The sequence below is a fragment of the Vidua chalybeata genome, chromosome 2 (assembly GCF_026979565.1).
Source record: "Vidua chalybeata isolate OUT-0048 chromosome 2, bVidCha1 merged haplotype, whole genome shotgun sequence".
In the NCBI taxonomy this organism is placed as follows: domain Eukaryota; kingdom Metazoa; phylum Chordata; class Aves; order Passeriformes; family Viduidae; genus Vidua; species Vidua chalybeata.
In genome coordinates this window covers 72515519-72651011 of record NC_071531.1, presented here as the reverse complement: position 1 = coordinate 72651011, position 135493 = coordinate 72515519, and the positions used below count along the sequence as shown (strand labels likewise).

Below are 135493 nucleotides of genomic sequence, written 5' to 3'. Positions count from 1 at the left end.
GGGGATTTGGGATATTTTTCATGTTTGACAGAGAGAATTGGTGTTAGCTAAGTTTCTGCTTCCGCATTTTTGCTTTGTAAGCTTCGGGAGTTTTTTATTCCATCACATGGTGATAAGGAATAGCACATATATGTGCTGTCTTTTAGTGAAATGAGTCATTCACCCTTATCTTGCTTTAAGGCTTCTTTTTAATCAGTGTATAAAAAAAACCAGACAAACAAATCTGAAAGTTCTAGGGTATGATGGTTTCCAACAATGCAAAACAGAACCATTTGAAAGCTTGTGTTTTGAACAACAGGAGCTACGTGAAGCAATGGTATTCAAGAAGGGAAAGTTAAATGGGAATATAAGTTTAGCAAAGTCTTTTCAACCTGTATAGGTGACCCTCTACATCCTACTGTGATAATTCTTGAATTAGTATTCTTGTTAAGTATGTCAGAGGTAAAAGGTGTCATTCACTACTTCCCTGTACTTCGTGTCATTTGCAGATGTGAACATTAAACAAATGTCTCCTGATCGAGTAGGACTAAACAAGTGAAAGGTCAGAGAGATGGCAAAGGCACACAGAACACTTATTCTGTATGGATCAGACAGTATCTGCAAAAATGTACAAATACATTAGGATTTCAACTCCTTTGACTTCCAGAATGGATATGTCCTATGCTTCTGGAAATGGTTCCCTACTTGAATGATATATAAAAGTATTGTTATGACTATTAATCATGGCTATTAATATTAAAATGTATTTTATACTTTCTAGAAACCCTCTGATACTCTGAGTTCTGTGAGTCAGCTTGAAAAGATGTTTTAGAAGACCCAGAACAAGCCAGACCTTATATTCAAATTGCTTTTATTACTGTTTTTATTCCTTCCACTGTGTACTGGCTGTGTGCCTCCCACCACTAGATGTATCCCTACAACAAAACATGTATTTTGTATTACAAATGCCCTGAGCAACTTCAGCCGTGCCTGCTTTGAGCTTGGGAGGTACCCCCTGTCTTCCACTCCCCCCTATTGCTGGGAGATGAAACGAATGTCCTCCAGAGGTCCTTCCAACCTAAATAATTGCATGGTTCCCTGACCTTGTGTTTTAGATGCTGATCTGTCATCCCAGGCATTTTTTCATTATCTTTCCCTCCTGGAGTTGTTCTTGCTCGGATTACACTTTGCATACCCTGCTTGCCTTTCAGCTGCAGAGTCCTTGATCCTGTGGCTGAGTGCAGCAAAAAGCTTCACATTTTGTGTGTTGCTTTTGAAGCCTTTATTGAAAACTCGTGTGTTCTGCAGTGCTAACAGCCTCTCGGCAGAGGCCAGGCTGCCGCTGCACTGATGTTGCTGTACATCTTACTGACCAAAACCGGCTTATTGTTTCCCACATTTCCACTGTCTCTGCTCTTACACTCGGGAGAGATCTTTAGGCATGGATTGTTTTTTTTGGTTGTTTGGTTTGCACAGCACCTTGACCAGCGAGACAGCGATCAGTGAGTTCTCCCAAGCAAAATAAGAAGAAATAATGCCATATCACTGAAGAACCTGCTGTGCTGGTGATTTTGTTTGAGGTTATCTGGCAGTCTGCAAGTACTAAAGTCAAGCATAGCTGCCACTGCTTTTACCTGCTTCGGACAGAGACAGTGACAAGGCTCCCATGCTAGCTGTGAAACCTCCCTGCACTGCATACGCTGTCACTGAAGCACCGGCAGTCAGCTCTCCTCTACTTGAGCCCCTGAAATACGAAAGAACGAGGAAGAACTTTTCTCCCAAGAAAGGCAAGGGATAGTGAGAGAGAATGAAACTTTTCACCTCGAGGTGATGATAAAAGAGGTTTTCTAACACCGTGTGGGGAAAAAAAAATTAAAAAAAAATGTTAAAGGAGACGGGGGGAGGGGGAAGGGGGGCGGTGCTGAGCCGGCCGGAGGAGGCTCCGTTCCCGCCCCGCTCCCCGCCCGCCCCGCGCTCTCCGCGGCCAACAGCGGCCCCCGGCGGCGCCTCGGGCCGGACCGGCGGGACCCCCGACGGGGCTCCGGGCACACGGACCCCAGAGCCTCCGCGACGGACCGGGGCGTCCGCTCCCTCAGCACCGGCCCCCTCCGAGATGCACCGGAGCAAAGCAGCTCCTCTCAGCTTTTGGAAGAAAAGCAATTTGTAAAGAAAAAAAAATGTTAATAAAGGCAAGAAGCTGTAAAACTGGGGTAAGTAAATGCGTGAGTGCTTCTTTGCTGGGAGCAAGGGGAGAAAAGCAGTTCATTTTGATGTCACGGTAGTAACATCCCCGTAAGACGTTAAGAGCAGAAACACAAAAGCATCTGGAAGTATTTTAGCCCGTGGCACGGGTCAGGGTCTTGCTGAGGGTTTTTACCTGATCAGAACCTGGCAAACGTTGAACTCACACATTTAGGGAGCTTTTCGATAAATGAAAGCACATCCCCACAGAAGGTGTCGCAGCCCTGCGCTTTGAGTCGAGAAATGCCAGACTTACTTTTCTCCTCGTGGACTCCTTGTGCATAGGTGCCAGGGTTGTCCTTCGTTACACAATGACAGATTGTTTTCCCCTCGATGTCCCTTCTTTGTTCGCCATGTAGGAAGAACATCGGTCACAGACAGAAAAAAAAAGTGGCCTTTATTCCCCCGTTTTTTGTTTTTTTCTATGCTATATACAAATCCATCAGCTATCTACTACACACAAGTGAACTCCATTCTGCAAACAGGGCTCCTGATCTGCTTTTCTGTAGTATTTACCATCCCTAGATCCAATGGCTTCATAAATTTGAATTAATATCATTCTCAGGAGGCCCATTAGCTGATAAGGTATTATTACTATTTTATAGGCAGGAAACTCAGTAGCTAAGATGTATGTTCTGAACTACTTTGGATGCCGCTTTCTGGAGTGCTACATAGCACGTATCCATCCTGCCACTCCTGTTGATTTAAGTCACAAATACAAGACCTAAGCGATTCTGTGAATCAAACACCAAAGCCTCATGATAAGGCTTCCTTCCTCTATAAGAAGGAGCAAAGGAGTGGTGGTTTTGGGGACAATTTGGTGCATGTGTTTGTGCCCAGTATCACCTGGGGGTCCTGGGGCAAAGGCAGGAGCTGTGAAGGTGGTGGCAAGGGGTTCACAAACACTGTGTTATGAGGAGATTAATTTTTTCAAATGCTTCTATATCAGTGTGCGACATCTAGATAATGAGCAAGGGGAATTAGACATTCTCATTGATGAGCATGCATTTGATATAATTAGCATTACAAAAAACCCGATGGGACGATTTGCATAATTTCAGCGTGCTTGAGTCCCCAGTTACAGCCTATTCAGAGGCGACAGGGAGGTTAAAAAAAAAAGCGAGAGAGAGAAGTGTTGGGGAAACATGCTGCTACAGCTGAGGGACAGCAGTCCCTGCAGTACAGCTGCTGAAAGCAGCACTGTATGCCCAGGATATGGAACTGGGGGGTGGCATGGCACACATGCTATGGGAGACCTACAGCTGGGAAATGTGTGGGAGGTATTTTGCAGTAACGATGTCTCATTAGCACTTGCCAAAATTATTGGTGACAATTTCTAGGCAGGGAAAGGACCTGCACTGCCACAGGCCATCTTGTTTGGAGTCATGTTGCAAAGGGTGGCAAGACATTTGTTGTTGGCCTGGAGGTTGTCTCCTTGACCAGGTTTACACATTTGGAATGTAACCATATTTACACATCTGGAATGTAACCTGAACCACCAAGGAGCACATTTGGTGCACCAAAAAGACCTGCCTCCAGAGGAGGGAAGTGATGTGGGGAATTATTCGGGAAGAAACACAGTGACAGAAAAACATCAGTGAATCTGGTGGCTGGTTACATGAAGTTTATTACCTAGTGAAAGAGCCCTTAACTGTAATCAAGGGGAAAATGTCATCTTAGTCAGAGGTAATGTGACTGAGAAATTTAGAAAGTAAAAAGGTAAGGCAGACAAAAAGTGACATAGGCCATTGTGTCATTCTGCACTTTGTACTTTCTAATGGTGAGGGAAAGTTGTGGCAATGGGTGAGACACCGTGACTTACTGGACAAGGAAGAATTAAATACAGGAGAAGCAATAGTTAAATTCTCCAGCTACTTAATTTAGAAATGGTATTTATTGACTTTAGTTTCAGAGTAACTGCCAGTAGCAATATATCGTCAGTTTGGTAAGTGGATCATTGCCACAGGCAGGGTGACATCAATGCTTCAAAGGGAAATGGTCAGGCTCATCACTTGAACTATTTTTGAAGGTTTGGAGGGCCCTGTCATAGATAAAATTCTCTGTTTCACTTTCTTCCAACCTGACCCTGAGCTCTCTGTTCCCTCCATGCCATTTTCTGGACATGCAATCTGAAAGTACTAAGAAAAACTACTCTTGAAAAAACCTGAGGGACTCTCCACCAAAATTGTAATTCAGCTGGGAGAGCAATTTCCCAAGGACACCAAAACACGGGATGAAGCTGATTGTGGCTGCCTTTTTCATCACTTTTATTTCTGTCCTTGCGTTGACTTCTGTAGCCCTCTATAGGGGGTAGCCTTCACCAACTTAAGAAAATAAAAAATAATTTAAGAAAATAGTGTTTCCTACTGGCTTGTGTTTAGCACAGGGGTGGTATCAGTGATCCTGAAAAATAACTTCCTCAGTGCTGATGGTTTGATCTGCCTGAGCTTTGTACTGCTTTTCCTGCCTGTCAGGGTGAGCAGGGTGGTGGGTGTGGATTTTGGAGTCTGACAGACAGCTCTTCCCCATGCCAAGCTCCTGGAAGCAGCAGAGCGCTGCAGAGGGTAGTTGTCCTGCTTTATGTTTCAAATTTCCAAGGCTGCCTATGAGACATCAAGCTGCAACAAAGCCTGAAAGAAGTAGGAAAGGCTCTTAGACCTATTGGAGAAGATGCTTGTGCTCTTTACCAGAGGAGTATTTTGAGAAATCAACAGCACAGTGACCCTACCAAGAACACAGGGTCTTCATAGCACAGGCTCTGTGCTTGGATACCACGGCAAATGTCCAGAATGGCCTTTTGTCTCATCTCCTTGGACTCATGCCACAGTGATGGATGCTTTTGGAAGCTGCTGGGGCCTTGCTTGTGTCTGAACCTGCAGCCATTTGGAGCTTACAGCTTGCTGATCCTGTGTAGCTCCCGAGTGCAGTTGATACTCCTTGTCCTGCACCAAGTCTGCATCAAATCCATCTCAAGTTCCTTTCCCAGACAGACTAGGGAACTATTTCCAGGGTATAATTTTGAAGAGAAAGCTGGTCAAGGAAAGTCAGCATCTCTTTCTTATATTTTGTTGTTCCCACAGCTTCTCCAGGGGGAGAGGAGGCGGGGAAGAGGGGAGGGACAGGGAAAGGGGAAGAAAAAAGCTTGAGCATCCATAAAAGGGCTCAAATTACAAAAAGAGAAATTCCACTTGCCTGCACATGCAACTAGGGCAGGGTAAACTGGAAACTTTGTTGGTAAGATGCAATGTCCTTGTTTTGGGTATCCGGTGTAGTATATTTGGCTGTTGACTAAAGAATTGTTTTTAAAAATATGGTAACACAAGACTTGAAGAGCAACTTTAACATCTGACATTGTCCCTGTGTGCTGTTCTGGGAAGTTTCTTAATGTCATTCTTGTTTCTGCTTCATGTTGAGGTGACTGCATCTGTCAGCAAACATACCAGGTGTTGTAGAGACAGACAAACGTCTGGGAATGGCACACCTCATAGGGCTCAGTCATTCTCAGCCTGTCCCACTTCACCCTCTGTGGCTTCACAGATTTTGAAAATGATGGGTAAAGGAGAAGAATCACACAGCCTTCAACAAATTTTGGATGGACCACATCCAGATCTGGCGTCCCAGTCTCCTGCCCATCAGCTGTTCCGGTGAAACCCCCTACAACCTGGGCAGCAAGCAAGTGTGAAGGGCAGGTATGGAAACTTTAAGTGGAAGTGAGCAGAGCACATAGGAATTAGGAAAATTAGGAAAAGGTAGAAAGGGAGAGCACAGATGCTGGGAGCACCTTATCCCTTTTATATATAAAGAGCTTTCTATCAGGTCTGCTTACTCAACCCCTCCTCAAAAAAAAACCAAAAAAAACAACAAAAAAAAAAAAAAAAAAAAAAAAAACACACACACACACAAAAAAAAAAAACACACACACAAAAGCACTAGGATTTGTTAGGCACAGGCTTTAAAATAGACAGTCCTCATTCATTTGGTCCAGTCTCTGTGACATTACCAAGGAGTCTGGAAAGGGAGCAAATGAGGATATGGGGACCAGAGGGGATGCTCTTTTGCCCCTAAGATGGTCTCAGAATGTCATATATGGGCTGGTGAAGGAATCAGATCTTTTTTAGGACTAACTGATTTGTGGTTTTTCATGTGGAGAATGACAGCTCAGAAGCTGTTGTAGAATCCCCTCTGTCATACTTTTTATTATTTTTCTTTCTCTCCTTTAACATTTCAGGATAGAAGTGCTGCCAGCCCCAAGATTCCTGAATCATGACTCAACAATGAGGAGATGCAGGAACCTAAAGGTTTGCTTGTGCCCCTAGAACAAGATGGACAACAGTGCTTGTTTGGCCAGCTCTTTGCCCACCCCCCTGCCTCAAGTCTCCTTGTTCGGTTATCTGAATGCTCTTCCTGCTCTTTGGTTCCTTAATGAGTCTGGCACAGCTTGTTCTTTCCTATCTCCACATCCAGGGTTGTTATACCCCTCCTACCATGTTTAGCTCCTCTTTTTCTCCTCGTTTCTCTGGCTCCAATACTGCTGCTCTTTCCACAGCTTCCAAGACTAGCTGCTTGCTTTTTCAGATAGTCTTCCCTCTCCCTAGGCCCTGCTTCCACTACAGCAATCACTCTTGACTTTTATAATCCTATGTACTCTGATTTTCCATCTAGTCACATTATTCAGCCAGTCGAGGTTCTTTTCTGTCACTTCCATCCCTTTGTTTTCTAGTAACTTCTGTCTTTATCCTCACAACAGACTTAGTGTCATAAAGCTCCTGGCCCTCATCTATTCTCCGTGTTTCCCTTCCCCAAGGGACTTGCTGTTCTCCTTTCATTCAGCTGCTCCTCCTTCCCCCTGCCTGGCCCAGAGCAGTCATCAGCGGTTGGGTCCTTACACAAGATGGCTGGCACTCACACAACCTTATCCCACCTTTGTGAGACAGTGTTGAGAGCAGATCTTGGAAGAACTACACAGGGAAAATCACAAATGTCCCTGAAGAGCATGTGTGAAATGGATCTTTTTTTTTTTAAGGCTTATCATTGATCAAAATTTGGCATGGATTTCTATGGGGATAGTGAGTAGTGTAGCTCTGACGTAAAGACAGCTCTCCTTCATAGATTTCAGCTTCCTCCTCCAAAGCAGTTGGGCAAAAGACTGTTCTTTTTAATGTACACTTTAACACTCAAACCCAAAATGTTTTGCTCTGCCTTTTTTTATTTCTCCCTCAGTAGATTTCATGTACAGGCTGAAGCCATATTTAAAAAGAAAACAAAAATTGTAAAAAAAATCAGATGTAGGCAGACAGCCAGAATGGAAAATTTCAGCTCCAACCATAAAAATTACAAGTAACTGAATGGTTTACAGTGGGAATGCCCAGTCAGTCTAATTCCACCTCTGCTGGTAAATTTCTCCTTGCTAAAACCTGCACTTTGAACTTGCCACTCTGGGATCAATCACACTGCTGTCCCTAACAGCTTCAGAATAAGGCAGGAATACAGGACTTGCTTTGCTATAGATCAGGGCTTCTCAGAAGCTTTGTCTGAATTGTGAGGCAGATGGGGAAATGAAGCCTGATAGCTGGAAACGAATTCACACACAAAGCCTAAAATATTTCTGTGGAAAGAGAGAAGGTCAAATGCAAAAGCAAGAGCTTTTCATAACGTGCTTGGTCACTAGTGTAAATCAATCCATTTAAAAACAGTCTTGTCACACCTCCATAAACAACAGCTAATGTGGACATGTTCAAAGCCTCACCTAAGTCAGAACATTTTGAAGTGGTATAATTCAATCTGGTATATTCTTAAAGGATGAGGCACCTGTTCACTGAGTGCAATCAAACTGAGAGCCTGCAGGCTGGCATGGCTCGCTGCCCGGGACACTAATGCTGTTCCTGTGCCTGCCTGCAGCTCACAGACGCTGGGTGGCAACTCTCGCTCCTGCAGAAATATGGCTCCTGCTCCCTGGGGCAGCAGCCCGGCAGCAGCAGTCACCCTGCCTGCCTGTGAGAGGTGCAAGACGGGAAAGGCTGCACGGTACAGGACCTGACATGGTGGCTGAGGAGAACTGGAGGAGAGGAGGAAATGGCTGCTGGCAGGGCAGGCAGGCCCTGACAAGTGGGATGCTCCAGCAGGGTCTGTACACGGCCACTGCAGTCAGAACAGATCTCTTAGCTCAGCCCTCCTCCTGCAGCTGTTGTGCCATGAAAAGCTGGACTTGCCACTGCAGCAGGCACTGAGCAGGCACATCTGCTCTGTTGCCAGAGCCAAGAAAAGAGCAACATCTACTGCAGGAGGTCAGTAGTGAACAGCCAGGGGACAGGAGCACCCAAACTGTGATGGATTTCCACCAAGCAAGATAAATCCACTTATTTATCGAATTAAAAGCAAGGCTTGGAGCAGTTTAAGTTTGTCCTCTGCATTAGACATTCTTGATGTTTTACTAAACAGATGTAAAGTTGCTTTAAATACATCACAGCAAATGGTGTGGTATCCACAGCAGGACCATCCACTGCAAACTAGCAGTTTGCCAGTTTAACTATGTTAGCTCAAACTGGCACGACCTCACTTGGCCCTTCAGCTACTCTCTAAGTAAAAGAAGGAAAAAACAAGTATCTTCCCAAGGAGGCAGGCTGGAGATCAGCTTAATAGATGCCCAAATGCACAGAAACCCTAAAAAAAGTGAGTGGGAAGAATTATCAGAAGGACTCAGGGCTTCCATTCTCCAAGTCCAGAGCTCCCTCTCTGAGACAATGGAGTGCTGCGTGTGTTTGCTCGCTTGTTTCTCACAGATGCCAGAGGATCATCTGCAAACAAAACGTATGACAGGCAGAATAAAATAGGCAGCAATTTGCAGACTCCATCCTCGACCGCCTCATGCTCCCCTGCAGACGCTTTCTCTGTAAAACAGATCTGCCACAGGGGGACTCCCTGTAAAACACAGAGTTTGCAAAGGGGGCTCCTGCATTTGCTGCCGGAAAGCCAACAGACAAAAGGACCACACCTCACCAGTACTGCCGGTGCCGGTGGCCACCGCTGGGGCCGCCAGTGGGCACGCAGCCACTGGCGTGCTCCTGGCAGACCCCTTCTCTGGTTTCACCGGGTTGAGGCCCGATGGAGCACCTTCCCCACTAGAACCAGCAGCAGCCGTGGGTTTCTCACAGGAAAAAGAGTATGCTTCCCGCCTTTCCCTGCAGCAGCATCCGAACTTGCTGCTGCTGCTGCTCTAAGACCTCATTCCTTTGAATGTTCTGCCAGGATCTGACTGAAGGGATGCAGGCATCTTTACTGCATCCCATCCAACAAGGCAACACCTCACTCTCTTGTCACCGTGCATTACTACTTCCCAGCCCACCTTTTAATCCACCAAGTCTATAATTTTGTAGCTTCCGTTCAGAGTACAGGGAATTACAGTTTTTTGGTTCTTTTCTACGTATCAGCCTTTTACATGTCATTATTTCAGCTTCTGGGGCTTAACACTTCCTTTTCTTCTCTTAGATATCAGGACACATGTGCTGGCTTTAACAAGAAGTAAACGTTGCAAGTGCTGAGCTGTACTTTTAATGGCAGGTAGTGAAATAACCCAGGAGAACAACAGAGCAGCTCAGAAACACTCCCTGCAGCCCATAAATCCAGTTGGGGCACAAAAGCACGCATGGGGCTGAAAGCAAAACCCAAAGACAGTGGTAAAAACTGCCTTCGGAAGTAAAACAAATACACTCAATATGAGCGGATGGCAAGATGTGGAGTTATCTTCCATACCAGACGCGTGATAATGCGGATGTGAGTGGATAGCGAGCCGACCCCAATGTGGCACACCGTGGCTGCAGGCAAGGAGCAGGAGGCCTTTCTAACAGCAGCACAGCACCTGGCAAACTAGGTCAGGGCTCAGTGGTCACAAAGGCCATGCCAGCGCGGCTCCGGGCCTCCGGGCAGCAGGGGCTCCGTCCGAACCAGACACGCACCCGCCGTGTCATGGGCGCCATGGCACAGCACGGCACTTGCTCCAGCTTTGTGCTTTTCTGCTGACTCAATGGTGGCCGGGCCAGCAGGCAGTGCCTGGGCAGGGGGTGGACACCGAGGACTGAGTGGGGAAGGCACCACGGCGAGGGGCCCAGCATGGGCTGGGGACACCCAGGACAAGGCTCTGGGAAGGTGCGTGGCCAAGGCAGCGGCAGCAGCTGGGCTGCCAGGTGAGGGGGAAGCCAAAGAGGAGCACAGCGGCGAGGCTGGGGCGAGGCAGCGCGGTGGCGGCAGCGGGGGCAGACAGGAGAGGGGAGGTGCAGGGGTGCGGGGGGCCGGGCCGGGCCGGGCCGAGCGGGGCAGGCGAGGTCTGGCCCACGGGGTCAGGCCTCAGCCGCGGCTTTGCGGGATGGCAAGCGGCGAGTATTATGGGATGGCGAGCCCTTCTGCGGGAGGGGGAAGGGCGAGCCGCGACTATTATGGGATGGCGAGGCCTCCCGCGACCGGAGGGGGGCAGGTGGGTGGCAGGGCATATTATGGGATGGCGGGCGCTCGTGCCGCCGGGGGGAGTATTATGGGATGAGGAGGATGCCCCACAAGGAGCGGGGGGGGGGGGGGGAAGCGGGCGGCTATTATGGGATGGCAGGGCCCGCCGCAGCCGGCGTGGGGCGAGAGTATTATGGGATGGCACCATTCCCAGCGCGGTGTGACCGGGCCACTATTATGGGATGGCTCTACCTTACAGCGGGGCTGCCTCCCTGGGAAGTATTATGGGATGCAGCAGGAAGGAGGGGGGGGGTGCTGCGGGATGCCGGGGGGAGGCTGCAGCCCCAGCCAGGCTTCCTGGCGGTGCCCGCCGGGACCTCCCCGCGGTGCCCCCGTCCGGCCCCGGCCCCCCCTGCCCTCCTCAGTCGGGACCAATAAAGCCGGCAGGGTATTATGGGATGGCGCGGGGGTGGGGTGGGGGGGTGGTTGCCATGGTGTGTTTCCCGTGGGTGGCTATTATGGGATGGAGTCGCCTTTGTGAACTATTATGGGATGCGGGGTGGGGCCGCGCGGGCCCCGCCGCCCCCCGGGGCAGCGCGGCGGGAGGATGGGAACGCGGGGATGCGCCGGGCACGGGGCACAAGCCGGGGCGGGCTCGTGGCTGCCAACTGCACGTGGGCTCCGTAGGAACCCTCGGCCGGGTCCCCAGCATGGCGAGGCTGCGGGCTCCTGCTTGCCCTCGCAAGCAAATTCTGACCCCAACGTAGTTGAGGGAGGGAAAAAACCCTCAGCCGTTCAAACTGGGGTTGTGGAGCATCTCAGCGTCTCTTTTGTACATTAGTCCCAAGCGTATCGTTTTTAGGAAGAAAAAACTTGCCGTCTAAGTCCAAGTGTCACAAAGCTCTGACTTCGAAGCTCAAGAAATGTGCACAGGGATGGCACAAAGCAAGACGTGTCCCTGCACGGTCCATCCCAGACTACATGTGATCCTTGCTTTCTGCACCGGGGGCACAGCCCCAGAGTACCTGGTCTGGTTCTTGCCCAGATGAGAGAAAACCTCCTCCAGACGTGTGTGCCTGTGGCATCTCTGCAAACCCCTGCCCGGTTTGGAGCCCATGGTGACTTAGTAAGTATCACCATCGAGATTTGACTCCCCCCCTCTCCAGCCAACCCGAGTCCATCAGCTCTGCTCAGCAGCAGTGGTGTTCTCACCCAGCCAAATGGGGAATGCAACCTCCAGGCTAATTAGCAGTGTTCCCTGGAGCACAGTTGTTGCTGGGTGCAGGGCTGGAAACACCTCTCCCAGATCCAGCTGGAGGTAGGAGATGAAGGAGAGTTCTGTCCCAGCCTGTTTTTTCAGTATTTCTGCTAAATGAGCTCAAGAGATGTGTGTCGGTGTTAGTGATTTTTGCCAGCATGCACCAGCTTTGATACAGGAGGCAAAAATAGGTATGGGAGAACTGCAGTCCAGGCAGCTCAAACCAGTGGGTTGTTGTTGCAGCCCCTTTGAGACCACTGGCTCCTTCCCTAGCTGGATCCAACTATTTGTTTCATGAAGAGAGGAGGGGATCAGGGCATCTCTAAGGCACTTTAGGGAAATGAGAACTTAAAAATGATAACTAATAAACATTCTTAACTTTCGTGTGTTGCTTGCAGCTTTTGTTATTCATTATATACATAATTCTATGTTAAAAGACTGGTGTCAAAGTCAAATTTTTATAATTGCAAAATAGCATTTGTTTTTTACGCCTTACTAAGTGCCTCCATCTTCAGAAAAAAAAAAGTGAAAATAAACATGGAAAATTCGAATCTGACTATCTGATGTCTGGCAAAGTTCTGAGTAACTGAAAACAGACTTGTGATGGAAAATATCGAGTAACCTTAGCTATAGGTGTCAGTACCAAGTATGTGATGTTTTTTAAAGCAAACAAACCAGCGAAGCACACAGAGATAGAGATCAGCCGTTCTGATTTCCAGGGGGCTGAGCAACCCCCAATCTTCTCTGTCTCTCCCCTGCCTCAGTTCTGTGCAGCCAGCACTGCCTGCTACACCGTGCACATCTGGCTGACACGGTGCGGCACGGCCACGCTGCTCTCCCTGCCCCCTCCTTCTCCTGGCAAAACAGGAGACGAGGCTCATGACGAGTGCTGAGCGAAGTCTGAAATGCTCTTCCCCTAACGGGAAGTAGATGCAGAGTCACGCTGGCGTATGGGCAGCCCTCACCTAGGTGTCTGTTAGAGAGAGACTTGATCCTCCATTGACAGTAGGATGTTCTCAGAAAAGGAGCACATGTTCTTGACCTTATTCTGGTTGTACACTCCAAAATCCTCTTTGTGCAAGTCTCTGTCTGCCTCTTGTTCCAATGACATTTGTCTGCTGCAGGAGCAGCTCCTTGGACATGACAGGAAGGGCTGTCTTTTCTCCACAAGATGAAGAGACTTTCCTGTGTCATTTTCCGCCAAAGATACTTCCATTGGGCTAAACAAGTAAGCTCATGCTTTTCTTTGAAAAAGACCTCACTCAAACTAAATAAAGGAAAAAAAAATAGAAGGGAGGTGCATGATGAAGAAAACAACAATGAAAATTGGTCATTTAGATTTCCTTAGCTTGCCATGGAGACTTTGTAGAAAAGCTGGGAGTGGAGAAGTGTATCCTAGGCAGAGGAAAAAGCTTTTGTAGTGTTGGGGGAGACTTGCAGAATCCAGAACAGTTAGTTTGGCTAGTGCTGGGGATACAGCATTCTCACAAGATAGTTTAAAATGGGGGCAGGGGGACTTGGGTTTTGAAGAGACACAGATTCTGGGACAATAATCAGATATTGAGTGAAAGTTTGAACCATTTTCTTGCTAATTCCAAGGTAAAAATTACCTATCTCAGAGTTTGATACCCCCTCTCCGCTCAAAAAAATGATCTAGGGCAAAATTCTCTGCTTTACCAAAGAAAAAATAAAGGTCAAGACTTCTCAGAAATCCTGGGATCTTCAGGGAGGGCTCCTTCGCAGAAGTGGTAAGAAAACCTTAGTTCAGTCATGGCAAGCCTCAGTATGATCTGGAGAGCTTACAGGGCTGCTGAATGGCAAACACGAGAAGTCCATCCACATTAGATACAAACAGTCAAAACTAGGTTAAAGGAAGAGGTGAAATGTAGCTGCAGCCTTTGCAGAACAGCATCACATTCACAGGTACATCGGGGGCTGCCAGTTTTACACAGATACTGAAAGATATTTTTCATGTTACTGGTTGTATGTAACTAGACAGAACAGATATTACAGACTGGCCGGAGCAACCCTCAGTCCAAGAAACAGCAAAAATGAGGAGAACAGAAGTATGGCTGTGTCCCAGCACACAAATGAAGCAATACAGTGGCAGCATTGCAGTGCCCAGCGTCTAAACCCATCAGCCCCTCTGAATTGTTACGGAATGCAAGAGGAGCTGACAAAAAATAGCCTGAAAGACCATAAACTGATCTTTCAGATCACATTGTCTGCAGCGCCAGCATGTCAAGCTTGTAGTCTGTTATCTGTGTCCCACATACGAACCGTCCATGCTAGGCTGGAGAGTATCCCCTCTTTCCAAAATGCTCTGGAGTTCCTTCCTCCCTCGCGTCCCACACTGGGCAGCACTGAAACACACAGGACTGAGTTTTCCAGCCTACAACCCTGAGTTCCAGGGTGAAACAATGTCAAAAGCCTTGTTCTTCTTGTTACCTTGTTTAAATATGTTTAAAAGTGAACATAAATTAAAAGTGAAAGTGAGAAAGGGCTGTGGGCCTGATAAAAGCCTGGACGGGGCAGCTGCCCACAAGGTGGAAGAAGATGGGGCAGGACTCTTCTGGGTCTTGCGCAGGGACCTGAACCCTGACTAACTTAGATGATGCACAAAATGACAGAAATTATTTAGAGGTCACCCCAGCTTGTTGCTGTGGGAGTACAGAGTCCACTTCACCCAGTTGTTCTTGGAATCAGAGCTGGGCAGGGGTGTGTGGAAGGTCCTCTGGCCAGTTTGTGTTTCCCAACATGGGCGCAGCACCAAAGCAAGATGTTGCAGGCGTTTTCCCCATGGGAAATATGCTGTGGGGTTGTTCAGGGTGTTGACACCCATCAGCACAGGTAGGGAAGATTGAATTACACAGATCTTGCTGTAATTGTTTCCAAGCCAAGTGCTATAAACTCAAAAGATTCAATTAAACTGGGTAATTGAACCACAGTAAGGTATGGCAATTCCAAGTTTAAAGCAGCCAAATAACTGGAAATCTATCTCATGGAAATCTATCCTTTCCTCATCAAAGGAAAATATTTAGAAATATATATTCTTTAAAATCCATTTAATTTACTTGGCCCTCACAAACAGTAGAAACATCATAATCATAATCATGTATATCCCATATGGAGTTTTGTTTTGAAGGAAAATTAAGATTTCTGCTAAGAAACTTCAAGTTAGAAAAGAAAAAAGGAGTTGGAGCTGAGGTGGGGACCTTGGGCACATTCAGGATAAAAATGTGTTCATTTGTCATGCAGAGAAATATTTCAGGGAGGTGGTGGCTCATTGGGAATGGGCCTTCGGAGGCACTGGGGCACACATTGCCTAACCAGTAGCAAGCAGCCTTCTTCAGACCATAACCGTGCTGGCAGGAGCGTTGGGAATCACCTGTAGAGAGAGCCCCAGCACCTAACTCCCTTTGCAGGATCTTCATCTGCATCACACCTCTCCCCTTGTGGCCAAGCCAATGGGGAAAGAGGCAAATGTGGATGCTGGGCTGCTCAGCTCAGGAATTTGGTGTGGCTGTCTGCCTGGCTCCTGTTAAGAGAGGATTGCAGCTGTCAGCACACACAAGAGGGAATGAGAAGTCCCTGCAGAGGTCCATGAGAGTTTGGTGGTGGTGTCATCCACCACGTTTCTGTAGCCCTGGATGGTCTGCTTGATCCATGTGAAGGATGGATAGCATCTGTGGAAGACCAGTGTGCTCTTTCCTACCACTTTTCCTCCTTGAAGGTGAGATAAATGGGGCAAAGGTATGTACAGGGACAGTACAAGGGTGCATGCTGCTGATGGCTGGAGAGGTAGGTGGGATTTTTGTATGTGCAGGAACATGGATTACACAACAGCCTGTTGGGATGTGTTGGTCTAGTCTTTGCTGGCAAGGCGGGAACAGGGGCACGGGAGGCGCAACTCGTGCTGTGGAGTGGCAGCACGCGTATCGTGCATTGTGGAACTCTGCGGGAGCACGCAGCGGAGACGGGCACATGGATACACGGATGTGGTGGTGGAGCCTGGTGGTATCTCAGCAGAGCTGCCCGTGCGAGGTGGTGGTCAGAGCCTACATGCACAGGTAAGGGAGAGCTTGCCAATAGCCAGAGCCACTTCGGCACACGGCCGAGGTGATGGGAAGGCGTTATGGAACACCTGCGTGCCCACTGTGTGCACGGATGTATTTTCAGTGAGCTTTAGCAGACAAAGCCCGGCTTGTGTTACAGGATCTGTAAGCGACTTGTTGCAGTCTGTAAACAGCCAATCCTCCACTTGTGTTGCGGCGTGTTTCACTGTGGTGGGACGAAACGTGCACGTGCACCACCAGGCTTGGGACAGCGGAGGCAACGAGCGCAGTTGTTGACACCCACACATTTACTGGGAGAGACGGACAGGACTGCACCTCTTTGTTGAGATTAATAGTGTTATGAAAATGCTCAACAGAGGATAAGGCGGCATTATGGGATGTGATTTTGTTTAATGGGAAATTAATGATACAGTTGCATGTGCGTAATTGGAGCGTACTTATACCGAGGGACCGTTCCTGTCTGTGTAAATCGATGAGTTTCCTGGTGGAGGCTGCAGCAGGGAGCAGGGTGCTGGGTGACGGGAGGAATGGAGCACATGGGCACACCGTGTATCACAGAATCAGTTAGGTTGGAAAAGACCTCTGAGATCATCAAGTCCAACCTTTGACCACCATGGTGCTAAGTGCCACATCCAGCCTTTCCTTAAACAGCTCTGGGGATGGTGACTCCACCATTTCCCTGGCAGTGCATTCCAATGCCTGATCACCCTTTCCATGAAGAAATTCCTCCTGATGCCCAACCTAAGCCTCCCCTGGCACTGCTTGAGCCTACGTGCTCTCCTCCTGTCTCTCGTTGCCTGGGAGAATGCGTATCTCTGGGGTAGGTAGTTCTGCAGGTACCAGCAGCCGGGAAGCCTCGAGGTGCAGGGCAGGCACCAAAGTCACTGCGGGCTCCCGGCACACAGGCTGGCGGTGGCAGTGACCGCGCCGGGCGTGGAGAGCCTTGGAGGGGTCCTGCGGCCCCGCGGGCGGAGCGTGCGGGATGGGCACGGCAGGACGGGGCAGGGAAGCGAGCGGGGCGCTCAGCCCCGAGGTCGGGGGCGGTCGGCAGCGGGAGGGCGGTGCCCGGAGCCTGTGCCCGGGGCCGGTGCCAGCGCGTAGGAGGGCGGGAGGTGCGCGGAGGCCGCGCGGTGCCAGGGGTCGGCCCCGTGCCCCGTGCCGGAGCGGCGGCTGGGCCGGTGCGGGCCCCGCGCCCCGGGCAGGGCGGGCGGGGGGGCGGCGGCGGAGCCCCGCGGGTGCGGGTGCGGGGCGGGCGGCCGCGAGTATTATGGGATGCCGGGCTGGACGGTGGCTCCCGGCGACTATTATGGGATGCCTGCCTGGGCGCGAGGCGGGGGGGGGGGGAGGTGTGACTATTATGGGATGTGCGCGCTCGGGGTGTGACTATTATGGGATGTTCGGGGGGGTCCTCACAGTGCGCCCTCCCCCCCCCCACCGCGCTCTCCCCGCGGGAGGGGGACGTGCCTATTATGGGATGGCAGCCCCGGGAGGCGCCCTGCCCCGGCGCGCGGGGTCCCGCGCGGGGCGGGGGGGCAGTATTATGGGATGTTTCTCGGTGGGGGTCACTATTATGGGATGCCGGAGGGAAGGGGTGCGAGCGTGGGGGAGTATTATGGGATGTTTCTCGGGGTGAAGGTGCGGGCGAGGGGGGGGACAGTATTATGGGATGTTACCGGCGGGAGGGGTGGTTATTATTATGGGATGCCGGGCCGGGCAGTGAGTGGGAAGTTCTGAGGGGAGGGTGAGTATTATGGGATGTCGGGGGGGGGGGGGAAGGGGGTGTGTGTTTGCCGGGGAGACGGGGGCGGGGTCTGTTGCCAGGGTCCTGGTGCTTATTATGGGATGTAGGCGGGAGAGGGCGGGGCCTAGCCGGGTTTTTTTCCCCTTTAAGAGGCGGTGCCGCGGCCGGAGCCATTTTCCCTTCAGCGGCGGCAGCGGCGAGAGAGGAGCTGGGGTCCGGAGCCGGGTGAGGAGCCGGGAGGGAACGAGGGCGGGCAAGGCCATCTGCCGCCTCCTGGGGCGTCCGGGCCAGCATACCCGTCTCGCCGCCGGACGCCCCGTCGGCTCCGGCCGCAGCTCCTCCGGGGACGCGCCGTCCCCCTGCCCGGGCGGACGCAGGACGGGTCCGGCCCCTCCTCCCCCGCCCCGCAACCGGTTCGCCGGTGCCCGCAGCCCAGGCCTGCGCCGGCCCCCGGAGAACGGCGGCCCCTCGCCGCACGCCCGCCGGACTTCCCCGGCCCCGCCCCGCGCCCCCGCCCGGGAGACGGTGCCCCCCGCCCCCGCCCTGCGCCGCGCAGCCCCGCTCCGGGCGGGGGCGGCGGAGCGGGGCCGCCGAGCCCGCCCGGCCTTTTGTGTGCGGCCGGGCAGGGGCTGGGCCAGCGCTGCAGTGCCAGCTCGGGGCGGGTTGGGACTGCTGGCCAGGGCACCGCGCTGACAGCCGCCTCGCTGGCCCCGGGGCTCCTTTGGAAGCCCGGCTGCCTTGCTTGTCCCTCTGCCTTCTCCTGGCCCAAGGCAGAAATAACCGAGGGCACCTGGCTGCAGAGGACGAGAGAGTTTTCCTTTAGGACAGCTAATTTGGCTTCCTCGCTAGCGATGAGTTGCTGACTCCGTTTAATATCTAGTGTCTCCAAAGCCTGCTTTATCACAACTCTAAACTGATACTTGCTGCCAGTGGTTCTATTAGGTTCCAAAGCCAGTAAAGTTGCTGTCTAAGCTTTCTCACTTATCCTCTTAGTAGCACTATTGCTTGGGAGAACGGAGTTCAGGTTTGCTGTAACTTTCTCTTTTTCTTTTCAATGAAGTACTGACCAGACTGGCCAGAAGACGACAGAAAACCTGTGTAAGCCCAGGCCTCCCCCAGTGTGGAGGACATGGCTTCGGGCATTGGATCTCCATCACCATGCTCAGGGGGCAGTGATGATGATGAGATGGAGATCCTGTTGAACAACACTATCCCCCAGCATCCAGGTATGGGGGGCCTGCAGGGCATGCATGTGGGGTGGGGATAATGTTGGTCTCAAGCGGAATATGTGAAATGCGTGATGTGTTGGGGAATGTAATTTTTTTTTTTTTTTTTCTGCAAGCCACACGTATGTTTTTGATATCCGAGTCCCAGGGCTGCTTTGAAGTGAGAGGCTCGAGGCTTTGTGTCAGGTGGAGCTGACTTTGTTCCAAGCCATTACAGGTTGTCAGAGCCTGTGCTTGGAGGAGGTGGAGGCAGAGCGTCCAGTTCTGACCGGGGTACCAAAATGCTTGCGAGTTTCAGTTTTCATGAATGGGGAGGGGGAAGAGGAGAACCTGCCTGTGAAAGGGCAGGTTGCCTGGCTTGCTTTCATCTGGGAACTAAGACCAGCTGACGTCCAGAGAAAACTGCCCTGGGCTGTTGCGTGACCCACTTTCCTTCATCACCACACCCAATTATTGAGGATTCTTACTCCGTGCTGTTTGCTCACCTTTGCTTTTTTTTAGTCCTTGTATCTTGCTTTTTTCCCTTGTATTTGCATCCTCATCATCAACATGAGGCTTGAGTTAGAGCCCTGGGATTTCTTCGGGTTTGTGGCTTTTTCTTGTTGCTGCTGCTGTTGATGACCTGCTCAGTGGACATGCATCTGAATTCTTCGCTTCCTTGTGAAAAAGGAGTGATGTATATAGTCAGTTGTAGGACAAGTGTGGGATTTCCTACTAACTCATGCTGAAGTGTTGTGTCATATATGAGAAACATAACTGGAGGAGGGAAGATGGTGTTGTGGGAGTTTTGGATTTTTTGTTAGTTTGGCATTTTTTTCTTAAGCCTTGTCTCTGGAGTTTTCTGGCACCTCTTGAGATCTTGGGCAGTATGGGATTATCAATAATGAAAATCCATTTGCAAAAAACTGGTAAAATCACTGCAAAATTGAGAGGTTGAGGTGATACCTTGGAAGGGGTGGGTCATTAGAGGCTCTAAATCAGAACTTGGGGGAGAAGATGCATGATCCTTGAAGGACCTGGTGTTGCAGTACTATGGGAGCAGAGACATCCATTGATTGGGAATATGGCAGGGGCCAGGCATGGGACTTCAGGTTCTGAGACTTCTTATCTGTGCTGTTTCAACCCCGGCTGCAGTAGCTCCTCTGACCTGTAGCTTCCTCCATCCTGCCCAGCTCGGGTGGTCAGGAGGCCATTTTCCCTTGGAGGGAGAAGGAGTGACTCTGGCTGTGTGCAGTGGGCGGGGCGGCAGGGGAGGGCGGGTGGCCGCGCTGCTCCTGCAGCCTGCCACAAAGAGAAGGAACGGCTGTCTGGCTGCCTCTGCCCCCTCGGGCCAAGGGCAGCCAGGAACGGGGGCACACAGATGGAAGTGTGCATTGGTGCTGGGGAACTGGCATGTATTCTGGCCAGGCAGTCAGCTTGCTAGCTGCTGGGGCTGGGGGAAGGTTCTGTCTAATCTGGATCAGAATAGAGTTGCTGAGTAACAACTTTCCTATGGAGGAGGAAAAGTAGTGGCTTACTGGCCTGTATTTTGCATGCAGCTGTAGGATGTTCTGTACTGCTGAAGTGGTTAGATTTTTTTTTTTTTTTCCTGGAGGTCCGTGGACTGAAACAGTATCCTACTCAGGTTCTCAAATGCATTCACTGTTTTGCCCCTTTTAAATGTGGCCATCTGTTTTATGCTCTTTCCTCTTCCTGTTGAGTTACGAAAAACTTCTCGTCCCCAAGTTCTGAGTGCAATTCTGCTTGGAGAAGCAAGATTGTGGAAATAGGTGGTGGAGGGAACAACCATGTTGGTGGTACCTTAAGATACAATTTTTGTGTATCTGTTGGTAACAGTAAGAGTTGTAAGCACCTAGCAAGAAGACAAGTTGGTCTCTGTGAAGGGGGGCTATACTGTACTGTGTAGAAAGGCGTTGAATAAGACATGTCACCCCTTCACATCCAGAACCTGAAGAAGAGCCAGAAGAAGAGCTTCTATCAGAGGCTGACACTCCCAAAATCAAGAAGAAGAAGAAGCCCAAGAAACTGAAGGAACCCAAAGTGCCCAAGCTCAGCAAGCGTCAGAAGAAGGAGGTAAGAAAAAGGATGCCTAAGGTGACAGTCTAAAATATGGATATATAGGGTGAGGGTGCTTACTGTTGTTGTTGGCTGATAGCAGCAATCTTTTGAATGAATCCTGTAGAGCTTGGGGAGAGAACACAAAACTGTTTATCCAGGGTATTTTCTCATGCCTGATCTCTCCCTCCCTCTCCAGCTGGGGGACAGCTCTGGTGAGGGGAATGAGTTTGTGGAGGAAGAAGAAGAGGTTCTGCGCTCTGACAGTGAGGGCAGTGATTATACCCCTGGGAAGAAGAAAAAGAAGAAATTAGGACCCAAGAAGGAAAAGAAAAACAAAGCCAAGCGCAAGGAGGAGGAGGAAGAGGAGGAAGAAGATGATGACTCAAAGGTAAGAAGCCGCCCTGCTAACTGCTTGCTTCTCATTCCCATGTTGTCTCTGATTTGGGGGATCATTGTGCTCTCCCTTAGTGATTGCACTGGGAGTTGGGACTGTGTAGTCTCTTCTTCCACTAGACTCTTGACTTCACCTTTTTCCCACCTTGCATTCTTCCTTCTCTACTTCTTTAAGCACACAGGGAATTACTTTTTTCATTTCCACTGATCTGCTATTGCAGCTGTGTCCTATGGTAGTGATAAGTGGATGTGGGGGAACAAAATTCCCTGGGTCATCTGTGGAATGTGGAAGATGTGTGTGTGTAAGCTCTGCTCAGAGTTGCCATGATTCTCTTTTCATAGGAGCCAAAGTCATCTGCTCAGCTCCTGGAAGATTGGGGCATGGAGGATATTGATCACATCTTCACAGAGGAGGATTACCGCACGCTCACCAACTACAAAGCTTTCAGCCAGTTTGTCAGGTGAGCTGCAAGCCTACACTCAAAATTACTTGGGAACAAAAAAAGAGATGGGGCAAAAACTAGATTCCTTGATTTTGGAACCTAAAGCACACTAGTAGCAGTACCTAGAGTGAAAACTGAAGCAACAGTAAAATAATTGTTCGCTAGCTTTTTTGCTTTCAGTCATCAAGATGATGCAAGTTCTCCCAGTCCCCTTTCTTCCCTACTATGCTAAATTCCATTTATTTTTTCCAAGCCTCCAAACATTTCCATATTTCACATAGTAAAGGATGAGAGTGGAGAGATTCATTGCCTGTTGAGATCAGAGATTAGAAAGGAATGTAGCTTGAGATAAAGGTGCTGATGAGGGTGGTGGTGGGGAGGAATAATCTGGATTTCAGGGTAGTTCAGTAACCTTTCCTTCATTACTTAACTGTACACAGGCCACTTATCGCAGCCAAGAACCCTAAAATAGCAGTGTCGAAGATGATGATGGTACTGGGAGCCAAATGGAGGGAGTTTAGCACAAACAACCCCTTCAAGGGAAGTTCAGGTGCATCTGTGGCAGCTGCTGCAGCTGCAGCTGTTGCAGTAGTTGAGAGTATGGTGACAAACGTGGATGCTGTCCTGCCGCAGCCCCCTGTAGACGTGCCACTCAGGAAAGCCAAGACAAAGGAGGGCAAAGGTGAGATGAAGAGTCTGGCAGGAGGATAAGACATGAGTGATGTCAAGGCCATAGCCCTTCTGACTCTGCCTCCTGTGTTCCCAGGACCCAATGCTCGGAGAAAGCCAAAGGCCAGTCCTCGTATTCCTGATATCAAGAAACCTAAAACAAAGAAGGTGGCACCACTGAAAATCAAACTGGGAGGATTTGGTTCCAAGCGTAAAAGATCATCAGTAAGTGATGCTCCTTTCTTGACCTTGTGAGGAGGGAGGTCATGATGTGATAGTAATCCAGGGGATGTGTCTGATTGCTTGCCCCTCAGCATGTGTGTCTGAGTAACAAAGCTTTTCTCTTACCTACCTCAGAGTGAAGATGATGATCTGGATGTGGAGTCAGACTTTGATGATGCAAGCATCAACAGCTACTCTGTTTCAGATGGATCTACAAGCCGTAGTAGCCGTAGTCGCAAAAAACTCAAAGCTGGGAAGAAGAAAAAGAAAGGTAAGGATACTTGCCAACAGTTGGAGACAAGCACAGCTAAATGTGTAGGAAGATTAGAGAGATGTCTGTGTGGAGTTTTGATGTTTAACAGTGTACTTGAGGTAGACTTGATCGTGAAGAACCTGATATTATTTTGAATAAGGAAAAGGTTTTCAGAAGTTCTGTCAGGAGTTCTTTTTTAGGGAAACAGGTGCAGTGCTGGATTTTCCTGGCCTTAAGTGTACCTTCTGTTTCATGGGTGGAAGGGGGCACAAAGGCACTTGTTTTGCTTCTGTTTCCAGGTCTTTCTTCTTGCCCTATTCACTTACATGGAATAAGAGTTTTGTATTCTGGATCTCTAGATGGCTATGTAGGCTTCCGGGAGAATACCCTCCCTGGCTGTAGGAAGCCTGTACCTGTGGCTTGTACTGTGGTAACTCCTCATCACCCTCTGCAGGTGAGGAGGACTCCACAGTGGCTGTGGATGGTTATGAGACTGATCACCAGGACTACTGTGAGGTGTGCCAGCAGGGAGGAGAAATTATATTGTGTGATACCTGCCCTCGTGCCTACCACATGGTTTGCCTGGACCCAGACATGGAGAAAGCTCCAGAGGGCAAATGGAGCTGCCCACACTGTGTGAGTATTGGAGTCCTCAAATGGTGCAAGAGATCATGTCTGAGGGGGATGTCAAGTGACTTGGGGTTGTTTCTGTGGTAATGAAATAATCACTTTGTTTTTCTGATTTCCCTCTCCCATAGGAAAAAGAAGGCATTCAGTGGGAAGCAAAGGAGGATAACTCGGAAGGTGAGGAAATCCTGGAGGATGTAGTGGGGGATGCTGAGGAAGAGGATGACCACCATATGGAGTTCTGTAGAGTCTGCAAGGATGGAGGAGAGCTGCTGTGCTGTGATGCCTGTCCTTCATCCTATCACATCCACTGTCTGAATCCCCCACTGCCTGAGATTCCCAATGGAGAATGGCTGTGTCCTCGCTGCACTGTGAGTTTCTGCTAGTACCATTCTCCTATTGCTACAAGAGGTGATTGATCTAATCCCTTTGGATCTTCATATTTCCATGGAAATACACGATCCTTTGAAGACTGTCTCCTCATACACTTTTGTCATAAAGCTTAAAGGCCTGACTTTTTGTAGCAGTATTGTGCCTTGATTGCTTTCTCCAGACATTGGGAAGAACCAGGCTGTAGCCTTTGGTTCTCATGAGATTTGTGCAGGGTAGTTGGGCAGTTTTTAGTCCAGCATGTCAGGGGTCACTTGTTTGGGCTCCCTTATGTGTGTAGAAGCGGGAGAACAAGTGCAAGTAAATTCAGTGCTTCAAGTAATTTAAACTGATGCTGAGACAACTGAGTGCTGGTTTTGCACTCTTGTAAGCTTTGTAATGGTAAGACCTTTCTTAGTAGATGGTTAGGAGAAATACCACACTTTTCCAGAAAGTTATTGAAATAGGTAGTATAAATGGTGTTAATTGCTTTCATAAAGTGATGAGCAAAAAAAAGCTGCTTATGTTGGGCCCTTAGTTCTACAGCAAAATATTTTTTGCTCAGACTTTCAATGAAGTTGTAGTTGGGGAGACTACTGGGCTTGTCAAGCCTAGCAAATTCTATCTGTGTAGTGAAACTGTAAAACCGACTGTTTCTGCTCCTCAGTGCTTCCATATTAGAGTGCATACATTGTGATGCATCAAGCTCTCTTTAACTTCCCAGTGCCCAGCTTTGAAAGGAAAGGTGCAGAAGATCTTGATCTGGAAGTGGGGTCAGCCCCCAGTTGGCCCTGCACCACCACGTCCACCTGATGCAGACCCTAATGCTCCACCACCAAAACCTCTGGAGGGTCGGCCTGAAAGGCAGTTCTTTGTCAAATGGCAGGGCATGTCCTACTGGCACTGCTCTTGGGTGTCGGAGTTGCAGGTGAGTGGAGGAGCCTAAATATGGCATAAGGGTGGACAGTTGAGGCTAAAACATCTACTGACTGCTTGTGTCCTGACTGCAGCTGGAGTTGCACTGCCAGGTCATGTTTCGTAACTACCAACGCAAAAATGATATGGATGAGCCACCATCGGGAGACTTTGGAGGGGAAGAAGAGAAAAGCCGAAAGAGAAAAAACAAGGACCCCAAATACGCTGAGATGGAAGAGCGTTTTTATCGATACGGGATCAAGCCAGAGTGGATGATGATCCACAGGATCCTTAATCATAGGTAGGGGGTGTAACAAAGAGGATTTTCAACAAAGACCTTAAGCAGGACTAAGGGAGAAGGGGATGAGCTAAACTGCAGTATGACTGGGAGAAACAGTGGGAGTTCTTTGTTGGTATGACAGACATTGTTGTTCTGCTTCTGCTCGTTCACCAAGAGTTCTTCCCTTCCATTTGAATGGACTGGGGGAATACTGACATCTCACTGTGCTTGAGACTTACTGGTTTCTTCTGCAGTGTGGATAAGAAGGGGAATGTCCACTATTTGATTAAATGGAGAGACCTACCCTATGACCAGGCATCCTGGGAAAGTGAAGATGTGGATATTCAAGATTATGATCTCTACAAGCAAGCCTACTGGAATCACAGGTAGGAGAAGTATCTAGGGATTGTTTACCTTTCCCTTCCCTCAAGAGAAAGTACTTCAGTATATCACGCTCTAGCACTGGCTGGATTAATAGATGGAAATGGGCAAGAAGCATTTTATTGTTGCTGACTCCTTATGCCTTTGGGCAGGGACCTTGTGCCTCTCTACCAGTGCAGGAAGGTTCCAGCCCTGTTTGCTTGAGCCTATTTGAGTTGGGTGATTGCCCTCCTATTCTCTACAATAATTTTCTCTGGATCTGTTAATAAAAAGCCATTAAACTTACGTGTACTTGGGACTGTGTCTGCATAGGGAGCTGATGCGAGGTGAAGAGGGCAGGCCTGGTAAGAAGTTAAAGAAAGTGAAGATGCGGAAACTGGAGAGACCCCCTGAGACTCCCACAGTAGATGTGAGTTACTGTTTCTTGTTTTGGAGCCATCTGATAGAGCTGCTTATTTTGGGGTGCCTGCAGGTAAATAGGAAACCAAAGAGTGAACACATATGGTTGGAGCTCCCTCATAGCCGAAAGAATAAATGGCATTAGAGAGCCTTCAGACAAAGGTCCACTGTGTCCATTGGGTCAGACTCCCTAGCTCTTGGTGAAAGGGTTTTACAAACAAAAATGGCTTCTTGTTGGTTGCCTTTGGCCATTTGGAAACTGGGTTAGATCCTAGTCTGGTTGTCTTCTCTGAAGCCTCATTTGTACTAGTGAATATAAGGGTGGCTAAGAAAGGACTCTTGTTATCTAAATGAGTGAAAGGATTCCAGCTCTTCCTTCTTTCCATTATAGCCGACAGTGAAATATGACCGGCAACCGGAGTACCTCGACGTAACAGGGGGGACCTTGCATCCCTACCAACTGGAAGGACTGAATTGGCTGCGCTTCTCTTGGGCCCAGGGCACAGATACAATCTTGGCTGATGAAATGGGTCTAGGAAAGACTGTGCAGACAGCAGTGTTCCTGTATTCCTTATACAAAGAGGTGAGAGATGGGAGGTCACTGCCCAGGGAGATTCTGCCTGTATTAGTGATTGCAGTCATCTAATGCTCTTACTGCCTCTATTGGTAGGGCCACTCAAAGGGTCCCTTCTTGGTGAGTGCACCACTGTCTACAATCATCAACTGGGAACGAGAATTTGAGATGTGGGCCCCAGATATGTATGTAGTGACCTACGTCGGGGACAAAGACAGCCGGGCCATCATCCGTGAGAATGAGTTCACTTTTGAGGATAATGCCATACGTGGAGGCAAAAAGGCATCCAGAATGAAGGTACAGAACTCTGCTTTAACACAGCCTAAATTGAGATGCATTTGACTGACTTTCAGCAGCTGAGGTTCAGATACTCTGCTATGCCTGAAAACTGATTATGCTTGTCGTTTCCAAGGGGAAATAACTGCAAATTGATGACAAGTGGATGTTCAGACTCTTGCTATAGACAGGAGTGTTTAAACACTCCTGCTAGTCTGAACTGATTTAGTACTGGAGAAAGATAGTCGACTAAGGTAATACTGACCTTAGGCAAGTCCCTCTGTCTTCCCTACTTAACCTGTGAAGTTGTGCATCTTTTCTACAGATCTAAGTTGATGTCAGAATTGCTGCTGTGTATAAAAGACAAGTATACAAAAAAGTATGAACCTTTTCATCCTGAAGAATTGGCTGACAGGCCGTACCGAGACATGTGAGGAATTGCATTTTGTGCCCAGACAGGAAGGAAGACTCTGACCTAGGTGGCTACTTTTTGTAGAACTGAAGTCTTCCTAGTAAAACCAAGATGGAAGCTAAAGCATTTTCAGTGGCAGAGGCAGATAGACTCATTTCCTTCATTTGAAATGGAACAGCCTTAAGTACTAATAGTAATTTAAAATTCCATGGTAAACTATATATCTTTTGAAGTCTTAGCTTTCTGATGAGCCACTCTTCTCCAAATCTCAAAATCTCAATTCTCTAACATGCCTCTACTCACTACTTACTTGTTAAACATCTTTGTTAGGGTATTTGGTATCTGTTAAAAAATAGCAGGTACTGAGGGGGTTGAGGAGACTTACATGTGTTGAGAGCAATAAGGAATTTAAAGGCTGAAATTACTTGGGCAGCATTTTGAGACTTGTGACAGGAGACTGCAGGTATGAAAGTTTTTAATGTGGTGTTGACCGTGGCTCATCAGGATAACTTTATGGAGGAACACTACATCCTCTATCCCATTACATGTTCATCCTTTTCCTTTGCAGAAGGAGGCTGCTGTCAAGTTCCATGTGCTTCTCACCTCCTATGAATTGATCACAATTGATATGGCCATACTAGGCTCTATTGACTGGGCCTGTCTCATTGTGGATGAAGCTCACAGACTGAAGAACAACCAGTCTAAGGTACAGAGAAGCATAGGTGGTTCATGGGCAATGGCATATGTTGCAGAGGAGAGAGACAGCTCTTAGTCATTTGTTCAGTAGTAAATTTGATGTGTTATTAAAAAGAAAAATCAACAGCCTGCATTTGGAGATCAGTCATCATTGGCAACATCTTTACTTATACAGATCACTGGTTAAAACAGCTTGCTTTCCAGGTGAATGGGCAATTGGTCTAGACTGAAAAACAGAAAAACCTGGATGTGGTTGTTGCTCTCAAATACAAAGTGATTTCTCTGAAAGCAGATCACATACCTGTGCCACCTCTATTCTGTAAAGATTTACCATGCTGAGCATAAAACATGCTCCATGAGCAAAATTACCCTGCTTCCAGACTAGGCTTGTTCTCTGCGTTCATCTGGCTTTGTCGCAGAACTAATTAGGTGTTACAGAAACTGAAGGTAGGCAGAGGTGTTCAAAAATGCCTAGGTAGGTACTGAAAGCCATATCACTGCTTTAATATGAGGCTGCACCTTAACTAAGCTTGTTTGAATCGAGTAGACTTGACTGTACTTTCTTAATCCAGCCCCTCCCTAGGCCTTGTGCCTTAATTCTGGTGTTGATTTGTCAGTCTTCAGCTGGATTCTAGTGCTTAGTATGCTAAAAACAATTATTATTGGAAAGCTGGTTTTAGAGGTTCTTGGAGACTGTAAGACAAAAATGCTGTTTGATTTCTTTTTTTGTTGGTTTTGTTTAAATAGCTTTAGTGTTTTGGATCTTGGCATGAGGTGTCTTCCTGAGACATCACAGCTGTGCATGCAGTTCAGTTTCTAGATCTTATTTTATTGTAGGCACTAAGACTGAATGCCATTCTATGCTTAGCATTGAAACCATTGGAAGTAGGAATGAATGCTTACTATTAATATTCATTAATTGAAAGAGGATGTAAAGGCTCAAGGTTACACTATGACACTATGTAGAACCATTAAATCCTTTTCTACAGCACTTTCCTGTCCTATAAGAACAGCTTACAGGTGTTTGGCTGCAAGATAGATAGGTCAGATGCTTCTTGACAAATTTGGGTCATCTCCTAAAGTTTTGCAGATATAATTAGTAACTTCCACATTTGATTCCAAAATAAAAATATTTAAACTATAACTACATAGGATAAATCCCTGTGGAGGCCACTAGAAGTACTCTTCTGGTGCAATAACCAAAATATAAGTGGTTGGTTTTTATTTGCCATCTAGTACAGTTGCTTTCATTAAGTTTGACCGTGTATCATGCTAAGTGTAAGATAAGCAAAGAAATGGCCAATCTCAAAAATAAATTACTGCTTTACCATCAATTTGTGCAGGTGAACATGGTATACTTGTGCTTTTCAGTGCAGTACTTTAACTGCTCACTACATCTGTCTGGAATTACTTCATTTTTGTGAAAACCAGTGCAAATTATCTTCAAGACACATTGGCAAACCCTTAGCTCTTTTTCTCCTCTGCTTGTTCAGAGCTCTGGAACACTGCCAGGAGTGATATGAATAGGAAGAGTGACTTAGTTATTTCTAGAATTCTCAAGGCAGAGTAGTTGTAGGAATGTGGAACACTAATTTAGCTAGAAAAAATACATAGTACAGCAGTCTAGAAATGATTTGTGGTCTGAAAGAGATTGTAACTTGTGTAACTTGTAAGAGCAAAGGAAACCTACTAGCACCTGATGGCTCAGAGGATTTGGTGCAGTCATAGTTTAGCTATGCAGAACAATGATCCAAATAAGATCACTCTAGTAACCCTGACTGGAATGTGAACTACTTGGAACTCTTGTCCAAACAGCTGATGTGATCTAAATTGAACTCTAGATTGGTGTCAACTTTCTAGATTTTTTTTTTTGTAAGCCTATGACTTAATAAGTCTTTGATGTATTTGTGTGTGTGTTTTAGTTTATTTTCCCACTTTCTTCCCTGCTCTCTCCTTTCCAGTTCTTCCGTGTGCTGAATGGTTACTCGCTCCAGCACAAGCTGCTGCTTACGGGAACTCCCCTGCAGAACAACCTGGAAGAACTGTTCCACCTGCTGAACTTCCTGACGCCCGAGAGATTCCAGTATGTCTTGCAGTGCAAGTCAGCCTTGCCTGTCTTGTCACTCCTTTCCCCTCACTTGCTCTTTTGCTTTTTCCCTTGTGCTGTTTGCTGAGTGTCTGTTTCCCTGCAGTAACTTGGAGGGCTTCCTAGAAGAGTTTGCAGATATTGCCAAGGAAGATCAGATCAAGAAGCTGCATGACATGCTGGGCCCACACATGCTGAGGCGTCTCAAGGCTGATGTTTTCAAGAATATGCCATCTAAGACTGAACTCATTGTCAGAGTGGAGCTGAGTCCCATGCAGAAGTGAGTGTGGGGATGAAGAGAGCGTGCCTGCTGTTGAGCTACTGTTTCTCTGCTCTGCAGTTCCAAAGAGGATGCTGAACAGCCTTATCCTTACTCTGCAGGGTTTTCTGCACAGTGGGCTGCCACTAGAGCAGAGGAAGGACTAATCCTGTGCTCTGGTGTTAGGGATAAAGAGGTAGTGAGTGCCACTGGTAGTAATGCCAGAGGCTGTGCAGAGTTTAGCAAGAGAAGAGTAGGTTAGTCATTCTCATGACAACTGCCTGAATTGTTTTATTTTCTTTTTTGTTTTCAGGAAATATTATAAATACATTTTGACAAGAAACTTTGAGGCACTGAATGCACGGGGTGGTGGTAACCAAGTCTCATTGCTCAATGTTGTGATGGATCTGAAGAAGTGCTGTAACCACCCCTACCTCTTTCCTGTGGCTGCTATGGTATGTCCAGTCACTTACCCTGTATAAGCAAATTCCCTGCTGGCTGTTGTCAGGAAGCCAGTTAGCTCCCTAGGTGAAGCATGGAGGGGTTCCCATTTCTCTCCTTTTGCTTCTGTGTGGTTTTTTTCATTCTGTCTTTATTTAGACCCAACATGCTGGAAGGCCATTTATTTTCCAGCACATTTATATGATAACTAGGAGATACCTTTTGACTCATGTGAGGTGGTGAAGACTGTGAGAATAGGGGCTAAGTAAGAAAAGAGGAGGGTATGTAGGAGTCAAATTGCAAGAGAACAGGCACAGGGTAGCACTGATGTTTCATACAGGCAGTGCTATACCTTGCAGTTGTGCCAAGCTAAGTGACCAGGTGTGAACCAGCATCAGCTGGGGACTAAGACCAAGTTAGATCCCTTCAAGCTGCTTTTGTCCCTTGCCCTCTATTCCCTCTTTCTCTTTCTTTTTAGGAAGCTCCAAAAATGCCAAATGGCATGTATGATGGTAGTGCACTTATTCGAGCTTCTGGAAAGCTGTTGCTGCTCCAGAAGATGTTAAAGAACCTGAAGGAAGGAGGTCACAGAGTGCTCATATTCTCTCAGGTATATGGAGAAAAACCCTTAGGCCTGGAATACTTTTTCTGAGAAAGAAGTCTGTTGATCTGGTATCCACATGTCTCTCACTCCTCTGTGGTGGTGTTTTTCTTATATGCAGATGACTAAAATGTTGGACCTTCTAGAAGATTTTTTGGAACATGAAGGATACAAATATGAGCGGATTGATGGAGGAATCACAGGGAACATGCGTCAGGAGGCTATTGATCGCTTCAATGGTATATAGTCACCTACTTTTTCTGTAAAATGAAAGCTTGCCTTGTTATGTGCTTAATACTCATGGGATTGTTGTGCCCCAAGTCTTCTATTGCTTTCCTGGAATCTTAAATTGGTAGCAATTCCCTGCCACTTGATGTGGGTCAATTACAAATCCTTCTTTGAGTACTGCACACTCTTGATTATTTTTGTACTCTTTTTTTTTTTTTTTTTTTTTTATTCTAAGCTCCTGGAGCTCAGCAGTTCTGCTTTCTGCTTTCAACTCGAGCTGGGGGTCTTGGTATTAACTTGGCCACAGCAGATACTGTGATTATCTATGATTCAGACTGGAACCCCCACAATGATATCCAGGTGAGTCTGAATGAGATCACTCATTAAGGAGTAATCCTGAGGAAGAGGAGTCATTAAATCATCAGAAAGAGCAATTTCCCCTCTAGAAATACACAAAATTAGAGAGAGCAGTGAGGATGGCGTAGATGAGAAGTGAAATAGTGGAGGAATCTTCCAGGGTATAGCCTTCACTAATGCTAAGAGCGAATATGAAGGCAGGTGGGAGGCTTGTGGAGGTAGGTGGGGTATATCAGACTACTGCTTATGCAGCTCTAAATTGTTCTGAGCACATCTCTTTTCTAGGCCTTCAGCCGTGCACACAGAATTGGACAGAACAAGAAAGTGATGATATACCGCTTTGTGACAAGGGCCTCAGTGGAGGAGCGTATCACTCAGGTGGCCAAGAAGAAGATGATGCTAACTCATCTGGTAGTGAGACCAGGGTTGGGCTCCAAGACAGGCTCCATGTCCAAACAGGAGCTTGATGACATTCTCAAATTTGGCACTGAAGAGCTCTTCAAGGATGAGGCTACTGAGGGGGGTGAGTGCCTGGGAGTAGAACTGAAGGGGGTGGGGAGAACTGGCTCCTTATTTAGTGAGAGACTGTAGACACAGTGCTGATTATGCAAAGAGGGTCTAGGGTGGCATTCCCTTTCCTAGTCTATTGAGATGATACAGCAACGGTGCCTGTACTCTTCCTTCAGGGGATAACAAAGAAGGTGAGGACAGTAGTGTCATCCACTATGATGACAAAGCAATTGAGCGTCTGTTGGATCGGAACCAGGATGAAACAGAAGATACAGAACTTCAGGGCATGAATGAGTATCTCAGCTCCTTCAAGGTGGCCCAGTATGTGGTTCGTGAGGAGGAGATGGGGGTGAGTATGAGGTGGATGTCAGCTAATACATTCTCCTGAGTGATGGAGGATCAATTAAGTTAATTGAGCTCTGTAGCTTTTAAGGCCAAGTAGGCAGGCATATATCTGCTATGACAGGCTGGGACTTGGAGCATAGGGCCCTAAGTGTGTTACCTCTCTGGCAGGAGGAAGAGGAGGTTGAACGGGAAATTATTAAGCAAGAGGAGTCAGTGGATCCTGATTATTGGGAGAAACTGCTCCGTCACCATTATGAGCAACAACAGGAGGATCTGGCCAGGAATCTGGGCAAGGGCAAACGTATACGCAAGCAAGTTAACTACAACGATGGCTCGCAGGAGGATAGAGGTACAAATCCACAGGACTCTGAGGGAAAAACGGGTGTAAGTATATGTTGCTGGGAAGTAACGGAGTAGCGTCTCAGGCTCACGTGCTGTTTTTCTTTCAGACTGGCAGGATGACCAGTCAGATAATCAGTCAGACTATTCAGTTGCTTCTGAAGAAGGAGACGAGGACTTTGATGAGAGGTCTGAAGGTAAGTTCTACTGGAGCCAGAGTTCCTGGGTTGCTTTGAGTGTGGAAACAGTTGGGACTTGATTTGGGCAATTTATATGTTTTGTTGGTGCTCTCCTGCTGGGGCAGTATTCACACAGCAATATGCTGTGCATCGTCTTTTTACTTAGCTGCATTTCTCTCTTCAGCAGCTCGTCGGCCTAGCCGCAAGGGCCTGAGAAACGATAAGGATAAGCCTCTGCCTCCCTTACTGGCCCGTGTGGGAGGGAACATCGAGGTAAGTTGTACCAGGGAAGGCATTTGCATCCCAGCTGCTCCTGTATTCCTCTTGCCATATCCATCTGTCTGCTCCTTCATTCTAGGTGTTGGGTTTCAATGCTCGCCAGCGGAAAGCCTTCCTCAATGCTATCATGCGCTATGGAATGCCACCTCAAGATGCCTTCACCACTCAGTGGCTTGTTCGGGACCTCCGTGGCAAGTCAGAGAAAGAGTTCAAGTGAGTTTGCAGTAGGCAGGCATGGAAGACTGACAGCAACTAGATCTGTCAGGGAAGAATGAGAATTGGCCCTTTTCTTGGAAACTACATTTCCTTAACGTATTGGTTGATTCTTTGTGGGAAAATGAAGTATAAGCTGGGGTTGTTGCTGACTCTCTTACTTGGATCTGACTCTTCAGTCACCAAAAGTAAATGGTTTTATAGGAGTAGCATGGCTCTACAAGCATGTAATGAATATTCTCCCAGAGTCTTTCTTGAGTTTATGATTGTTTCTGGCTCAAGACTTTTGAGTTAGCTGTGTGTCCTCTATGTACGTAGTGATTCTGTTAGGAAATTCTCCCTTAAAGGAGCCTGGAGCCCCAGAGCTTCTTGCTATGAGTTAAGAGTCTTGGGGTAATTTCCCTTATGTGCTAGAAGGGGTCTGACAATGCATGTCTCCAGGTAATCCAATTTATGGGTGAATCGCTTGTCTCTCAATTGCTGCAGGGCCTATGTCTCGCTGTTCATGCGCCATTTATGTGAACCTGGAGCTGATGGTGCAGAGACCTTTGCAGATGGGGTCCCACGGGAAGGTCTTTCTCGACAGCATGTCCTTACTCGCATTGGGGTCATGTCACTTATACGCAAAAAGGTGGGTGCCTAGCTGAGCAATGTGGCCTTTGCTGGCCATACATACAGCTGTAGTCACTGGGGTCTTGAGTTGGAGAGTTACCTCTTCTTTCACATCTACTATTTTGTGTTCTCAGTGGTCTGCCTCTACAGGTGTAAGGATGAGTTTTGTATGACTCCTCCAGTGATACATCTTTCTCTCCCTCTTGTGCAGGTGCAGGAATTTGAGCATGTGAATGGCCGCTGGAGTATGCCAGAACTGGCAGAGATAGAGGAGAACAAGAAACTTTCACAGCCCAGCTCACCCTCTCCCAAAACTCCAACTCCTTCGACACCAGGGGATACGCAGCCAAATACACCAGCCCCTGTTCCTCCACCTGGTGAGGGCTCCCCTCTTGTACAGCCCTGCGTCCTGACCTTAGCCTGGCTGTTCCCCTCACCGGAACTGTGGTGGTGGGGTCTGGCAGTGGACGCAGATCAACTTACTCTCATGTTAGGAGGGCTGCCAAAGACATGTGCAAGCCCTTAAAGGCAAGAGAGGACACTGGCTTTCCTGGGATTAACTGATATCAGTGAGAAGCCCAGCATTTGTAGTGGGTAGGAAAAGGGAGGTTCATGTTAGTTCCATTTTGATGAGCCTGATCTCTGGGAGCAAAGAAGTGGTCTTGGTAACGGGGAAGACCTTACTGATTTGCTTCTCTCTTGTCTGCTGTGCTGCTCTGGCATGGGGAATACACAGAAGATGGAGTAAAAGTAGAAGAAGGAGCAAGTACTAAGGAGCAAGGAGAGCCTTCTGAACCAGAGAAGGAGCTCAGTGCCTCTGCTACTGAAACAGAGGCCCCTATGGAGGTGAGTTTTGGCTTTTTTGCCTTGTAATTTCTCTTGCGAATTTCTCTACTTCTGCCCCCCGCTTCATTTCAGCTGAGGCAGAGATGAGTTTTTAGAGTGATACTCGAAGATAATTCTCTGGTCCTCAGAATTGGCCTCACAGTTTTGTGTGTCTTTGCTTTTCAAACGACTTTGACTGTGTTCTGTTGTCATGTACTGCTATACTTTGTGTTTCACTGCTCGCTGTCCTCAGCAGTGTGCTCAGCCTGTGGAGACACCCCCCCAGGAAGCAAAATCCCCAGTGAACTCCACTGAAGCAGATGAAAAAAAAGTAGAGGAAATGGAAGTGAAGGAAAGACCAGATGAACCAATGGAAGTAGAAAGCAAAGGTACAAAGCATGTGATCGTAAAGAGGCTTAAATGTAGAAAATCAGTGGGAAGTTACAGAATAGTATTGGGTTTCACTGGTCGAAGAACAAAACTGTGGACTTGCTATGTTCCTGTACATCTCATGTTCCCCTTCTTTCCTGCAGCTGATGTGGAGAAAGTGGAAGACAGAGCAGCTACTGAAAATCCCCCTGACCCTCCTATAATCACTCTGGATGAGAAAGGTGTGGCATGATGACTCCCTTCTCTTCCTTAACCCTTCTTCTGCAAGAATTCATTGTGGTTCCAACTTGTTGGCATTATCTACCATGTTTGTTTTAATAATTTCCTGTGTGTACAGATGAGAAAAAGGATGATGATAAGAGAGATGTGGTGATGCTGCAGAATGGAGAGATGCTGAAAGAGTCAGTAGATGAAAGGCACAAGAAGGCAGTAAAGCAGCGCTTCATGTTCAACATAGCAGATGGTGGTTTCACTGGTATGTAATCTTTATCTTCTTGGACTTGTTTATAAGCTCCTGCTTATGTCTGTGAAGTAACTTCCAATTGTTCTGGTGTCTCTCGCCTTTGCAGAACTACACTCCCTCTGGCAGAATGAAGAGCGGGCTGCCACTGTCACCAAGAAGACCTATGAGATCTGGCATCGGCGTCATGACTACTGGCTCCTAGCTGGGATTATCAAGTATCCTTGCCATGACAGACACATTCTCCCACCTTGCACATAATTTATCACAGTGAAAGTGACCATTCTGGATTTGACTGGCATAGGTTAAGTGAGAGAATGCTTTATCTTCACAAGACTGAAAGTGATGGTGGGAGGGGGAGCTTCCTGCATCATAGTTAAGACTTAGCAGTACATAGTTCTCATTCCCCTTCCTTGGCTCCTGTTTGTCCCCTCTCTGTACCCCCTTTCCCCACTCCCTGTTGAGAACAGTACTGCCTGGGCTGTGTATTCCCTTGTTTTCACTGCGTTTGTTTGCCTGAGCTCATCCCATCTCAGTCATGGCTATGCCCGTTGGCAGGATATTCAGAATGATCCACGTTACGCCATCCTCAATGAACCCTTCAAGGGTGAGATGAACAGGGGTAATTTCCTGGAAATAAAGAATAAGTTTTTGGCAAGGAGATTTAAGGTAAGGATTTCGCTTTAGTGTGATAACTGCCTGGATCTCTTAAGAACAGGTTCTTGCAATTCTGAGTTTTCACCAAGAAAGTGAAAGATGTATGCAATGCCTTTTGTTTTAGGGGTAATAAAAAAAGCAATATATCTCAGGATCATGCAGTTGCTCCATGATAGGAGCTCCCTTTTTTCTGGAAATGGTATTGGGGAGCTTGGTTCAGTGGTCTCTATCCAGATGGTTATTGAACAACTGGTAAGCAAGAGGCTTAAGGGTCAAGCGGTTGTTTTCATCACAGCTTCTGCTTGGTCTGCTGCAACCCACTCCATGTGCCTGAACAGAACTGTGGTTGCTGAAAGGGCTGCCTTCAGTCTCTACTTCATCCTCTTTAGGAGTGAACATAGCTTAGTTGTGGGAGTGATTTACAATCAAGTAAAAGCCACGTAGGTCTCAGTGTTGGGGCAAAACATTGATTGACTGTAGACTGAATGGTGAGTTCTCCACTGACAGGATTCAAGCTGATTTCTCCAAATGCTTACAAGATTTTAGACTCTTTCTATAAATAGGATGGAATACTTTTCCCTTGGGTTCAAAGAGTAATCACTGTCCCATTTGCCTCAAAAAGAATGTGTAAAACGAATTGGAGGAGGAATGAAAATACTAGAGGAGTTGTAGTCTGTTAAACCAAATGTACCCTGTTTTTTTTGTGTATCTGACTTTGCTTCATGAAGCCCTTATTGTTTCTGGCTAATCAGTAAAACCGGCTGGTGAAAGGAGATTCAGCTACACAATCTCGCCTTATGAGATGGTGGGGAATTGCATCAGGAGAGACTAGGGGTACAGACAAGGCTCCCTCTCAGTTAGCTGCTGAAAGACTCATTCCTGCCCACCTTGCAGCTCCTGGAACAAGCGCTGGTGATCGAAGAACAGTTGCGACGAGCTGCCTATCTGAACATGTCCGAAGACCCATCTCACCCATCCATGGCTCTGAACACACGTTTTGCAGAGGTGGAATGCCTGGCTGAGAGCCACCAGCACCTGTCCAAGGAATCAATGGCTGGGAATAAACCAGCCAATGCTGTGCTGCACAAAGGTAATGCGGTGTGTTAAACAGGGGCAGCATAGGTGTTGAGCAGCGCTGTCCCCTCTGGGGTGTCCCTTTCCCGTCCGAACAGATGTCCCTTTCTCTTGTAGTTCTGAAGCAGCTGGAGGAGCTTTTGAGTGACATGAAGGCAGATGTGACTCGTCTGCCCGCCACAATTGCCCGCATCCCACCTGTGGCAGTGCGCCTTCAGATGTCTGAGCGCAACATCCTCAGCCGCCTGGCCAACCGCAGCAGCGAGCCCCCGCCGCCGCCCCCTCCCCAACAAGTACGTACCCGCTCTGGTCAGTAAGGGACTTTGGGGGGAGGGGCCTCTGTGGGCCCGGCTGGGCTCTGGTGACCAGCCCCTGAGTCTCAGGTCCTCCTCTCTCACCCTACAGGTGGCCCAGCAGCAGTGAGTTCCTGGCCCAGTGCTGTTGACCTCTCGGCTAAGCTGAAGTGACTCCCCTAGCCCACCCTTCACACTCTACCCCTCTGCCTGACATTCCTGACTGGGTGCTGTTTCCCTCCATGGAAGCTGCTGCTCAGGTCTCTGGAAGGAGAAGAAACTCCTTCCTCTGCAGCCAGCCCGTTGGAGCAAGGAGTGTGTTTAGGAGAGAGGGGGATGGATGGATGATGGACTCTGTATATAGTGACTGGAGGCCCCAGCGCCATGTCTGTTACATGGAGAACCTGGCTGCATTGCTCATTGCCTCCGCCTGGAATTCCAGTTTCGTTCTTAATTTTATTTTGAGTTTGTTTACTGAGACAAGTGTGCAGGCAAGACCAAGCAAAAGCCAGGACAGAGACAAAGCTACCTCCATCGAAATCCTTTTTAATACAAAAACTGACCGGACTTGTCAATTAATAAGCAGCTTGAAGACAAAAGCAAACAATGAAAAAACAACAAAAAACAGAGCAAAACATTGATAAAACTGAAAAATAAAGTTTCCTTGTATTTTATTTTGTTGTCTCTAGTATCATGAGTGCACTACCATCATACATGCCATTTGGCATTTTTGGAGCTTCCTAAAAAGAAAGAGGGAATAGGGGGCAAGGGACAAAAGCAGCTTGAAGGGATCTAACTTGGTCTTAGTCCCCATCTGATGCTGGATCACACCTAGTCACTCAGCATTGAAAGAAGAGGTAGTCATGTCTTTATGCTGTATTAGAGAAGGTTTTGGGGCATCCTGGACTTCTGAGCAGAGCAGTAGATGCCCCTACCGTGGCACTGTTTAAGGCCAGGCTCCGTAAGGCATTGAGGAACCTGGTCTCAGGCGTGGTGTCCCTGCCCCTGGCATGGGTCTTGGGCTCGATCTTTAAACCTCTGCGCCCCTACCTTAACAGTGTGATTCTGTAACTCCTTTCCCCACGCCTTTCTCTGCTGCCTGCCTCGGGCTGTTTACCCCCTGCCCCGGCTGCAGGACCGCGCTCCCTCGCTGCCGGGGCCGGCAGGGCCGCTCCCGGTGCCGCCGTTCCCGCGGCCCCACGCGTCCCGGGGGCGGGCGGTCCGCGCCGTTGACGTTGCCGGCAGGGCCAATCAGCGATCGCGATGGGGGTCACTGGCCAATGGGCGGCGCGGGGGCGGGCCCGCGGCGGGCGCGTGCGCCGGGGCGGCGGGGAGCGCGGCACGTGTGGCGGCGGCGCGCGGGGGTCCCGCGGCGCGGCCATGGGGCGGAAGCTCGACCCCACCAGGAAGGAGAAGCGCGGCCCCGGGCGCAAGGCCCGCAAGCAGCGCGGGGCCGAGGTGGAGCTGGCCCGCTTCCTGCCGCCAGGTAAGTGCGGCCTGGACCGGCCCGCGGCCGCCCCGGGGCGCCTGCGGCCGTCTGACCGCCGCGTGTCTTCCCGCAGAGCCGGAGAGCGGCAGGAAGAAGCTCTCCAGTCACGGCAGAAAGAGGTGAGGGGGGCGGTTCGGCGGGCCGGGCCGTACGGGCCGGACCGGGGCTCATCGCCGCTTCCCCTCCCGATGCAGGGCTGCGAAGAGGCGGCTGGGAGCGGGCAGCGGCCCGGCGGGGAGGAGGCCCCTCGGAGGAGGCGGAGGAGGAGGAGAGCGGGAGCCGACGGGTGAGTGGAGCGGGTCCGAACCGGACTGACGGGCCGGCGGTCCTCAGTCCTGCTTCCCACCGGGCGCTGCCGCCACCGTTTTCAAGGCAAGGGACACGTGGAATTTCATTATTTTAAATCACAGAATCCTAGAGTTTCCTGAGTTGGAAGGGACCCACAAGGATAATTGAGTCAGCTCCTGGCCCTGCACAGGACCACCCCAAGAGCCACACCACGTTCCTCAAAGTGTTGTCCAAACACTTCTTGATCTCAGACGGGCTTGGTGCTGCGATCACTTCCTTGGGAACTTGTTGTAGTGCCCTCTGGGTGAAGAATCTTTTTGTGATATCCAACTTAAATCTCCCCTGACACAACTTTGATTGCCGTACCCTCAAGTCCTGTCATGGGTCACCACAAGGATCAGTGCCTGCCCCTCCACTTCCCTTCATGAGAAAGTTGCAGACTGCAATGAGGTTTCTCCTCAGTCTCCTCCAGGCTAAACAGACCAAATGACCTCAGCTGCTCCTCAAACAGCTTCACCTCCAGACCCTTCATCATCTTGGCCTTCTTTTGGGCTCTCTGTAATAGAAAATAACAATGAGTTCTATCTGATTTCTGGTGGCTGCCATGCCAGGAGGCAGTGTTGTCTGAAGAACTAGTCAAAGGTCTCTCTTCTGCACGTTAAATTCATTTTTTACTTATTCTCCATTTACAGCAAGGTTGTTGCAGGCTGCTTTTATAGCTGAGGTTTTAAGTCTTTGTGTTACATCTTGTGTAGCTGAGGAAACTTCTAAAGCAGAAAGAAGGAAGGCTAGACAAGGATTTGGGACAGAAGGTACCATAATATGTCAGAGCAAATACCATAAGAGTTTTGTGGCAGTGTTTTAATTTGGTAATTCTAGTTAGATCTCCTGAAAGGTCCACTGGGGGAGAGGTGAGAATATGCCCAGTACTTTAGGAGATGCAGAGAGCAAGCAGTCCCTCCCTCTGGACAGGCAGCTCAGGACTTGGACTAAGGCCTTTTTGTGTAACAACTGAAAAAGCAGAGCAGCTGATTTTGGAAATAATGCCTAACTTTTGACTGCTTCTTCTGCCTCTAGCTGAAGAGCAGCTGTCCCCACAGAAGGAGAAACGTGCTGTAAAGGCAGCAGGACAAACTGCCCGTGGCCGTTCTGGCTTCAGTGATGGCAATTCCAAGTGGCTGGCTCCAGCCAAAGCCAAGAAAACCCAACCTAAAGGAAATCACGTGGAATTATCCAGCGATGGTGAGGTGGAAGAGGGCAGCTGGGAGATGGAGGAGGAGGAGGATGGGAGCAGCGAGGAGATGGTGGATGATTACGGTGCCTCATCATCAGAGGAAGAAGAGGTAGGAACTTCTTGCCCTTAATTACACAAGGAATACTTGGTGTTGTTGGCTGAAAGGGACCCCTCAGGCCTGGGGGGGAAGGATGGCTTTAGTGGCAGTGGGTGGTGAGGTGGTGGAGAACTTTCCCCTTCTTTCCTTCACAAGAATGATTTCAAATTTAGCAGCCGATTCCAGCATAACATTCAGTGCTTTTGTTTGTTGTCCCTTTTAAACAGAGCAAGTAAATTTCACAGATGGTGGGAAGGGGACGACTGTGGATGGTTTTTGATTAGTCTTTTTGTCTCTACTTAGCTGCTGCCTATTGAAAAAGCTGCCCTGAAGCAGAAGCCTGACAGGTGAGTGTGTAGAGCCTTTCCTGGATAGATGAGGAGCCTGTGTTGTTATTCTTCTGTCTTTTGTGCCATCTGAGAAATGGTAGTTGAGAAGCAGCTGTGTGATCCTGTTCTTTGTCCTTAGGGAAGGCCTCAGTGAAGATGACAGCGAGGAGGAAGAGGAAGCAGAGGAGGCAAGCAAGCAGAAAATGGGACAGAAAGAAGAGGGGCCTGATCTGCAGCTCAACTTGGATATAGATGAACAATTTAAACTGCCAACTAGCGAAGAGATTGAGAAGGAGGATATCCTTTTTATCTGTGACATCCATAAGCCATGTGTATGATGCAGCACGGGGCCTGGATACAACCAAAGAGCTTCCCTTGGACTTTTATCATGCATATTGCTTAGCAAAAGTGTCTCTGCATGACATGGTATTTTTAGCTGAGCTGTCCTAATAGATAGTGTATAATGCTGTGCTTCTGTATAGCACAGTTAGGAAATCTGTGACGCCCTGTATGGGGCTTGGAACCTGCCCTAATTTCCTTTCTAGTCCTAAATACATATGGATGACTTATTATGTGGTTTGTTCCTCTCTACCCTGATTTTCCTGGTGGGTGTTTGTGTAACCCATTCCCAGAGTTGCTGATGAATTCAGCAATTCTGGCATCCAAAGTGCTTGCTGCTGGACTTTGGTGATTTTAATTTCCTGCCTCCCTTCTTACTCTCCTCTATACCGCTTGGTTGCCCTTGGGGAATTTCTGGTCTCTTTTTTTTCTGCAGGTAATGCTTTCAGTATTAAAACACTACATTTGTTGGGGTTTTTTTTTCTGTTTTGCTCTGTTTATCTAATTCTTTTAAACACCCTCTAGTTCTGCCTTGTGAACTTTTTTGTCCAGTTTCATCCTTTGAATCCTGCATCTGCTGAGCTCTGATGGAAGCAGTATTCCAGCAGAGCCTTTCTGGCGCAGGCACTGTTGTGGCGCACGTGTCCAGCACGGCTGATTGTACTTCTAAAGATCCCCTGTGCGAGTTCCTTGGCTATTGGTGATTCCTTGACGGTGTTCCCACCTGCTGAGCCACCTGACCTGCACGTCATTCACCAGCGTATCCAGGGCAACATGGAGGTGCTGCAGGACTTTGGGGTGAAGCGGGAGGAGGGGCGTTCCCGGCAGGAATACCTCGCGCTGCTGCGCCGGGACATGGCTGCCTACTACTCCTACAGCGACTTCCTGCTCACCAAGCTCATGGACATCTTCCCGCTCCCTGAGGTGGGATCCTGCCCTGCCCATGGCTGTGCTGACCAATGGGGGTTTGGCTGCCTCCCTGAGAATTCATTTCTACCTCTGTTCTCTGCCCCTTCTTCCATACAGCTGATAAACTTCCTGGAGGCTAACGAGGTTCCGCGCCCTGTCACCATTCGCACCAACACACTGAAGACGCGTCGGCGGGACCTGGCACAGGTGAGCAGGAGCCAGTGGCTGTGTCCTGAGCTGCCTGTACCCCAGAGCAGCGTCTCAGTCCCTTCTCCTTGCCTTGCAGGCTCTCATCAACCGTGGCGTGAATCTTGACCCCTTGGGGAAGTGGTCGAAAACGGGACTTGTTATTTATGACTCCACTGTGCCCATTGGTGAGATCACCTTTACCGTACAGGGCTGAGCTCACCCGCTCCTGCTTCCCTTTCTTTCATGTGTCATCTTCTGTTCTGCCTTCCCTGCCCAGGTGCCACCCCAGAGTATCTGGCTGGACACTACATGCTGCAAGGAGCCTCCAGCCTTCTCCCTGTCATGGCGCTGGCTCCACAGGAGAATGAGCGCATCCTGGATATGTGCTGTGCCCCAGGAGGCAAGACCAGCTACATAGGTACCACCCTGGAGCCTTGGGAGGGCTGCTCTGTCAAGTGAGGCATTTCCATTGGTCCACACAGAAAGGGGGAATAGAGGGGGACTGAACTCGAGGAAAGGAGGGGGTGGCTGTCACTGGAGACAAAGGCACGTGAGGTTTTCAGTCCCTTGCTGGTGTGTTTTGCCCTCTGGCAGCTCAGCTTATGAAGAACACAGGGATGATCCTGGCTAATGACAGCAGTGCTGAGAGGCTACGTAGCGTGGTAGGGAATTTGCACCGCCTGGGAGTCACCAATGCTGTTGTGAGTAACTGCGATGGACGCCAGTTCCCCAAGGTACGTTCCTGTTTGCAGTGCTAACCCAGAGCTGCTGTGCTGTCCCTTTAGTGAAGTCGCGCTCACCAGAGTCACCTGTCACAGGAGGATGAGCAGAGCTGCTGGGGAGTGTGTTTGTTATTTGATACAGAGGCAGGAAGGCGGACAGGGAGGAGGGAGAAGGAGTGTTTCCTGCCTTCCCAGTCTTCCGGTTTCCCTTCTAGTCTTGGCCTTGTTTTGAGTCCCCACCTGTGAGTGTAATTCCAAATCTACATCTGCCTGTAGGTTCTTGGAGGATTCGACCGTGTCTTGCTTGATGCTCCTTGTAGTGGAACAGGTGTCATTTCCAAGGATCCTGCTGTCAAAACCAACAAGGTGGGTGGCAAGTGCAGACTCAAGTATGAGTCATGAGAGGAAAGCCTTTGGGGGCAGCTTTGTTCTTAAGAGATACCTACAATACATTTTTCCTTTTCTTTCTTATTCTGTGTGTTGTACCAGGGCTAGTTTTTTGAGACTACTTCTGCAGAAGATTTCAGACTCTTGTACATTATATGTGCTTTGCTTTCCTGTCATTCTCTCATCCACAGCAGAGGCCTGGGGTGCTTCCCTGTGCCTGTGGCATCCTAACCTTTCTTTCTCCCTCAGGATGAGAAGGATATTCAGCGTTGTGCCCACCTGCAGAAGGAGCTAATTCTTAGCGCCATAGATTCAGTCAATGCTGCCTCAGAGACAGGGGGCTACATTGTCTACTGCACTTGCTCCATCATGGTAGGTGCCTTCTACCACGATCTGCTGTGGTCACCTCCTCCTCCTCAGGAGATGGTGGGTTTTGGATCCTAATGCTTAGCCTCTGGCAGGTGGAGGAGAATGAGTGTGTTGTGGATTATGCCCTGAAGAAACGCAATGTCCGTTTGGTGGCCACAGGCCTGGACTTTGGCAAGGAAGGCTTCACCAGGTGCGTGCCGGGTCACAAGCTGCACGTGTGACTGCTCCTCGGTGGCCAGGTTTGAGCAGAGGCGTTCTATCACTCCTCACCCCACTGCCTCCTACAGGTTCAAGGACCGTCGCTTCCACCCGTCCCTCAAGTCTACGCGGCGTTTCTACCCCCACACGCACAATATGGATGGGTTCTTCATCGCCAAGTTCAAGAAGTTCTCCAATGCCATCCCTCAGGCACAGAAAGGTAACGTAGTGCTGGAGCTCAGCTGATCTGGCTGGGCCTGCCCTCGCAGGCTGCTTCCCTGCAGAAGGCTCTTCTCACAGCACCTTTCTCTCCTTTCAGATGAAGAGCCTGCTGTGGAGGCGGCAGCTCCGTCCGCTGTCCCTGATCCCATCATCTCGGAGCCTCCGCCAAAAAAGAAGAAACTTGAGGAATCAAAAGCTGACAAAGAGCAGAAATTGCCCCAACCTGCTTTGAAGAAGAAACGTTCATTGCAAGCACAGAGGAGACCCTTGAAGGCTGTCCGGCCTTTTCTCAAAATGATGCGGCCTAAAGTGCCTACTAGGAAGAAGCAGCATAGAGTGAAAGCAAATGGACAGTGAGAGGAACTGCTTTTCCACGTGTTGGTCCCTTCCTTGGAGAACAAAGGCTGCTGCAGCTCTGTGTGTACCCCCACTTTGCTGCTCTGTGCAGATCATCTCTGCAGCTCTGAGCACCTGGGACAATGATAGCCCCCTTTGCTCCTTTCCCTTTGCATCAATGACTGATGCACTGATCCATTAAAAGTTTTATACTCTTGCTCAAGTCTTGTTCTTTTTCCTTAGAACACAAAATACAGAATTCTGCTGTGTCCCCTTATTCCTTTGCAGCAGAAACCCCTCTTACTCCCAGGTAATGCTCTGGCATTTCTGGTGTCTGTCCTTATTCCCTATAACGGGGATGTTTGTGAACAAGCAGTGGGAGCTGAAATCCTTGCTGCCTGCATGAAGGCTGTATTGTGTGGAGCTGTCAGCTGACTGCTTTGTCTGGCCAAGGCTCTAGCCCAGAGGTTCCCTAGTTCCCCGTTGTCACTTAGTTCACTCTTGTGACTGTCCCCATTTCACCATTTTTCTAGTCTTTAGCAGTGTCTCAGTATTTGGCCTCCCAGACTTGAGCAGGAATTTGCTTTTGGTTTGTGGAGCTGTGCAGTGAAGTTCTTTTTGCCTTTATGTTCACCCAGATGCAGCTGCTTCTCCTTAAGACACAGTGAGCAGTGGTCTGGGCTGTTTCTATTTAAATGTCCTGGTCTGCTACATGTGAGGCTGCAGCTTTCCACTCTATCGATGTCACCAGGCACAGAGTGATCAGCAGAAACTGAAGGAACCTGCTGTGATGGGTGCCCAGGTAAACACAAAACAGCACTTAAAAAACATGAGCAACAAAAAAGGCCTAATCCTGTTATTGCTCCCTGGCCCATCAAACCTGGGCTATGCTGGTGGATTGTCTGCCCACACTTTGGTGGGTCACTGGCAGCTGGTCCTCCGGCTTGTGATCTGTCTGCTGCCTGGTTCTCAGGCCCCCTTTCCTGCTTGCAGGCTAGCCCAGCTTGCAGTTAGCCACACCAACCAGCAGCATGCATGCCTGCAGGGAAAACAGCTGGGATTAGCTTAGTGCCAGGCCAGGACAGATGGTGGTAACTGGGAGCAGGGCTCAGCCACACCGACCAGCAGCCAATCTCCATCTGATTGGCTCCTACTTATTCCTCTCTCCATTTCCCATGCTCAATTCTCCTTGATTTAGCTTGATGCCTCCCTTTCTCCTCCTTCGATCCTTCCCCTCAACATCCCATAGTAAATTTTGCTCCCATAATCTTCCTTGAAACATTGCACGATAAACTTTACACACTCCTGCAGTTTCCCTCAAACATCCCATCACAGATCTGCTCTTTCCCACGAAGCCCATGATAATGCTGCTTTTTTATCTGTTGTGAAGTTTCTGGCTGAAGCCCTTCAAGGTTGCACTTGAGTGATTCCTGTAATGGTTCAGTCTCTCAGTGTCTCAGGAGTCCTACTCTTTGTTACAGACCTTGTTATCTTCTGCTTTTTAGGGCTTATCTATCTGTGTTTTATTTACTATAATCCTGTTTGGAGTGGAGGGGGGAACTGACTTTATCATTTTGTGTTGAATAACCACTAAACAAATATCCTCATAGCTGAAAATTAACTTTTTCCCCATGCTTCCCCATGTGAATTAGGTCAGGGAGGAGCCTCCGAATGCAACTGTCTCACTTTGGGCTTGTGTCTGGATTGTTGGATACAGAGGACCCAAGGGATGATTTTCAGCATCTTTCAGAATAATTAAATAAATGCTAGGTGCAATAGCACTCAAGGGAAGGAATTACTGCTTCAATACTGCATTTCTAGTATCCCCCATCTGCATAAAGACTGTAAAACTGGGAAATGTTCAGAAAGGACAAACGCACCCTAAGTTTTGGTGAGAAAAGCAGCAAGAGCCTCTTTAAGCCTGGGCCTGTCTTTTTGGAGCCTGTCCTTTCGGGAGCGATGCTGATCTGTCCTGTGTTGTTGCTGCTGCCTGCTGAGGCAACCATGTGAGTGTGCAGCCTCAGTTTGAGAACCAGTTTATCTTGATAACCCCATCAGCAGGGATAGAGTTTTCCTGGCTGGGATCCCAAGGTAACAGTCTGGCTTCCAGCAATGTCCAAATTATGTTGGAATTTCAGCCCTGAAATGCAGGAATAGCCACTGCTTTAACTGTGTCAAGAAAACTTCTCTCTTGCTGAGCATTGTTCCAATCACTTGGCATGCCTGCAAACCTTTTGTTATAGCTGGGAAGAGATGGAATAAATTTTCATCTCTCTTTGGTGGTTTGATCTCTTGTTCTTGATTTCAGCTGTTGCAGTTATCACTGCTCAGAGAGATAATGAGTGTGACACATAATGAGTGTGACATTGAAATGCCACCATTGAGCTTCAGAGGCAGTACTGGGGATGCAGCAGCTGGGGACAAAGCTTGGTGGTTTCCTCTGCATTCTGGTACAAGGCTGTGGTCATATTAGGCTTGTGCTTGCAGCTGCCTCCTTACTCTGGGAATCTTTTGTTACCTGAAAGCTGAGATTTCTGGAGAATGTGACTGCTGGATCATCTTTCAGTACCTTCCTTTAATGTGTTTTAATATCTGAAAGCTGCTGATAACGAGGCTTGCGAGAGCTGAGACAGAGCAAAGCAAGAACGGAGGCAGAGCAAGGATTGAAAGCAGATCTGAGGGGTAAAAATGCTGTCACAGATGAAAAGCTTGTTGAGAGAAGTCGTGATATCTGTTCCACTGTGCTGCGTGCAGTCCTTCTCCCCAAACTGGGAGTCTGTTGGAGAAGCCTTATCAGGGCACAATGAAGACAGCCAGCTGGCAGCTCCTGCCTTGCAGGCTCCAGCAGCTCCCCTCTGCACGCCAGGAGGGAGAGGCAGGCCCTGCACTGCTGCACCCTTGGGGTGGTGCAGGAAGGAAAATGAAGACTTCTGGGGACAAGAGTGTGTAATGGAAAGAGAAGAGACTCCAGTAGCAACGGGGGTCAGTCACTGACTCCAGTGATGTCATGTGCTGTAATGTCTGCTCCGGGCCAGGCGTGCTGCCTCTGGCTGCATTGCCTCGTGTCTGGCTGTGTCCTGAGGAAGGGGCTGAAATCCTGCACTGCACATTTCAGGGACTTGGGTATGAAATCTGGATCTTTGTGCACACACTGCATTGCACATAACACCCAGAGATACAGACACTTTTGTAGGAGCTGAATCCACAAATGGCCAAAGTCCTATCAGTGGGTCTTGCTCCCCCAGGCTGTCCATCCCTGCTAGGGAGGATGTGGAGTTCCTGAGGACGATGTCTGCAAGTCCCACCTGCCTGATGGAGTCAGGGGGAAATTGCTGAGAAGGTAAAGTCAGTTGGGTCCTGGGCTCTAGTACTGCCTAGAACTGCCTTCTCATGAAGACCTGGCTCCAAAACTCCCCCCCCCCCACCCCGAAGTGATGTTTGTGTATTTTTAGAAGAAAATCCATTCCCTCCTTTGCTGTTAGACAGGAACATTTCTATGTGTTAAGTTTGGCCATCACCCACCTGCTGCTGGCAATTGCTCCTCTCCACCAATTTCTCCACATTTGCACCCAAATCCAGGCAGCTGACTGGCCTGATGACTTTGCTAGGCCCAAAAGTTGTGTGTGCATTGCAACACCTCCCTCTGGTTGTGGGTAGAAGCAATTTTATGGGTCAATTTTAGTGAAGAATCTTGGAAGTTGGAAGACTTGAGAGTTTACACAGAAATACTTCAGCAGTGTTGTGCAAGGGAGAAGGTACCATTGAGGTACTCAGAGGGAAAAGGGAGCAGGGAGATGGGGTACAGACACACCAGGCAGACCTATGCCTTACAAAAAGAGCCTCTGTGAAAGCTGTGGAGCTGATTTGGGACAGGTTTCACCTATGAAGTACCTTTGCAAGGAGAATGTGTTAGCTACCAAGAGCTTCTGAGATCTGGGAGACGAGGAGAATCTCAGCCCGGTAATGGATGTTACAGCTGGGCAAATTCAAAGGAGACAGGTGATTTTAATAGAAGGTGGCCACCTGGGGAACCTACCTTGATTTGCCCATGGAGGATAGTGGTAGAGACTTAATCTCTTTTACTGTGCTGTCAGCAATTAGAGACAGAGTCCCACACGAGTACCTGATCTGAACTACAGGAATTTGCACTGTCTGGTTTTGCACAGGGTAGAAAATGCAGTGCTTCTTTCTTGGCCTTAAAATCTGTGGAAGATAAATACCACCATGTTTGCAAGTAAGTGTCTTTTTTCACACTGGCTACAGGAATGATTTTAAGAGCTTTAATGAGCAGCTCTGCATGTCAGCAGCTGCAGCACAGCAGTGCTACTGTTGACCCTGAGCTGATAAACTGGAAGCAGGAGCAGTGGGAGGGTCTGGAGAAGTGCCAGGTGAACCAAGAGAGGAAGATGAAGAGAAGGAGCTGTTGTGCTGCAGTGAGATTGAGGCCCGGAGGAGAAGTGCTGTGGTCCCCTGGGTAGCAGGATTGTCTCTAGTTCCTGGGCTTCTGCAGGAATAAGTAGAACAAGTTGGCCCTTTGCCCCACTGTGCATCAGTAGGAATACTTTACCCCAGCAAGTATCCTAAGCAAGGGAAATTAAAGAAAAAAAGGAGGGTCCACACTGCCTCCTGTCCAGGAGGCAGCAGGAGTGTTGGTGGGAAGAGGTGCCAGAGGTCTGTAGCCCAGTTCCTGCTGTAAGCAGGGCTGTCCTGGCACTAGGTCACATCACTGGATTTGCACAGCTGAGCCCCAAGAACCACCACAGACAGAGATCCCACCACCTGCTCCAGTGCTGTGCTGGCCTGCTGGTAAAAAAAAGCTTTTCCTGATGGATGGCAATGCCTTCCTCCACTGGCATTTCATTAATCAGCTCCACTGGCTGGGTTTCCCCAGCCGGACAGGAGCAGGCCAAGCAGAGCTTGAGAAAGCACTTGCTGCACACTTTGTGGCATTGCTCTTGCCTGTGCTCCTCACTGGCTACATGCAGCAGCAGATGCCCCCGCTCTGACCTTGCTCGCCCAGGTGCAAGGGTGTAGAGGGGTGAAACAGGAGTGTGTGAGGGGGAAGGATGCTGGCAGAAAGCACGGGCTGCCAGGGACGCAGGCAGGCTGGCAGCGTGGGGGGCGGGTGACAGGACGTGGCAGAAGGAAGGAGGGAGTCAGCGGTGGCTGAAGGTCACATGCTGGGAGGTTTCAGAGCTGGAACTGTCACTGCTGCTTCGAAACAGGCTTCTTGACTGGGATCCCTCTTGTCCATCTGTCCTTCTCTTTTCCCTGGGTGTTTATTTGGTAGCATTGCTGCCTGGCACGTTGATCCCTACCAGCTGCAGTTGCAGCACTGGCTTTTGGAGCATGGAGATCTCTTCTGCATGTGCATGAGGAAAGCCTTCCTGCTCTCCTCTCCCTGGACAAAAGCACTGCTTGCCACTGCTCAGCCTCCCTAGTCAGAGGCAGAGTAAAGGAACATCTGCCTGAGAAGAGGAGAAGCATTAAAAAGGAGGTGACAGAGAGGAAAGCTCACTTCTTCCCCAACCTAAGCCCATCTCGGAGGGACTGAAATCCAGTTGAGTTCCAGTGGACATGGGTGTGCCAGGGAGGATGCAGATGGTTACTGGTGGGAGAGGAAGTATTATAAATGCTGTGGGGAGCCTTGAGTCATGGGCAGGACAGGGGAGATAGGCAGGCCACAGGATATAACTGATGCTGGACACAGCAAGGCAGGAGAGGGAAACAAATTTGATTTGGACTGCTCCCAGGTCAGGATGGCAGAAGAATAATGGAGGGATGGAGGAGACCTGTAGCCTTGGAGGAGAAGCAGCAGGGAACATGCAATAGGCAGACTCAGTCAAGACTCACAAAGCTGGCCATCCTCAGTGGAGCCAGGAAGTGTGGATTGAGCCATGCATTGGATCCCAAGGGAAGGGCTGTAGCACACTGCCCCACTGGAGCATGCCCAGCTCCTTCCACAGAGCTCAGTGTAGTGTGGTGCTGGGCATCTCTTTGAATTCCAGCCCACTGCTCGCTCACCCCTTGCTGGTGGCTCATCTGAGACATCAGAAGCCACTTTGCGCAAGTGCCACACTCGGCTCAGCTCCTCAAGTCCTGGGGGAACGGGCCAGGAGCACAGACAGCAAGGGACCACAGGCGTCCACATCCATAAAATATTTATGTAGTGATCGATTTGTGCGCGGTCTCCTCCCACCGGATAATGGGGTGAAGGGTGACGCCAGCGCTTTCTGCAAAATTCACCTGGGGTCGGGGGTAAGAGGGAATGACCTAAAGTAGGCTGAAATAAGGGACATGAAACAAGACCCGAGGCTGCTTTGTGAACAAGGAAGGAGGAAGCCAGTTGCAAGCCAAGCATGATATCTGAGAGGCTGCCTGCACACAGCCTCCTCCTCTGCCCGCTGGCTCGCCATTGTCCAGCGGCAGCTCCCCGTAGGCGGGCTGCTGGCACAGCAGGGGCAGGGCTGTCTTGGGGGGCTCGAGAGATGATAACGAGAGGGTTTGGGGTGCAGAGGAGAAGTTATGCCCTCTTTAAGGGGGGTAGCTCTGGGAAAGCACTAAATTCTATGCCAAAAAAAGGAATAAAATATTAAAAAGGAGGCAGAAGCACACTGTGTTGCGGCTGGGCTAGTTACGGAAATCAGAAACAGGCGGGGCTTCAGCTAGCGGTGCCGGAGAGGGACTTCCCTCCCGGGGAATCCTGCTGGACCGGGCCGCGTCCCTTCGCCCCGGGGCGCCCCGAAACCCTCCGGGGAGACCGAGCCGCCCCTCGGCGCGGGGAGAGTCGGGGGCCGGCAGAGAAAAGGGAGGTTCTGCCGTGCTCCCTCTTCTGCTCGCTCCGCCCGGGGCCGGCGGCGGGGAGCGGGCGGGAGCGGGGGCGGCTCTCGGCGCCCGCCGCCGCATCCCCGCCGCAGCGGAAGCCGCGCCCCCGCCGCCGGGGCCGGCCGGGCGCATCCCCCCGCCCGGCGCTCCCCGCCCCGTCCCGCCGCCGCCATGAACCCGCTCTTCGGCCCCAACCTCTTCCTCCTGCCGCAGGAGCAGCAGGGGCTGGCGGGCCCCGAGCTGCCGCCGCCGCCCGCCGCCGAGCCCCTGGCCGGGGAGCCGCCCGCCGGCCCCTTCCCCGCGCCGCCCGCCGCCATGGCCCTCCGCAACGACCTGGGCTCCAACATCAGCGTCCTCAAGACGCTGAACCTGCGGTTCCGCTGCTTCCTGGCCAAGGTCCACGAGCTCGAGCGGCGCAACCGGCAGCTGGAGAAGCAGCTGCAGCAGGCGCTGGAGGAGGGGGCGGGCGGCCGCGGCCGCGGACCCCCGCGCCGGGACCAGGCGGTGCAGACCGGCTTCGTGGGTCCCATCCGCACCCTGGGGCTCGGGCTGGGGCCGGGGCTGGGGCTGGGCTCGGCCCGGGCGCTGGGGTCCCCCGGCTCCCGCCCCGGTGGTCCCGGCCAGCCCTCCGCCTTCTCCGCCGGCTCCCGCTTCATGCCCGGCACCATCTGGTCCTTCTCGCAAGCCCGGCGGCTCGGCCCGGGGCCCGAGACCACCCTGGTGCAGGGACCGGGCGTCTCCTGGGTCCACCCCGACGGGGTGGGTGTGCAGATCGACACCATCACCCCCGAGATCCGAGCCCTCTACAACGTGCTGGCCAAGGTGAAGAGGGAGCGCGACGAGTACAAGCGTAGGTGAGAAGGGGCGGCGGGAGCGAGGGGCACCAGCGGCATTCCCCGGGGGACCGAAACTATCGCCTGCAGGGCTCTGTCCGGTGGGCGATGGGAGGGGGAAGCAGGGAGGGAAGGCGACAGTCCTGGCCAGACTTCTCGGGAACACAGGCAGCGTGAGGAAAAATGTGGACTCCTGAAAGCATTTGTTTGTGCCTGGTTCTCCTCCCTTGCCGCCTGGTGTGCGAACCCTCCCGGGATGTTCGTTGAGCCTTTTTCCATCTTACCAATCTGGCATGAGGAACTAGAAATGCTTTTCCAGGCAGGGAAGGAATAACTCCAGGAGCTGTGTTTTAAAACCAAGGGGATCTGGAAATGCTCAGTAGGAAATGCTGAAAGTAGGTGAGGAAGGTGGACATGCAGCAGTGAGCGGGTTTGGATAGGAGAAGGCTGCTGGGAGAGAAAGAGTTCTCTGGATGTGTCAGAAGGTGTTGAGAAGCCCCTCAGCAGGGTGGCTGGCCTCTCCTAGGCCCTTTTCCTCGCCAGTGCTCTCCAGCTGGCCCCTCAGCAGCAGAGAGCTGAGGCAGGACGCCCCACTCCTCGGGGGCTTTCCTCCCGACCCAAAATAGCTGTGGCTTGGCATGTGCCTTGGAGAAGGGTGAAGCAGAATGCAAAGCTAATCTCTTGGCCGGTTCTTCTTTCCAGTGCAGGGTGGCCGCCGCTCTCACCTCTTGCCAGCGGTGCTTTTGTGTCAGGCCAGTTTCCGAGGCTGCCCCGGGATCCACACGTAGGATGAGATCAGGCTGGGCTGGCGTCGCGGGGCCAGAGCTTGGGGCCGGGCGAGAGCGTCACTGGCGACTGACACCCACCCGAGCGAGTGCTTTGGGGTTTTTTCAGAAGTCCCGTTATGACTTCACCTCTTGTCACTGCAGGCAAAAGGTCTGGTACAACTGCTTTGGATGCAGTTAGATAGTTTGTGATTCCACACCCAATTCCCCACGGGGGCTGTGCCACCCACCGGTTCTGCACGGCCACAGGCTCCAGTGCCAAGATCGAGGCTGGGGTCCAAGATGACACCTTATGCTTTTGGCTTTTTAAGGCTTAGGCTGAGCAAATTTGCCTGCCAGATGCTCTGGAGGCACTGAGCAAGGCAGATGGAAAGTTAGAGTTGGCATCTCTTCTTTCCCACCAACTGCTGCATGTACCTAAGGCCTTTTATTATTAAGCCAGTGGTCAGGCTCCTTCTCTAGAGGGGAGCAGCACTCCTTGCACTGCATTTTCACATCCAAAAGTGGGAAGTTGGATCCAGTTTTTTGGCCAGAAAAGCTTGAGCCTCAAAGTGGGTCAGCCAAAGAGGACCAAGTTGGGTTTGTTGGTGCTGCTGAAACTTTGGGACAATGGAGAGCTTTTCAGGGTTGTCCTGCTCTGGCAAGTGAGCTTCAGGGAAGGCTGCAGAGGCGTTGACAGAGGGACTGCTGAGGGTGAGATGGTGGGGCACCACAAGCTGCTATGAGCCAACGTTATTGGTGGGGATCTATTTTTGGAGTGTGTTACCAGGAGCTGGGGGAAAGCAGACCCCACCCCCAGACCCTATCCAGCACTGGGAACTTTCTGACGGGTACAGCCAGGTCCCAAACAGGGGAATGGGACAGAAGGATTCAATTTCCACACTCTTTTCCATGCTGGGGGCTGACACCAACATCCCTTGGGAGCTGAGAGTTCCCTGCCACGGTGGGCTGTGATCTGCCATGGGGACAAGTGCAGCTGGTGTCATGCCTTTGCCACCTGCCTGGAGACAGATGTAAGAGGCCATATTAACACAGGACTTCCCAGTTCTCTTACCCATGGCTTGGGTGCTGGAGCTTGTGCTTTTATCAGGACAGCGTTGCTGCTGTGCGCCCCACAGCACTTGGAGCAGTGCAGCAGGAACTTCTCTCTGGATACACAGGGCCTGAAATTCAAGCCAGGGATCCAGGAAGGCTCTGGGGGCTGTAGGGAAGGATGAGAATAATTGCAGCAGCAGGAGAGCGCTTAAAAGGAGAGCTCACAGGAGCTGCGCTTGGGAGGAGCAGACTGAGATTAGGTGGCCTGGATAGGGGCAAAGGGTGCCTGTGAATATCACACAGACCTGCTAAATGCTAGGGATCTAGGAGTCTCATCAGGTTTGTGCTGTCTGCTACACCTAGTACTTGTATTCACAAGTAGTTCTTATCCTGGATGTTGCCAGGACACACTGGAGATGTGGAGTGAGTAGTGCTACAACACAGTGTGTTAGAGTCACAGAATGGTTTGGGTTGGAGAAGACCTTTAGGGGTTATGCAATCCTGTCTCCCTGCTGTGAGGCTTCACTAGGTCAGGTTGCTCAAAGTGCTGACCTTGAACATTTCCAGTGATAGGCCATCCACAACTTCTCTGGGCAACCTGCTCCAGTGTCTCACCACCATCATAAAAAATTGTTCCTTATGTCTAATCTAAACCTGCCTTCTTTCAGTTTAAAACCTTCACCTCTTATCACTGCAGGCAAAAGGTCTGGTACAAAGTCTCTCCATCATTCTTGTAAGTCCTCTTGTTTATTAAAATGCTTCAAGAAGTCTTTTGTTGTTGTAATTGCCTTCTGAGGAGCTGTGCCAAGCTGCAGGGCCATCCCCACTGAGGTGAGCTCCAGCATAGTTCAGATGTGGCAAGAGGGGGCATAAGTGGAGCCTCAGGCCCCCGAGCAGCCCCAAGCCCCAGTGTGCACTGACCCTACAGGATGGGGTAAGTGCCTGTTGCAGTGAGCAGGATTTTTAAAGATGGGGAAATTGTTGATTTTTCTAAGTGAACTTGTTGAAGGGACACACCTGGCAGGGACAGCACTGCACCTTTCCACATCCCTGGCTTTGGGACAGCTGTCCCCTAGCTGGCAAGGAGATGGTCAGGTCTGCGTGCAGCCAGGACCCTCCTGCCCTCGCTGTCTGCCTTTGGGCAGATTGTTGCTTTGCAGCAGTGCAGGAAGGACCTCCCCTCTCCCCCTGATGCACCACTGGCCCTGGGGTTGTGTGGGGCAGCCTTGCTTCCAGCTGGCAGCGACCTGGCGGCGGGCGCAGTGCTGCAGGCAGGTTATTATTAGGAGTGGTGCATTGCAGGAAGGAGCAGGGGAGAAGGAGCCAGGCAGGAGATGAGGGAGAGAGGTTTCTAATGGATGGGTGCATGGATTTGTCCCTGGTGGGGTGAATCGCTCTTTTCTCCTGCCTTTTAAGCCGGTGTGTATGTGACCTGCTCTCGTCTTCCACAGCATTGGTGTGAAATTAACTCTTAGCAGGATTTGCAGCTATGTTTTATGCCCCCAGTGAGTCTGGGCTATATAGAGACCCAGAGGGAGGCGGGGACCAAAAAAGAGGCAGTGCCACACCAAGAAAGATGCTGAAATTTTTTTATTATGGTGGAAGGCGTTTTTGTCCCTGGGGAGGGAGGCTTTGTTTGAGCAGTTCCCATATAAGGGCAATTCTACCTTTTAACTTTCTCCTTTCTTTTCCCTTCATCTCTCTTTCCCCAAAGGGATGGGAACACTCTTTGATTCCCCTTCTGAAGCTGTGGTATGGGTCCAACACCAACACGAGGAGTGCACACTTTTGTCCTTGTTTGAGTAAGGAGCAGCATTGCTAGCTTTAAGAGCTTAGAAATTCACAAGCCAGGGCTCTCCCACGTCGTCAGATTGTCCAGATACCCCTAGATAACAAATGTGAGGGCTTTTCATATGCTTTCTGGCCTCCTAGACCTTAGGATTTATTGTTCAAACTTGGTGTGGGTAAGTGAGAGGAGAGATTTTTCACATCCTTGTGCAGAGTCGCAGTGTCTGTGTTGGTGCTTGCAGGCATTAAATAGAAACCAGACCTCACAGAACCAGGAAGAGCCCAGCTCTGGTTGCTATCCCAGAGTGATCTCGCTTTCTCAGAAAAATCTGGCTCTCCCAAAAGAGCCAGGAGCTGGGTAAGAATGCAGCAGCCTTGCCCCATGCTGTACCGCAGCACATGCCAACCCCCTTGCTCTATGGGATCGTCATTTAGCCAAGAGCTGTAGGACTTGATGGCCTCCCAACAGACCGTGGGCTGGGCCAACACTGCAGCGAGACCCAAGAGGTTGATCTCATGCAGTGAAATATAATAATTGCTAGGGGAGGTGTCTTTGCACAGCAAGGCTGGGTGCCTTGCAGCTCTTCTTTTTGCAAAGCTGCAGAGCCCAATACCCACCGGACAGCCTGCATAAAGTGGCACAATCCATCCTGCTTCCTTGTGGGATGACACAGTGTTCTTTAATCCAAGCTGTTACAGAGCAGTAGAGCCAAGGGGTCTTGTGCCCCTGCCCAGGCAGCGAGGCCTGGCCCAGGGCAGCCCTCTGCACTGGGACAGGCAGAAGAGCAGCCCTTCATGCACATCGTGGTCACTCACACCGTGAGGTGGTTTGGTGTCAAGATCAGGGTTTGTGCTCTGGACAGCCTGAACTGCAACGCCGCAGACACACAAACGTGGTCACAAAAATTATGCAGATGGGGGTAACTCTGCAATACATCTGCACACCTGTTGTTGAGGGTTGGAGCTGCTGTGACCCAGGGCTGTGGGGCTCATCTGGGGCAGATGGAGAGGCCGGTGGGCTGGGACAGGCCGTGGGCCAGCCCCGCTGCGGCAGGGCGTGCGGCCAGGCTGCCGCGCAGAGCCTGCGGTCGGTGTCCCCAGCTCCCCCCATCGCAGGGCGGACGGCTGTGGTGGGGCAGCGTTTGTGGCCAGGGGGGCAGATGGGCTTGGCAGCTGCCATCCCTGAAAACAAGAGGCCATGCATTCCTGGGCACGTTCTCCTTCCTGCCCCAGTGCTGTCATCCCCCCCTTCTCGGATAGCTTTGGGGTGAGCAGCTGCCGCTCCGTCCTCTCCCTTTGGCAGCCAGCGAGGCGAGGCCGATGGGATCTGACCAGCGTTTGTCTCCCTAGATGGGAAGAGGAGTACACGGTGCGTGTCCAGCTTCAGGACCGGGTGACTGAGCTGCAGGAGGTGAGCCTTGCTGTTCCCCCTTTTCTACACCCCAGCTGCCCCACACTGGTGCTGATTTGCGCATCTCTCTCCCTGGCGCAGGAAGCCCAGGAGGCCGAAGCTTGCCAGGAGGAGCTGGCCATGAAGGTGGAGCAGCTCAAGGCAGAGCTTGTTGTCTTCAAGGGACTGATGAGCAATGTGAGTCTCTAATCCCTCTCCAACCCCACAGCAGTGTCCTACCCACGTGGCATGCCTGTGTAGAAAAGGAGTTCCTTGGTGGGGCCCATCCAGCAACTGGGAGGGTTGGTCTGGGGCGCAGTGAGCAAAGCAGGGATGTGGGAGCGGTCCTGCATGAGGAGGAACGTGGGGGCATCAAATGCCATCTGTCTTGTGTAACATTCCTCCTCTGTTCCCTTCCTGTGGTGCCGTGGGTTCAGAACATCACAGAGCTGGACACCAAGATCCAGGAGAAGGCCATGAAGGTGGACATGGACATCTGCCGTCGCATCGACATCACTGCCAAGCTGTGTGATGTGGCACAGCAGCGGAACTGCGAGGACATGATCAAGATGTTTCAGGTGAGAAGCACCTGCTGCTGCTCCAGACTCAGCCACCAGCTCTGGGGAGGAGAGATCCCAAAGGAGGTAGAAGAGACAACACCAGCCCCCTGCCAGGGGAGACGCTTGGTCACCCTTGCCCTTGCTCCTTGCTTTCTGTCTTTCTTGGGAGGACCAGGCAAAAGGGCACAGAGTGGAGGTAGAAAGCTTCAGATGTTGCTTTGGACATCAAGAGTCCCCTCAACCTCTTGCTTACCTGTTGTGTTGGGCCTGGGGACCCCACAGTGCTAGGGGAGCAGCTGCAGGAGGGAGACAAGTTGCTTGAGTGTCTGTCTCTAACTCCATCTCTCTCCTTTCCCTTCCCCTCTCCGTCATCTTCTCTCTGTCTCTCTTCTCTGTCTCTGTCTCTTTTCTCTTTCTGGATGTTGCTGCCTTTCTGTCTCGCTCTTTGTCCCTACAGAAGCAACTGGTTAGTTCCATTCAGTTGAGAAATTTTAAAAATTTTAAACTTTCTTTAAAAAAGGTCGGCCTATAAATATTGACATATTTCACCTTTTTCAGACTGTCTCTTTTTTCCTGTTTCTGTCACTGTGTTTCCCTGTCTCTGGACTGGGGTGGTGGGTGATTTGAGTTTTTCTACAGTAAAACCACATTGTTTTTTTTCTCATCAAATTCATAGATTCCATCTTTAGTTGCTTAGTTTTAATTTTAGAAAATGCTAAAACCATGTTTTATCCATTGCATCCATCTTTAACCTGATCATAATGAGCCCATCTCTCTCTCTCTCTCTCTCTCTCTCTTCTTCCTTCCTTTCTTTCTGTCTTTCTCTCTCTCCCTGCCTTTCTGTCCCTCCACCATTCCTTTCCCCTCCATCTCCTCTCAACTACCTGCTCCTGACCTCGGACCCGGCCTCGTTTCTGTAGTCTCTGCACTTGTCTCCCGTTAAGGTCCCAGCCTCAGTGGGGCGGAAGCGGGAGCGCAAGCAGGTCAGCGACGAGGACACCTCGCTGTCAGAGAGCGATGCCTCCCGGAAACCTGATGAGGAGGAGGAGGACGAGACCACGGCCATGAGTATCAATGAGGAAATGCAGAGGATGCTAAACCAGCTGTGAGTGCGGCTGCTGTACACCTCTGCCCATGGTGTCGAGCCAGGCTCCAGCACCAGACTCCCTGCTGGTCCTGGGATGGGGAGGGCGAGGGTGGTCTGTGGCTTCCCTTCCCAGGTGAGGGTGAGATGAGAGATGCTGCTGTGGAGAATGGTCACCCTGTGCTCTGTGGCACAGTGGGAATGACCCCATGGGTGACCTGAGCCCACCTGTGCTGAGAGTGGGAGCTGGTCCAGCTCCCCTCCTCTTGCCCTCCTTCCTGTCTTTTGGGAACCGCACCTGGATTTGCTGGGGCTCCTGACCATAAAGCCAGCCCCTTCCCCATCAGCTGTTGGGTTTGGGCACACCTGAGTTCACCCTAACCAGGCTCCCAAGAGCTGCAGCCCTGCCCGTGAGTGGGTGCAAGGCTTTGGCACCGACACAGCCCCCTTCCTGCTGTGCTCTCCTGCTGGGTGCTGACGTGCTGTTTCCTTGTGCCCAGGAGGGAATATGACTTTGAGGATGACTGTGACAGCCTCACGTGGGAGGAGACAGAAGAAACGCTGCTCCTCTGGGAGGACTTCTCCGGATATGCCATTGCAGCCGCAGAGGTGCAAGGGGAGGTAACGGTGGTGTCAGGGCCCTGAGGTCTTGTTGGGTTGGGACGCTCGATCCTGCCTGAGCCTGGGAAGATGCTGTCTCAAAGACCAGATTTCAGCCCCTTTCCCTTTGCAGGCTGGTACAAGATGCTTTCCTGCCTTTTCTGCATGAATACATTACAGCATCCCTGTCGAAGTCTCCTTTTTAGAGACAGGCCAGGGACCTGTAGCCTGAGGGGCGTGCTGAGGGCAGGGTGCACACAAGTGGGGAGAGCCACAGCCCATCCAGAACAGAACACTTCCTCTGGCTGGACTGGTTTCTGGTGATCCTTGCTCATGTTCTCCAGCCCACCTACCCACTGTGCAGCAAAACTGCCTGAAGGGGGACCTTGTTTTCTGGCCAAAGCCCTTGTCATTCCAAATCTTTGGCTCTTGGCAGTCCCCTGGGGATGTGTCATGCTCAGGAATGGTCTATGCTCTCCAAATCTTCAGTGCAATGCTGAACTTGTTCAGGCTGATGTGGTCACTGCCCAGTGTGGCGAGTCCTGAGTCTCTCAAGTCCATGTTGACAGGACTGACTCCTGTCTTATTTGTACTACACTGTATATATTTCTTCCCCTTTTCCCAGTGCTGCCAGTTCTTTCTCTGATTTGTATCTCTCTTGCCTTTGGTTCCTCATGTTGAACACTTCCCTGCCTCTAAACCTGCTGTCTGCTCTCCTCAACAGCAGGATGACAGCCTGGAGAAGGTGATCAAGGACACAGAGTCGCTGTTCAAGAGCCGTGAGAAGGAGTACCAGGAAACCATCGACCAAATAGAGGTGGGAGAAGGAAGAAATGGGGGAGCCATGGCACAGAAGGGTCTGATATGGGGGAGTGAGTCCCTGGGGGAGGGAGACACAATGCTGGAGCAGTCACTGGTAATGGGGGTGACAGCCCTTGGTCTGGCCATGCCCACTGCCCTGCACCACATGCCCTGGGATCATCTTTGCACTGTTTCCCTTGAGCAGCTGGAACTGGCTACAGCCAAAAATGACATGAACCGGCACCTCCACGAGTACATGGAAATGTGCAGCATGAAGCGGGGTTTGGATGTGCAGATGGAGACTTGCCGGCGGCTCATCACCCAGTCTGGAGACAGGTGAGCTTCAGCAGGATAGCCAGGACACCCATGTCCTGGGTCTGAAGCCAGGGTGGTGGTGAGAGGGAGCTGAAGGACATGGTAGAACTCCTGCCCTGCCCTCATATGGAGGGAGGCCAGTACCCAGAGGCTGTTGAACTCCTGGCTGGCCTCCACACAGGTAATGGTGCTGCCTCTGCAGAAGGTCAATTTTGACCTTTTTGACACACAGGAGTCACTTTTGACACATGAAGGCAGAGCTCCTCCTCCGAGAGAGAGGAGCTGCCATTGTGCAGGGACATCGTGTAAGTTCCCAAAGGCCTTTGGAGCCAGAGTGGCTCCAGACTGGGGACCTCTGTGGTGACTTCCACAGACCCCTAGCCTTACATACCTTGTCAAGGTTCTGCTCTGGCCAGGCCCCTCCAGCATCTCCCCCAGCTCTGCTGCATGCTCTGGAATGGAATGGTATCCTCTGGAACACCCCCCAGCACCCAGGGATTCCTGCAGACACACACATGCCCAAAGGGGCACTTCAGCTTCTCTCCTTCTTGCTCTGGTGACCCCTGCCCACACCAAACTGGGTCCTTTCCCTCCCCCTGGGTGATGCTATGACTGCTGTCCTTTACTGTTCTCTGCAGAAAGTCTCCTGCCTTCACCCCAACCTCCAACAGCGAGTCAGCCCCGAATGAGGAGAGCGAGGAATCTGACCGTGATCCCCCCAGCGATGCTTCCATCAGATAATGAGGGGAGGCCCGGCTCCCTCGGACCCCCTTCCTGGCACGGGGTTGCCTGAGTCACACCTGGGAGAGACTGTCAGGGACGTGGAACTGCTGGTAAACGTCTGTCGCCCAGGCTCACTCCCGTTTTGGGGTGCTTGGCAGATCCCACACACCCCTTCACCGGATACCTTGCAAATGGGAATAGCTAGATAGACCTGAGGGCCCTTGCCCGGGCTGCTCTGCCTTCAGCCCCTTCTCTATTCCCTTTCCCTGCTTTGGTTAAACCGTGGTTTGGGCAGGGAGGCTCCAAACCTGCCATGGTGGCGTTCTGCAGGACCTGTTCCCAGGCGCCCCCAGACCCACCTCCTCTGGCCTCTGTCCTGGTACACTTGACCTGCCCCTGCCCTCCCTGCGCTACAGAGCCGAACGAGAGCCGTACCTCCCTGCAAACTGGACCTGACACTGGTGCCAACTGGACCGAGCCCGGGGCTCTCCCTGTCCTCGCTGCTGGCCGGGCACCTGACTGGTCCCCACGCCGTGCCGGGCATCCCGAGCCCTCCCACGCCTTCTCCAGGGCGGGGGCTGAGTCCCGCTCACTGTGCACTTTGCTTTGCCGCCCGTCGGCGATGCGCTCACGTCTGTGTTACGGGGGCGAGGTCATTAAATGGGACAATTTCCTTTTCTACAGCTTCGCTGGGTGTGGGCTCTCCCTGTGCTGCCGCGGGTGACGCGTGGCTTGAGGCAGGGCTGTCATCCATCAGACCCCAAGCCCACATCAGTGGGTCTTCCCCATGGGAGTCCCATCCCTTGGGCGTGCCAGGTGGGACTGGCAGATGGGACAGTGGTGAGATCCCTGTGCTTAGAGCCACTGGCTCTCAACAGGCATTGGTGCTGCATGGGCTGCCTTGTTTTTAACCTGGAGCATCATCAATGCAGAGGCTGAAGGATTGAAAATGGAACTGATCCTGGCTTGTGAACCTCTTCCTGTTTCCTGGCCTCTTCTGCCACAGCAGGGCATCCCAGAGCACCTTCCTGCCTGCCCTCAGTCCCATATCCCACCTCAGTGTAACTGCAGTGGGGGATCCCCTGTCCCACCATCTCCTGTGGCATTTTCCTGGCTGGCTGCAGCACCTGCTCCTCTGGTGATGGCGATGGGAGGCTGGGGCCTGGCAGGGTGTCAGGAGGGAGTGAGCAGCCTCCAGAGAGGCAGTGTGATCACTGAGAAGTGGACACAGGCTGCACAGCCAAGGCAGGTGAAGCTCCGGAGAAAAAATGCTTCCCACTAAAGGTACTGAAGGGAAGAGAAAGTACATGGCAGTAGAGTTTTTGGATCATCGCTAAGATTAGGTATGGAAGATAAAATGGGGGCTAAGGGATGCACAAGAGTAGATGTGTAGATGTGGCCTGGGTGGCTGATGCTGCTGGGTGCTTGAGGTGGGAGCGCTGTGGCATCCATGCACTGCACCACAGTGTCCGTATTTGGGCAGGGTGAGGTGCTCTGCCCGTGCCTGCACAATGTGTTAAGGCATGTATTGGCATTTCAGCAGGGACTGAGCTGGTTAGAGCAGGCAGGGAGGTGAGTCCCTGCAAACGGCAGAAGAATTGAGCAGGAAACAGGAAATCAGGGCGCAGGTGGAGCACTGCTGGTGCTGGGGAATGGCAGTTCCTCAGCCTGTGGTCTGCTGCAGCTCCTGACTGCCGTCTTCACTTCTTGCAGGAAGTTGGGAAAGTGTTTCATGGGAGCAGCAGGGTGCTGGGAAGCAGCGGAAGCCCTGGCTGCCTGTGGGTGTGTGGGTAGATGGGAGGTGCGTGCCCCAGTGCCTGCCATGGCCCTCACCTCTGTGCCACCTTGTTCAACTGTTTCCATTTCTTTCCCTCTTCCCTCTTTATTTTTCTACCTAAAAGAGCTAAAGCCAGAGGAAATATTTTACTATTTCAGTTTTCTACTTTCAAGTGATGATGTCTCACACACACAGTAGATTAGGAGTCACTTCCTATTCTGTCTGGAGCCTCTTTAGTTTCATGCAAATCCCCTTTCCTGTAGGCATCTTTGCACTGTTTTCCATCCTTTCTCTCCTGTGGAGAGTTCTGTGAGTGGCTGACAACTTCTGCCTTCCCCCGTGCATAATCCAGACATGCATACCTTTGCCTTGGTACTGCTTAAGGAACGCACAAGACTGCAGAGTACGCACCCTGAGAGATTTCAGGAATGAAGCACAGAAGGACTGACATCTCTGCCTTGAGCAGTCATTGCCCAGAGGAGCAGCAGGTGCTAGACACCCGTGTCCCAGGACACGTGGTGACCCTGGTCCCACACTGCCTGCCCATTTGCAGTGAAACTGAAAATCTCTGCCACCCATGTGTGCAAGATGCTGTTCCATGGTGAATTGTATCACCAGCGAGAGGCTCTATTCCCCCACCAGTCTGACAGCCTCCAAGATCTCTCCGGCAGGATATGGGGCATGGATCCTTTGCTTCAGCAATTCCTCAGTGTGGGAAGTGCAGCCCAAGGCCCCTGGTGTTAGCTGGGCCACCTACCTGTCCAGCAGTGGTGACTCCACATCTTTGATGCTGAAATGAGATATGGTCTCTCCATCTCTTGAGTTCTTCTCTGTGGACTCCTTTTCATTATTTGGGGAGTGTGGAACCTGCTTTTCTCCACCATGCACCCTGCTGGGAACTGTGATGTCTAGGAACTACGCAGTGCTGTGTTGCTTCTTGAGTCCCTAATGTCACCTCTTTTCCAGGACACCTCTTGGCAGTGCCTGCTCAGGAAGCAATATCAAGTCCTGTCTAGCTCAGTGTTGGTGCATTAATGTGAATGTTTTATGCCCAAGAACAGTCTGAGCACAGACTGAATGGGGTTCCATGGCAGGATGCATCTGGGCAGTCCCTCTGCCAGCATTCAGCTCAGGACTGTGGCTGCCGAGTGCTGACCTCTTCAACATTTGTCCAAGACCATCCTTTTAGGATCATATCTCTGGACTTGCAAGAAGGTATTCCCACTGAATATTTAGGCAGACTGGTTCATCAGCTTCTTACCTCTCAGGAAAGTTGGAAAGAAGATTCTCCCTTGGGCAGGGAGAATTGGGTTAGAGATCACCTAGGGAAATGGGATATCCACAAATCCATGGCCCTTGTAGGGAAGCATCCACAATGCTGAGGAGCTGGTGAACACCATAGTGGTCATCTTTGAAAGGTCTGACATCAGAAGAGGGGCCTGAGGCCTGGAAGAAAGCAAATGTCACCCCATTCTTCAAAGAGGCCAAGAAGGAGGACCCAGGAAACCAGTCAGCCAGTCAGCCTCACCTCAATGCCAGCAAGGTGATGGAGCACCTCATTCTGGAGGTTATCTCTAAGCCTGTGGAAGAAGGTGAGCAGGAGACTTGGCTTGAATTCACTAAAGGCAAATTATGCTTGACCAACATGATTGCCTTCTACCATGAGACAACTACCTGGATGAGGATGGATGAGGGCAGAGCAGGGGATATTGTCTGCCTCGACTTCAGCAAGACTTTCAGTACTGTCTCTCACAAGATCCTCGTAGACAAACTTAGGAAGTGTGGACTGGATGAGTGGACAGTAAGGTGGATTGAGAACTGGCTGAACAGCTGATTCCAGAGGGTCATAATCAGTGGCACAGGATCTAGCTGAAGGCCTGTTACATGTGGTGTCCCACAGGGTTCAGTACCACGCCCATCCTTGTTTAACTTACTCATCAATGACTTGAATGAAGGGTAGACGCTGTCTCACCCTGTTCATTGATGACACCAAGCCGGGAGGAGTGGCCAATACCCCAGAGTGTTGTGCAGCCCTTCAGAGGGACAGGTTGGAGGGATGCGCAGAGAGGAACCTTCTGAAATTCAGCAAAGGCAAATGCAGAGCCCTACACGTGTGGAAAAATAACCCATGTCCCAGCACAGGCTGGGGGCTAACCTGCTGGGAAGCAGCTCTTCAGAGAAGGACCTGGGGATGTGAGCAAGAAGCTTTCCATGAGCCAGCAGTGTGTCTTGGGGGCAAAGAAGCCAGTGGTGTCCTGGGATGCATTAGGAAGAGCATTGCCAGCAGGACGAGGGAGGTGAGACTCCACTCAGCCGTGGTGAGGCAAATCTGCAGTGCTGTGTCCAGTTCTGGGCTCCTCCATCCACAAGAGACGTGGATCTCCTGGAGCAGGTCTAACAAAGGGCAATGAAGATCATTAGGTGAGGAGGTGCCTCATGAGGAAAGGCTGAGGGAGCTGGGCCTGTTTAGCCTTGATAAGAGATGTCTGAGAGGGGACCTCATCAATGTCTATAAGTATCTGCATGCTGGATGTCAGAGGAAGGAGCCAGGTGGTGGTGCCAAGAAGACATGAGACAACCGGCAGAAACTGGAACACAGGAGGTTCTGCCTGAACAAAGGAAGAACTTCTTTACTGTGCACGTGTCTGAGCACTGGAGCAGATTACCCAGAGGGGTTGTGGAGTGTCCCTCACTGCAGATACTCCAGAACCGTCTAGAGGCAATCCTGTCCCATATGGTCTGTGATGACCCTGCTTGAGGAGAGGGGTTGAGACCAGATTAGTCTAGTGGTGTAGTCCCTTCCAACCCTACCCATTCTGGGATTTGGACCAGGCCCACTGAACTGCTTGATGAATACTAGCAGATGTTCCCACAGAGAGGGTGGGGAGCATCACTTTCCTTGCACCTGACCACATGATGGGTGGGATGGTGCTTTACTTGCTTCAGAGGATTCAGGAAACCTAACCACTAAGTAGCCTACATCTTTTTCCTTGTGTTAAGTGAACCTGCACCCTCCCTTCACTCATTCCTGGATCCCATCTCTTTTAGATTGTATCACTGGAAGAGTCTGACTTGTCTGTCGAGTCAGTCAAGGTCCTGTATTTTCCACCCAGCACTCTTCTGCTGGAGGCGCTTTGTCACTCATCCCGCATGACTTGCGGTGGTGTGAGTTAGCTTTCCCCATATCAGGATTCCTTGGATGGACCTAAATGCAATGCTGACAGCCTTCACCAGAACACCTTTGGATTCCAGCTAACCTGTGTTATTATTTTATTTATCATGTTTCTTAGTCAAGAGTTAAGAGAGGACAAAGCTGCATAGAAAGTCGTTCTTGTTTCTCCGTTTGATCTGGAAGCTTGACTTTCCCAACCCTTTTACCTTTGGCCATACTCTTTATATGTTTATTGTTGCTATGTCTCAGGTACCTGTGACATAGGGTGCCCCAGACCTCAGAGGTGATGACCAAGTAGGTCAAGTACTCTGGCTGCAGGGAAGAAACCTCCTTTCAAGAGGAGAAGTTGGAATTAATGCAGAACGGTGGAGGTACTGTCTCATTGGAAATGCATGTGGATGATGCATGGGACAGGCTCCTGAAAACATCTGGCAAGCCACTGCACATGGTGATTAATGCTAGGAGTGATGGTAAAGCCATCATGATCAAGCTGGACAAATGTCACAACATGATGGAAAGAGGCAGCATTTCCAGCTTTGAGAGCAGACTGCACCTGGGCTAAGTGCAAGAAGAAATAGAAATCATCAGGGTAGGAAGAAATGTAGTTAACTGATATTTTTAAGGGTCACAGCCATATGGTACAACTGCTAGATCAGTCTAACCTGTTGGATAAAGGAATAGGCAAGAGCCATTGTGAATTTGCTTTACAAGTGATGTTAAAAGTCATATTCACTCTAGAACTGATAGCCAAACGTGCTCTGACGCACAATTTCATCAAGGCATTCAAGGGTCTTCTATAAATACTCCTGAATCCCCCCAAAAAACATGTTGATTTATTTTGTAAGTACCTCCCTGCTTTGCTTGACAAGGAAAATTGTGTTGTCAGTCGGAGACTTTGGCTTGGGATACCAAAGAATATGGTGTGCCAGGGGGAGTTTCTCATCAATTTACAAGTGATGGAATGCCCAAGTAAGGCAATGATTTTAGATGTCCTTATGACAGATGAAGATTGGTTTCAGATTGATGGTTGCCTAAGGACAAGGGATCAACCTTGATCAAGAGTAATAAACTGAGACATCAGCCAGAACAAAATGCCACAGCTGAGAACTGGGTGTTGTTCTGTAACTTTCCTTAGAGTGAAATGAGTGAACTTGCAGATCATGGAAAGAGTGGTATTTTTCCAGTTTTTCAAAAGGCTGTGATTTAGTAACATAAGATAACTTTCAGTGAGTGAACTTCCTTGAGTAAGTGGCCATGTGACAAAAGTACTTGGAAATAAGAATAAATAATAGAAATAATAATAAAGCTTGACCTACATTAACAAAAAATAATCCTTGTAACAACTACAGCAACTGTGGTTAGGAGAAAAGGAATAGAGGGACAACAGAATAATTCAGCTGTCTGAAAAGAGGTCTTGAGCTGCTCATATCACCTCAGAGAAAAATAACAATACTTGAATGTTTAAGGAACTAACATGCTGTTCTAGTTATAGTTAAAGAAAAAACAATCATAACAGTAATATTTTCTTTTTATTGGCTGAAATTGGGAAAATAATCAAAGCAAGGCAAAAAAAGAGAAGTACTCACCAGATAAGTCTGCTCTGTGTATGGAAAATGCAGAATGTGCTCAGAAGGGAATGATGAAGCACTTTCCAGGCAGTTAACAATAGCTCCAGCTGAGCACTGTTGCAGTTCCAGGCATGGATGACCTGGAGCACACTCATATCTGGGTGCATGGGGTGCTGTAGGGAGGAACAAGCCCCCACACAAAACCTGAGGGTGCCTGGGGAGTTGGAGTGAGCAATGCTGAAAGTAAAGCATGGCGCTGTCGCTGCCTTCCTGCAAACGGTGTTTTGCAAAGCGCAGTAACCACGCTGAGAAAAAAGCACTGGCTGCTGAAATCCATGGTTTGCCGAGGTCAGTTTTTAAAAGCATCAGGGAAAACATTTAAAGAAAAGCCTGGGTGGATGGGCAAGCAAATTACGTCAGTGCTTAGTCTGACAGGGCATGGACAAAAGCCAATGAGAAACCAGTGGTGGGGGGAGGAGGCAAGAAATCATGAAGGAATGGAAAAAATCTGCAGTTTAAGTAATATTTATAGAAGGACAGGGAATTGACAGACAAAACTGGTACCATTTTTGATACGTAGAAATTATACAAACTCTCAAAAGGGCTAAATATCTCGGCCAAAAGTGCCAAGAGGCATTACAGAATATTTCTGAATAGGGTGAAAAGAGAGGTTCTGTTGCCAGACATATATAGCCATGCATAGATACATCCAAGAGCAATAAATAGTGACTGACCTTGTCTGGGAGAACAGCAGGGTTGGAAAGACCTAGGGAGCAGGGCTCATGTGCAAGTTGTCAGCCAGACACTGAAGATGTCTTTAAACATCTTTCATCCACATGTGACATTGGTGTCCTTTGTTCTGCTTTGCATCAGAAATTGGAATAGATGGATCAAAGACTCCTAACCATGATTCCAGACTGAAAAGAAAATGTTTTGAAAGTGAAAAGTTTAGTTACTTTGCTCCTAAAAAGAAAGACAAGTGAGCATTTTTGCACAGTGCCTGAAGTCACTTCATGATGTTGGTCTAGATGGCAGTTTAATCAGGCTGCTAAAGGCATACGAGGATTCTGAGGAGATTGGGGAGCTGGAGGCCATGTGAGATTTGGTACTTGGTATCCAGCACCTAAACCAGTATCCAACTTGGCAACTAAAAAATGGAGATTGCAGGAATTACAAACCACCTTTTTTATTTTCCCCTTCTGTCACAGGACTCGGACCAAGGTCAACAGAAGTTGCTCACTTGTTTGTTGGAGGTTTGGGCAATGTCAAAAGAGGGCTTTGGGGCCTGCATGTTGTATTTCTCATTTAGCAACCTTGAATTTCATCCAGCATTTTAATAACCCAATCAGTTGGTCACAAGATCCTTCTTCACCTTTCCACAGGCTCATTCAGGGCCGAATGTTTTGGGTCATTTTGCATAACCAACAACACCTTGGCACCCCATGCTCCATTTTTTTCTGAAAGTGTTTATTGGTGAGGCAGATGGCCTCAGATGCTGGCCACTCACATGCCTCAGCTGCAACCAGTCTTGCTGCAAGTTTTCAACCTGGAGAGAGTGGTCTTCCCTCTCCTCAGGCAGTTCTGTGAAATATTTTGCCAGCCTGTTTTTCCAAAATTCCACTGCTTTTCATCATGGGGGGGTTGAGGTGAGTGGTGAATTACTTGCAGCACAGTTACCTACCTGTTCATCCATTTCATGCTGGAGACCACCTGAATCTCCCATGGGGTTTTGCTGCCCTTCAAGTCACAGACATGTTCTCAAGTCCTGATGCTTCAGTTTTCAGTGGTGCCTTCATCTCATTGCTCCTGAGTAATATCTCCTGTCTGGCAACACCTCAAAGCTCCTCTGACGGCAAAACATCAAGTTTACTTTTCATTCATGGACTTAAGCTTCCCTAATCACTCCCACGCCATCTTACGGCTTTTTGGCAGCTTTCTTATCTCCAAGATGCATTTGAAAGAGGTTTTCAGCCTTCCTTTTCTATTTGTCACATAATCTCCTTTTTTTTTTTTTTTCCCTTTACCTTACTAATGCTCATTTACTAGTATTTATGGGGTTTTCTTTTGTTTTCATTCGACTACAGCTTCTGCTTTTTGACAGCTGCCTTTTCAAATCTTACACTGTGAAGTAGAACCCAGCACTGCTGTTCCTTCTAGGGAACACTTAATTAACTTCCTCAAGAAGATGATATTTCTGTAGTAAGGTAATATACGGAGGTAAGTCAGCTGTCCTAGAATAAGAGATTACATTCAGCTCAGAAGAGTAAGTAACAAATTACTTGTTTTTGCAGCATGTACACATTGTGATTGCCCAAAGGTAGGCAGCTTGGTTTTGATGAAATGTGAGCACTGCTGGAGCCTGCAGGGGTATTTGCATACCCTAAGTAATGAACCTGCATTTTTTGTGAATGGCATCAGTTATGAAGGAGGTTGAAACACCATCCTTTAAGATGTTTGTCTTTTGTAACTATGTCATAAGTCTTTCAGAGACCTGTATCTCCTCTTCCTTGCCCTGGTCTTGCCAATTGCTTTGCTTAAACATTGATTTACTTCGGAAGTAGATACAGGATGTTTTAATTGTTTTTCACTGTGCTTACAAGGTTACCATTTTGTTATGTTTTGGAGTGACTTTTCAAGTGAACTTAATTATTTTCCACATCTGCTCAAGCTGGTTTTCACTACGTGGCATCTTCTTTAATGCTGAAGTTTCATGCTGACATCTCAACATGAAGGTGGTCTGAGGACCTTTCTTGGGGAAGCAATACATATGTAGTAGTCTGTGCAAATGCCAAAGAAGTATAAAATAATTGCTCTAAATGTTCAAAGTTACCGTAAAACTAAATTTTTCTGTAACACCACTGCTAATTACCCTTAGCTGTCCTAAAAAAAGGAGAATAAAACGTAGAGCTTACCACCCCTAGAAATGGTTGGCTGCCCATGAGAGAAGCTGTCTCTTGGGTCAGCCAGAGAACTTTCCCAGGTGCATCCCTCTCCTACAATGGCTCTGCACAGTGAGCCCTGGTGCCTGGCCAGCCAAGGAAGGCAGAGTCAACCCCTTAGCCAGTGTCCGTGTCTTTCTGTACCTTCCCCTTGCAAGGTGCTCACAAACCAGGATGGATTCTGGCTTGTGGCTGCTGCTTTTGGAGTTGGTTTGTCCTAGCAAAGTGTCACAATTGCTTTTCACTACCTTGTAAATGAGAGCCTCTTTATGTGTGCCTGAGCACTTGCCTTGCCTGATCAAGCATTTCTATCTGCTTTCCATAACACTGTCAACAAACCTAGAGCTCCCCTACTTGGGGGAAAACTACTCTCCAGAGACAGAAGCAGCTGCCACAACAGATCTCCCATCTTTATTTCAATACCATCCACAGTCATATATGTCAATTTTGCAAACTGATGAAAAAAAAAATTACATGGATTTTTTTAGGTCAGGGTTGCAGTTCTCAGACAGGCTGGCCACTGAGCTAGTTTCCGTCTGTCCAGAGGGGCCTTGCTATGGTGCCATCTGTAGGCACAGTGTCTGGATGCAAAATAAGGATTTAGAAGAGTTGTGCATTTTAGGGAGGTTATATTAGAGAGAGGAAACCAAGCCCTCCAGGCAGTCCAAAAGCTGCATGACTAGTTTGCCACACTCACTCTCCCTGTTTCCATACAAGACCAACCATGTTTTAAATGCTGTGATTCCTGGCTTTCCTTGCCTCAATACCATATAATTTTTCTAGGAGAGATGAGGTTGTAAACCAGTTGAAATAGTATTTGAAAACAGAGTGAACCTTTATTCGAGACATTTCTAGCAGCTGTTGGTCTGAGAGCACATACTCTTCCTCCACCCTGGGGCTGTATTACTTAAGAGCAATTTGATCTCAGGTTGGATAGGGCTGGTTCACGCTTGTTAAATAACAAGAATTCTTAGCTCTACCAATTTTTAGGTAGTCTTATCTTACTTAGGAAACATAAGGCTTTTTAGAAGCAGAAGTTGACTTGTAGAAATGTTCCAGCTTTTAACCCAGTTCAAAATATATTTTACATGGGAAAACAGGACATCCATCTTTCCCCCCCTTTAGATGTTTCAGTAGCCTCTCTGAACTTCCAGATCATCAAGCGAGGCGCTGACTGGCACACACACAATATGCAGGCAGCAGCACAGCCATTCAAAGCACCCAGGCACAGCAATCAAGGACGGGATGGGACCAACCCAAGACTCATTTGTAATCTTGACAGGTCTCCAGGCTACACAGCCCCCCTAGCAGAAACCCAGCTCCACGGGAGGGCTGCCTCCAGTGAGCTCCAGCACCGTGCAGCTCCCATTTGATGCCAGAGTTACCTAAAGCTCCAATGATGGGGCCATTTGTGGTGTAATCCAAGTATTTCTGCTGTCCCAGGGCTAACAAGCTGCTCAGAATCCCAGTTCCTATCCAGAGGCAGGTTATTCAACCTCTTCTCTTTGCAAAATAACTTTAGAGTCATTGCCCTCTAGTCCAGCAAACATTTAATTCTTACACAGCCCAAGTGCTAGAGATAAGCTGCTCTGGGAAACCATGTCCAGCATACCTTGATCCTGAGAGTTTAAATCCTCCAGCTTACGTCCTTGCAGCATCCAGATCAGGGTCTAAAGCAGTCGGGGTCCGGACAACAGCTCCAACCATGCCTGCCAGGGAGAGAACACATCAGCCCTGAGATGCTAAATTAAGCTGCTAAAAATGGAGGGCCACGTGATTTTGTGCAGTGCATTGCTTATCTGTCCTGGTGCTCACAGGTCATGGAAGGCTCCTTCACTGCCCAGCAGCATTCATGCTTCTAGAACTAATGCAGGGAGGCAGAGGGCTGACACTCACCTTGCGGAGATTTGCTGCTCAGCAGCTTAACTGCAACTGCCCCCCCCCCCCCCCCTTACGCACAGAATTAAGCCAGAATTAAGACTGGCCACCACCATACTGACGATGGCCTCCAACACGTCCCTAGGCAGCCATTTCCTCTAGGGCAAAAGCCAATTCATTTTAAAAGGTAAAAGCAAGTGAAATACCCGCCTTGTAATACCAGGGACTATCTTCCTTGTCCCCCACTGAGGCAGGGGAAGAATGAATTTGTTTCTTGTGCCCCTTGACCAAACCAAATGTATGAGTCATCTGCTCAGCACTTTTATTCTGCATGCACCCATCAGACAAGCAAATCCAGAACTAGGTGGATGGAGCCAGAGCTGCTTTCCATCCTACCACACAGGAACACAGCCCTGCACACCTCATTTTGGCTCACAGGCTGGACTCTGGACTCTCCCACGTGTAACAAGCACCTCAGCAGGCTGCACTCCCCAGCTTCTCACTGCAGCTCGCAGAGACTGTGCCCTGCAGGCACCTGCAGCTGCTCATTACATACATGGCCCCCTCCCATCTCCCCCTGACAGACAGACAAGGCTTTTCAGATGGTGATCACTTTTATTGATGTAAGGTGGTACACAAACAGATCAGTTTCTATCAGCCTCTCCACCTCCCCCAGGCTCGGGGAGAAGTTGGAGGAGTGGGGGAGACAAGGGAACAGAACTGGCCTCTCACTGCAGGATGCAGAGCTAAGCGGTGGTGAACAAGGGCAGGGGCTCCAACAAAGGAGAGTCCTGCTTCCCTAGGCAGCAGGGGGGGCTGTGTGCTCGGCTTACTCCTTGGATGCCATGTGGACCATCAAGTCCACAACACGGTTGCTGTATCCATATTCATTATCATACCTGGGGACAGAAAACAAGCACTGTCATGGCTGACTCATTTCTCACACCCCTTCTTCCATTCCTCCTGCTCCACTGCCCCATCCCACACAACTGAATTCCCATCTACCCACTGCAGGGAAGGAGGCAGCTACAGTAATTTCAGATAAGAAGCAATCTCACTCCATGGTGAGACTGGAGGTCTGTGTATCCACCTGGATCACCAGCGGTAACCAACAGGACACCGACGTCTGTAACCTGTCTGTGCCAACCCCCACATCCCCAGGGCTGCACCTACCAGGAAACCAGCTTGACAAAATGGTCGTTCAGTGCAATGCCAGCACCCGCATCAAAGGTGGAGGAATGGCTATCACCATTGAAGTCACAGGAGACAACCTGAAACACAAGAAATTGTAATGCATATGGTTGCCCACAGTCTCTACTCCAAGTGCCCAAAGAGGATTCTGGTAAAGCTGTTGACAACAGCCTTTTAGAAAAATGAGGCCAAGAGAGCAGGCATTCCTCACCTGGTCCTCTGTGTATGCCAGGATGCCCTTCAGGGGCCCATCAGCAGCAGCCTTCACTACCCTCTTGATGTCATCGTACTTTGCCTGAGGAGAAACAGATCCAAGATTATCAGATCCCAACTCACACAAAATGTCCACTGGGGACAGGGGAGGGAGGAGACACACATGGGAACACCCTAGCAGGTGCTCTTTTCACAAAGATCTCATCTTCAGGACAAGATGGATGCAGAGAGGGCAATTCCAGGTGCAATGCAGAGCTTAGAGGAAGAGGGGCACACCTGCAAGTTGTTAGGACCTCAGCCACAACACTTACTGGTTTTTCCAGACGGCAGGTCAGGTCCACAACAGAGACATTAGGGGTTGGCACACGGAAAGCCATTCCAGTAAGTTTCCTGTGAGAGACACAAGTCAGTAAGGAACAGCATCTAGCACTCCTCTGCCAGCCTAGGAATGTTCTGCCTCCTCCTGACACTTGAGAAGGGATAACACTCACCCATTGAGCTCAGGAATGACTTTTCCCACAGCTTTAGCAGCTCCAGTAGATGCTGGGATAATGTTCTGAGCAGCACCTCTGCCATCCCTCCAGAGCTTCCCAGAGGGCCCATCCACTGTCTTCTGTGTAGCTGTGATGGCATGGACAGTGGTCTGAAGAAAGAGCACAGGAATAAGAACACAGCCAATACACTCCAGAAAGATCATCCCAGCTGACACAGATACTTTCCCTCTCGCACGAGGGGATCTGTGGTAGATCAGCCTCCTCAGCACCAAGCTGCAGACCTACCATGAGACCCTCCACAATGCCAAAATTGTCATGGATGACCTTGGCCAAGGGCGCCAGGCAGTTAGTAGTGCAGGAAGCATTGCTGGGGTAGAGAGATAAAAGGCACATCAGCCAGAGGCAACACTTCCACTGAGGTGAAGTGAGACCCCTGGCAGCTGGTGAGAGCTCCAGGCCAGAAAGCATGCTCCTCTCTCCTTACCTGACAATTTTCAGGGACTTGTCATACTTCTCATGGTTGACACCCATCACGAACATGGGAGCATCAGCAGAGGGGGCAGAGATGATCACACGCTTGGCACCACCCTTCAGGTGAGCCTGGAGAGAGAGAGTTAAGAGATTACATAACTCAGGATCCTTCCAAGCTTGCTTCTTCAGATCCCTTCTCCTTCACAGCCCTATCTTGAGCAGCTCTGTACATGGTGGTGTGCCCAACAGGCAGAAAGCAGCACTATCCCTTCTCTCCTATGCCTCCGTGGCATACTCACCCCAGCCTTCTCCATGGTGGTGAAGACACCAGTAGACTCCACAACATATTCAGCACCAGCATCTGCCCACTTGATGTTGCTGGGGTCACGCCTAAGGAGGGACAAAATTTTATGAGCTGCTCCATGAGACAACTGCTTTCAATTTCCAGAGGAGCAATGGGGAAAGAGATACTCACTCCTGGAAGATGGTGATAGCATTCCCATTGATGACAAGTTTCCCATTCTCAGCCTTGACAGTGCCCCGGAAGTGGCCGTGAGTAGAGTCATATTTGAACATGTAAACCTAATAAAGAGAGGGGGAGCAGAAGGTCAGGCACCCAGGCTGCCATCATCCTCTAACACCCTGGGAAGTTACCAGAACAGATCCAGAGGAGCCCTACTCAGAAAGGCCCAGAGGGGGCACTGCAAAGCAACTCACCATGTAGTTCAGATCAATGAAGGGATCGTTGATGGCCACCACTTGGACTTTGCCAGAGAGGACGGCAGCCCGGGTGACCAGGCGGCCAATGCGGCCAAATCTGGAGAGAGAAAGACACGGGTGAGGAGGTGCAACAGAGAAGCAGCCCAGCTGGGCATGGGAGGCAGTCCTTGGCAGCCTTCCCTCGGAATCATCAGCTGCTCCCTGGCCGGTAGGGCGGGAGGGAGCCCTGCAGCTCGTCCAAAGGCAAGGCACCCCGGTTAAAGATTAAGAACGACCCCCGCCCCAGAAAGGTCAATCGCTAAATTTACTGAGAGCCCCGGGGATCCGGTTACTCCTCGGCCCGGCACGAGAAGGTCACAGCCCCGGGGCCACCATCGACACACGATCCACTGAGAGACCTTTTGGTGGGGGGCTGCAGGGATCCCCGGGAATGGGGAGGGAAACTGGGGCAGCCGAGCAACGGCAGCCCCTTCCGGAGTGAGTCACCCCGAATCCGAGGAGAAATGAGTCAGCAGCACCGCTCTCTGCCCCGGGGGGCGCCGGCGGAGCGGGACCGGCGGGATTCAACCTCTCCCTCTCCCCAATCTTCCCCCCGCGCCCTTGAGGCGACCTTGCCGCTCCCCCCAACCCCCCCCCCCCCCCCCCCCCCCCCCCCCCCCCGCAAAATCCCTGCTGGTCCCGTCGGCCCCGGCACTCACCCATTGACTCCGACTTTCACCATCTTTACCGCTTCGGGATGTTCCTGCGGGCAGAAACCACCAGTAGGGGCATGAGGGGAACCGGCAACAGCCACCCTCGGCAGTCGCGCCCTCACCCGGCGCCGTTAACGTCTCGCCTGCGCCGAGGGGCGAGCGGCCATTGGGGGGGAGGGGTGGCGGGAGGCGAGGAGAGCGAGCGGGGGCCCGCGCTCCAAGCTAGCCCCACCTCCCCGGGCGATCACTCCCCCGCCCCGGGCGATTAACCCACCTGCCCCCCCCCCCCCCCCCGCGACAACTATCCGACCCCTCCTCCTCCTTCGGCGACCATCTCCCCCTCACACCCCTATCCCTCCTCGCCTCACCGCCCCCCTTCACGCCGCCCCCGCCATTTTGCGCCGCCTTTGTGCCCGTGGGCCTCGCCGCCACGCGGCCCCGCTCCGCCCGGGGGCTGCCGCACCCCCTGCCGGTGGGTGGTGCGCTTGTGTGGGGAGAGGGCTCTCACACGCCCACACACCCGCCGCCACCGCTCTCTCCCCCCGCGCATCTCCCCCGCCCCGCCCGTTACCTGCTGCCTCCGAACCGCCCGGCGCGCAGTGAGGAGGTGGCGCAGCGCCTCTCCGCCGCCCTTTATAGCCGCGTGAGGGTAGGGCGGGGGCCCGCCCCGCCGCGACGCCGTCGAATGGCAGCGCGGGGGCCGGACCGGGCTACGTGCGCCCGTGCTGCGGGTGCGGCTGCCGAAGACCCCCCCTGTTTCCCCCGCCCCGCCGCCCCCCGTTAACAAAGGCCCCGCTCTGGGAACGGAGAGTCGGTAGCGATCACCCTCCCGTCGAGCCACCCCAAGGGGGTTGGTGGTGCTGGTGGTGAAAGATGCACCGGTCCTTGCGGGGAGGTGTCCCCGGAGCGGGGATGAACAGATGCACCCCTGCCCGAGGAGGCGGGGAGGGTGATAGCCGGTCACGGGCTGCTCCCGCCGGGCTCGCTGCTGCTCCGGAGGATGGTATGCGCTGCTTCCACCTGGTAACAAAGGGCAGGTAGCCACCCGCCCCGGCTGCAGCCTGTGCCCAATTGGATGGAGTAGTATCCAGTATCCGAAGGGACCTACAGGGAAGCCGGAGAGGGACTCTTCGTCAGCAGCTGTAACGATGGGAAAAGGAGTAATGGGTACAAATTGAAAGGGAGGAAATTTAGGATGGATATTAGGAAGAAGTTCTTCACTGTGAGGGTGATGAGGTACTGTAACGCGTTGCCCAGGGAGGCTGTAGATGGCCCAACCATGGCACTGTTCCAAGCCAGGCTGGATAAGGCCTTGAGCAACCTGCTCTAGTGGGAGGCGTCCGTGCACGTGGCACGGGGGTTGGAACTGGATAATCTTTAAGGTCCATTCCAACCCCTTAACATTCCATGATTCTATGGCTGCAAGGGTAAGGGACTGCAGGGATGCTCAGGACACCCCAAGGGAGCAGCAGATCTCCAGGCGTCCCCCCACACCCCCCGGCACGGGAGGTACTGTCTGGGAGTTCTCCCGCCTCCAAGCTGCGACCCCCCTCTGAGTGGGCTTATCCAGGCGTGCTCTGGACGGGGCCCCTGGCCGGGCGCTGCCCCAGCAGGCCACGGGCTGCAGCGTGAGCACCATGTTAATGAGGCACTGCGGCATTGCTGCCGCTGCCCGCGGGACGTGACGGCGGAAATCCTCCTCGTCTGCCGCCTCGGCCCGCCTTCCCTGCCTGCCTTCCCTGCCTGCCTGCGAGGAGGAAGCGCTCTTGGCATGGCCGCTGCCCAGTGTCCCGCCCCCCATGCTAGGCTCCCTCACCGAACCCTGCCGCCTCCATCCCCCGGCTCCGTGCGGGGCAGGTGCGGCGGGACAAATCCGCCTTAGGTACAACGCCCAGAGCACGCACAAATCCTGAATCTCCCATCCCGGAGGAAGGTGTGGGAACAGTGGGGATGCAAATCTGGACTGTCAGAGCAGGTGGGGGTGGCGTGAGCTGGAATATCCCTCTCGCTGCTCGGCTGAGCAGGGCTTTGAGGATAAGGGAGGGGGGTGGGCAGGCCGGGGGAACCACGCAGTTACTGGGGTGGGGGACAAGAGAGGGGTCATGCAGCTCAAACGTAACCCTACTCTCCTTAAACCACTGCTATTCCCGGTGCTGCTGAGGGGCTGGTGGCTAAGTTTAGACCCAGCTGAGGTTACAACCTTTTCTTAAAGGCCAGGACATGGTGATGGCTCGCGGGGCACAGCAGCAGGGCTACGAACTCGTGCCGGGTTCGGTGGTGCCCGAGCCGCAGCCCACCGAGGCAGGCTCTCGGGGGAAGCTTCCGCGCAAACAGGAGGCCCCGATGTTTTTTCTGGCGGGGGCAGAGTGCGGCCGGGGTGAGCAGCGCGGCCCTTGTGCCCGGTCGATACCTCACCCGTGTCCGCCCCCCCGGCCGCACCGCGCCGCAGCCGCGCGTGCCGCACGCCCCACGCGGAATGGCGGCGGCGCCGGCAGGGCCCGGCACGGCCCCGCGCGTGGGGCCGGGGGCGCCGGGCGGGCTCTGACACCGCCTCCCGCCCGCCCCCCGGCCGGGGGCCGCCACCGCCGAGCGCGGACGCGGTAAATTAGTACAGCTTGTTTAATGAGAGAGTCCTCAGGCACGGGGAGCAGGGAGGGGCTGCCGGCGGAGCGGGGATTCAGCGTCCGCGGGGGGCAGCTGCGGAACCGGGCAGCTCCTCCTCGTACCGCCGCGCCGCTTCCTCGCTGCCGCAGCCTCCCATTTTCGGGGCGGGAGCTTCAGGGCTTCGCGCAGCGGTGTGCCGTGCTGGTTCCCGAGCCGATGCTGGTTACCGAGCCCTGCAGGTTTCCGAGGCTGGGTGCCCTCCGGCTGCGGAGAAGCGGGCCCGGTGAGCCGCCCAGCGGTGTCCCGCCCACCTGCTCTCGCCCCTGCCGGGCCCCAGCACCACGCCGGCAGCACGGGGTGTCCCCTGTCCCGGACTTTGCCCCGGCAGCTGGCAAGTGGTGGCCCCACAGCCTGATCCGCTGCCCCATCCCCTCGCTGTCTGTGCACTCAGCTCTGCCCTGAACTTCCCTGTCCGCTCGCTCGAGCCCACATTCTTATCCCTCTCACCTCGGAGGCCCTCCAAAGCTAACACCCCAAACCACTGAAGGTCCCGATTCGGTCCAGTTTCAGCCCGAAGCAACCCCTGGGCATGGCCTTCCAGGCCCAATCTCCAGGCAGTGCCCACTTGCGAGTGGACAGGTTCTTGCGCCAGAGGGATGGACGGGCAGCTCTAGCCCCAGATGGGAGGAAGGGGAGAGTGGAAGAGAGCAGCTGAGGACCAAAGCTGGACCCCTCCTTCGTGTCCTCTTCAGTCAGTGTGGACTCGGGCTCCAGGGGCAGCAATCGTGAAAGGAGCATCTGGGATAAACGGAGGAGAGCGGGGTGATGCCTGTGCTTCTGGTGATAAGCCTTGTACCCCCTGGTACCCCACTGCCCATGCCCTCCTGAGGGCTCAGGCAGGACGTTAAAGCGATGCCTACTCACAGCACTGTGCCTGTGACATTGCATCCAGACACGGGGAAGGGCTTGACCAGCAGCTCCCACTGTCTGAAATGACTTTGTCGTCCAAAACAGCAGGCAGACAGCTGCTGTGAGCTCTGCCTGTGGGCAGATTGCCCTACTCTTGTAAAACCATACACACGTCCTGCCCTGCCCCAGATTTGGAAGGTAACTCTTCAGTCCTTGCTCCTTTTATAGATGCTGAGCATCTCTATGTGCTCAGGCTGCTGTGTACTACTTCATTTTTCCAGAAGGCTGCTGGGAAGGGTGGTCCTGACTCAAATACCTGATAAAGATGAGGGAGAGGTAGGAGCAGAGCAGGTGTGAGGAAGAGGGACTCCCTGTCTGCTGGAAATCCTCTAGGTTAGCTGTTCTGACTGTAAACCCTCAGCACTGCTGGGAGACAAGGGCCGGGGGGTGTGTTGGGTGCAGTGGAGGCATGGCATTGCTGCCCACAGAAGCAGCCTGCAGGAGCCGTTCTACATCTGTCTCTCACATGGATGCTGAGCTAAGGCTGAGGATGCCTTTGTGCAGCTCTTTGTGGTAGCAAGTTAACTGAAGCGGACACAGGCATCCTCAGCAAGGAGTGAAAGTGGTGAGTCATAGCAGGATCAGTCTTGTGATTTTAGTTCATGTCCTGACTATTTCCCCGTGACTTTCCCAGGGTATGTGAAGGCAAGGTGCTGGGGCTCAGGTTAGGGTTTGGGTAAGAGGGAGCTGGCTAGATTGGAAAGTCAAAAATATTATTGCTGTAATTGCAAAGGATAAAGATTTACTCAAGCGAAGAAGCCCTTAGTTGGCATCCTGACAGGGCTCTTGGCCTTAAAGACGATATTTAAAGGGGGTAATACTGAGCTTAGGAGCAAAACTCCTGGCTGTTAGGATGCGTCTTCCCTCTGAAATATCAGAACCAGAACCATAATGAGAGACATGACTGTAATATCTGGTGGCTGCTGACACAGAGTGGGCTTAGAAAGGACCAGGCCCTTCACTGTTAAAAGCTTTTACAGAGCACTAAAAAGCTTTTGTCTCTTTCCTGTCTTGAAATGCTCGTTCTCTTTAGGGACTGGATTATAAAGTCACCCTAGAGCTGAGGCTGATGAAGGGGAGAGTGCAACAAGAATAGACAGCAGCCTTCTTGTATTTGGAATTTGGGACCACCTCTCATTCGAGGTTCAAACACAACCTCCCTCCTCCCCTCCCCTCCTGAAATCAACCTCAGCTCTGTCCCACTCCCTCCTACCTGTAGCCTCTGTCCTGGTAAGGACACAGTCTGAACGCTGGCAGAGAGCAGAACCAAGAAGAGGAAAAATGAGCAAGGCCACGACCGAAGCCCCAGCATCTTCTTAGCCCAGGGCTGTTGGGAGGCAAGGCAGGACTTGCAGCATCCGTGTAGGATGTGGTCCCTAGCCCCTCTCTGCCTTTATAGCTTTGATTCTGGCAGGCAACTGGCCCCAGCTCCCTGCTGAACCACCCCCTGGAGCTCCTTAACCTTTCAGCCCTTTTGTCCAGGGTGATATATTTCAGGGTGAGCTCAGCAAGACCCCTTCCTCTAAAGAAAAAGGACACAAAGGTATTTACTGAGTGTCTGGGAAGACAAATGTGAGTTGAGCTGCTGCTGGCCAGGACCTGGAGGTGTCTATCAGGGTCAGGGACAGGGTGACACACTGAAACACATCCCAAAAGGAGGATATTGAAGGCTGCATTGTGTAGGAGTATTGAACATATTCCTCATAGGTAGAGTGCTGTTAATGCTATTTCTCTGATCAGTGTGAGCATGAACTGCAGCTAAATTAGAGGTAGGCACACTGCTGGCTGCACAGAATGGACACAAATTCAGGTCCGTGACAACACAGGCCTGTTTTTAATATTTCTAACTTAGTGAGACAGTTGGGCTGGGAATGAAGAGCTCCTGCTGCAGAAGGTGGATGAATTTCAGTACTATACAGAATTTGTAGCAGTTACAGGAATGTGGGTCTAGTAATATTAGCATATAATTTGCGGCTGTCTGTCCCAAGTCACCATCTGGAGGACTGGGCTGAGTTTCCAGAGGAACCGTCACAGAAAAGAGCTTGTTGAGACTCAGCTTGCACTTTGTCAAGCTCAGGCACACAATGGGAGCAGGATAGCAAGGAGCAGATTCCTACCTCCTAAATCTTCTGGCCATTAGTTCCCCCCACTTTGTTTACCTCTTCCATTTTACTGTAGTTTCTCACCAGCTGAACAAGGCAATGAGGTCACTGTTTAGAGATCAGGGTGCAGAAGACAGCCTGGGTATGAAGGCAGAAACTAATCAGCAAAGTTTGTCAGGGGAGAGGAATGGGGGGACTGTACCCCAGTACAGGATTAGCAGTGTGCTGTTAATAACACGCCGAACTTCCCTTTGTTCAGTACTGTTGCACAAAACAGTCAGGTGAGAATTCGACAGAACATGTTCTTCTGCCTGCTTTTGTTTATTTTTTTCAAAGAAAGAAGAAAATTAGAAAAAGGTCTTCTCCAGAGATAACATAAGTCACAGTTCAGATATTTGCTCTGTGTCTCTTTCCCTCCTTCCCTCCCTTTCTTTCTTCCAGGCATTTTGCACTTGCAGATGCAAGTTTGTAGGTCCATTTCTTCTCTGCCCAAGGAGATAGAAAGTTCTACAAACCTTTTGCATCCAGTCCTCGAGAAGTGAGTAGGGCCCTTCAGTCTGGAGCACTGATGCTGGAAGCAGTGCTTTGCACAGCTGTGGACATACAATTTTGTTAACTCCAGCTGATGGCTGCAACCCATGGTTGGTGCTGTGTCCAGAGCAATGTGGTGCTCTAATGATCCTGTCTGACATTTCTGTCACCCTGTCACCTGGGCAAGCACATGGAGGGGCTCCCAAGGTCCCACCAAGACATTTTGTGGGAAACAGGATTACTTTCATACCAACCTTTGAATCTACAAAGCAGAGGGGACTGCTGGGGACATGCACCCTGCATGGGCATATGGATGTGGTGCCTGGGCACAAATGGGGTACAGGATGTGTGTGCACAGCCAGCCCCTCCTTGTGCTGGATGCTGTGGCGTAAGGAGTCCTGTGGTGTGAAAGTTCCAGAGGGATGGAAAAGAAAGGAAGGACAGGAAGTCAGCACATGTTCATGCTGCATGCAAGGTGTCCCAGAGGATGCTGTTCTGTACTTCCCAGTCACATGTGGCTGTCCAGAAAAGAGCTGAGTCACTGTGCTTGAACACTCCTGCTGCCGGCAGGAGCAGCTCCGCTGGAACACGCTGGTTACATGAGTCAGAGTCACTCCTTTCCTGAGTGAAAGGTAAGTGCAAAAGCAACAATGCTTTGGTTTTGATATGAAATGTAGCAGCAGTTTGATCTGGCATCCCTTGAATGAGGTGGCCCCCATACTGCAAGAAGAATGCCAGAAATGTGTTTGCAACTGCTCCACAATTCCAGTTCACTTGCACAAAGACTGAGCCCTGCAGGGGTGGACAGGCTCTGAGAACTCAAATGGCAAGTGCTCTCTTTGGGTTCAGCAAGAGCTGGGGCTGCAAGAGGGAAGGAGCCATCACTCTCCCATATCAAACAAGAAACTTCAGAGACTGCAGAAAATTTGCATATTTTCTTGCAAGTTCTTGCAAATCCAGCAAAGCCTGGATAAAATGCAGGTGCTCAGTGACTCAGGTGCTGTGATGTTGCAGCTGCTCCATGTCCCAGATCCTTGCTGGGACTGCAGTAGAACTGAATAGTTACTCTGACATATCCTGGCAATGACTGTGAAGTGAAAAGGCTTTGGCAGGCAAGTCCTCAATTGCCCCAGTTTTCTCAGACTCAAATAGGTTATTGTCCTTTTTCCCTCTCTGATGCTAACAAGTTTCCTTTATAAAAACCCTTCCCCCTTGGGTGCTGGGGCACTGACTCTAGGGCTTGCAAGACCAGAAAAGTGGTCTGTTGCTGAATCACAACCAGCCTTCTACAGTTGCTCGTATAGGAAAGGAGCAGGACAACTGGAGACTGGGAGATCTGGGAACTGAGCGAAGTACCCTGAGGGAACACCCCTTGGCCCAAGGTGATAGAAAGGGAAGATGGTTGCTGCAGGCTCTAGAAGTGTACAATATTCACATTATTCCACTGGTACCATTTGTAGGAGTTCAGAGCAATCATGGTCAGGAGTCCCCAGAGAATGGAAACACCATTGATCTTGGCACTGAGTAATCCCACTGCCTCAGGAGCAGGGGAGTGGGATTACTCCTTTGGCAGTGATTTATGGTCATTGTGGCAGCCACCAAAATATATGTTTGTGAGGAACAGAAGAGCAGCAAGTATCTTCTTAAGGCTGTAGCCACTGTATAGCTGCCCAAACCCCTCCTGAGTTTTGCCTCATCTTTCTTCAGGACTTTCTTTGTCCATGACACAGGACAGCTAATTCTTCTGGTATCAGGAGAGGACAGTGAGGAGAAGAGGGTGCTCCACCTGAACAATGTCCAATCAGAAAGCGACCAATCAGAGCTCTCACCCACTGACTTCTCACTCCCACTTGCCCAGGCAGCACAGCGTCTGAGACTGAGCAAAGGACAGACTGCAAACCAGTGAAGGAGCCAGCATATCAGTCCAGTCACTGATTGCCAGACCCTCCTTCCAGAAGGGTGACTGTGTGGATCTCCTGAAGGAAAAAGTTCAACCACTTGTAGTAGAGAAGTATGGCCTGAAGGTGAGCCAATGCTTAAAAGTTTTATGGCCACCTCACTTCCTCTATCCACCCATTCATATCTCCCCTACTGTAGCATTAGCAACATATTATCTCACAAGATTTATTGCTTGTAAAACCTTGAGCCTGGGCAGACATCCATATATGCTGTCCTTTTTTTATTCCTGTATGTGAGTATCATACCCTGTGGGTGGTGAGGGAATCATGTATGGTGTGCATGACTCTGTGCTGTATTTACTGTCAATGCTGTAGCTGCTACCTTTGCCTCCTGGAGCCTTCACTGAATATTTTATCAGGAAGGAGGGGAGAAGGACAACATTGCTGTAGCTTTCTGATCTTTGTATTTCATGTGATTGTCCTGAGGCTACTGGCATGCTCTGGAGTTGGAGCATATCTATACTGGTATTTGGCTATTAGGATGGTGGCAAGTGGGCAGGTATTTTCACTGAATCATGGGACTCAAGTGAGGTGTTTATAAATACACCTGTTACCCCATCATTCCCCACTTTACTTGTTTCTGGAAGCATTTAACCTGATTATGTCCATTCAGGTATGCTCAGGTTAGTGCACAGCTATGCACTTCCTAATGATTGTTTTTTTTTTTTTAATAGGGATGAAAATAAGCTACAGCAGCTACTTCTGCAGCCAGAACAGAAGGGAACTGAGCAGCATGCTCTACTTGCTGGGTGAACCCAGGGTGACCACAACTGTGGAAAGGTGTTAGAGCCTCAGAGACAGAGACTACAGATCTCCGGGAACCAGTGGAGAGGAGGAGCACCCTTCCCATTCCTGCCCAGCTAGTGACTAGTTTGCTTTCTAGGCAGCTGACAAGGTAAGAGGAAATATTTCTGTAGTAAGAGCTCTGGGACAAATGCCAACCTGCCTCTAGACAGAAGGTTAAAGGTTATTTATGTGATTAACACAGAATCTAATTTAGGGTACTTCATGTTCACAGGGCAGTTTAAGGAGTGCTGGGACTGACTTGAAAACTGATGTGGCATTCATGAAAGAAAAAACCCAAGTGCTAATTTTACTTGAAACATAACTGGATTTGCAGCAAATACATTCCAGAAAGCAGTAAGACAATCAAGGGTATCAGTATACTTAGTAACTTATCAAATTAGCATTATTACAAGTTACTTCTAAAGTTTAAGTGTTGGATTGGTTTTGGTTTTTTAGCTTTTAAAATATGTATTTTTTCTATGAACTTTACCTACTGTTTATTGAAGTGCTCTAGTCTAAGTTAGCCTTTCTCACTCTTTCTCCTCACACTCCACTCCCTGAACACTTCTCTGATGAGATATGCACAAGAAAAAGATGCAGGTACCTTCACCTCAAAACCCTTGGCTTGACTTTATAGGATAAGAGCTTCAAAAAGCATGAAATATAAAAGGGCCTAAATCCAGCACCACTGCATTGGTCCTGTGATAAAATCTGAACAGTGTAGTATAAAGCACATACAAAATAAGAAAGGAATGAGCATTTTGTACTCTGTGGGTAGTTTGGCTCTTCTTAGAAAGACTTTCTTCCAAAGATTTTTGGTTTTTTTAAAAAAAATTTTAATAAGAGCAGCTTATTCTCATCTGCAAAGTCAGGGCAAAATCAGTCCAAGTGGCAACTATGTTCATCAGCACTGCCTTTCTTTGTGGAGATATAAGAAGAAAGGGTTAGGATTGCTTTAGCCTGGTGTTAACTTCCATTTTGTCCTCATTTAAAGAACTGCTGAATTGTGGGGTAGTTCAGACAAGAGAAGGTGACGGTTGCATCAAGGGAGTTTTATTTTTAGTTAAAGGCAGTGGCAGATGGTTCCTTCAGCGCAGCCGTCGGGCTGAAGATCTGGTGATGGGAGTTGTTTTGGTGGGGGTTTCTTCTTCTCTTAATTCTGCCAATAGCTCTAAAGAGAGTAAAACGTGTCAATAATGAACACTCCACTGCCTTGAGCAGAGAAATCTACAGGCAACCTCCACAGTGGTCTGAAGCCCATGACCAAAGGGACAGCCCTGTTGGGCCAGATCTGTAGTCCTTCCCCCCTTAGAGCACACGTGTGCAGTGCCTTACCATCCTCAGAGTTGTTCTCCTCGTCGCTGGAGAAGGTAATGATGGCTTTTTTGCGTGGAGGGCGCTTTTGGGCACGCTTATGATTTCGGAGGGTGCGGGGTGGGGGTGTGACAAAATCATCATCTGTGTTGGCTGGGCTTAGGGGTGGGCGGCGTGAACCTGTCAAGAAAAAGGGAAAAAAATAGAGAAAAGCAGCAAACTTCTGTCTGTAAGGGTGAGGTAAAGTCCTTAGGTGTTTCTGCTGGACTGCAGGATCAGGGGGAAGCTGGAATCTCACAAAAAGGAACGTACTTCCTGTTGGTTTCCTCTTGGCTGGTGCTGGCATTGGAGTCTGACTACCATCCTGGCGTATCTCTGTGGAATCCAGTCCTCGGTTATGGGAGGCAGACAGCTTCTGCTCCAGTTCTTCAGCTAGAGCCTGATGGAGATGTAAAACAGCAGTGGAGGGGAAAAAAAAAAAAGAGAAGGTGAGGGGAGAGAAGTATTACATTCATAGCAGAATTGCCATCAAGTTAAATAAATAAATTGATAAATTGTCAGGGGTGAGGAATAGTCTGCTTAAAATGAAAAACTGCAGGGCTTTCCAGTCACTGTATGTAAAAAGCAATTGTTTTGCTGGCCTGGACCCTTGTCCCACACCCTTACTTTAGTCTCAGGTTTGATGCCTGCTCTGCGGAATCGAGCCAGCACAGTTTGGAAACAATTGTAGACAGCTGGATCTTGGAGCTTGTCTGCAAAGCAGTCATAGTTGTCCTGCAGCTTGTGAAGGCCCCGTTCTGAGACTGGAAGCAGAGCAAGGCAGTGGGACAGATCCCGATACTGACGCTCAGTCCTGGGAAAGACAAAGATCACCATTAGCTCCTACAAAAAGGGGTGTGTGAGGATGAGCACATCTCACCCAGAACTACCAGGTGCTTCTACCCTGCAGGACATGAGATTCAGGTTGTTCTGTTACAGGTCAGTGGCAGGGTGCTGTGCCATACCACAGATAACCACCACTGTATTCCATGACACTGACTTAGTGCCTGTTGGAAAAACATGAAGGTTCCACTGCTAAAGAACACAGTCACTTGTTTGAGAAGTGTCAGAAGTTACTGGTTGACAGGAGGAAAAGACTCAGTGAGGTCAGGGCTCCTCTTGAAGGACCTTATTTCAACCACATAACAAACCCCCCCAGCTGTTCATTTTTGCATGTTTGAGATGATCTCAAGCAGAAACTGTATTTGATGTTCTCTCTCCCTCTCCGGGTTAGTTACATAAAGAAAGTCATATTTATTAAGTTATAAAGTCAACAAATAACAAATGCTGTATCAGAGAATGACTACATCCAAATTCCAGCAAAAGTTACTGGAATAAAACCAAAGGGAAATAAAAAGAAAAGCACAAACTAACATCCCTAATGTAGATCACTGTGATGGAATGGGATGGGAAAAAGCAAGGCCAAAGCCCCTATTTTTAATATACACAAAGTGAAGGCCTCAAGTCTGTCCAGCACAAGCTGTCTCAGGATGCTCTGCTCAAACCCAGACAGATGGAGAACAAAGCTGCAGCATCCAGGTGTTTCCACCTTTACAGTCTGAATGACACATGGCAAGTTGCTATGTTTAGAACTACAGAAATGCTGAGGAGGGTGACGGTGGCTGCAAATCTTTTCTGTTAAGCTCCCATTTTAGCCTGGAGTGAGAGTCTTGGTCTAGCAGTACCACTAGTGTGCACCAAGCTGATCACCTTCATGGTACAGAAATATCATGGGACAGTCTACTAAAGGTGAGACACAACTTACACACAGATGGTTATTTACAAATGTGGTGTGAAGAGCTCACCAGTGCTCCTGGGAGGCAACTTTGGAGAGAGGGACCACTCTCCACTCTTGCTCAGGAAACAAAATCCAAATATTTTGAGAAATATGCAACTCCCTGAGGCAGCTGAGCAGGTCACATGCCCAGGCAATGTGCACGAATGGCCAAGATAAGCAGACAGCTTAAATCTCAAGGGCAAAACCACAACAATGGAGAAGGAAAACCACAGGAATGGAGGGAAGTAGGGTACACCAAAGCCAGTGGAAGTTAAAATTAAGATATCTCACTGGAATGGAAGGAGATAAATTTCTATTATTATTCTTCTTGGAAGGAAACAAAAAGTGTACGCCTGGGTCAGTGAAGTTACAGCTTGGGGAGCAGAAGAAAAGCAGCAAAAAAAGCCCCAAAACCTAGAAAGCTAAATGATATCCCATATTCACAGTGTGAGTCCTGCATTCTATACTCTGTAATCAGCAATGCACAAGCAAGGTATGCATATCTTGGAGATGGAGCAGAGCAAAAGCCAAAGTGTATGGTGGCACAAGCCCTTAGGTAAAATAATAATAATAAAAAACCAGAACAGAGTCCCAGGCATAGACTTGGTACTGAGCAGCTCATGCACACAGAACAAGGACAGGCCTATATCAGCTTGATAGCTGAGATCATCCCAGACAGGACTGCTGGAAAGATCCCAACTTCTCAGCTGAACACACTAATTTCCTAGCTGAGCTTCAAGGGAATAGCCCGTGGAGAAGGATCACAAAGGTATGTAAAATCCACATGTGGGATGTCTCCTTGCTCAGCTGTAATGTAGATCTAGACTGTCACAAATTTTTTTCCTTAAAAAAGGAAGGAAGAGGGGGTAAATCACTGCATAATAAAACCAAAAACCTTAATTTATAAGTATTAATGTATTTTTAGGAGAAGGTAGTTAAAAAAAAAAGGGGGACCTAAACCAAGTTATGTTGCATTTGTCATGTGAAGAATATAATGGGAACCTTTCACAACCACCACATAAAAGCTCATTTCTTCTGAAAAATCCTGAGAAGCAGAAGCGCTTGTCGGGAAAATTAAGATTACAACCCACCTGGCAGTCCGGAATCTCTGACAAAGTTTCTCCACCAAACTCTCTGTTTGTTTGTCTTTTGTAATATATGAGAACAGATGTCTGCAAGGGGAAAAAAAGTGCAAAATATTAGAGCCCACAGAGGAATTCCCATTTCAGGTAGGAGGGGTGCTGAAAAGGCAGCAGTGCTGACTTCTTATCTGCTCCTTCCACCCAGTTTAAAGAGCATGCAGCACCTCCAGACAATCTCCTCACTTCACAAGTTGCACTGATAGAGTAGTTTGTCTGACAAGCAAACCTTGAGGGGAGCACTGTGGCATGCAGTGTTTTCCCTCCTCAAAACCATGCTTATGGCTTTTTCACTATTAATTTGCTGAAAGTGTGTTGTTGTATTTTGGATCAATGCAAAAGTAAACACTACTTTGCACTAAAATGGGAACAAAGTCTAACAGAACTTAAATGCTAACTTAATCCATTTTTCCTTAGTGTCTTAAGGAATAGAGACACCTGGACTTTAGCACAGTTAAGTGCTGGTGCATTTTGCACTATGTCCTCTTAGAAATCACTGAATAACTTCTATTTATTAAGAAGGTCCTCCTGCTCTCCCTATTTCTTGTACCAACATTTCTGTTAACTCTACCTCAGTCAGGTTGCCACTGGCCTTGATACAGTTGTTCTAAAGCACTTCCTTGTTCAGTCTTTGTTATGTCTACAACCACCACACCAAGCTGCTTTTCTAAGATACATAACAGAGACAGCATTCTCAAGAGCCCTCCCTTTGCATTTTTTTCCAGCATCAATTAATCTTTAACTACTAATTCCCTTATTTTCCTCTTTAAAGGATATGTGGTGTGTTAAGTGATGATCAGGTCTTTAAAATTAATTATCCTTAAGCTAATTTGATACCTGTCTACATTGTTAAATCAATACTGCCTCTTCTTTGCCAGACACCTCCAGTTCTCTCCATGTATGTTGCTGGAAGTCAAAAGTTCATCTTACACCTGTCTTAACCCCACCAGTCACACTTTAATGCAATTGCTACACTTATTATGCTCTATGTCTGTGGTAACACCTTCAGTTTGATATTAATTAAAAACAGTACTGAAAATTCCAAAATTATTTGGATTTTTTAAATGTGGTGCCTCTTGTCTCCCTGTGATGGTTTGCTTCACTTCAGGCATTAACTTCCACTTCTATGTGTGCTGTCAGGAACCACAAGCTGTAATTCCCAGTATTTCATATTACTCTCCTTAATTAAAGCTGAAGCAAAATATTAATCTACTTTTGCCACCATAAATTAATTTTAGTCTCAATTAAACCCTCACTAGTAGACCTTTTCTGTGTCTTGCAATTCCTACCTATCCAAAATCCCATCCCTCTTCCTCAATGCACTGGATTCTCATAGACAGAAAGACTAGTTGAAAAATCATAGGAGATTTTATTGTTCTTCTCTTCAGCAACAGCAATACTTTTGTCTAACACCCTTCCCCTCTATAATCCATAGGGATTCAAATGACTCAGAAAACCCCTCATGTGGTTAAGTTTCATAAATGAGAGGAAAATGTCTGTACTTTACCAATGAAGACATTATTAGTGCTGTCTATGAGCCACCAATAACCTCCGATTGAAATATTCCAATATCTCTATACTCCAGAGTCAGGCTTTCTTGAAAAACACTGAACCAAACAAAAAAAAAAAAAAAAAACAAACAAAAAAAAAAAAAAAAAAAAAAAAAAAACACAAAAAAAAAAAAACAAAAAAACAAAAAACAAAAAAAAAAAAACAAACCAAAAAACAAAAAACCAAACCCAAAACCCCCAAAAAAAACCCCAAAACCCTAAAAAAAAAAACCAAAACAACAAAAAAAGCCCCCACAAAACAAACCACCAGAAAGCAAACCCAGATCCAAACCTGTTACTGTAACTACAGCTTTACTAAAACTGCTTACAAAACTCCAGTAGCCACCAATTACAAAAGCAGCAGTCTTTAAAACCTGTTGTGTTTTCCTAATGTTGCATATCCATGTTCCCATATGTAAAACCAACTATTTTCCTTTTCTAGAGGGAAAGTAATTTTGAGTTAGTGGTTACTCTTTGTAGAATCTCTCCTCACCCCCAACTCTGTAGCTCTAAAATCAATTCCCCTCAGCATGACTCCATTTCCAGTACAGACTGAAAAAGTCAGACCAAAGAGAACAACTGGAAAAGCATTTTGTACATGTCAGTGTAGTTTTTCTTCCCTTGATATGACACCCCCTTTGCATAAACATAGTCCTGGCAATAAGAGATTTATTTAACCTCAGAATACCTCATAATAGTGTGGAAGGATTCCTCCTCTATGCTGCTGTTAGGATCTGAGAGATGACTGATGATGTCTGGAAGCAGGTTATAGACAGCATTACCCTGTACAGAACACAAGTTTCTACATGAGATACAGAATTATAAAGGATAATTTGAGTCAAGCCAAATAAGCTGCCCACTTAAAATTACCTCCTTTTTCTCCACCCCAAATCTACTGATTGAAAGCATCAGCTTTTTGAAATGAGCTGTACACAGCCAGCCAAACCTATCCAGGACTATTTGGCTGGGGGCAGGGGGGGGGAACCCCAGCCAACCAACAAGCTAAACACTTCACCCCAGCTCTGCTCTTTGGCAGACTTGGATGCAGTTTCTTTGCCTTCCAACCTTGCCACCACCCAACAAAAAAAGCTTCCTGTTAAAGGAAACAGTTCTTCAGTTCACAGAACTGCTTTCCATCTTCTTGCCCAAAAAGGTCCAATCCATATTCTCTTTCCCACTTCTTTTACATAGCTTTGTCATGCACGTTGCAGAGATAGGAAGTCAGTGCAGTCAGTTGGCCAGTTTTCCTTTAACAAAGCAAACCAAGACAGAAAAGCCCCAGTGTCAGTGCAGCCTCTCAGGCAGTAAATCTCAAACTCTGAAGGGCCCATGTGAGGCTGCACATGGAATGAACAGTGTACTGGGGGTAACGCTGCTCCTGTTCTTACGTGATTGGGCAGAAACTGCTACAATTTAAGTATCTCAGTGTCCCACAGCCAAGAACAACTCAGAAAGGTTTCAGAGAAACCTGAAGGTTTCAGAGTTCCCTGACCATAAGGTCAGGGAACTCTGCTGTAAGGCCTAAAGGCAAGCTACAGAAAACTGCTTCTAACCCTGTGCTGGGCATATACAAGCAAGCAAAGGGAAAAGGCAGTAGTTTGGAGCCTGCCTTCCAGTGTGAATGGATGAGGTCAAATTCAGCAACATCAAGCAAGGATGAAGCAAAACCTGTATTGCAAAATTTCTTTTAACTACCCTTATTTAGTCCACAGAGAGACAGACCAATGGCTCTACGCCATTAACACACCTTCTCCAGGGCTCATGTTATTGATCCAGCCTCCAACAGCCCTTGCCTAGTCTTGTGAAATAAAGTCCCTGAGCATCCACTTGCCTTGTTGGCCAGTTCTCCAAAGAAGTTCTGAGCCACTCCCACGATTGCCTCCTCTGGGTCTATGAGCAGAGTTGCCATTTCACTCACTTGGCCCTTCACCTTTACCATGTCTTTGAGGATGAGGTGAGTCATCACCAGCCCAGCCGTCTGTCTCACAGTCGGGCAGGGGTCCCGCAACCTGACAGGAGCAAACAGTTACTGCAGAAAGCAGCAAGGGAGTGTCTCTGAGTTACTGGTACTCATGACAGCCCAAAGCTCTGGTCTCCCCGTACCAGCATCTTCAAATTTGCCTTCTTGGGTCATTCTCACCTTCTGGAGGCCCAGTGTCACCCTTTCACAGGGTTTTCATCACATGTCCTCTCCCAACAATGAGTGTAGCGTTACCTGGCATAGAGATGTGATGTCCAAGGCTCCACCAGGTTGGGGAAGCGGATGGCTAGGTCTCCTGCGGCAATAATGAGGTTGGATCTCACATCAGGCAGGGTGGATTTCTCCATCATTGTGAAGAGCAGACGCAAGTGGGAGTCACAGAACTCAGAGCTAACAAGACAGGGTACAGGAAAGAAGGGATAGATAGTAGAATTCCATCTCTCAGAGAGCAGAGAACAAAATAGTTTAAAAAAAGCAATCTGTGAACACTGTGTTTGTTCTTTCCTTGGGAAAGGAATTGCAACATTTGCTTGTGCTTTAATACTAGGAAGGCTGGGAAAAGAACTCTGGCATGGCTCAGCAGTACCTGATCATGCAGAGTTTGCCAAGAGTGAGGGCTGCGGCAGCTGACAGCGCCGAGTCACTGTAGAGTCCAGGGTTGTTGCAGATCTTCAGCACCAGAGGAACAAAGGCAGAGAGCAGGTGCTTCCCTAGAGAGTGGGGATAAAGACAGTGAGCATGAGAGCACTGTTTGTGCATCGTGCTTTAAGAACAATTACTCCATTTATCTCAGAGCTGCTGCAAACTGCAGTAACTGGTTGACTCACTTTCACCACTGAACAACCACCTCCAGAAAGGCAGAGCCAAGAAACAGACAGCCTACATGGAAACTGACAGTGCTTGCTTCCAGAGGAAACAGCCTTCCTTCTTCAGGACCTGTTACCCACTGTACCTGCTCTTTCACACAGGCAGCCAGCCAGTATTCCTCGGTGGCAGCCACACTTACCATCGAGAAGTTCTGTCTCACAAATACTGCGGATGAGCTCGGCCTCGGTGTCATCAGCCGTGGCTCCCACGAGGCCTAGCTCCTCCTCCATAGTGGTCTCATTCCCTGTGCTCTGTGCAGAGAGGAGACTGTAAGAAAGATGTCACGCAACAATGACTTCTTTCTTCACAGGGTTCTCTCTGGCGAGGTAGATGCATGTTACCAGCTGTACAACTAAAGTGGAGAACAGACTGACACAGAGTGTAATAACCCACTTTCCCCCAAGAACTGAATGAAGCTGTGAAGGGTAGTCTGGGATTTGCCAGTCCACATACTACAGAACATCAATCACAGGATCAAATAGTTAGGTTGGATGGGACCACAATGGATCATCTGCTCCAGCAGGGTCTTCCTAGAACACATTGCACAGGATTGTGCCCAGATAGTTCTTGAGTATCTCAAATGAGGGTGACTCCACAATCTCTCTGGGCAACCTATTCTAGCTCTTGGTCACCCCCACAGTAAAGAAGTTCATCCTCATAATCAGTTGAACTTCCTGTGCATCAATTTCTGCCCACTGCCTCATGTCCTAGCACTTGGCACCACCAAGAACCGTCTGGCTCCATCCTCTTGGCACCTCCCTCTTCAAATATTTACAGACATTGATGAGATGCCCTCTCAGTCTTGAGGCTTATAAGAGGCCCAGCTCCCTCAGCCTTTCCTTCTAAGAGATACTCCAGTCCCTTAATCATCTTTATTGCCCTCCACTGGACTTGCTCCAGGAGCTCCACATCTCTCTTGTAATGAGGAGCCCAGAATGTAAAGAAAGCTTAAACTACTGACACTACTAAGACAAAACAGACCTAGGATACATCCAGCATCAGTGTGTGAGTCCTGCATAACTTAAGGGACATTCAAATACTAAAAGCAAGAAGCTCAAAGCAGCCTTTGAATTGCTGGTTCCATGAGCAAGATTATGGGAAATCTTATGGCAAATAAAAAGCAAGACAAGGGAAGAAAGGAGACATGGGCATTGCAGTGGGGACCAAATCTATATCCAACTGCTACTTTTTGAAAATCTCCTAATAATCTCCTCCTGTGTGGAAAATGGTAGTGACACTGATAAGCAGGTAGATGAGGAAATGAACTACAAAGTTCTCTGTAGACTTAGGAGTATAACCATCTAATAGAGACTAGATACCTAGATGGACACAACATTTTTCTCTATTCTTACCCAGGAAAGTCAGCCTCATTACACTCTGGAAAATATACTAAGGTAGACCTAACCAAACAGGGCATTTGTAGTATCCAAATCATGTTAGAAAGACTACTGTTAAACCTTCATCATTACTACCTAACAGAGAATAGGACTCTCAAATCTTCTGGACTGGGGTTCTAGAAAGCCTTTTTTGAGAACTCAGGGTGTTTCTTCACCACTGTGGGTGGTATTGAAGAAACAAAATGGATGTTTTTGGTATTGAAGAAACAAAACGGATGTTTCTTCACCACTACGGCATCAGTTGCAAAAGACTGCACTGGTAAAAAAAAAAATGTGATGAGTGAAAGGGGAATGTTTGCCTGAAGCAGGAGGATAAGCATGGCCACGACATCATCCTTCACTCCCTCCCCTCTGCCTCTTCAAAACTCAACACCAGTGTGGGAGTTCTAGTGAATAGGGTCATTAAAGGACCTCAGCTCTCCCTGTCAATCCTGACCAATACTTGTCTGTTTCTATTCCTGAAGCACAGATTGTCCTGTACCTCATGCAGCCTCAGGATTGAATTCTCCAGAACTTTACTGCAGCTGGGACACTAGAAGAGCTGCCCATAGGGAAAAAACCCTTGGCTCTCACCTGGGGTCTCTGCTTCTTTGTGTTGGTGTCATATTGCTTCTTGATCTTCTCCTCTTTGAGGAGGCGGCGCCTGCGTAGCTCTGCACTCACTGACACTTCCAAATATGCTACCTGCTGCAGTGCCACCTGTCCCACAAGGGCCACCAGGTGCAGCAGCAGGAATGTGGAGAGACTGCCAGCACCATCAGAGACTCTGCTTGGAGAATCCCTTGCATCTAAAGGAGAAAAATGGCCACAGTTCAGTGTTGATCTAGACCTCCTCCCTGCTAGTTAGTGCCACATCTCACCAAATAACCCATCTCCACACTCCACAAACTGCTTCACAGCACTTATGCATTCCCATGCCTACACTTCCACCAGCCCTTCAGCTCTGTTCTTCTACAGTTACTCAAGGCCACTCAAAGTGGCACTGGAAACAATAGGTACAGATTTCCTTCATCAGCTTTTTTTCTCACCAGCTTTCTGCTCATCAGCCTCCTGCAGCTTCTCCAGAGCTTGCTGACTGCACACATGCAGGATGTCAGCACAGATCTCCTCTGCCCCTTCTGCCAACTGGTAGATGAGAGTTACAGCTGCCTCCATGAAGGGGATCCAGTGACTGCTTGGCTGGGCAAAGCCTGATGAGAAGAGGGAGCAATGTACCCACACATACCAATGATAACACAGGCGGTCTCGCAGCCCAACCCCATCTCCTCCAAACCTCCTGCTGACCTGGGCTCACCTTTACTCACAGTCTCACTCAGGCAACCAAAGAGCATGTGGTTCTGTGGCAGTCGAAAAGGGGCACTCTTCTCCAGTGCTGGCTGCAGAGACAAAGGTGAGTTACTCCCATGGGAGTAGCACATGAGATCTCCCCATGCCCTTCCCAGTACTCAACCTTCCTGTGTGCACAATGTTAATCAAACCCATGCCAGGGACATCCAGTACTGCTCTGCAGCTAAACATGTAGCAGGGACACTACTGTCACTTGTGACAGCATGGTGACTACACTAGGTGGATTTAAAGCTTGGCCAAATGATGATCCCAGGCCAACCCAGACAGTTCCACCATCTCACCTTAAATCAAAATAACTTTTTTGAAATGTCAAAAGGATTCATTTAAGATCTGATATTATTTACTCACTCTCTGCAATAAATAAAGAGGGAAACCTCTGGAGCATCTTAGAGTCATTAACAACTTGCCTTGGGGTACTACAGAACCATATGGGTTTGTTTAAAAGCAAAGTATCATCAGTGGAAATAACACAGGATAGTCTGGATCCAAGACTACCTCACACTTAGGTTGTTGCATATATTCTGTATCAGTCACACCACCTTTTAGGTTGGGAATAAGATACTAGAGAACTACTAAACCAAGTATGACAATACCTGAGGTGTCCCAGCACACCTGTGTTTGCCTGATGGATATATACTTGAACAAAACAGAATTTACTTGAGGATTTACCAGCTTTCAGTAGCTTGAAACAGGAACTCCTGATTCACCACAATCCTGTCCTCTCTACTAAATTTCTGGTTGGGAGGATGGATGGGAGAAGAGCTATGGCCAGTCAGTCAGCCAAATATTTTCAGTTCAGTCCCTTTTCACATACAAGCTTAACTGCAGACTTAAGTCAGCCAAAAATTGAATTACAGCCATCTTTAGAACATTTAAGAATGTTGTAATACACATTAACTCATGAAGTTCATGCAGCAACATCTCCAGTGGAAGGGGCTGTCACAGAATGATGCTGCTCTGTAAAGAAGGACTGCTTTTGTGATAGAACTCCTGAACCAAAATGCCCCAAATGACTGAGTCAAAAAAATCTGATTTTTTTCCAAGTGTATTAAAAAAAAAAAAAAAAAGTATAAATTGTTTCCTAGGGAAAGAAGCCATCAACCATCATGTTGTTCTAAGTACAACATGTACAACATGGACAGGTTTGAAAGCCTTTCATGTTTTATATTCTGCTGTACAGCTGACAACTCCTGAATATCAATTAATAGGGAGGGCAAAAGAATCACACCACCAGAAAACATGAGTAGAGCAAAAGGCTTCATGGTTGAGAAAACACAAATCAGTTTAGAATTGGGAGTCTGAAGAAGAGAATTGAAAGGAAAACATATTTTCTTGTGCACTGAACTCTTTACTAATTGAATTCAGCCTGTTGCCTAATGAAAATTCTTTTATTACATGTTCACTGATGTGTGCTAAGCTTTCCAGACAGTGCTGCTGAATGGTCTCAACCTACTTAATTTCAAAATCTGTAAAAATGTAATTACCTCTCTCTTTTCTTCCATGCAAACAATTTCCCCCCTTTCTTTGTTTCTGGATGACCTCAAGAACAAACCCATAGACTTACCTTAGGGTTACTGGCAAGCTTGGAAATAACATTGCATACTTCTTGAGGCAGCCTGTAGTCTTCACATGCCTTCTCAGACAGCCCCATTGTCACCAAGATGTCCAGGTTGCTACCTATAATCTCTGGCTTTCCTCTGTGGAATGGAAGGGATGGGGATATCACATGAGATGCTGCTGACAGTTTACAGAAGTATGGATAACCAAGAGAAATACTCTTTGTGCCTTGTGGAAGGGAGCGGTTTGAATAAGAGGGGAAAAAAATAAAACCCATCCAAATGACTCAAGATACAGCTAGAGGAGCAACAAGCAGTATTCCACAAAAGCCAATGTAATACACTGTCCACCAGGAGATGACTTTCTCCAAAGTGATCAACAGCCTCTTTGTAAAGAAGATTCTTGACTCTTCTTTCCTATCAGAAAGGACCAAAATTTACAGGGGTAAGAAAAACAAAAATGTTGGAAAATAGGAAAGAGCAGAGGAGCTCAGGATTTGTGACCTGAGGAATATATCATTCCTTCCTCTACTGTGGGATACAAAACAAACCAAACCAACATTTATCCAAAAAAAGCCAATCCCAAATCCACATCCACCCGTTCTCCTTTCTGCCTGTGAAAGAACTTTAGGATTACCATAATGCAGGCCTGTTTCTGACTAATGAAGGACTGAAGTAAGAAGAGCAAGTAAGTTGAATGCCAAAGGATTACTGGGCTGGGAAACAGAGGAAGTGAAAACCTTTTAGTGCAGACACATTTTTTTTTTGCCCCCAGAAAGTGAAACAGATGCGTTTTTCTTCATGCTAAAGGCTCCAGACATCTCTACTCAGCAGCTTCTCACTGTTCTTATCCAAACACAGACAAAACTGCAGAGTTGTGACACTGTAAACTCTGGGAAGGGATGGGCATTAATAAAATAATCTCATCATAACCATTCAGAGGCTATGCTGGTGGGATCCAACACAACTATGTTTAGTTCCAGGCTTCATTACCCCATGATAGGGTTACTATTTTTGAAGCTAGAGCCAAAGAGTCAGCTGATGCAGCACCCACAGTTCTTCAATAAAAATCGACTCCCTGTACATCCTTCCACTCACAGGCTTCAACCTGGCCCCAGGCTCACCGTGCCATCATCCCCAGCAGCATCAAAGCAGCGCGGCGTTCGAGCGACGAGCATGGAGATTTTTCCGTGAATCGCTCCCAAAGCAGCTGGGTCACAGCAGGCTTTATTTCATCTTTCTGCACAAACTCTGAGATCTGCAAAAGGAATGCAATTTAAAAATTAGAGAGAGGCAAAGGAGAATGAACTTCAAAGTAAAGACGTAATCTGCAATGGCTACCATTTGAATAAAGCAGATACACAACCCAAAGCCAGGCAAAGCAAATACTCACTATTTCCTCTAAGCACTGTATCGTTCCCAGAGATGCATCCACCATGATGAGAGAGAGAGAGTGCACCAGGGCCTGTGCCTTGGCCCTTAGGAAGGGGAAAAATAACAAAAAAAAATTAAAAGGTAAAGAAAAAGCAACTGTCACAATTACTGCTCTATTGAAAGAGCTGAAAACATTTCTTAGATAACAGAGATGATTCACAGGATCAAGAAAACTCCCACAACAAGCTTGAGTTCTTGAAGTCACCCAAGTGCCAATGGCCATGATGTGTGATAAGTCCATTGCCTCGTGCACTGGTGCTCCTTATGATGTTTAAAGATCTAATCAGAGGCACTAAGCAGCCACTTCCCAGTTTATTCCCCACCACAAGTCAAAGTACAATTCCCTAGAAACTGAAAATCTCTCTATGAACAAATGAGGACAGAGCACAGACCGTAGAAGTGCTGTTTCCAGGCAATATTATCTGGAAGAAATAAGAAGCAGCACGTGCTCTTTATTGCCCTGATGCTACAAATGAGGGTGAGTTATGGTGCATCTCACCAGGAATCACGCTTATCTTATTGCACGAGTATCCAACAGGATTTACAAGTGGGTAAGCACTAAAAAAGGGCAAGTGCCAAAGCAGAGAGAACACACACCTCTTCTCTAGTATGGAAGAAGCAAACTTCCAAGTGGTAGCAAGCTCCCACCACCAAATCCTCAAGAAGGATAAGCAACAAAGACCCTTTAACATCCTCCCATCTAAGACATGTAGAATTTGTTAGAAAAATATTTAAGATTGGTCTGACTGAAATACAAATAGAAATACATGTGAAAGCACCCAAATAAGAACCAACCTTGTATAGTGTAAAGGACAAAGAAATGGGGAATATGTTGGGTACATCAGAAGTAGAATGCCTACACATGACCAAGGCCACAGCATGTATGACTTGTCAGCAAAAAAACCTTAAGTTTGGTAACGGAAATATAGTTTCAACTTTAGACCACACTGTTCCTCTTATTATTCCAGCAAGATGAACAACTACAGTTACAAGAAACTCAAAATGGGACAACTGACATTGGCCAACAACTTTGCCCACAGAGTGAAGTATATAAGTCTCCTGGACATGGGATGACTCCATATCAACAGGTGACTCCTAATGGGCTGAAATTCATTGTTGCCAATCAAGAACCCTGCTAGCAAGAGAAACATTCATAATTAACATTTCTTGTTCCCTATCAGATAGGGACCCTACCCAGACTATTTAGGCAATGCTTTGTATGAAAGTGACATTTATGAGAACAATAAATATTAGTGCCTGACAACAGTTTAACTTCAAGTAATTCTCAGCATCTGCTTTGCAAGGTCTCACAGAGTTTTGCTGCATGAATTTCCTACACATGAGCTCTATGACAAGCCAAGAACAGAAGCTCAGCAGGGGGTTCTGCAGGAAGACTGGGACACTCCGACAATAACTTTATGTTTCAGCTCAGCGTGAAGCATGGCAACTCTCAGTTCTCCTCCTGTCCATACCCCATTCACAATAGCAGAAAGGGGATGGGGGGAGGGAAAGGAAAAAAAAAATCTGATTAGGAAGATCCATACCTCTCTGAATCCTCGCTGGGGCTCAGATAGAGTTGTCTGTATGCATTCAGCACAGCCTCCTTAATTCCAGGCTCCTTTGACCATATGAGGGGCAGCATCCTGCGGACTCCAAGCAGTGCCTGGGGCACGCCAAACTGTGAGACTGTCACGAAGAACTCAATGGCTTCCTGTACCACTGCAGAGAGAACAGTTGTGATGGTGCAGTTCTTCCCCAGTTCCCATTAAAGAGGCCATTAAAACAAATTCATAGGAGTACTGGTCTCACAGCAAGCTTTACAAACATCTAGAGATCACTGCTACTGTCTGCAGAGGCCTTGAGTCAGAATGGGATCACTAGTACAAAGATGTAGATGTCCCAAAAAAAGAGACACAAATTAACAATATTACAGCTAAATCCAATGTGATATGGTTAGGGAAAGAGCACGGAAACTATCTTTGAGAAAAAAAAGCCCCAAAATTCTCTTCTGGGAAACAGTAACTTTGAGAAAAAAGGTCTCATAGTGACAGCAGACAGCTGAATATAAGCCCCAGTGCAATGCTATAACCAGAGGAACTAAGCTATTTGAGGTACACAATCAAACCCCAGGTGTTTAAATACCAGGTAGGGGAATTTCTTGGCCTTGAACTTCAAAGGACCTGTAAAGACTTAACCCAGGAGTTCATTTTCGTGTGTGTAAACAGCTAATGACCCCAAACTTTGCTGGGGAAGCCCACATGCTTATCTCAAGTAATATGAGCCCTCAACAGAGATGAAGCCTCAGAAGTGTTTGCATGAAGTCTGGGGCACTGCGGTGCCCACACCCATCAATACCCCAGATTTGTGCAAGTGGATGTGCTGGAGAGGATGGGAGAGGGACTTGTGCCCCTCATCCCTTGGAAATGCCAATTTCTGATAAACACTACAAAAAAGTCTAAGTGATTACAGTAGTTCTAATATGAAATATGAACAGCTGAATTAACTCAAAGGCCTTCTGATTACCACCTTTCTCTACAGCACTGAAGAGGACCAGGCCACAGAACCTGTTGATCAGGCTCATGTTTAACTAGAGAATAAAGTTTGAGGAAAGGTGAGTTAGAGGAGACCAGCTGCTTAGTTCCCCTCTTGTGGCCAACATAACAGCTGAAGCTGTGTCAGGGCACTGAACACGTAACTAAACACAGCTTCACTGGCCAGGCTTACTCTGAGAGAACCTCAGCTGAGATGATGAACATCCATCCCTCCCCACAGAAGGCAGGACAGCTTCCACATTTGGTTACCTGGTTGTTTTTTTTTTTTTTTTTTTTTTTCAGAAAGTTCAAATACATTTTATTTCATATGTTTTTAAAAACAACTTTTAAACATATTAAAAAATATTTTCTAACCTTGGTATTTAAAAAATAAATAGACATTAAATAAATAAATATTCCCCAAAAGCCTATTCAACTCCTTCATGACACTCATTTAGATGGTTCTTGCTTTTCCGATACCCTGGAAGTGTCTGTGACATCTGCTCAATGAAGAGCAGCTCCTTCAATCTTTTCTCCTTCTCCTGGAGCTCTACCACTCCAACATTTTCTCTCAAGCAAGGAAAGATCTAGAAATGCTGAATGGGGAAAAAAGGTTATTTTCACATGGTTATTTCACATACCTGAGACAGAATTTTCATACATCATCTTGCTGATCAGGTTCAGAGCTTCTGTGATTTTCACAGAGAAGTTGTAAGCATCTTGCAGGTAGTGCACCAACATCTCCTGTTTGACCAGCTCTGTTTGAGGCTGTTCTTCCTGAATAACTTCTTCAATCTTGTCACTGCTGTTGTCACGTGGAGGATCCTCACTGTTCTCACCTGGGCATGAACCTACACAGCACACTTGTTTGTGAGCAGTACTGAAGATACAAGAGAAACAGGCACAGTTCAGGGCATTTTAACCCTCCTCTCCCCATCCCACAGTGACACCTTCCAAGAGCCAGGATACAAAAATCCAAATTCTGCAATCAGACCTAGCTACAAAATCTTGGCATGCTGTGGAGCAAGTTCCAGTACTAGAGTGTGATGCTCCAGAGAACTGCCAGCATGGTAAAAGGGTATAGAAGGACATGGCCCATTTGGGGTGAACTCCATTAAAATGCTGATAAGGTTAATCTGAACTTGATAATTCCCCAAAGATAGATGAGGGACCTCAAAGGGAACCAAGAGACGGCAAACACTACTACTCCATAGCAAAGTTTGTGCAAGTGTGGAGAGTTCACAAAGTTAAGATTTTTAGACAATAGACTTCCAACAGAAATATGCTCAACGTGATTGGCTAAGCAACCTCATGCTGAAACAAACACCAAACAAAGAGTGTGAAATCTTGAAAATACACCCAGAGGCTCAGGCCCCAGATAACCAAGACTCTGCCTGAACCAGATACTTGGTCAAGGCTGCTAGGGGTAAGCATTATGTGCCACCACCTGTTCAGGAAGCAGAACTCCTGACAAATTCAGACAGGGCAGAAGGGTGTGAGCAGCAACACTGGCTTCACTCCCTTCAGATATTATGTGAGTTAAGGCACCAAAAATGCACTTCTACTGGGACCATGGAACTGTTCCAACCAAAAATTAAGATCTGTATAATCCAGCTAAAATGCCAAGGTACTTGAACAAATGATGCAGAGATGCTGCAGCTCTGGGAGCTGTCAGGTACACACAGACTGAGCCCCATAGGTCAGAAGGAGGGATAGAGCATTCCAGAGGGTTTTAGTCTGGCTCTGGCATTATCTTGGACTTGGAGAACAGACAGAGTGATATAGTTACCTGTGTAAAGTCTCTTCAGAACACCCAGGATTGTTGCCTCCTCGTTTTCCTCCCCAGGGCCAACAAAAGGTTCCTTTCCCTGGAAGCGACACAGGGCCTTCTGTGTAAGGCGGGCTGCACTCCTGGACAATGACATTGCCCAAGAGAGTATCAGCAACACATCAGAGCAGAACATAAGGGAAACCATCCAACTTTGCCCTGAACACCTGGGAAAGCAGCTCCTATCAGCATCTTGTACTGGGTGCCCACATCAATCTCTTCCTACAGAGTAATGTTACTGGAAATCACCCCGTGGGATAAACACTGTCACCGCAGAGCCTTCTTACTTGTAATTCAGCTTCTTCAACAGACCAGTGATTTGCTCCACTGTCCTCTCCGCTGTTTCTTCAACTTCCAGGACCTCCTCTTCCCCTTCCTGCAGTGGCTGAAAGAGCTGCTGTGTGGCAGCCCTAACTTCTGGCAGCATCGCTTGCCACTCTTCCTCTGGGGCGATCACTGGAGCTACTTAAAAACCAGAAGGATTGAAGAACACAGACTCAGGTGACACCTTTAATGGGAAGGAAAAACTCATCTGGAAATTAGAAACTTCCCCTACCCCCTCCCCAGTCAGGTACTGTTCCCATTGCTGATCCCACCCAGACTGCAGTGAGAACAAGACAAGACAAGAACTCTGACTAAAACAAATAAACCACTGAAGGTAGAAAAAAAGACAGATAAGAATAACATAATTTGTTTAGCCTTGGACTTTGGTGCTGCCCACAAATCAAGTTTAAATAACATCTGATCAAAATCATGACTCAAGCAGTCCTTGAGTGGTAGAAAAGAGAAACCTGGGAGGGTGTTCATAGACATTTTCAGTTCTTACCCTGAAAATAGGATATATAGCTATAAGGACTGTTGATTTAGACCTGGATATTAATATGATCCTTTTATAACACCACCATAAGGAAAACTGTTGTGAGTTTAATCCCAGTTATCTGGTCTCACCATCTCACACTGAGATCTGAGGTACGATCTGAGACAAAAGCTGTCACAACCTGGGAGCAAATTTAATATGAGGAAAAGTACATTCTGGACTGTCCTAGAAAGTGGAAAGAAGAAGAAAGGAAATTACCTGCTGTGGGTCTGCTACGATCCCTCATTTCTTTCAGTTTCTGCACTTCTTTCTTCAGTGGCCCATCCAAGTCAGTCCAGCTTAGCTAAAGATGTCAGGAAGAGAAGAAGAAATATGTAAGTTATCCTCCTTTTCCTGAAATGCCAGAATTCTCCTCTCTCTTCCACCCCCTGCTTTAGTTGTCAACCCCCATGGATAACCCTGTTTTGGGAAACTGGAAGAGTAGACTCTGGCCCCAATCCTAGAATGAGAACTGCTCTAAGTTGCTCATCTCAGGCTCAGAAACTCAGGAGAAGGTGCAGCTAAACACAAAGAGCTGCAGATCCACGAAGAATATTCTAAAAAACTAATTTTGATCCTAAGGAGAGAAACCTCACAGTGGACTCAAAACTGCTGCAGGTTTTTTACCTCAATCACATCCCTCCTGGCCTTCAGCAGGAGGGCTATGAATTTCACCAAGAGAGGGATGAGTCCAAGAACTCAAAATCTGAACCTGAGAAGACCAGAAAGCTGCCACCTGCAGAATCAAAGGCTACACCGTTCCTCCCACAAGACACAGAAATGCTACTGCCCTGGCTATAGCACACCGCAGATATTTAGCCTGCAAAGAGATATCTAACATATCCACCATATTAACTGGATTTACCTTGCTGGAGAAGGGATTATTGGACAAAAACACAGCCAGGAGCTGGATTGCATTTTTAACCACTAAGACAGATTTGTCTTTGAGCCGCCCAACAGCCAGCGACACCACAGATTGAAACTGAGTCAAAGGCAGGGCCTAGAACACAACAGAGCACAGATAAAGTTATCAAGAAGGCTCAGAGACTTGGGAAGAGTTTACTGCAGATATATTAATGTACTAAAAAGCACAGATTATAGATTTACAGAAAAGTCTAGGGCTCAAGAGACCTCTGGATATATTCTGGTCCAGCCTCCACTGAAAGCAAGGATTTAGGTTATCCAGGATCCTGCTGAGTTGAGTCTTAGTATATCTGGTAATTGTGATGTTCTCCCATACTAGTGTGTGAAAAGAGGCTGTATGCTATGCTCTTTCTTCTAGTTTGTCCTGGTAAGAATAAGCAGCATCTAATTCCACCCCACAGTTCCCCCACCCCTGGGATCTTTGGTCTCTTGGAAGAAACTGCCGACACCACAGTACACAGGGACAGCACCTTTCTCTGTTAAAACTTCAATCTGTGCAAACAAAAAGCAGAGTGGCAGAAATTCCCTCAAAACACACAAGATGGGAAGAGATGACTGAGGCAATGCCATTTGCCTAGTCAACTTGCCTTGCACTGCACGATGCGAGTGAAGAGCTGCAGCACGCGGCTGCGAACAAAGCCATGTACATCACACACGTGGGCCTGCAGCATATCCAGGAACTTGTCCCGAGTGCCACGGGCAGCTTCCTCCAGCTGGTCACCATTCAGCACCTGCACCAGCACTTCTGCCATAGCTGCCAGAATGGCATTTCGCATTGTGTAACTCTGCCAAGACAGGAGTTGTTGAACTAGGAACAGACCAAAAGACATGATTTGATATGCCCAGAGTTTGGGCCTTCCAAATCCCAGGTGCCAGCCCTAAGTGAATTTTTTTAGCATGGTTATTGAATTAGGTTTGGGTGAACATAGCTGTGCATGCAAGACAGAGTAACCTTTGCTATGAAGACAGGCTGAGAGTTGGTCTTGTTCAGCCTGCAGAAGAGAAGGCTTTGGGGAGGCACCTTCCAGTACCTAAAGGGGGCTGTGAGAGAGCTGGAGAGGGACTTTTTACCAGGACATTCAGTGACAGGGCAAGAGAGAATGGCTTCAAAGTGAAGGTAGGTTTAGATTAGATATGAGGAAGAAATTCTTTACTGACAGTGTGGTGAGACACTTGAACAGGTTGCCCAGAGAAGCTGTGGATGCCCCATCCTTAGAACTGTTCAAGGCCAGGCTGGATGGGGCTTTGAGCAACCTGGTCTAGTGGAGGGTGTCCCTAACCATGGCAGAGGTGTTAAGGTCCCTTCCAACCCAAATCCTGCTATCCAGGTAGGTTCATAGAAGCCAAGAACTGACATGAGAAACACTTACAGCAGATAAAGAGAAGGTAACACAATGACAAACTTATTAAGTGCTGAAGAACAAAGGACAACAGCAGGGACCTCAGACGAGTAGGCAGTCTCCTGTTCTCTGACAACTGATAGTCTGATAGTGACAACTAGACAGGAGATGCCATGGTTTCTGTTCCGTTTGCATCTTTTAGGTTCCCTTTGCGTCTTTTAGGTAAGGGCAGAATCTATTCCAATAGAGCAGGTTTTGGATACTTGAGCTCTGTGAAAGAGGTTCTGTTTCAGACAGAAAAATTGGATAGCAGCACCTCTACCGTTTGACTTTTCTGGACAGGTGACTTTGCAGAAACGTACCTCCCCATCCAAGTGAGGCAGGAGAACACTCATGTTGGAGAGCACCAGAGTTGGAATCTGTTCAGCCAGTTCACTTATAAAAGTAGCATAACCCTTGACTCCAGAAGCCTCACGAGCCAAATCCTGGGGACATTTCTGTCCAATTTCCCTGTGCAGAAAGATGAAACAAGGAATGGGGTGCCTCAAGTTGCTAGGGATAAAAGGACAAGCCTCCAAGTATTTCTCTCACCTTAGCAGTTCACCCACCAGGCTTTTTAGACCATACTCTTTAGCCCAGAGGCTCACGGCCTGTGCAAACACTGGGGCTACATGTTCAAAGTGCTGCAGCATCTGCGTGATCTTCAGAGTGGCACCTTTAACACATGAGAAGGAAGAAAGAGGTCAGGGAAAGTAACTGGGAATGACTTCAGGAAGAAGGCAGAATGGCAGGAACTCACTGAACATGTGGTCACAGTGAACCAGAGCTGCAGCAAGCAGATGTGTCAGAGCCTCCCGTGTGACCCGGTACCTCTGAAGGCCGATACTTGGATTCTCCAGGATACGGTAGCAGCTTCCCGTCATTAAGCTAAACCCACAGAAGACAAACTATCTCAACTCACTATCTCAACTTGCACACACATCATTCTAGCACATCACACATTTCTGTTTGAGAGATTCTCCAATGGCCTCTAAAAATTAGCAAGCATCTGAATTTTTTTGTGGCCTACATGAGGAGAGGAAGTGATTCCTATACATGCTGCTTTTGCCTTGAGCTATTTCCTCAGTTTCCCAATGATCTGCACCCCACAGAGCGCTGTAATACCATCTCATTGGTAGAGCTATCATTTAACCTTTTATCCCTCAGAACCAGTTACACATTCCACCAATACACCTGCTCCAACTCATACCTGACAAACTCTTCTTCCACTGCTAAACCACCCCAAAGCTGACGGAGATCCAGCTGCAGCAGCTGTGTAAGCAGCTGTAAAAGCGGCTCCCGCTCCTCTTCCCACAAGGATCCAGAAGTCTTGGCATGGTTCTTCCTGCTCTAGAAAGCAGATTACTTAGTGAGATACATCAGCAGCTTCACAACAGACAAAACTCTGTCACTACCCTGTTTCCTTCAAAATTTAAGTCTGTTATAGCATTAAGAGACACATAGTGAGATTTGTGAGATCACAGGGGGCTTTTTTCCCCCCCGCAAGTCTTCTCTCTTAGCTCAGGCAAGCACCAGTGTCTTGTGTGGTTTAAGGATTATACCTGCATCCACTGCCACCACAGAAAGGAAATCTTGAGAAAATACTGGCATACTAAGTTCCAGACAGAAACTGAAGAATGAAATAGGATGGCCTGGGCATCCAAGTCCCTGCTGATATTTAGAAACATGATTTCCTTTGGCTGTTTTCCATGCACAGTTTCAGAGAAGCACCAGTACTCCACATTATGCACTGCTCTTGCTGGCATCATGTTTATATAAACTCAGCTATAAATCTGACAGATACTACAGAGTTCAGCAAACTTAAAATTTTATTCTGACTTTTATCACCTTTCCCCCAGTCCCTTCACATACCTTCCTACCAGGATCTGCCTCCAAACAACTGTTCTTGCAGGTTTCCATTTCAAAGGCATCCATCAGGCCAGTCAGCAAATAGCAGTTCATCTTAAGAGCATTGAGGTGAGCAGCACGGTCTGCATGGCTCAGCCCAGAGTCACTCAAGATAGCAGGAAGATCACTGGAATGATGGGACACCACTGAGGAGAAGCAGAAAGTCATGAGCACTCCTTGCCAGGTCCCTCAGCAATCCTCTCTTTCGGAGGCTTAGAGCAGCCATCAGATTACCAAAGATGTGTGCTCACATCTCACCAGCTGTAACATGGGCTGCCCCCTGCAACCCAGACCTTGGGCATGCTGTCTTGTCCTATCTCCACAGCCCTCCATCAGCTCAGAGAAACACTCGCTCTGAGCTGATACATCGCACAGGTGTATTTTCCAGGGACCAGGGCGAGAGGATTTTCTGTCGGTCTGCCCTTACAGCGAACATGCACAACTCAGCATCGTCCACCAAGATTACAGACCGTATGACAGGAGTGGGCTGAGGGTGCAGCCCAGCTGGCCGAGTCACATTAGCCTTTATATCATCATTGAGCTGCCAACGGAAAACAACCTCTCTGTTAGTCCTGCGTCGGCCGGAAACAGCGGGTACCCACCGTGCATCATCAGCTCCAGGGCGTCCTCCTTGACAGCCGTGCCCAGGGTTCGGAAGTGGCTGCGGGACAAACACAGGGCGTAAGGGCGGCGGGCAAAGAGCACCTGGCAGAGGGGCGAGCGCCCGCCCCTCCGCCCCATCCCTGCCCCGTACTCACTGCAGCACGCTGTACACGCAGTCGAAGTGCTGCAGCACGGCCAGCGCGCCCTGCGCACGGAAAGCGGCCCGGAAAGCTGCGGCAAAACACGGAGAGAGGCGTGGGGATGGCCATGAGCCGGCGGCAGGACCGGGCCCGACCGGGAAGGGGGTGTGGGGACACCTTACCGGCGAGTGCGGGCGGCAGCTCGTGGACGGACAGCACCTCCTGCACCACGTAGCGCCCGGGGCCGCCATCCCGCAGCAGATCGGCGGGAGCGAGGGGCAGGTGGAACTCGGGGGCCGCCGCCATGGCCGCCACAGCCCCGCACGGCCCCGGGCGCTCGAAACAGCGCGCGCGAACCGCGCTCGCCCCGCCCCTTCCCGCCACGGGCCTATCAGCGCCCGGCGGCTGCGCCGCGCGCCGGCCCCTCGCCCAATCGCCGGCTCCCCTGCCCTCCCGACCGTTGGCGCAACGTCACCCGCGCGCCTCTGCGCTCCGCGGCGGAAGGGGCGGCCCGGCGGCACCGCCGCTCTTCCCGTCCCGTCCCTTCCCCGGGGCACCGGGGATCATCCCCATGGCGGCGGCGGCAACGCTGCTGCTGCAAGCGGCGGGCCGGGCCCTGCTGGGCCGTGCCGCTTCTCTGCCCTGCGCCCAGCGGGGCTTTAGCGACTGCGGCGGGGCTCGCTGGGCGCCCGCGCGGCCCGGCCTCCCCGTGCCGCTGTCCTCGCCCCTGGCGGGGCTCTCCCGGCCCATCCGCATCAAGGAGCCGCCCAAGCGCAAGCCGGTAGACCGGTGGACGAAGAAGCGGGCCTTGTTCGGGGTGTATGACAACGTGGGGATCCTGGGTAAGACACACACCCCGCCCGCACCGCCCCGGGGCAGGAGGGGAGGGAGGCTGGACTCACCTGCGGGCTGGCGCCTCTGCCGGCAGCGATAGGGCGTGGAGGATTTGGGCCGGCCGCCCTGGGAACAGCCTTCTCCAGTGCCTGGCTTCATCTGTCTCTCCTGTTTTCAGGCGGCTTCCAGATCCACCCGAAGAATCTCATCATGGGGCCCACTTGGCTGCGAGGCTGGCGGGGGAATGAGCTGCAGAGATGCATCCGCAAGAAGCAGATGGTGGGCGATCGGATGTTTGCAGAGGACTATCACAAACTCAGCAAGAGGATCCGGTACTTGTACAAGCGCTTCAATCGCACCGGAAAGCACCGCTAGGGAACAGCAGTGGCTTCAGCCTGTGGAGTGGAGTTTTGTGGCATTGCAGTCAGAATAAAGCCAGCTTCCACGCAATTGAATTCCAAGTGCTTTCTACAACCTTTGCTGCATATTTCTACCCCGCTCCCAAGGGGTAGAGCCTGCTGCTCCAGGCCTGAGCTCCTCTGTGCCCCCTCAGTCATTTCTGACGTACTTCTTGCAGGCATTTGTTCCAACCTGCATCCCTGAACTTGACCCTCTGGTCCTCTGTTTTTTTGGCCAGGCTTCTAGCATCCTTTCAGTCTCTAAGCCCCAGGTTCACACATCTAATGTGACAATTCCAGTATTCTCCAGTTCAGATTTTTCCTCATAGCCAAATTTTTCAAGGTCCTGCTCATGGCTTTCCCCCTTGCCCTCCACTCATCTGTGGTTAAGTGTGAATGATCCAAATGTTAGTTGAAATGCATCAAAACTTGTCTTAAGAATGGGATTTGTCTCATTCCACACTCATGATGACTTTAGCCCCTGCTAATAACATTTAATGACCTAATGGCCTTTTGTTTATAATTTAGGCAGGATTTGCAAAAGTAATTCAGGTAATTAAATGTTTCTAAAAATTCTTGCTTCTAGTTTTCCGTAACTGTTGCCAGTTCCTTTAGAGGAGAAGTTACGGTGAGTCACAGCTGGCATCCCTGTAGTGCAACATCACACCACTGTACACTTGGGAAAACTCCATTAGATGAGCAGGCATTTGCATACCAATTCTGCCTTAGCTGTTAATTTAGCTGCTAAGTAATTGGGGAGTTATCTTCTGACTTGATGTATCTTGCTAAAGAGCAATGCAGCTCTGTCTCCAAAAGCATTTGGTTGGAAGTGGCAGGGAATGAATGGAAAGAACTTTCTTTAGGCCTAAGCCTGAGGAAAGTGAAGGCAAACTCTGTTTAAACAGCTGAAGTCCACATTCTCAGGAGCAGGGTGACATACCTGTGGGACTTGCCAAAAGGTGCTGTGGATTGAGGAAGCTTGAACAGATCCAAGTGGAGACTGAGCAGGTATAGCAAGTCCTTGACTGAAAATATGTTGGAAACTGGAAAAGTATCAAGAGAAAGTATCTTGTACCATTTTTCATCTCTTAATCCCTAAGCACCAATCTGGCAAAAGCTCTGAGAACACTAATTCCATAAGCTCAAACTTATTTGCAGTGCTTATTGGAATGGTCCTCAGACTGCAATGCAAAGGCTGCCAGGCTACAAAAGCTTCTTCTTCAATTTGTCCCTTCCGTCTGAAAGCAGAGTGTAAAAACCTGGAGTTCTGAGGTCAGTGCTAGTCTGCTCCTATCTGCAAATCACCTGTCTCTAGTCACAACACTGCATTATTCTTTACCTTGTATCCACGATCTTCTAGTTACCATGCTGTAATCTGCAACATACCTGTCTTGTGTACCTAATAATCTGTGAGATCTGACACTAAAAACTTACGTGAATGTCCTGCATCACCTTAAGGAAGGAAAAGGTAGTGTGTGAGCCTATGCTTGTCACTCTCTACTCACCATGCAAAATTCTGTTTGAAGAGTCTTCCAGTTCCAGTACACTCCTGCCCCCGTTTTTGTCCTGAGTTGGAGAATCTCCCCTTCTGATGCAGCAGGCTTCTCCAGATATTTAGACGGAAAAACCCCATATTGCTGTTCTTAGGGCTGCTGTGGGAGCCTCATTTCTCCCAGTAGGCTGCAGAAGCTCAACTGGGACTCGTTCAGCTTCGCTTTCATGACGTGCTGTATGCTGGAAGTGGGCCAGCGACACCATCTCTTAATTGCAAGGATAGCGGCTTAACCAGAGCCAACAGACACACTGCGGAGGTGGGATTTCGGGAGCGCTCCGTAGCCCCCACCTCAGCGGCGCCAGCCGGGCTGGGCTCCAAAAGGAAAACTGAACGGGGCAGGTAACCACGATCAGGCCCTGCGTGACCTACACGGAGCGCGGCGGACGCGCTCGGGGCTCTCGGGGCCGGCGGGTCCAGCGGCAGGGCCGTGGATCGGGAGCGGGGCCGTGCGAGCTCCCGGCCCGCTGGGGCGGAGGCAGCGCCGGGCACCCCCGGGCGGGCACCGCGGGACCTCCGCAGGGGCGGGGCCTGGCCGGGGCGGGGCGCAGGGCGCTGCTCCCATTGGGCAGCCCCACGGCGGGGCGGGGCTTGTCCCGCGGCGGTCTGGGGGCGAGGCTAACATTACGGCCGTTTCCGTAGGGCGCGGGGCGCTGATTGGCTGAGGAGGAACCCAGGGGCGGTGTCGAGCAACTTTTGAGTGGCTGCTGTCTCTGTGGGCGGGGCCTCACCTCTTATAAGTGCGGGGTCCGGGGGGCGTGGGGCACTGTCGGTGCGGAGCTCCGTTCGCGGTGTCTTGCGGTTTTGCCCGGCCATGTGAGTGTTCGCCCGACCGGCCGGGAGCGAGCTGCGGTGGGCGCGGCGCGGGGGTGGTGGCAGCAGCGTGAGGGACGGGGGTCAGTGCAGAGCCCGCGTTCTGTCCGGCGGCGGTGGGGTCGGGTGGCGCATTGCAGCAGCCGCACGCAGGGCTGCCCGCACCGCCCCCGGGCGGTCCTGCTCCCCCGCTGACTGCGTGGGTGAGTGGGCCGTGCCCCAGTGGTGATGTGCAGGGCCCCAGCTGGAGCCAACCTGGCCGGCGGCCACCACTGCGCTCAGTCCGGTGGCTGCCAGGTGCCCCCACGCTGCCTCCCTGTCTCTCTTCCCCCACCTTCCTTCCCCGTCTCCTGGTCACGTCCGTGCGGCCAGGTCGCTGTCCCCCCTGGGAGGCCACAGTGCTTGGCACGACCGCACCCGCAAGCTCCTTCGACGAGGGGCCTGTTCCATTCCCGCTTGCCCCTGCTTTAGGCTCTCCCACGAGCCCGCCTGTTCCCGATCCGGCGGGATCCAGCGAGGCTGCAGGCTCCCGAGGCTGCTGCCAGCGCTGCTGCAGCCTTGGGACACTGGGGTTCGTGTGGATTTGGGGGTGTTCTCTCTCGAGCGGCTGAGTTTTCTCTTCGCTCATGTGTGTGTTCCCTTAGGTCTGAGCCAGCTCAGCAGCCTGCTCCCGGGGCTCCCGAAGGAGGGGCTCCCGAAGGCGGTGCTCCCGAAGGGGCAGCCCCCGGTGGGGGTCCTCCCGGGGCTCCCCCCAATCTGACCAGCAATCGCCGCCTGCAGCAGACGCAGGCCCAAGTGCAGGAGGTCAGTAGCTCTACCAGCCCTGATGGATGCCTGGACTCTTCTCCCACTGCTCTGCAGCAGTGATGTTCTTGTCCAGTGCCTGTCGCTGAGGGAGTGGCTCCTTTTGTCATGCCAAAGCCAGAAATTAATTAATGCTCAATACTCAAAAATAGGGTGGCAAGCCTATTAAAGAAGCTGGAGGAGACATTGCTTTTTGTTTAAAAGCCTCTTAATTCCAGATATGACTTCCAAGGACCAGGCTTGCTAGATTTTTTTTTTTTTGGTACCTCATTATCACGCATCTCTTATGGGAATAAAGCTGTACAGCATCCAGGACAGCTCTTAATCCCCGCGGGCTGCTTCAAGGGAACACTGTGTGCAGTGATGTGGGGGAATCCTTGCCTGGCTTCCCGGGATCAAAGTCGGTGGCTTGGCTGCTGACGCGCAGTAGCGCCTCTGCGCCTCACTGGGGCAGCAGCACGAAGCTCATAAGGTAATTTTGCAGCTCTCGGGGAGTGAGCGAGCGCATGACTCCTCTCATAAGGAGAGTGGCTTTGGCTTGCTGCTGGAATGGAGAGCTCTTAGAAGCAGATGAGAATGTGAGGCTGAGGACCTGATTGAAGTGTACTTGAACTGATGTTTTAACAGTGACTCTCGGATTTTTTTTTTCATTCCAAAGTAGGCAGTGACTTGAAATTACTTCTTTCTTAACCCTGATCTTCCCCTCCCCCTTGTTCATGTTTTTTGTTCGTTAGTATTACAACATCAGTTATTGGCTAAGTTTTTCCTCTTACGGTTTCAACTGTCTTTGCCAATATAACTGCTCCCTCTACTCTTCCTTCTGCAGGTGGTTGATATAATGTGTGTAAACGTTGACAAGGTGCTGCAACGAGATGAGAAGCTGTCAGAGCTGGATGACCGGGCAGATGCACTTCAGGCCGGCGCCTCAGTGTTTGAAAGTAGCGCAGCCAAACTCAAAAGGAAGTACTGGTGGAAGAACTGCAAGGTGAGTTTCTTAGTGCCATGATCTCCTTGTCAGGAGGGAACTGGGCTACTCCTCTCCTGCAGAGCTTTCAAGTATAGCTGGGGCTTACTAACAATTTCAAATGCTTAAGATTCTTTCACTATGGGAAGGTTTTGAGGCCTTGGCTGTCATGCCTTTGGGGCCTGACTTAGGTTCCCTGGCTGTCAGGAAGAATGGGAGCTTGTCAATCTGTTCTGAGTATTGCTCTTGAACAATCTTTTTCTTCAGATGATGATCATGATGGGAGTGATTGGTGCCCTTGTGGTGGTGGTGATTGCAAGTAAGTACCAAAAACCTCAGGCTCAAAGGTGAGGAAACAGCAGCTCTAGAGTACTTTAAACTTTTCCTTTTTGTTTTGAGATCTTGAGGGTCTTAGTTGCATAAGTGTCAAATCCAGGCTTTGGGAAAGGGAGGTAGAAGTGCTGGAACTCCCTCACTTAGTGTGGGAATGGTATGTTTACCTAGTAATATGAGAAATGGGGAATGCCATCATTGTAGAAATGGGAAATTCTGCCTGCCAGGTCAGATAAACCTCTAAGTATGAGAGGCGTGTACCCTGGAGTGGGTGGGTTGGCAAGTTCCTTCCCTGGTGGGTGGTTTGGAGCTCTCTGAGGGACCTTTGGTGTAACTTGCCCTTTTGTTCTTTCCTTTTTTCTATTCCTTTGTCTCCAGTCTACTTTTTTACCTAAATATAGCTCCTTCAGTCTGCACCCTCCTGTCCCCTATTACCATGCCTGTCTCTTCTTGCCTCTGAATTTTTCCTTTCCTTCCCTTTCACCTAGCTTCTTCATTGATTTCTTTATTGGTTTTAATTTATCTTCCATATAGGGCTCTGAGCCGCTTACTAAACATAGGTAGACTTTTCAATAGCTGCTGCAGCTTTAGGGAGCATCCTCTAAGTTTAGAGGAAAGGGAAGTTGAGGAAGAGTGGGTAGCTATTTGCTGCTGCTCTTCTGCAGAGAATTTTTTGTTTCTTTTTGGGTGCAAGCTTGTCAAATAGTGCCTGTGTGAACTCTAGCAAAATAAGAATGCCTTAACACAGTGCCTTTTGGGATGAAGGACTTCAGCATGTGAGAGCCTTTAGTGTTCTGCCTAAAAAGAGTGGCAGCATGACTTGAGCTTTTCATTGAGCTTCTGAAATAAAAGCTAGTTTGTGTTGGCCAGTGGCTGTGAGCCATCTAAGCTACACGTAGTGATGTAGGTTTCTCTAGCCGTGGAGAGGTGAGCACTTGAAGAAATGATTTATTCTGCCTGTCCTTATTTCCAGATGACTTGCTGCCTGCACATGGCCATTTCAGTTTTTATAAAGGAGGGCCTACATGATTACCTCAGTCAAGTGCAACAGGCTAAACACAGTTAAGTGAAAGGAGCATTGCTACTATCAAAAAGGCACTTGTGGGAGTAAAGTCTCTCTCCACAAGGGACAAATGAACAACAATTAGTCTGGTGGGGAGTGTCAAATATGCCTTTCATCTATGCACACACAAGCCAGGACCCTGTAGCTTCCTACTGTCTTGTAGCTTTCCAGAAAGAAGACTTTGGAGTAGTGGCAGGATGGGAATTGGTGTTTTGCTTTTGTGTGACTGGGTTGAATGTCAAGGAAGCTCACTGCCATAGCAAATAGAGGTGAAGGGGGCTGGAGGTATTCCAGATGAGACTGAATGAGCTGCACAGCTTTCTGATTAGATCAGATTCTGATACAGTTATCTGCTCTGTATCTGCTGCCACAAAGCCCTAACTTTCAGCAGGAGTTAGAAAACACTTGAAATGGTTAGCTGGGGATTCAAAGGGAAATGGTGCTCTGGGCAAGGATATTGCAAAGTGACATCAGATGTCCCAGTTTGGCAACTTATGCCTCTAGAGATCTTACTGATCAAACTGAATCCTCCTACTTGCTATGGTTCTCTTGAATTTAGGTCCAGGGTGGTCTCTGATGGAAGTAAACTTGTGGCTGTGGCTTTCTGTGAGTGATTCCCTTGTTCTTCTCCATCAACAGTAACAAGAGCTGTGAGTTGTTTGAATGGGTTGTCAGACATGGGTTAAATGAGCTGCCCTGTTTCTGTAGAGTCTTCTGAGAAATGTGTATCTTGTCTTTTAACTTTTTTTAACATGCTGAGCTGTGGCCTGTAATCTAGACTGGAAAGAGGGTACTTCTTTAATTTAGAAAGCTCTGCCTCTGTTCTAGAATGCTCTGGGATCTGTTTAGGCCTAAGGGGAGGCAGGTAGGACATCACTGGAGTTCCCAGATAGGAGCAAAGTACAAAAGATGGGAGGAGCAGATGCTTTTTGTACCATTGGATGTGTTGGGGAAGCCCCTTTCTGCATGCTCACTTCCATGCCCCAGCATTTTCATTTGAGTTCATCTCCCTGCAATTCCATTCCTCTCCGCCTTGGGGGAGGGCAGAGATGAAGATCTGGAGTGAAGCGGCCCTCGTCCCCTGAGCACTTCCCTAATTCCCTGTGGAACTGAGATGGGATGGACGGTCAGAAGTGCATCTACTGAAGAGGAGCCAGGGCCTGCTTGTGCCACCTACTGCTCTCATTTTAGGGGATAGGCTTTTACAAGCTTGAGGCCCCAGACCAGCAATTCTCTTGAACTCTTTTAAACAAGCCTTTGGTGCCCCATTCCTCCTGTCTCTCTGGGAGCTGAGGTCCCCCTAGGCTGTCTCTTTCATTTCTCTCTCTTAGATGTTGTATGTTGCCTCCTCCTCTGCTCCCTTTCCCCTCCTTTGTGTCTCTGTGCATGGGCAAAACAAATCACCAAGGCCCTCTTAGTAAAAGCAAGGGACTCTGCTGCCCACAGCATTGCAGCCACTCATGCACGTGTAGTTTTACTTCCTCTATAAACACAACTGTAATCTCCTCTGGCATGTTCTAGAAATCAGCTCATGTACTTTTAATGGTCTCTAAGAAACACAATTTACCACCTTACTGAGTCTGTCTGGTCTGTCAGTGAGTGGGAAGGGGTTGGGATAACAAACTGTTGGATTTTTTTTTTTTTTGGTGAATTCCGTAGCATGCACATACCTGAAGTTCTGTCCCTCAAAGCAGTGGCTGGTTTCCCGTTGTAAAATGATGGTAGTTCTAGCTGTGCTGGACTGACTCTGGTAAGTCTGTAACAAAATGTGAGAACCAGCAACTCTGGGGGAAGAGGCTGCCCAAGCAAGTCAACTTTCAGCCACCAAGTGTCCAGCCACTGTCCTGTTCAGGGGACTGCCTTCTGTGCATTAGTGTGTTTGTGGGAGCTCTGGCTCTCAGGCTGTGCTGCCTTTAGATTTCAATAACCTGAGATCCTGAAACCCAGAAAACAATTCTCCATTGGTGTTGGAATATAAGTTCAGGACACAAATGAAGACCTCTAAGAGTAGGATGCTGTTCACAACATATCTTGGAGCATGACTGGAATAAAGGTAAGTGCCCCTTTGTTTTGCTTCACTGTATATTTGAAACTCATTAAAAGGAAATGACAGAGCTTTGTCCAGTGCAGACTTCTTTTAAAATTAGGTACTTGTGCCCTTATTACTACAAAAGCTAGGTTGTAAAAAACAGTCTTCCCTGTGGCTTCTTGTTCCCTTATCATTGTCCAGTCTTAAACATCACCAAAATCACACCAGAACAGTGAACACACCAGAGCAACTCTCAATGGTGAATTTGGAGCAAGGCAGCTAGACTAATTCTTCGAAGATGGAAGCCCTTCTGGGAAAGGAGGGTGTCTGGACTGGCTGGTGGATTAAAGCAGCATGTACAGTCTAAAATTCCACACAGTTCAAGCCTGCACAACCTGAACGAACGAGTCGTGCTACAATTCTTGCCAAGTTTTGTCTTGCGTTCCTGTCAGTTCTCAGCCTCACTCATGTAGGGGCAGAGGGAAGATGTTTTCATAGGACAGATGCATTTTTGGACTGTTGATAATGCAGTGTCCAAGTCCCCAGCCAAAACTGGGGATTGAATGCTCATTTTCCAAAGCTGGCAGCTGCTCTGGAGCACAGAGCTGGGGCTGAACTTAGTGCTGAAAGTTGCCCCAGGGTTGAGCCCAGTTCATGAGTCATGATGTGGCTGTTTGCAAAGACTTGCATGTCTAGCCATAAATCCTCTGAAAATATCATGTTCTACTGGAAGCTCTTCTGAGGTGCCATCCTTACCTGCATCAGCATTTCTGCTGCTCCTGTACTCTCTTATTCCAGACAAAACAGGATTTAAAATGTACTCCAAAAGCAAAGCCAAGGCTTTGGGAGAATAATTCTTTATATGTCTAATTAAAAATTCAAGCTCTGCCTTTAAACATGGAACATGTTTAACATGCCTTTGAACTGGAACAAATTGCCCAGAGAAGCTGTGGATGTCCCATCTCTGGAGATACCCAGAGCTGGGTTGGCTGGGGCTTTGAGCAACCTGGTCTAGTGGAAGGTGTCCCTGTCTGTGGTAGGGAGTTGGAGCTAAGATGATCTTTTAAGGTTGCTTCCAACCCAAACCATTCTGTGCAAAATGCAGCTCCCATATCAACTGCTTCATCCTGACATTTTCAGATGTGGCAGAAGAAAAGCCTCAACTGTACTGCTCCTAAATGGATATGCCCTAAACCTTCGTATCTCTAGATGCCTGAGGCATTGCTCTGGCCTTTCCTGAGGTGTCTCTGTGCTGGTCAAGGCCAGGTACAGGCTCTCATCAGTGGTGGGGTTTGTTGTCTCAGCTGGAGAGCAACCAAATGATGGTGGGGAAGACATTTTCTTCAGAGCTGGAATGCAGCATAAATACTTTCTTAATGAACCTGGCTTCCTTGGGAAGTGACAGAGGTCACTGCTCTGATGTATCCACTGGGGTTGGAAGCCTTAACTTGATGAAGAGAGGTAATAAGGGGGAAGTTTTATCTTTGTTCTGACCTCTAAACAAATGATTGCTCTGAGAGATGTAACAGATAAATATATAGGTTTTACAAACAGACAGCTCAGCCATGTCTGTTGGATACCCAAGCCTCCACACTCCTGGTAATATCTGACCTATTTTTGGCCTGAGATAGAGTGCAACACTTATTCAGAGCACCCTTACTTGCTCCCCAGGTGTCAAATATGAATAGCCTCATAACGCCCTTTCCTTCTGTGCACAGACCCACTAAATGATTTCTGCAGAGGACAACATGACACTTTATGTACTTTCCTCAGAGGCTTCTTTTCCAAAAGCCTTTGTACTATTTTTTAAAACTAAATTTGCCATAAATTTGTTAAAAATTTAATAAAGATTATAAGTTAGTTTTTAGTTTATTGCTTTTAAGCTTGCACTTGGAAGCTGAAGGCACTTTTCTCTCTTGTGCTCACAAACCCCCTTTACATATTGCATATTGTTAAATACAAAGAAGTGTGACTGTGGCTTTGCCTCTGGTATGTTGCTGGTCTCTGTGGTTCCCCTGTGTCCTTTCACCAGCAGCACTACTGCTCTTCCCATTTCTTGATGTAGCCTGTAACCCCTCAGATTTTATTGAACTTGTCCCAAGAGCTCAGTAACTCTTTCTTCAAATTCCTTCTCGTTTTGACCTCAGTCTGTGCAGACACACCTTGACCTATCTGTCCAGCTTCTCTCAAGCCCTCTAGCAAGCAGGGTTTAGTTCTTCTAAATATATTCTTTATTTTCCAAGGTGATGGTTCTCTCATTTTTTTTTCTAGCTTCCCTAGACACTTACGTTGTACTTCCATGCCTTTCCTCTAGTACCTGAATTCTTATGCAAAAACAATAGTTTTGACATCTGTTCCCAGTCCAAAAAGACACAACCTTCAGCTGTTCCCTGCATGTTTTCCATGTCCTCAAAATAACTGCTATGCCTCTAGCACACCCATGACTACTGAGCATTTACATCCCCTCAACTTTCTCCTCTTGTACAAATTCATCCCAGCTCAGACCTTTAATTTGCCTTTTGCTGACCTGCAGATCCCCATACATACACACTTTCTTCCCTTTTCTCCAATTTTTCACATTCTCAGTGAAGCACTTGCATTTTTTTGGCTCTTACTCTAGCACTGCTGGCCTTGCCTCTTGTTTTCAGCCAGACCAAACTCACTATACATCTGCTGAGCTCATTTGTGGTCTTGCCAGCCTACAAGAAGTGTAGGGATTATTTCTGGAACAAGCATCTGATTTCTCCCAAGATGGCAATTTTTGATTCACAGGACAGGGAGGGTTCATCTATTTATCAACATGTATAACTGCTTCTTCATATATGTACAGGCTTTTTACTCTGGATTTACAGCTATCCTGAATGGTGCCATTACTTTGAGTTCATCAGTCAAAGCCCATTTTTTGGCATTTAAACACTTTTATGGAACAGATAGGATATGGTTCAAGCTTCTCCCATGGAATAAATCACCACCTTCTGCAGCTGTAATTCTTTATGATGAAGAGAACTTACTGTTTCAAGTAGTTATGTCTCTGATTAATCTTGCTTTAATTACCCACTTGACTATGCGTGATGCAGCAGGTGTCATCAATTTTATGGTTATTACAAGGTTATTTATGGTTCTCTGATGTGAAGAATTGTGTCTTACTCTTTGGATACTGAGGAAATATCATGCTTACCATATGAATCACCGTATGTTTATGGTATACAAAGACTATTTTAGGTGTTGCACCTGCTCTTTATCCTTTCTTGATTAGTGAAGCAAACAGCTTTGTGTCCAGTGTCAGGTTTTTGCTCATTCATGTGCTAGAAAACACCCAAGGCAGTCTGCAGTACTGAATTTGTGACCAAGAACTGGGTGCAGCATCCTGCCTGCCTTTTGTATTTTAATTGTGGCCAAAGTTACTTTGAGCTACTAAACCTAGCTTTTACCTCTGCCTCTTGGGCAGTGTTTTTACAGAACATGAAAGTATCTTCACAGAGGCAATTTTGAGATTTCATTCATTGCTCACTCTTTTTTACTTCATTTAAAATCAGACACAGAAATGGATTTTTTCATGTTTGCAGAAGCTCTGATTTTTTTTTTCTAGTGGAGGCCTCCAAGGAGGAATGCATGCTCCCAACCCTCTTAAGTGCTTGTTGCAGGCCCCTCCCTCCTGCTGGGCTGCCACCCTTGCTGAAGGACACCTCCCGAATTACTTGCTTCTATTCCTAGCAGAGAGACATTATCTTCACTTTCAAACAAGAGTTATCAGCTGAGCACTGGGATAAAATTTGTAAAACCAGGAATATTTGTGCAGTAAAGAACATAGCATTTGTGTGTGTATGTGAAGAAGAATAAATCACTCTCTGCTGGGAATTGGAAAGTGCTTTTAGGTAATCAAGGCAAGAGCAGTACAACCAGCATGTGTTTAGCATCTCAAAAGGAAAAATTAGGCAACAGTTTAGATATTGCAGTAAACTCCTCCAACTTCCCAAGGGCAGTGCATCTACCTTAATTTTTAAAACAGCTTCAGTTTTTCTTTTGTTATGATTAACTAGTTTTTAAATTCAAAAGTGGCTGTTTGCAGTGTGATTGGTTACAGGGTTCCACGGGTGTTTGCCTAAACTGCTTAAATTCTGGTATCTCTGTTTGTCTGTGAAGTGGATAATCCTGTTTTTTAGGGACATCACCCTTGCTCTCTTGATACTCCATAAAGTGCAATGCAAACACCATTGCAGCAGAAGTCTGAGTATTTGTAAGAAAAGAGTGTGGCAAGCTCACCGCAAGAAACGCGTTCTCTTATACAAAGGTCCCCAAGTTAGTTCCTGAGGACCATTTTTGCCCATATGGTCCAATCAAATAGGCTAAGGCTTTCCTTGGAAGCACTTTTGATTAAAGCCTGCAGTACTTTCCTGTGCTTCCTTCAGGAACAAGAGGCTCAGCAGAATTTCTGTGGGTGGACCAGACAAGGGCTGGGAGAAGCAGACCCTGCACGGCATGACCTGCGCTGCTCTGATCCTCTCTTGCAGGATCCCATTGCAGCAGAGATAACGTGGAATTTTTGGAGGGTGTTCATAATCCTGCCAAACTGTTTCCCTCAGGAAGAAAGCAGGGAGGGTCAAGAAATTGTAGGGATCAATTTGTCCCAGAGCTGTTGGCAAACAATCAAATACTGGATGTATGTGTATGGTGTATCCCAAGGAAGGGGGGGGACACCCAAGATCTACCAATGCCACAAAGGCAGCTTGAAAAGGAAGCCTTTACTTTACTTTGCCAGGGGTGTTTTGTCACAGACCTGGGAGTGGCAGCAAGCTTCGAGCACCTCTCCAGAGTATTGTGCGTAATACAGATTAAGATCGTGCCAGTGGCTCTTGTCTCAAGTAGCCTCTCCTCTGGGGGAGGAGAGGGTAGGTGACACAGTCTTGGGATCAGAGCTGATGAAGAATGAGGAAAGAGCAACCAGTTTAGGGAAAGCTTAACAAAGCTCAGCCTGTTGAGAGATTTGTGCCCCAGCTGAGACTCCATTCCTGTTCCTTGTCATACCACAGAGGAGGCCAGTCACACCTGCCAAACCTCTTTAATTAATGACAGACCAGAACTGTGGCAGCATCCTTGTTGGAGGGAAAAGAAAGCATGCCTGCACATGTAGGTGTGCACATGCACAGAGCATAAGGAAATCGAGAGGACATCTCCCCCATACATACACTAGATCAACTCTCATCCCTGGTAATCCCACAGCAATAGTATTTTATGAGACTCAAGAATGTGCCTACAGAAGTGAAAGCAATGAGCCCAGGCCAACCATGGAGCAGTCTTTTGCTGTGGTCCATGTTCAGCACCCGAGAAAGAAGGAAATGCAGGCCCCACAGACAAAGTGTGCAGCCTCTGCTCCAGCTGCCAGCCATCTGAACAGTGGAAGAAGCTGCTGCCTCACTCGTGTCCCTCCTCACCATCTCTGCTTGGCCCACGTGGTTCCAGGCTGTTGTAGGATGGCAGCGTGGTCACTACAGCCTCAACAGTGAAGCGATGTGGGGCACAGAGAGCTGGTGCCTCGTCATGGAAAGCAGCGTTATCCTGACTGTTCAGAGGGGGTATCGGTGGAGGCAGCTTCTGCCGAGAGCGGAACCAGCGGAAGCCCAGGATAAAGGTGATGGCAATGAAATCCAGAACCAGCTCTGCAAGCTCCATCACAGACAGGACAGAGGATCCAAACCAGAGACTCCACTGGTTCCCAAGCTGGGACAGCAGAGTCACTACCTGCAGGAGATGGAGAAAGAGCAGTGACAACAGCCCTTATCTGAGACTTTGCCTCCCTGCCCGTTCCCTCTTCCCTGTGGGGCTGGGGGGGGGGGTTCCCCTCACCCTGCCCAAGGAAAAGAGACAATATCCAGCAATCCTGCTGGAACAAAAGCTTGCCACAGTGGAGGGACATTGTGGAGGAATGGGTGGCCAGAGAAGACACAGTAGTAAAGTGTGTACCGTGAAGGCTGGAGACTCCCCATTGGTCTTGTAGTTCCACTCCTTAAAAAAGATATTCACTTTGGCAACTCCATTCCTGTGAATGAGAGATGACACTCAGTAACCCCAACTCCTCAATCCCTGCATTTCTTCACCAAGTCCAATTGTCTCTGTCCCCTTCTGCCCCCCATCCTTCTCCCACACATACTACCCAGAGGCTTTCTCCCATCTCTGCAGTTCTCATTCTGCACTAAATACAGTCTTTGGTACTTACAGTGCACTTCTGACACTGTACTGTAAAACCCAATGTTTGTGGTAAAAGCTCCTGCACAGCTCTCCTTCCTACTTTTCCACAAGCACTTACTGTGACTCTGGAACACACAGCAAGTGCTGGGGCTTAGTATTTTCATATCAGCATCTGACCTCTTTCAAAATTTTTCACTTGGATCCCCAGTCCTTGCTGAAGTCTCACTATGTATCTACTCTGACTCAAATCCACTGCCCTTGTCCACAGGTCCCATGCCTGATCTCTTCCCATCAGTGATTTAATCTTAACTCTGACATAGCTGGATGTCAACATTCACACACACATTCCACTGGGATGGTTTCTGGTTTGGACACAGTCTCTGTTTAGGGGGCTCTCACCTCTTGGATGTGATATTGTATTTGTTCTGTTGTGAAAGCATGTAGAAAACCCAGTCCTGAAATGAAAGTGCAATAAATTGTGTCACATGATCACAATCACCTCCTGCAGGTTTAGTACCCGTTGAGGAAGGACTAAATGGGAGGTGGGAGCAGTGCTGGGAAGCCAGGACACCCTATCCTTACCTCTGAGACAGCAGAAGGCCAGCGGGAGTATCCAGCTGACAGCTGGTATTCTGTCATTCTGCAAGGCAAGAGGAGGCTGTGTTAGCTGTTTAAGCTGTAGGAGCCACAGGGCCATCCTCAGGCACACCTGGAGATTCCCTCCCATGCTGCAGTTCCACCCACTTCCCACCATGTGGAATGCACAGTACTTGGGAGCTCACCCCTAAGCCAACCCACATGCTCCTCAGCCATTTTGACTTCCTGATGGGAGAAATACCATTCCAGGTTGGGGCATCAGCTTTTGCCCGTCAGTGAACGCTTCCCAACACTTCTGGGAATACTTTCCAATCTTCCTTCCTGACTGATGATCAACTTACTTGCAAGGTTTCCGACACTTGCGGAAACAGCCCAGCACGTCAGCTTTGAATTCAGCCAGGAGTTTGTAATAGCAGTAGCCTGAACAGCAAAGAAAGTAAATCCAGGTAAGCTCACAGTATCTTTAGACAAAAGGTGGTGTGTGACAGCAAGGGGAACCCAGGAGAGGATTCCTTCCACAAGGGGCTAATCATTCAAGGCAAGACTGTCTTTTGAATGTCTCACACCAGGAAGCTCATAGAAGATTATGGGATGTGCTGGGACATGGGCTGAACCAAACAGGTTCAGGGGGGCATGAGCTCTACTATCCCTGCTGTCCACTTACCCCAGGCTTTGTGCTTCGTGTAGTCACAGTACTCTGCTCCGCCGGGCAAGGGGTAGAAGTAATATGCACAGCCACAGCGTTCTACCATGTTGAGCTGAAAGCAGGAGCGAATGCAGACCTGGAAGGCACAAAAGGTGGAAAAGGCTGATCAAGGGAACCAAACCCACTGCTGCCTGTATCACACACTATTAACAGAGCCCAAGGAAAGGCATGGCCATTAGGGGGCTGAAGCATGCCAGAAAGTGGAGAAACAAGGTCAGGAGGGGTCAGCGTGGGTTACCTGCTCGGTGTAGCGGGATGAGTACAGGTTTTGCACTGGCACGTCGCTGCCATCCTCTGTGCAATCGCTGTAACTGCCCCCGAGGCGCACGGTCATCTCCTGCAACAGCAAACTCTCACTGCACAGAACAACTCCACTTTGCTGTCCTCTTCCCACTCTCCCATACCACACACTGCTCATCCATCAGTATCTGCTCTTTATGCTTTCCTCGGGATGCCAGCACCCCCTGCTTGCCTCCACTTCATTGTTCACTGATAAACTGTAGCCAAATGCTTCTCATCTAGTCCAGCAAGCCGTTCTTCTTCTTCCTCTCCCTTCATTCCATGTGATTAGCCCTCTCCCTTAAACACACACCGTAGATCTACCAAGTTAAACCTCCCATCCACAGCTCTCCCCCCCTTCTGCTTGCTCACCTTTCTCATGCTGATGGAGGTCTCGATGCCAGGACGAACATTGAAACCCCCATCATCCATGAAGGCTGGCTCATTCTGATCATGGACCATGACCCTGGCTCCTGTCACTGTGGACAGCAGAGGGATGAAATCATTCTGCTCGGTGCGCACCACCAGAGAGAGACCTGAGGGAATATCAGAGAGAGGGAGGTCATGGCCAGCTGTGGTGCAGCAGAGACAGGAGAGCAGGATGGTTAGAAGGAAGTCTGAAAGAGATAAATGAGAAGACAGACAGCAACCAGGGCTGCACCAAAGCCTGGCAGCAATAGAGAGTGGTTGGAGAGAGGCCAGAGAAAAAGCTGGAGGCTCCAGAAGAGGCCAGTGAAAACTGGATTTAATCACTGTGGCTTAGAAAAAACAGAACCGGGAATTGAGAGAAATTTCATGGAGAAACTTGAAGCCAGATGGAAAAAAAGCCTGAAGATTTGGTCTGGAGAGGTTTCAGGGGGTTTAGGAACACAAACAGGTCAGTTTCTTGAAGGGGAAAATGGGGAAGGTGAAGATAGGAGCACTGTGGCTCACAGCAGAGGACTTCAGGAAGGGCCAGCACAAGTCCAGAGGACACAAAGAGCATAAGGATCAGGCACTGATGAGGGAGAGAGAGTTCAGTGGGCAGTGGTGAGGGGCAGCCACGTCCATGAGACAGCTGTCTCCACATGGGGGAAAGCAGCTTGGGCGAGACAGAGCAGGGCTGCAATCTGCCACCACCAGTACTAATCACAGCAGGATGCCCATAACTCCTAGGGAAAACAGAGCTAAGCTGTTCTCCTTACTCACCAAAGAGTGCCTCTCACCCACCATTATTGATCCCAGGCATCGAGGATGTCCACACGCTGCTGCTGTTGTCATTAAAGGTATAGCAGTTCCCATACAAGGGATGGTGGAAGTGGGTATAGTTCCTGAGGGGAACACAGAGTGAGAAGGGCTGCGAAAACAAGGGGAAGGGCTTTCTGAAAGTAACAACTCTGTTTTCCATCACCAGGGACAGGGGCTTACAGCAGATGGGCAGTATTTGTTATGTAAACTCTCATGAACAGGGAAAAGCAATTAAAATGTGCTATAAAAAATGTCCTGGAGCTGGACAGGTTTTTACACGAGGTTTTTCATGCTGCTTTTCAGAGCCCAAATGGGTTTTTAGCAGTGCTAGCAAAAACCCATTTGCTGTATTAACTTCCTAATACTGATGAAACTCCTAAGATTTTCCTACCCCTTTTCCCTCCTTGCAGATCGTTTTCATTCCACTACCTGCTCGGGGCTTTTTGACCAACAATGGCAGGAGAAAAGTGTGATATGTTTTCACTGTCTTTTTGTATCAACTCTCTCCTCCTACTCCTTTATGTGCTGATATGTACCACTTTACCTCTGTGGAGGGTAGAATAAAATTACTTCTACGCTGTACATCTGTGCCCTCTCTGGTGTTTGTACCAGTATAATTATTTAATTTGTGTGAAACCCAGAAACAGGCAAATCCATCCTTTGAGGTTCATACTTCCAGATCACAGAACTTATGGTCCTGATAAGCAAAACCCACAGGAAAGATTCAAGAAAGATCATTTGACCTTTCAAATGGGAACTGAAGAAGGAATGATCCCACCTCGGAAAAGAGGTTCTCTAATGTGGGTTCCTTGATTTCCCTCGACCCCAGGCACAAAATAAGCGTTTTTAGGGGTGTTTCCACTACTTACGCCTTGTCACACGTTGCCTCATTGAAGCGGCAAGCATAGATGAAATTCTCAAAGTCAGACTCATCCAGGGCTTTTGCATCAGGCACCTGCGCCAGGATATTGATGTAGTGAAAGCTGTACCATTCCCGCACGGCATCCACTCCCGAGGAGTACGCCTGATGGAAACAGTCATTGTTTTCATTGCACTGTTAAGAAGAAGAAAAGCCGTGTCAGAGAAGTCTTCTCATCCAGGAGACAAGGCTCTGCCCGTGGATAAGCTGTGCTCCCTCAGCACAGGCAGATAACCGAGGAAGTGAAGAGTTCCACAGGACTCCTGTGGAACCAACAGGTTCCTGTGTGATCTCCTTTGTGACCAACAGGTGATCAGATGGAAGAAAAACCCAGGGCAGCTCCTCGGTGGAAGGGCAACGCCAGGTGAATAAGCGAGGCTGAGTAAGACCCAGGAGGCAGCAAGGTGCACAGGGTAATCTGCACATAAATTCTACCTGGTATAAAACCAGGAGCTTTAAATTCTTGCGTGGGGAGCCCTTCCTTCAGGGTGTGTCCAGAAAAGTTTGTGATCCTGTGGGAACTCCAGTGAGCTGCTGAGCGATTAGCTTCAGTCCTTCAGTGCCTTTTTAAATGCAAACACAGATACCCTAGGGCGAGGAAGCTGCTACCTAGGAGCAATTGCGACCATGATCACATTTCAGGTGGCCCAGGACCATCAAATACTTTCTCCTTTGCTATTATTGGGCAATGCAGCAGCTGATGCTGATAAAACTTGCTCTCAGAAGCAACTGCAAGACTGATGTACCCTCAGGAAGGACAAGGTTTTCCTGTTCTTGGGAAGAGATGTACACTGACTTGGACATGTCCCCTGGGGCCTGCATGAACATGAATAGAATTTGGGGAGCAGGTTTGTATGGAGCAAAGGATTCAGCTCTACCTTTATCTGTCATTAGCAAAAGCCAGTGGAGATTAATGAGACTTCTACTAAGGAAAGGCATGGCCAAGGGTCTAACAAGACAAAAGTAGCCAGGCAGACTGGAGTGGGTAGGGCATGCGTATCTAGGGATCTCACCAGAACAAAGCCAATTTTCCAGTCATTCTTGTCCACTGAGGGACTGTTCTCTGGCAAGTTGACTAAGTTGTCCCGCTTCTGCCTCCGCAAAGGATGGCGCTGGACATGATGGAGCAGGCTCCTTGAGCTACGCTTTTGTGTGGACGATGTGGACCAGTCTCTTTGTGGAAGAGACATGTTGTAGTCGTAGAGGTCTAGCAGTGTCTGGTGGGTGATTTGGTCCAGCTTATCCAGCTGCTTTCGGATGGCGCTGTATCTGTACGGGGGGAGAGAAGACCAGCACGTTTAGGGTTGGATGCACACAAACAGCTCTGAATAAGACATGCAGCAAAGTTTGCTGGGGTGATTCCTGCCACCAGCTGTAAATCTAACCCCTTGCTGGAGGCTATCTTGCAGGAGAGAAGTAAATCTGCTCTAGCCCTGTGGCAGTTTACATCGCAGCCTGCTAAATACACCACCAAGCAGAGCTGCCTAAGCTCACATGCCTTACTGTGAGTGCCCTGCAGCAGCAAAGGCCTCTGAAAAGCGTCCTTTCCACCGGCACAGCTACAACAGTGGGCAGTCAAGGACCACGAGGAGAACCAGAGTATGTGCTTTTATCCTGCACTCATCAAAGTCAAGGCAATCAACATCTCTGCAAGTCTGTTTCTTACCTGTACGGATTGAGGGTGCACAGTGTCACGGCCGGGAAAGTCAGCCTGTCAGAGTTCAGGTTGAGGTTGAGGTTGACAGGGTAGCTGAAGTACTCCCTGTAGAGGATTCCGAACTGCCAGTACATTAAGCCGAAGGTGAGAAAAAAGAGGACGGACCAGAAGGCTGTCTTCATCTTATTCTTTTTGGAGCACACCAGGCGGATAGCCCCGTGGATGGTTGTGTTGCTGCAGAAGAATTGGAATAGCTCCTGGTAGGAACTGTAGAATTCGATGAGACCCTCCCGCTCCTCTTCTTTCTGTTGCTGCTCCTCTTCTTGCTTACATTGTCTTATTTTCTCCCCTTCTGGCATCTTCCCTGCCTTCACAGACCCACTCTACAGCACAAACTCAGAATTAGTCGCCCAGTAAGACTGTGGCTCCGGGAAGCCATGCCCGCTGCACAAACCGGCTCTGCATCACCATCTTCCCCAAGCCCCGCTGTTTTCACCCTCTCCTCCCTGACCCCCACCCAGGCTGCAGGTCCCCCTCCGAGTCCTCCCGTCCCACATTTCACACGGGGTCGATCCTCCCCCGCGAAGAGCCTCGTCCCGCCCCTCCCGCGGCTGCGCCCCCCGCCCACCCCGCCGGGGCCGCGGTACTGACGGGGGGCGCGGTGCCCATGGCGGGCGGCGGCTGCTCGGGCCGGGCCAGGGCCGGCGCCGGCGTGCTCTGCCCAGCGCTGCCGGCTCTCCCGCAGCCTCCCCGGCTGGGCTGGGACCGGTTCCTTTCCAGTTGGAGCCAGCACCCCGCCCGGCTCCTGCCCTGCCAGCCTCTCCACGCCCCTCCCGCCTGTCCCTCCTGCCTGCCCCCTGCTGCCCCTTCCCCTTCCCTCAGGCGCCGCTCCCGGGGAAGAAAAGCTTCTTTAAACTCCCAAGTGTCGGCGGCGGGGCAGCGGCGGCCGCGGGACAGGGGACACGTCGGGGCGGTGACCTTGGCGGTGCCGGCGGAGTCAAGGCGCTCCCGGGGCAGCGGGGCCCCCCGGCCCCCCGAGAGGAGCCCGGCCCCCGCTAGGTACGGCCGCCGAACAGCCTGAACCTCCTCCTCCCATCCCCTCCGGCGGGGACGCGGCGTCCCAGCGAGCCCAGGCGATGCAGAAAGAAAGTTGGCAGCTCTGGTCCCCCAGGCAGCGCCGGCCGGCCGGGAACCCCCACGGTCCGTCGCCCCCGGGACCTTGCCCTGCCACCGACCGGCGGCGAGGGCCTGGCATTCATCGCAAAATTGTGCTTTCCAAGGGCAAAGCCGCGAGTTTCGGGTGAGATCTGCGAGGGGGATGAAGCTGGGACAGAGAAGGCTGGGGGCGAGTCAGTGATACACCTCAGTTATCGCATCGCCTTTGCTGGTGCCTTAACTAAAGAAATCTTTTGTGTCCACAACTGCCTGGCCCAACCATGAGTGGGAACTTGTTTTGCTGAGCTGTGCCTGGGAAATCAAGACCTCCCGGCATTACCCAAACCCTTCCAGTGTTTCTTTGGACCACGGAAAAGAACACCCTGAGCAAAATGTGACTGAAAGTCCCAAACACTCTCCCATCATTATAACTGTGAAACTCATTTACCAATCTTTTCTCCCAATGATTTTCTTTTAAACTAGCTGTCTCTGAAGTTTTCATTTATTTCTCTTTCTGGTTACCTCCTTCAGATAAGTTCTTGTTCAGAGTCTTTGGATATTGAATTTTGATCCTTATTGAGTTAGCAGTGGTTTGGTTAGTGACTCAAAATACTCAGCCACTTTCACCTCTTCATATTGCAAAATCCCATGCTTGGAAATGGCAAGCAGTACACTTTTGAGGCCAGCAGTTAAATGTCATTGTGCCAGAAACAGCCTTGTGACAGGTGCTTGTTATAAACCTACAGCCACAATTTGGAGTGTTCCACTAGCTCTGTCCCGTGACAAAGAGCAAAGCAAAGCAAAAGCATAGTTTCCCCTGCAGTTCTAAACTTAATTGTATCTCCAGTAAATTATTTTTGAACTTTCATCAAGATAAAACTTGCAAAAAGTGGGTGGTGTGAGGTGAACGGACTAATATTGTCAAATGCTTATTAAAATGCAGCTTCCTTAGAGCATTACTGCGCCCACTTCTGGGGCCCCCAAGTCAGGAAGGATATGATCCTTTTGGATGGAGTCCAGAGGAGGCCATGAAGATGATCAGGGGGCTGGAGCACCTCTCCTGTGAAGGCAGGCTGCGGGGAGAGAGTTGGAGTTGTTCAGCTTGGAGAAGTGAGGCCTGCAGTGAAACCTTATTGCAGCCTTCCAGTATCCAACAGGGCTACAAGAAACCTGGGAAGGGATGGTTTATCAGGATATGTCGTGATAGGACAAGGCGGAATGGCTTCAAACTGAAAGAGGGAAGGTTTGGATTAGATGTTAGGGGGAAATTTTTCACTGTGAGATTGGTGAGGCACTGGAACAGGTTTCCCAGACAAACTCTTCAATCCCTGGAAGAGTTCAAGGCCAGGTTGGATGGGGCTTTGATAAACCTGATCTAGTGGAAGGTGTCCCTGCCCATGGCAGGGGGAAGGGTGGAATTAGATGACCTTTAAGGCTCCTTCCAACCCAAACCATTCCTTGATTAGAAGTATCCTGGGTTGGGCCGACAGTCCGTGCAGCTCTGTACCCTGTTGTATACAGGTGAAGCCTGGTGAAATTGTCAGCCTTGTTGTCCTTGTGAAATCATGGCTCAGGCCTGCTACTTCGGCTAAGTAGAAGAGGACTATGGGAGAGTGACTCAGCTGGAATAGGGGTAGGGAGACGTGAGAGACGTGCTGCGGAGACTGCCGCATGTCCACATCGTGGTGTATGCTGATTGGTTGACTTGGGCTTGTTGGGCCTTAAAACTATGCAATAACCAGCTAACTGCTAGAAAAGCCTGGTTTTTGCAATAAAGTGTGCTATTGATGCTTGACACCATCTTCAGTGTCAGTCTTGTGTCCACCATTAGATGGTGACCACAGACATGTTAGGGTCGAGACTGCGGACCTGAGAGCAGCTAGCGGTGGAGCTCAGTCAAGCAAAACAGGCGGCCCTGAGAGCCTGAAAGTCCGGATGATTTAAGAAAGCAGACACCTGACTCCAGGTGAGCGACTGGGAACAGAGACATGGGGCCTCAAGTATCTGCAGAAGAAAAATCTGTTTGGAACATTCTGTTGTGAATATTGCAGAAGAGAGGTATCAAATATGAGAAGCGGGCGCTATGCGCCTTGCTCATTTGGTGCAAAAGAAATAGGTGAGAGCGGATGTACAGACTGCCTTTTTTGTTGAAACATGGGAGGAAGCAGGGCAACTCTTATGGGAAGCAGCTACAAAGTGGGACGAAATAGCCAGAAGATGGCTAACGATGTGGCTAGTGGTTGGTTCGGGACTCATTGCCACAATTAAAAGTCAATAGAGAGGCAGCAGTTGCTGCTGTCACCACCCGCCTCATGAGAGCTCCCCCGTTTAATACCCCCCCTTCCAAAACTCGTTCTATCTTCTCTGCCTACGAACGACGGGAGATGGGATTACGGTGAGGAAGAGGTCTGGGGCCAACAACAAAACCCTGCAGACCCAAAGCACCAGGATACTAGATTGCAGTGATGGGATGGACTGTGGCTTGGCAAGGCAGACCCTTACAGATACTACAGTCATTTCTCCACATTGGAGCAGCTTTTATTACAGGTTAAAAAACCCTGTACCTTTTTCCTAGATGAGAGAGATCTTGATGTTAAAAACTCCTGTGTGCACCTGCAGCAGGGAGTCCTAGACAGATGTAGATAACAAACTCTGAGCACCGATCCAGGACATGGATCCTGGGAGTGGGTTGATCCTCCTGCCCACGGCACGGCCCCACAGTAGCATCAGGTCTTGTATCCACAGCAGCCACCACTATGTCTGGGATGGCATTGATGGGACTCCACTTGCTCTGGGACCTCGATTCCCCAGGCTTGAAAGCCCCCAGTTTGTCAGAGCTCCCCTGTCCCCTCTCGAGCCCCCAGATTGTACAGCCCCCCACCTAGCACTTGCTGAGATGCATATGGGTGGCATGGCAGGATCTGGGTTCTTTGGCAGAGATACTGATATATTGCATGATTGGTGGAGCTTGCTGTGTGGAGTGTGTGCTCCCTTTTCAGGAATTTTGATTTGAGGTCTGATTGAACTGAATTGACACTGAGTCTTTGCTAAGTTATAATGGTGTTAGCTATTACCACGGTAATTAAAAACTTACATACCTGGAAAAATATTTGCAAGTGGGTAATGTTTCAGTTTGTGGACAGGAAGGTTCATATTTGTAAGATACAGTGCCTCCTTAGAAAATTTGGGGGATCCCTCCTAGCAAATATTTTAGGTCGATGTTAACGGAACAGCAATTAACTTTCAAGCCTGCAGTTGGCACAAGTCGTAAATTAGACATTCTTTTGCTCACATTCCAGGCAAACCTTGAACTTTATCTGCAGTAGTTGTTCGAGACTTAGTTATAATTACAATGTGAAATTCCTCTGCAAAGGCAGACAAACTCATCCCAGCTTTACCAGTTCGCTTGCTTTTTACCTCACA

At 49.2% G+C, this 135493-nt stretch overlaps 9 protein-coding genes, 1 long non-coding RNA gene and 2 other non-coding genes across 27 annotated transcripts; 7 read left to right on the top strand and 5 right to left on the bottom strand.

Moving 5' to 3' along the window:
- The first annotated feature begins 17711 nt into the window (after nt 1-17711).
- On the top strand, nt 17712-38746 carry CHD4 (chromodomain helicase DNA binding protein 4). Of its 6 annotated transcripts, none has more exons than XM_053935913.1 (40): nt 17712-17731; nt 18792-18957; nt 20903-21030; nt 21212-21403; nt 21751-21869; nt 22292-22533; nt 22618-22745; nt 22878-23013; nt 23450-23631; nt 23754-23993; nt 24716-24919; nt 25002-25207; nt 25441-25572; nt 25880-25976; nt 26358-26549; nt 26637-26837; nt 27797-27934; nt 29886-30007; nt 30117-30290; nt 30583-30724; nt 31189-31320; nt 31433-31550; nt 31775-31899; nt 32182-32419; nt 32583-32755; nt 32920-33100; nt 33177-33287; nt 33454-33542; nt 33628-33761; nt 34248-34392; nt 34585-34750; nt 35110-35219; nt 35452-35587; nt 35732-35809; nt 35926-36063; nt 36158-36266; nt 36585-36717; nt 37600-37795; nt 37897-38072; nt 38185-38746. In XM_053935913.1, exons 2-40 carry the CDS (start codon nt 18861-18863, stop codon nt 38200-38202), a joined length of 5778 nt encoding a protein of 1925 aa, XP_053791888.1. In that variant the 5' UTR covers nt 17712-17731; nt 18792-18860; the 3' UTR covers nt 38203-38746. The 6 variants fall into 6 exon arrangements, with proteins under 6 accessions (XP_053791888.1, XP_053791891.1, XP_053791889.1 ...); XM_053935916.1 differs by lacking the exon at nt 17712-17731 and adding an exon at nt 17865-17956 and having other exon boundaries at nt 33457-33542; XM_053935914.1 differs by lacking the exon at nt 17712-17731 and adding an exon at nt 17865-17956 and having other exon boundaries at nt 35455-35587.
- On the top strand, nt 34778-34916 carry LOC128784859 (small Cajal body-specific RNA 11). Its single transcript, XR_008429660.1, has one exon. It is a non-coding gene; the product is annotated as a small Cajal body-specific RNA 11 (non-coding RNA).
- A 640-nt stretch (nt 38747-39386) lies between the features above and the next one.
- Nucleotides 39387-45397, top strand: NOP2 (NOP2 nucleolar protein). The gene is made up of 16 exons (XM_053935919.1): nt 39387-39558; nt 39635-39680; nt 39756-39847; nt 40927-41192; nt 41484-41527; nt 41649-41806; nt 42573-42772; nt 42875-42964; nt 43044-43131; nt 43224-43364; nt 43541-43680; nt 43945-44034; nt 44305-44427; nt 44517-44614; nt 44712-44842; nt 44942-45397. Exons 1-16 carry the CDS (start codon nt 39453-39455, stop codon nt 45199-45201), a joined length of 2073 nt encoding a protein of 690 aa, XP_053791894.1. The 5' UTR covers nt 39387-39452; the 3' UTR covers nt 45202-45397.
- Nucleotides 45398-52152: 6755 nt separating this feature from the next.
- Nucleotides 52153-62603, top strand: IFFO1 (intermediate filament family orphan 1). 4 transcript variants are annotated; one of them, XM_053935923.1, is made up of 9 exons: nt 52153-52859; nt 57797-57857; nt 57939-58034; nt 58274-58414; nt 59341-59501; nt 59981-60101; nt 60805-60897; nt 61087-61217; nt 61835-62603. In XM_053935923.1, exons 1-9 carry the CDS (start codon nt 52177-52179, stop codon nt 61935-61937), a joined length of 1590 nt encoding a protein of 529 aa, XP_053791898.1. In that variant the 5' UTR covers nt 52153-52176; the 3' UTR covers nt 61938-62603. The 4 variants fall into 4 exon arrangements, with proteins under 4 accessions (XP_053791898.1, XP_053791897.1, XP_053791896.1 ...); XM_053935922.1 differs by having other exon boundaries at nt 59317-59501; nt 59981-60089; nt 60808-60897; XM_053935921.1 differs by having other exon boundaries at nt 59317-59501; nt 59981-60089.
- An 11245-nt stretch (nt 62604-73848) lies between these two features.
- On the bottom strand, nt 73849-79430 carry GAPDH (glyceraldehyde-3-phosphate dehydrogenase). 3 transcript variants are annotated; one of them, XM_053932948.1, is made up of 13 exons: nt 79235-79430; nt 77606-78174; nt 77041-77084; nt 76340-76439; nt 76098-76204; nt 75922-76012; nt 75636-75751; nt 75437-75518; nt 75149-75300; nt 74969-75047; nt 74656-74739; nt 74427-74524; nt 73849-74152 (listed from the first exon to the last, which is right to left on the bottom strand). In XM_053932948.1, the coding sequence occupies exons 1-13, from the start codon at nt 79254-79256 to the stop codon at nt 74083-74085; spliced, it is 1614 nt and encodes a 537-aa protein (XP_053788923.1). In that variant the 5' UTR covers nt 79257-79430; the 3' UTR covers nt 73849-74082. The 3 variants fall into 3 exon arrangements, with proteins under 3 accessions (XP_053788923.1, XP_053788933.1, XP_053788940.1); XM_053932958.1 differs by having other exon boundaries at nt 77606-78138; nt 79235-79428; XM_053932965.1 differs by lacking the exons at nt 77606-78174; nt 79235-79430 and adding an exon at nt 77403-77451.
- A 226-nt stretch (nt 79431-79656) lies between these two features.
- On the bottom strand, nt 79657-82028 carry LOC128782571 (C-type natriuretic peptide 2-like). Its single transcript, XM_053932979.1, has 2 exons — nt 81821-82028; nt 79657-80436 (listed from the first exon to the last, which is right to left on the bottom strand). The coding sequence occupies exons 1-2, from the start codon at nt 81917-81919 to the stop codon at nt 80164-80166; spliced, it is 372 nt and encodes a 123-aa protein (XP_053788954.1). The 5' UTR covers nt 81920-82028; the 3' UTR covers nt 79657-80163.
- A 73-nt stretch (nt 82029-82101) lies between these two features.
- On the top strand, nt 82102-86378 carry LOC128782582 (uncharacterized). The gene is made up of 4 exons (XR_008428856.1): nt 82102-83872; nt 85099-85264; nt 85873-86093; nt 86217-86378. It is a non-coding gene; the product is annotated as an uncharacterized LOC128782582 (long non-coding RNA).
- Nucleotides 86379-87015: 637 nt separating this feature from the next.
- Nucleotides 87016-110860, bottom strand: NCAPD2 (non-SMC condensin I complex subunit D2). 3 transcript variants are annotated; one of them, XM_053932924.1, is made up of 31 exons: nt 110737-110860; nt 110570-110645; nt 110414-110472; nt 109776-109957; nt 109114-109253; nt 108664-108791; nt 108456-108579; nt 108227-108374; nt 107112-107309; nt 106466-106600; nt 105820-105904; nt 105032-105209; nt 104706-104827; nt 103558-103767; nt 101930-102104; nt 100345-100429; nt 100076-100209; nt 98960-99092; nt 97343-97424; nt 97077-97238; nt 96622-96836; nt 94791-94902; nt 94371-94494; nt 94019-94174; nt 93635-93812; nt 92492-92586; nt 90206-90286; nt 87965-88151; nt 87611-87737; nt 87320-87478; nt 87016-87155 (listed from the first exon to the last, which is right to left on the bottom strand). In XM_053932924.1, exons 1-31 carry the CDS (start codon nt 110858-110860, stop codon nt 87073-87075), a joined length of 4197 nt encoding a protein of 1398 aa, XP_053788899.1. In that variant the 3' UTR covers nt 87016-87072. The 3 variants fall into 3 exon arrangements, with proteins under 3 accessions (XP_053788899.1, XP_053788909.1, XP_053788911.1); XM_053932934.1 differs by having other exon boundaries at nt 105032-105206; XM_053932936.1 differs by lacking the exons at nt 87016-87155; nt 87320-87478; nt 87965-88151 and having other exon boundaries at nt 87649-87737.
- Nucleotides 110032-110353, bottom strand: LOC128784863 (small nucleolar RNA U85). The gene has a single exon (XR_008429664.1). It is a non-coding gene; the product is annotated as a small nucleolar RNA U85 (small nucleolar RNA).
- Nucleotides 110859-111838, top strand: MRPL51 (mitochondrial ribosomal protein L51). The gene is made up of 2 exons (XM_053932975.1): nt 110859-111396; nt 111567-111838. Exons 1-2 carry the CDS (start codon nt 110859-110861, stop codon nt 111761-111763), a joined length of 735 nt encoding a protein of 244 aa, XP_053788950.1. The 3' UTR covers nt 111764-111838.
- A 2281-nt stretch (nt 111839-114119) lies between these two features.
- Nucleotides 114120-119790, top strand: VAMP1 (vesicle associated membrane protein 1). 3 transcript variants are annotated; one of them, XM_053935148.1, is made up of 5 exons: nt 114120-114154; nt 114796-114955; nt 115782-115940; nt 116187-116238; nt 119546-119790. In XM_053935148.1, coding segments are annotated over exons 1-5 (408 nt in total). In that variant the 5' UTR covers nt 114120-114152; the 3' UTR covers nt 119581-119790. The 3 variants fall into 3 exon arrangements, with proteins under 3 accessions (XP_053791123.1, XP_053791122.1, XP_053791124.1); XM_053935147.1 differs by lacking the exon at nt 119546-119790 and adding an exon at nt 117875-118889; XM_053935149.1 differs by lacking the exon at nt 119546-119790 and adding an exon at nt 116631-117964.
- A 4594-nt stretch (nt 119791-124384) lies between these two features.
- Nucleotides 124385-132122, bottom strand: SCNN1A (sodium channel epithelial 1 subunit alpha). 2 transcript variants are annotated; one of them, XM_053935146.1, is made up of 13 exons: nt 131894-132122; nt 130925-131298; nt 130272-130527; nt 129209-129393; nt 128322-128422; nt 127485-127648; nt 127072-127170; nt 126792-126909; nt 126469-126547; nt 126113-126170; nt 125930-125985; nt 125306-125381; nt 124385-125083 (listed from the first exon to the last, which is right to left on the bottom strand). In XM_053935146.1, exons 2-13 carry the CDS (start codon nt 131272-131274, stop codon nt 124757-124759), a joined length of 1869 nt encoding a protein of 622 aa, XP_053791121.1. In that variant the 5' UTR covers nt 131275-131298; nt 131894-132122; the 3' UTR covers nt 124385-124756. The 2 variants fall into 2 exon arrangements, with proteins under 2 accessions (XP_053791121.1, XP_053791120.1); XM_053935145.1 differs by lacking the exon at nt 131894-132122 and adding an exon at nt 131567-131706.
- Nucleotides 132123-135493: the final 3371 nt, after the last annotated feature.

Bases quoted from the DNA above. Each gene is read 5' to 3' on its own strand.
- CHD4 (XM_053935913.1), top strand. From the start codon at position 18,861: ATGGCTTCGGGCATTGGATCTCCATCACCATGCTCAGGGGGCAGTGAT. The intron at 25,977-26,357 runs GTGAGTTACTGT...TTTCCATTATAG, and splicing joins CTGAGACTCCCACAGTAGAT to CCGACAGTGAAATATGACCG. The intron at 36,718-37,599 runs GTAAGGATTTCG...CCCACCTTGCAG, and splicing joins TTTTGGCAAGGAGATTTAAG to CTCCTGGAACAAGCGCTGGT.
- SCNN1A (XM_053935145.1), bottom strand. The intron at 127,171-127,484 runs GTGAGCAAGCAG...TTGCTGTTGCAG, and splicing joins CCTCCATCAGCATGAGAAAG to GAGATGACCGTGCGCCTCGG. The intron at 125,084-125,305 runs GTACACACTTTA...CATCTCCTGCAG, and splicing joins GGGAGTCTCCAGCCTTCACG to GTAGTGACTCTGCTGTCCCA.
- GAPDH (XM_053932948.1), bottom strand. From the start codon at position 79,256: ATGTCCTGGCCTTTAAGAAAAG. The intron at 78,175-79,234 runs GTTGTAACCTCA...CCATCGTTACAG, and splicing joins GTCCTGGCCTTTAAGAAAAG to CTGCTGACGAAGAGTCCCTC. The intron at 74,153-74,426 runs GTAGGTGCAGCC...TTCTGTCCCCAG, and splicing joins TTTGTCAAGCTGGTTTCCTG to GTATGATAATGAATATGGAT.
- MRPL51 (XM_053932975.1), top strand. From the start codon at position 110,859: ATGGCCGCCACAGCCCCGCACGGCCCCGGGCGCTCGAAACAGCGCGCG. The intron at 111,397-111,566 runs GTAAGACACACA...TCCTGTTTTCAG, and splicing joins TGACAACGTGGGGATCCTGG to GCGGCTTCCAGATCCACCCG.
- NOP2 (XM_053935919.1), top strand. From the start codon at position 39,453: ATGGGGCGGAAGCTCGACCCCACCAGGAAGGAGAAGCGCGGCCCCGGG. The intron at 42,965-43,043 runs GTGAGCAGGAGC...CTTGCCTTGCAG, and splicing joins GTCGGCGGGACCTGGCACAG to GCTCTCATCAACCGTGGCGT. The intron at 43,365-43,540 runs GTACCACCCTGG...GCCCTCTGGCAG, and splicing joins AGGCAAGACCAGCTACATAG to CTCAGCTTATGAAGAACACA.
- NCAPD2 (XM_053932924.1), bottom strand. From the start codon at position 110,860: ATGGCGGCGGCCCCCGAGTTCCACCTGCCCCTCGCTCCCGCCGATCTG. The intron at 110,473-110,569 runs GTGAGTACGGGG...TTTGTCCCGCAG, and splicing joins TGCGTGTACAGCGTGCTGCA to CCACTTCCGAACCCTGGGCA. The intron at 96,837-97,076 runs GTGAGAAAAAAA...TTTCTCCTTTAG, and splicing joins GGCTGATGAGCAGAAAGCTG to ATGCAAGGGATTCTCCAAGC.
- IFFO1 (XM_053935920.1), top strand. From the start codon at position 52,177: ATGAACCCGCTCTTCGGCCCCAACCTCTTCCTCCTGCCGCAGGAGCAG. The intron at 57,858-57,938 runs GTGAGCCTTGCT...TCCCTGGCGCAG, and splicing joins GGGTGACTGAGCTGCAGGAG to GAAGCCCAGGAGGCCGAAGC. The intron at 59,502-59,980 runs GTGAGTGCGGCT...CCTTGTGCCCAG, and splicing joins CAGAGGATGCTAAACCAGCT to GAGGGAATATGACTTTGAGG.
- VAMP1 (XM_053935147.1), top strand. The intron at 114,956-115,781 runs GTCAGTAGCTCT...TTCCTTCTGCAG, and splicing joins CGCAGGCCCAAGTGCAGGAG to GTGGTTGATATAATGTGTGT. The intron at 115,941-116,186 runs GTGAGTTTCTTA...CTTTTTCTTCAG, and splicing joins ACTGGTGGAAGAACTGCAAG to ATGATGATCATGATGGGAGT.
- LOC128782571 (XM_053932979.1), bottom strand. From the start codon at position 81,919: ATGCTGGGGCTTCGGTCGTGGCCTTGCTCATTTTTCCTCTTCTTGGTT. The intron at 80,437-81,820 runs GTAGGAGGGAGT...CGTTTATCCCAG, and splicing joins TACCAGGACAGAGGCTACAG to ATGCTCCTTTCACGATTGCT.